This window comes from Phoenix dactylifera, chromosome 5 (assembly GCF_051530095.1).
Source record: "Phoenix dactylifera cultivar Ajwa chromosome 5, Ajwa_hap1_PhDact_Kaust_v1.1, whole genome shotgun sequence".
In the NCBI taxonomy this organism is placed as follows: domain Eukaryota; kingdom Viridiplantae; phylum Streptophyta; class Magnoliopsida; order Arecales; family Arecaceae; genus Phoenix; species Phoenix dactylifera.
Window position 1 is genome coordinate 39,972,135 of NC_143194.1, and position 139,686 is coordinate 40,111,820.

Below are 139,686 nucleotides of genomic sequence, written 5' to 3' on the forward strand. Positions count from 1 at the left end.
ATCATTACTATCATTCTCTCTCAGTCTTCTCTATACAATCTTCTTCACCACTGGCTTTCTCATCTGCGAAAACTAGTGACGAAACCCAATCAGTGGGAAGGCGACATCATCTTATCCAACTTGCAGAGCAGCCGGCATCAATTGCTACAAGGATACAGAAGATAACGGCAACAACATCTGATGTAAACCCACTCGTCATGGTCATACGAGGAGATGTAACTGCTAACGCCGGATGGATGCATGATGCCGACCGGTACGTGCTCCAGCGGTTGGCACGCTATCCCCATCCAGTCGATCAGATGGAGAAGGAAGCATTTGCAGTCATATGAGAACCGCAGCGAGTCTTACACTCAAAAAGGGAACTGCGAGTTGCGAGCAGACCTTGATTGGTGGTGGACAACGCTCGAGAGGTCCACCAAAGATCGATTCGCAGCCTGGAAGCAGATGACGTGTTAAAAGTTTTGCCCTTCAATTGCTGTGCCCTGGCCTATTCTGACCTAATGACAACTTCGGCCACTCCACAAAAGATAATCTCCTAGTCCAACTTTGCGTGGCTGACAAAAGAGACGCTCGCCAACTTGCAAAATGGAAGGAAGCCAGATTCCAGTCTAGTTTGGAGAGCTATTATTCCCTGCAATGATCGAGCACTACCGTCTGGAAAACTTATCCACTTTTTTCCAAAAAGGAATTTTTCTTTTCTTTCTTTTTTTATAAAAAACAAGGAAGCCAAAACGAGAGGGAATTTAACCAAGATAGCAGACATCTTGCTTCCCAGGTATCTTTGGTAAAGATATAGTTCGTTCGACCCCTCATCCATCTTCATTCGCTCATCAAAATTTAGTCGCATGGGTCTCGTTTCCATGTTTATGCGGGATAATCATAGAACTAATTGCACCACAATTATAAGGGCGCGATGTGTAGATATAAAATGCCATGACATCCAGCAAATCTGAGATCCGTGTTAACCAGCCAGTTTACTCCAAAAGCTTAAGCTAACAAGGAATAGATCACCAATGTATATATAAGAGGATGACCACCATTAATTCACAAAAATAAATAATCATGCTGAGAAAGCAGACATTAATATGTACCAAGTGCCAATAAATTCTGAAAAGAAAAATCAGTAAAAATACACTGGAAGGAAATCCTTTTCTTCTTCGTAAAATATCAGCCAGTTGGAGGCCCCACATAGAAGGAATAAGCAGGTGAAAAGAGATCTTAAGTATGCATACATGCATCATGGTCATGGTTGGCAGATAGATTCCCTGGTAAAGGAATTTTACAAAGAATTGGTCGGTTAATCGGGTGAGCTGGTCTCATCATGCACCATACCACCAGCCATTTGTGTTTGATGTCTGGATGCCGTTTCTGCGCAATTCGTGGACAAGGGAGCCATCTTTTTGCACAGGAATAAACAAATGATAGTTAAAGCAGAATCAATTCCTAGGTTGGAAATGCAAAAGCTACGTAGCCTCTGAGCTTAATCAATTAACTGAAACGCATAACGTACAACAATCATGATAGAGTTACACGTCTAGAGAATTCAGCAGGTCAGCCTGAAAATAAATGAAGGCCAAGCAGTAGTAGCTTGGTTTCACCTACAACACCCAGCATCAAGGATATCCATAGTTCAAACAAGTATAACAACCCTGATGAATGAACTATACAAGCTTAAAAGGCTGGGAACAGTGACGATGCAGATTATAATACAACCAGAAAGAAGTCACCTTATGTTAATATTCAAGAGTAGATTCCTCTTTGGTACATATCAGAGATGAAATATACAACCGGCCGGCCAGAAGGGCTAGCAGTTATGCCACCACAATACAAGATTTGTGTCTCATTTCACAGAGTGCTACGTACTCTTAGTTGCCAGAATCAGGTGAAGGTGCAGTCACTACAGAAAAAGTCGGTTTGACCGACGCTTTTTTGCCGACGCTTGTAAGAATCAGGTGAAGGTACAGTCACTACAGAAAAAGTCGGTTTTATCGACCCTTTTTTGCCGACGCTTTTTACAAGCGTCGGCAATTTTCGGTCTATCATCTAAATGTGGCGACGCTTGTAAAAAGCGTCGGCAAAAAACGACGCTAATTCATGCTGGTGTAATCGCAGGCCTAAAACGACGCTAAAAAGCGTCGTCAATCCCTTTTCAGAAGACCGCTTTCCCATGGGGCTCCTTTTCCTTGCCATGACCTTCTCCCCCCTCTCCCCCCTCTCCACCCACCCCTTGAAAAACTACTCTCCATCGCCTCTTCTCCCCTCCACGGGCCGCTCAAAACCCCTCCCCCTCGCCGCCCTCCCGCTCCAGCCACGAGAAAGCCAGCTCCGCCCCGGCTCGGTCGCCGGATCCGGCAGCGGAAGCAGGGAGGGGAGGTGCGGAGGGTCTGGTGGCCGGATCCGGTGGTATTGGTTGCGGATCTGGCGGCGGACTCCTCTCGTTTGGTTGCGCATCTTTGTTCGGGTTCTTGTTGATGGGGAACTGCTGGAGCGCGAGGATCAAGGCGGAGAGCCCCTGCCACAGGTCAGCTTCAGGTATGATGATGAACTGGTGAGGCTTTTTGGTTTTCGAGGCCTCTTGATGCTTGGCTATGGTTTTTTGGATGACTTTATCCATTTTTGGGGGGTCTTTAAGTTGAGATTGTTGCGCTTTGATCTGTTTAGAGAGTTATACTTCAATTTAAAAAGATTTGTTGCTTGCTATCAGCCAGCTAGTTTAATTAGAAAGTTTCATGATCATTTATTTTGCCTGCGTGCTTGAGTTGTTTGGGTCTTTCGATTTTCTTGGGCTATAGATTTGGGCAGTGATCTTGCGAAAGGTTGCTCTGACTTCTCGTAGCGAGGATGAGATCTTGCAATCTTCCAAGCTGAGGTGCTTCACCTTCAGTTCCACCATCCGGCCATCCGGCCCCCAGGGCCTCATGTTCCCCATGATCGAGTCCCCCGGCGCCACCGAGCTCGCCGTTCTGCTGTTTCCCGCCGCGCGGCGTCCGCGGGTCCGCCGACACAGTGGTGCGCGCCTCCGCCTACGGCATCGACGATGGCTACTTGGCGCGGGTTGACGAGGAGCTGCTGGTGATGTGCCAGGTGGAGACGGCGGCGGGGCTGGCGGAGATCGAGGCAATCGCCGGCGTCGAGGGGGTCGACGTGGTGCAGATGGATCTGAGCGCGAGCATGGGGCATCTGTGGGATCTGAGGGATGCGATGAAGGAGGCGGAGAGGAAATTGGGAGGAATCGAGGCTCTGATTCAAAATATTTTTTAAAATATTTTTTTTAAAAAAAATATTTATAACGACGCTTTAAAGCGTCGGCGAAAACTCAAAACTGGTTTGGGCTTTCCTGACACTTTAAAGCGTCGGCAAATATCGTTTTTGCTGACGCTTTTATTAGCGTAGGGAAATCCCTGTTTTTACCGACGCTTTCCCTTAGCGTCGGCAAAAACCGGACCCACACCCATCTGCTCGACGTCTGACCCACGCTTTGGGATGCGTGGGCTGGAAATTCGCCGACGCTTAAAAGCGTCGGTAGAGACCAAAAAAACCGTCGGGAGATATCATTTCTTTTGTAGTGAGTAGAGGGAGTGGAAGTGGAAGATAATGCACCTGCTCCATAATCTTCATTGAATCTTGAACTCAAACCCACGTTCTAAGCACTTCCTTACTAAAAATGTTATCCTAGGTAGAAAATTCTGGTTGCTAAGGTACTGTTTAACACAGAGAAATTACAATAAGAAAAAACACTACTTTCCGATCCTTAAGAAAAAAGAATGAAATGGTAGCCTAGTGCACGAGGCTCCCGCCACTACAGGATCTATGGAGGGTCAAATGTATACAACCTTAACCCTACATATGGAGAGGCTGTTTCCGTGGTTCAAATCAGCGACACCCACTTACAAAGAATGCAATTGATAATATGATACATTAGCTAAGAGCAGACAAGACCACAAAATCTTGCTTCCACATTTTCTTAGAGCATTAAACAAGATGATACATCACTAACTACGAGGTGAAGGAGGAAAACTTGTATGAAGAAAACGTGCTGCCTTTTAGCATCTTCCAGGAGCATTTTTGTCTATTATTTACTGCTTGTAACAGAAGAAGGCTTCGATATGGATGAGAAAAGATTCACTACCAAAGCTGTGGAATTGGGATTATGCCTTTTCCATGATCACAAAATTACACCAAGAACAAGGTAGCTTGCTTCAGCAAAGCAATACAAATAGGGCAAAAAATTTCATCTACGTGATGTCCCTACATGGCCAAATAGAATTGTTGATCAAGTATGTTTAATTCCCTATTATCACTGATATACGAATCAGCCTCAGTCAATTATATAAGCATATCTTGATAATGTCTTGAAAGTTACCTGCAAAGGAAAAGAAATATGCAATACCTGAAGATAAGATTTCTTGTTATAGCCGACAAGATACGGATCAACAATTTCCACCAGCTGGGTCAATGAATCAAGGCTGTTTTCTAGATAGGATATCATCTGAAGAAAATAATTCTCTTTCAGCCATAATGTGACATGGCATAAATTCGATTGTACTTCATATCTACACTTCCATGCAGTAAAAGCTGGACTAATGGAGCTCAGATAATCAAGGAACAGTACACACAAGCAGATATTTCCATAAACTTAACCTGAATATTTTCTTGTAACTATATGAGAGGCAAGCTTTTTATGGTAGAAAGAAAATTATACAGTTGCGTAGCAAACGAGAAGGTAAGCTTACTGCCTGATTTAGAGAATCCAGAGAATGATTTCTCATATAATTCTGGGATAAGTATTTCAGTTCTTTACTTTTCATACCCTATTTAATGTTCATTTGCTTCATGTAGAACGTGCTGGTTAAGAGATATCTTCAAGAAAAGTTGAAGGACGAGTTCTTGCCAGCTACAATCTTCTTCGTAGGGTAATGCAACTGCTTCAGAATCTTCCGAGAATCTAGGACCCGCACCAACTTCCTAAGTGCTAACTTACCAAAAGTGATTCTAAAGTATCCACTTTCCTGCAATTGCACCCACTCCCGCTCCTGTAAATGCATCCGATTCTAGCAACGAAGACCATGTTATCTGGTCCTACATGCAAAAAAGAAAAAAAATTCATAATAATCACCAAATATTATACTTGTATTCAAAATCCTGTAAAAAGAAAACATGAATTTGAAAACCATTGCCAGAATCCAACTCATCACCAGAACATCCAGAAGTACATACATAACCACAATATATAGACCAAATCAATGTTTCAAGTAATGGTGGCACAACAATATCCCAATGTATAAAATAGATCCATGTTCAAAGGTATTGAGGATTTCCCACACTTCAACTCCTAGTAAGCTAGCTCCAACTTATGCAATTTATTGACAAATTCTGCAATAATCTTCAATTTTTCATTAGAAGATTCAATACCAAGTCTATATGGCAAAAGAACTAGAAACTCAAGCTTTCTGAGTTTCTAGTGATTTCAAATAATACTCTGCTTTCATCCAATTACTTCACAAGTTATAAAATTCTCAGCTTGTATTCGTCGAGATGTTTTATCCACTTCAATATTTATCTTTAATTTCACCTTTTGGTCTGTATGACTAATTTTCAAAGTTCTCCTGAACTCCCAAACTAGTTTCAATATGCTAGCAACAGTTCATTGGCTGGTAATGCAAGAAAACAATCAACACAAACACTTACAAGATCCATAAGATAAATGTTTGAGAAGATCCATAAGATAAATGTTTGAGATATCGGGACTCTATCACACTCCAATTTCTACTAAGTGCTGGCTGATGAGTCATAGGCTCATAAGGACAACTCTGAATGCATAAACATCACTGTTTTTGTGTCATGCACCCATCGCAAACATAGCTGTTACTCAAGTAAAACAATTTTATCAGGCCTCTCCAAAAGAAAAGCATTCTAGATTAAGAGGATCCCAGCTTCTAGGAAAAGGTTATTATTGATAGACATGTATATGAACATCAAAGATTTGCAGTGGAATGATAAGACCTTTGTTCATGATATTTCCAAGTAAAGAGCATGCATGTGGGGTTTATAATGCTTTTACCTTCCCATAATGGTGATTATGGAGTTGATTTAATCCTCTCAAAGATAGATTGAGGCCGTGAATGCAATGACCCTTTGAGAATTACTACCCATGGCCTCTTCAATCCACACGCTCTATCTATGAAAGTGTTGCTTAGCACTGGATCTCCAACAACTACAGCCCAAGGAAATGCTCTACTGGATGATAGGGATGTCAACAGGGACGGATACCTGAATATTTTACCCATTCCCGAACTGAATGGCATAGTTTTACCCGAAATTAAATGGGGATGGTTTTCATAATGGGTTTAAAAATTAAAACCGTTCGGTTACAGTTTTGATGATTCTTCAGTCTGAAACCGAACCCAACACCGAACCCAAAACCTAACCTGAAACCAAACGTACCCGATATTTAATATCCTTTATATTTATTGTAAATCCAAATTACTAACTCCATGAGAATGGCCATAAGATAATCCTAGCCCCCTATCCCACTAAAGATATGAGAAAATTTTGAAATGAATAAAAAAATTGAACGGTTTTCCATTTTTCGGTTTTGGTTTCAGTTTTGCGGGTTTTCTTCGATGGCGGTTATGATTTTTTATTGATTTGGTTTCGGTTTTGAAGCAGTAGTACATTTCGATTTTAGTTTCGATTTTTTCACTAGCTACATCAATTCTTCCCTATTGACATGGCTATAGGAAGAACTTGTTCTACTGCTTTACAACAAGCCTTTTCTCTTCCCCCCTCTCTCTCTCCTCTCTCTTTTTTTGGAGAAGCTCTCTCTAGCTAGCCTCTCTCGCCTTATCTATTGTTTCTCCCGCGTGCCTCTCCCATTTTGAAATAAATAAATCTAGATTAAATAAATAAATAAATAACTTTCTAAATTGAAAGATGAGATTATGTAAGATTAAAATTGTAAAGATCCGCCTAGGATTGGGCCGGCCTCTGAATAAGGCGGCCCAATACAAAGAAAGAAAGGGGGGAGGGAGTATCCCGATCGGAATAGCCTCCCTCCCCTGTTTCAAATTTCTCCCCCTCCCGAATCCATCGGAGGGGAAGTTAGAGGGTGATTTAATCCTCCCATATCGGGCGAGGAACGCCTCCGCCCTCCTTCTAGGGCATCAACCGAGGGTCCTTCCACAAAAAAAAAAAAAAAAAGAAGAAAGGGATTGGGTTTTACCTTGCCGCGGAAGGGATCGGCCCATCGCTGTCGATCCGGTCGGGAGGACCTCGCCGGAGGCAAGGTGAGCATCTTCTTCTTCTCCTCCTTCTTCGTTTTTGGCCCTTGCTTCTTTGGGAATGAGGCCGGGAAGCCTCCGGAATGATGGAGAAGCCGAGCCGGTTCGGCCTTCTCCTCTTCCGTTCCGGCCGGCCGGCAGTCGTAGGGCGTGGCACGGCCAGCCGTCGCCGGGCGTGGCACCACCGGCACGCCACAGACCGACGACCATGGAGCGTCGCCGGCCGTGGGCCACCTGCAGCCGAACCCTCTCCTCCCCTTTCCGACGGGAAGAAGGAAGAAGAGAGGAAGAGAGAGGGTCTTTCCCCTCTCTTTCTCTTATTAAATAACCCTTTTATTATATTATTTGTCTATTTGTTGTTTGGTTTCCTTTTTACTATTGGATCCGGGAAGATCATGGCCTTGAGGACTCTAGATAGTCTTGGGATGCTAGATTTTAGAGGACCCTTTAGAGGATTAAACAGGGGTCCTAGATCATCTTATATCTTTGACAAATTTTAATAATGACTTGGTTCTGTAGGGGAACAATCTATTGGACGAGAGGACGCTGAGCAGAGTCCTGAGCATTCCGGTTCATAGATCACCGTGAGGGCGGGTGATTACTTGTCGGAGTTTTCAATAAGAGTAAGAATCCTTGTACGCCAATCCTACATGATATACATATTTTTGCACTATATATGTTTGATATGCTATGATCCAGACAAAGCAAAATAGTTTTATATTTAATTATATTTTGATCGTGTTGGCTTGTGGTTGGTAGTGTGATGGATGCTTGTATGTGTATAACTTATACCTGCATAATTGAATTTATGGATGTGGTGGTATGGACTAACCATGTTATAGTGATTGCCCTGTCACGGGCCGGAAACGTGATCATGGTTAGTCTAGGCCGGAAATAAAGTAAATAAAAGGGATTGATGTGTGGATGTGAAATTGATTAAATGAACATTGACTTTGGGCCGTCTCGTTATTATGGGTTTGCCCGTCACAGGCTCTAAGTGTGACACTATTGGTTTGCCCGTCACAGGCTCTAAGTGTGACAATGTTGGTTTGCCCGTCACAGGCTCTAAGTGTGACACTATTGGTTGCCCGTCACAGGCTCTAAGTGTGACAATGTTGGTTTGCCCGTCACAGGCTCTAAGTGTGACAATGTTGGTTTGCCCGTCACAGGCTCTAAGTGTGACACTATTGGTTTGCCCTGTCACGGGCTGGAAACGTGACCGGGATTTGGCCCAAAGTCGGAAAGATAATTGATCCGGATCAAGTTAATATAGAATGGAAAGAAAAAGCTTTGAAAATATTAATGAAGATTAATGAGCTGTCGTATGCTATATCATTCTTGCGTGGTTGGACTTTCATTGATATTTGACGTGCATACTTATATTGATTATTTGAGCCTTTTGATAGTCGGTTTATGATTTCATGAAATGTGCATCGATTTATCGTGGCTTTCAAATTCATATTATTATTGTGTTGGTATGGATGTGTAGGGATTCTTACTGGGCTGTAAAGCTCACCCCCCTCTTCTTCTTTTTCTTTACCAGAGTTGCAGGATGCATAGATTTGGATGGGATGGGCGCAGAGTGCGAGTACCAGAGTTATTAGTTAGTTAGTTTGTTTATCCTTCTTTGATGTCGATGAACATTTGAAGACTTTGTAATTGAACCAATTTGTTTATTTGGACATGTTGGATTTGTCTATTTGAATTATTAAATTAGTTGTGGATTTATTGGAATTTTTGTTAATCATAGGCCTTGCATGATCTTTAGGGCACTGCTCTAGGGCTCATGCGGCCGGTCGCGTACCGGACCCGGGTGCTGGGTTCGGGGCGTGACAGAAATGTTTGAGTAAAGAAATGAAGCTTATTTATCTGAAAAAACTTACAAGGGAATCACTTATTAATTAAATAAAATATAAAATGGTTTGGCACTGTACTTTCATCAATAAGCTATGCTTGGTTTGGATCAAGGTAACATCTACCCCCTAAAATAGTTTCAAATTCATAGTCAAGGTAAGTTTAAGTAAGAAAGGATATCACATTGAGAACTAAAAAACTCTGTGATTAGTAAGTCTACCTTAGTGCTTAATGATTTTAAGCAAATGCAACTAGGCAGCAATCAAGGCTTGCCGTACAGACCTATATTGCCCCATATTAGGCATACCATACTATATCAATATAATACTAAGGTTCTATTCAACATATGAACAAAACTGTTCCGAACTGGTGTGTGTGAACCAAGAGGAACTATCCCATACCACCCAGCTTCGTATCGTATTGGCCTGCACTCCACAATTTTTGATCGGCACCATGGTTGGGCGTGAGAAAATGCCATGTTGGTACAATGTACATATCATACCATGCTGGTAAGGTACCAGAGTGGTAGTAGGTACAAATATAGCAAACCTTAGGAGTAATCCCTTACGACAAATGTGTGGTGTCATGTATAGTAAATATCTGATCATAGAGGACTAATCGCACATTTCCATTTTTGCAAACTGAAATAGCCTTCAGGCTATTTTAATCTAAAAAAACATGTCTAGCAAGTAACGTTCTAAACTGTCCTATAATGTGGAAAAGTAGATGAAGAAGGAAGGCAACGTCCGATGTAGGGAAATTATTCAACTAGATGGAGCAAATAATAGGTCAAGAGGATATATTGAAAAATTATCTCCACATACATGGCTATGCTCGGAAATATTCTTTAAGGTTAATGGATAGAAACAATCAAACAACTGCAGAATATCTAAAAAAGGTGGGGTTGAGAAGTAAAAACAAAATTGTAAGACATTGTAAGACATATCCTAATATGATTAATAAAAACATGTGCATGAGGAAATCTTTGATGCTCCAGTACCATATTATAATATTTGAACTGATAATATGATCAAAAAGAAAAAATGTATCTTCAAGATCATTTTCTCCTAGAACAAGTCCACTTCATAATCCAGCAACAATTTTATGTTTTATTATTATTTACAATAAAAATACAAGAAGACAGCGAATATCCAACCAACATCAGCCAAGGTTACTGAACATATATTACATGATGCTTTCTAAGCCCAACAATTAACACAAATATATATAAAATGAATGCCAACTCACATACAAGTGTAAGAGCAGTTTCTAGATCTCAAAGAATTTTGATTGACTGGGACACTTATGATGGATGGATTTTTTATAACAGCTATGCAATTCAGTGCTTGTGCAGATTATGATATAGCTTTCCCTTTTATGAAGTCACAGTTAGAAGACATGATTTGTTTCTCACTGGACATAAAAGTGGTTCAGAATTGGAACAACATCAGTTGTAAGAACAAAACTTGAACCAATGTAACCAAGTTATTGTGATAAACTTTGCACAGGATATTAAGGTCCACAAAAAACCTTTTTGACTTCGTCTTCATCTGCTTTATAGCAACATCCTACGCATAAAGAGAAAAATGCCACTGATGACATCCAATACTACCAACAGTACTGCAGCAGTAAAGATAAACACATGCTACTTACTTCTCCTCTTAAACACATAGTGGAAACACCCACAAGATCCCTGCCCAATCTTTTGTGATACACTAAAATTTGAATTTGCAACGCAAACTTCAGTATATGGGAAAATAGTTGCTGTAACAGACTCAAATGATGCCATACCCCTTTGCATCACAGAGCAATTCAAATATCGAGAACAAAATTAAAAGACAAATTTCCAGAGCCTGCATAAATGCAGTAACTGGATGGAAAAAGGAAAGATAACAATATCACAAATAGCATACATTCATAGCGCTACAATCCTTTCCATGAGGTATGAGATGCAAAATTATTTGTACCAGCAGAGGAAGTAGAAGCTGGGGGGAAATGATATATTTTCTGTCCTCTTAAATATGCTTCCCAATGCACGTCTTTTCTTTTACAGCAACAAATCCAAAAGAATACTGTGCATGAAACAGGAGATGCGGCTATGGATGTGAGGACAACTCCTGGAACAATATGTAAATGGTGTTGAGATCTTGATAAAATTTTGCTAGATCCACAGGGAAGAAGAAAAAAATTATGAGAAATTACACCAAATATCAGAATCAGGAGTTAGGAAAATAAAACGATGACAAGAAGTAGGTGAATCATGCAATGTAAAGTGATCCATAGCCCATTTCCTATAAAAGAAACATATCTTAACAATTTCAGCCTATTCCAGGTGTCCAAGATTACAAGAAACTTAGAATAATGCACACACCCTCATTTACATGATTACCATAGGTCAAAGTTTTTTACAGGAGTTGCAGTTTAATAAAGTTTTAACTTCAAACAATGTAAATTACTGAGACCTTGAAGGTGTGAATACATACATAAATTGTTAGAAGAATCTGCTCAATCATAATTATATTACATCAAAGGGGATTGCAAGGAAATGGCATTTTCAAGACAGGACTTTACCAATTAATCACCAGCAATATTTATTTTTAGAGCATCGCTTGGCATCTCAGTTTCATCGATGCTCTGTACCTGCTCCTAGAAGCCCAGAATAAGAGACTAGTGTAGTAGTAATTGTTTTACCCTATAATAAAAGCATCATTTACAGCTAATGTTAAATTACTAGATTTTTTTGTCATAAAGATGTAAAATGCCGTGATTTGCAACCAAAAATTGCAGCAACTTTCAATGATTTTACATTGACAAGCACAAGATGAAATCTCCAATCAGAAACATAGAAGATATCTTTATCATTACTACTTAGGACATCAATGACTTTATTAGAAGTAGCATTAGGACTGTATCAGATCTTTGTCAGGGTGAAAGAGTTCTACGCAAGAGAAAAATATAGATACTTTATATAATGATAAAAGCATCACTAGGCTTTCTATGATGATCAATCCAACCAAATCCAACATCATCCCAGCCCCCATTCTATATTCATCACAAAATGATCATTCAGTTGTAAGTTAAAAATTTCAACAGCATACAAGAATTGCAATTAATAATGAATCACTGATATGCTTCAAGTAACATGGGTTGCAGTTGCTCAGTAAGGACTTCAACCAATCAAAACTTCTATTAAAATTAATCACAAAAAAAAGGTCCAAGTAAGTTGAAAAGCATGAACTGCCTATAAAGCAGAGATGATAAGAGAGATGGTAGTTTTCCCTTAGGAAAAAAAAAAGAAAACAGATATGATAGTAACTGACCATTGTCATCAACCATAACAACATGACCATGGCCTTTTCCAATGCATTTTACATGCAAGACCAGGGAAAAAGAAAAAGTTAGTTAGCAGAATGCAAGCTTATTTTTACAGCACCAAAAGTACAATTACGTTAAGAATTTCATGAATTCTGACATCTAAATGAGAAGCCAATAGAGATGGGCTAAATTAAATGGGAATTACAGTATAAAGAAGAAAACTAGAAGAGAAATTGCAGCATTTTAACACGGCTTAGCACACTGAAGCTGTGTAATTGAATATTTATGAGTTCTATGCACATGAATGATTTCAATTCGAAGACATTCTAGATTTGTCAAAAAATCAGCAGCTAGAAGGCATAAATTTGCACTTACCATAGCTATAAGTGGATAAAATACCAAATTCTCCTATATCTTAGCTGGTTCAGATGACAAACAATGTGATTACTCAGTGGACCTTGTCAAGAATCAACATGATCCATATGAAGATGCATTTTTTAAAAATTATGTGAAAATAACTTACGTATGGCTAAAATCTTTATATGCGAGGGTAGGAGTTCAGACTGAAGAGGAAAATCTACATATAAAAGTGAGGCAACTGTGATGAAAATGAAAAGGTTTAAATCTCTGTTTGTTTATAAAAAGAAGGAAGGGGGGGGGGGGGGGGGGGGGTGCGGTGAGGGTTTGTTTATAAGTTTCAAAATGGAAAGGTGGATATCTAGATTCGCATACGGTCGTTACTGAGTGCCCAAATTTAAATCTCCGTTTTTATCACTTCTCCAATTTTCAAGCACATCCTTGAGCTCTACGAAGATATGGTGAACTTCTTTTAGGAAGAGATATAGCGCAACATCTTTTGTGGGGGGAGTAAAATATCATACAGCACCTGTCAAGACCAGAAAGGTGGTGCAACTCCAAAGAAAAGAAAAGAAAGCAGCAGTCGAACAATGCTTCAAAAGCACCTCCCCTTTTGGGTATTTCTGCATCTCTCCTACAAGTGGATCTTAAAGTTTGTTCCCACCATGGCAGTTTCATTCGACAACTTGTACAAAACTTTCTATTTATCTTGAATCGTTACCTTGTTTCGACAAAATTATAAGATTCTCAATTTAAGTTCACAAAAATCTATCAGCATCTATATATTCCTCTCATCTTGGTTAATTTGTAATTATCTTCCTCACCTTCTTTTGAGCCCAACCTACATGAATTTGACTATAGAAAAGTATCGAATGCAGCTTTAAAAATGGTAGATAAAGCTCGGTTGGAAGGCATATCGGGTCACGACATGGAGGTCATAGGGTAAATCACAGGCTAGTCAGCATGGAGAGAAATTCATAGACCTAACGAAATGAAAAGGAACCAAGAAGCACTCCCGCCAATACGGTTTAAATAAATTTGCAGGGAATAATGATATATGCCTGTTGTGGAAATGAAAATCCTACCTCCAGCATGGATGAAGGAAGTGTCCCGTATCTTGTTTAGTTTCTTAGCCTCGCTAATGTCCGCCTTGAAAGGAGAGTGCGTCCCCAGGCTGAATGGTATATTCATTGTAGCAAGCAGATGTTTCTCTGGCTTTTCCAACACAAGCCACCCAGACTTCTCTGAGGATGCGCTTCGATGTGTCTCCTGGCTGGACGGCGTAGGCAGTGTCCGGAGCAATGCAGCCGTTTCGCTGAGGCTTCTGCCGGATTGTTTAGGCACAGAATACAGCGAGGCCGGGCATGAATCTGTTGGAGATATGTAGCATGGCATCAGTGACAAAACAGAGCAAGCAAAAACAGAACCACCACCGAAATCACTCGAATTTCTCGCATTCATTTAAAAGAAGGTGCGCACCGCTAAGTCCAGTTAGACTTTTCTCTGCAGGAGCAGCACCTCGGGCAAGAAAGTAACAGCAATGGCACATATTCTTGGGGGAAAAAAGGGTGGCACATATTCTTGGGGAAGAAAACAGATAATAGAAGAAGCCTAGGAGGATAATTGAGGCCTCAAAAGGAATTGCGCAACCTCCAGAAGAAACTTAAGCCCGAAGTTGGTTTGATCATCGTGAGATCATAATGTGAAGAAAACCTAATCTTGATAAAAGGAAAAGAAAGTTAAAAAAATGGAGACAAAAAAGAAATTCACCACAAGATCGAGTGCTAGGAATGAAGAACTTTGCTGGGTTGTCAGGGCTCGATCATGAACGAAAAAGAAACGAAAGAGAATTAGATGCATACAATAGAAAACCGAATTCAAGAAATCAAACTAGAAGTTGGCAAAGGTGAGAGATTCGAAACTCCTTAAGTTCTTGCTACGATAAGATAGCGGTGATCCGAGAACCCTAAACTCGAGAATCTACGATCAGAAAACGGTAAAATTATCACATCAAAAAAAGGGTAAAATTAAGAAAAGCCTAAATTCAAGATTCTTCCTAGGGTTTCTTGATGGAGAGCTGGTGAGGGAATGATCATAGGATGGAAGAAGACGTTGAGGAAAGAGACGCAAAGAAAGAGGAAACGATCAAATCAGAGTAGTTTCAACTCCTTTTCTTTGACCACGACGCCGGCACAGAGAGGGAGGCTAACAAAAGAAACAAAGAGGGACCAAGAATCCAGAGGGAAAGAGGGAGGAAAGGGAGTCGGACGTCGGACGTAGCGTACGTACGTCGGACGAACGGCCACCCTTGTTTGGCTCGCCCCAGTGCAAGGGGCCGGAAATCAACCTATCAACGCCCCGGTGCAAGGGGGCCGGAAATCGAACCCATCAATCGACCGTTGGGAGCTTGGGCTATCGAGACTACGAGTCACGGACTCGGTCATTTATGATTTGAATATTATGTAATGCTGCCGCTCTCTATGCTTCGGCTGAGCATAGGCCGGATTTGGGTAAAAAAATATTAAATTTTACATGGACCTAGCCCAAAGTTATTAAAGTAACGTTTAGGCCCGAAAGCCGACCCACAATCCGCTCTAATGATTCAGGACGCTGATCGATGTCTTTTATCGATTGCTCCATTCATATTTGTGCGTTGCTAAACAAAGTCTTCGCTTTGGATTAGAGCTGATTATAGGCCGAGTTCAGGTAAAAAAGAGTCACATTTTAAATAGGCCCGACCCAAAATCTGATCAAATGAATAGAGTTTCCGCCCGAGGCCTGACCCGTGATCAACAATACTTCGGATCACGAGATAGTGATCCTATCCAACAAGTGATTGGGCTTCTAACTCGCCTCTTATGTCAATTTTTTCTCTTATCTTCTTTGTATACAAAAGGCGAAGCCTAAAAAACAAAATTGAATTATTAATATACTATATTACTAAAGCATCTTCTTCAATCCATACCTAGTTATAATCTTATAGAATAAAAATAGCAGTACATTAGCCTTCCCACATAGCCCTTGATTCAGCATTTTTACAATAACTAAAAGTTTAGCAATAACATATATAACTTTGCCCATATAATCTCTCATAATATATCTAATCTAATTGAGAAAAAGAAAAATTTTCTCAATCTGCTCAACTTAAATTGCTCAACAAAAATTTAGAAAAAGCTGAAAAAAATGGCCAAAATAGGATTTAGAACCTCTTTTCTTTCATTGATGATTTAAAAGTGAAAGATATAGCATTTATTTATTTATAATAATAAGGTCCATTCTTGCATAATTCGGATCGATTTTTTTTTATAGTTTGAATAGAATTAGCTTTCTAAAAATAGACACGACTAGAAAAAATCAACACAAACAAACTAAAATCCTACAAGGGTAGATTTCGATTCTTATATCAACTTTATCTCTGATCACTCTATCTATTTGCTTTCTAGATTGGGAGATATGTCCAGTTAAAATTTTTCTCGAAAAAAATTTTAGTTTAACCAACTCAATTCGGACCCAAATGATGGAATTTGTACATAATTGCTAACTGCATTACCTCTTTTAGTGAGAGAGGATATGTCATGGATCTCAAAAAATTACCTAATTAAAAAAATCATCTAAATTAGATATCGTATGACCAAGTTACGACTTTCGGACGTTTGGCATGTGATTCAGCTTTTTGATATGCAAGTCTCACTTCTAAATCCTTTCCAGCCCTACCTGTAGTGACCAAAGTAGTCCTTCTCAAGTCCAGCAATCCTTTTGAATCAGGGTTCTTCTTGTTTATAAGATTTAGCTCCTACTAAATCAAAAATTATGGATGGGGAAATGCCTACTTCCTCACTTCGCAACTAAATCATTTAGCTTTGCTTGGAGATAGTTTCCAATCTTGGTCTTCTTTACTTCCAGATCTCGCGAGAGCTTGACCTCTTATAAGTAGTATCAGCTTCTCGTGTCATCATCATAAATTTATTACAGGCATTAGCAAGTCGCTTCGTCAAAGCTGTAGTTACAAGATATGTTCCTCTGTGTTTTAGAGGCATTAATTATAAACTACCTCATGTACTTTATAAGTCGATACTTTCCTCTGCCAACTATAAAAGACTGCATCTCAATCCCTAAGGCATGGGCTTCCAAGGATGATATGATAAACATCTAAAAAAACTACTTCGTAAGTCACCTCATCAATGTACCTCTCAGTTATTAAAAATATAAAGTTATAGTACTTGGTGATCTTCTACTCGATATCTTTTTGAATCCATCGAGAGGGTAAGAACCCAAATAAAGCTTGGTCCACAACTTTAGTTTCCAAATGAGGCTTGCATATATATATGAGGTTCTTCTAGCTTCCAAGATCTATAATAGCTCTGATAATGCTTTGCTTCTTCTGGATTTTTAAGTGAAAGAGTTTTTCTCATGTTCTAGGTTTGTTTCAGTTGCTGTCATGGATTTTCTTGCCATCATTGTCAATTTTGAATCTGCTTACTCAAGCTCAAGTAGTTCTTCAACCTCTATCAAATTAAAAATTGCCTTTCTTTTCTTCTTAGAATCTTTATCCTTCAACTTTTTCCTCTTCGGCTACAACTTGGGGTAAAGCTTCCAACACTTTTTCTTAGTATATCCATTGATCTCATAGTGGTCGCAATAATTTTCTCTAAATTATGTTAGCCTACTTTTGCTTTGCTCCTCTTTCTGGAATAGCTTTTTGCTACTTTGCTTGAACTTATCGCCATTCTTATCGCCCTTAGGCCAATTCTTCTCCTTAATTCACAAGGCTTTTATACTAGCTTCATTAATATTTTCAACTTTGAAGAGTTTCAACTTCTTCTGGGAGACAACTGACGTACTTCATGAAGATCGCATGATCATCGATGGAGATCCGAGTGAGATGACTTACTTGTAGAACTCGATGGTGAAATCCTGGATAGATTGGTCATGCTTCTATCACAAGTACTGCCATTTGATCTAACAATCCTCCTCATGATTGACTGGGTAAAATGGCTTCTTGATTAGGCTCTTAAATTTATACTACATCAGATTAGAGATGTCATTGTGCTGCATATATAAATTTCACTAGGTAAGAGCATGGTTGGAAAGCTTGAGGCATGTAAAAACTATCTTTCTGATGCTAGTGTAATTATAGTTAATTGGTCTAGCCAATTATCCAGCCTCTCTGCGTCGACAATCCCATCATATACAAGAATCTCGAAATGAGCTTCAACTTTGAAAGGCTGAATTGGAGGATTTTGAGTGTCTGCATGTTGCTCATCCTCCTCGTTAGAGGGTAGATCTTTGTCCCCAGACGTGGAAGTCGGCTTTGCTGTGGGAATTAATGATGATTGTATTTAAAAGCATCGGCAATCAAAATACGATCTTGGTGAGTTGAGCAATCTTCTTCTCAAATTTTATGAGACATCCTTTTATCTTGTCATCCGTCGAAATAGAACCGGCAACTATATTAATCTTTATCCTTCACTATACTCCGAGCACGAATAGTCCTTCTCCTATCTACTTGTACCGCTCGTGCATCTGGACTATAAATTAAGGTCCCATCATATGTAGAAGTCCAAACTCCAATACCAACTTGATTTGATAGGATTAAAACATTGATTTACCCTCTTTATTCCCCTCCTTTTTGTGAAATTTGTAAAATATAAGCAACCACTTTGTTGTGGCAGTAGAAGGTATAGTTTAATATTTTATCTCTACCTGCTAAGTTTTTGTTTTTTAGGTATAAGTTATTATAGGGCCAGTTCATATATGTGATCTTTTCTGCTTTTTGAGAAGTTGTATATTGAAAGATCATGAAATATAGTCAAGGGAAGATTCAACCGTAGTTCTATTGGATCCGCACCAATAGGATTTGCAAACTTAGAAAGCTTGCACCCTCCGTTCCATGCACACATTAATGGAATTGCTTATTTTGCTCCTACTTGGACAAGATGCAAGTTAATTTTGATGCCGAGTGATAGAAAATGATAAAGCTCCTTCCTATCTTATGATTGTTTATCTTTTCTTTTCTTCTTCTCTCTTTTTTTTTTAAAAAAAAAAAATCCTTTTCGTAAGCTCAATCTATAATGTTTGATATATGATGCTTGGAGATGAGAAATTTGACTTGAAAATTGTATCAAGCTCAACACATGATTTGTAGGCAAGAGCAGTAATACGACTTCCACTCAAAAAAGCTTCTCAAGATCTTAGAAAACTCATTAGTTCTTTTTCTCTGCTAATTAAAGTTCTGGTTTGCTTGCCCAAACATAGTTATGTCTACCATCATCTTTTTGAGACATGATGATAAGGCATGCTTCAAAGACGGATTAGCTTCGGCATTACACTTTAAAATGAACATATTTTTTAACAATATTGGTCAAACGTAGATGGCACGGTGACCGCACGCAATGTTGACATGCTGCCCATCACGCACGACTTTGAGAAGCTTAAAAGTGGATGATTATTATATTTTTGCATCCCACCATCTTTGAAATCCATTGCTCTTGTGAAGCAAGGCACCGTCACTTCCATCATCATGCGAGGAGAAAGGCAGTCGTTATTATGGGAGTGCTCGTATCGGAAGACTTCGTTTCATCGAGATACGCCAGATTGTAGAATAATTTATAATCTTAAAAATTTATTTATTTAAAAAATAATTATAAAGAAAAATAAATTTTACTATATTTGATTGGTAGAAAAATTATTCGAATGAAAAAAGATTACTATATTTAGCTGGGGATGATCGTATGTGATAAGAATGTTGGTTTGTGTAAGGATTCATTCGGTTGGGATATTTCGTATTATAGAATAATCCGACAATTTTTAAAAATTATTATCTACAAAAATATTTGGAAGGAAAATAAGTTTTACTATATTTGATTGGTAGAAAAATTACTTGAAAAAATGATATTAAAAAAAAATTACTATATTTTGTTGGAGATAATCTTATATGAGAATATTACTAAATTTTTAACAATATTTTTAAATAAATAATTTAGATAATAATTTTTTTTCTCCATGCATTTGTTGGCCATATGCAACTCGCTTATTAACACGGTAAATAATGACTATTTTGAATATTAAAATATATTTATATGAGTTAATGTATATTTTTAGATTAATTATGCACATATTATGAAATATATTTCTTATTATAAATAAATATTAGTATATTTTGGCATATAATAAATACATTAATTATTAATAAATCTCATGTTAGATTTATTGATAACTAATAAATATTTATTAATTATTAGTATTTATTAATAAATATATTATTTTTATAAATATTATTGATCAGTTTATTAACATATTTATGATATATTAACATAATATATAATAATATATTAATTTTATTAATATAGTTAATAAAAAATTTAATACGATATAAGTGAGGTTATTTTCGTTAATAAATGATATTTTCAAACTATCGCACCTAGATAATTTAGTATAGAAAAATAAACTTATATTATCTTTTTTTCATGAAAATAATTACATCATCCATTATTTATTAAACCATCTCTTTCATCCGCTTTTCGTACTAAATATGGTAATTTAAAATAAAATTTATATTTTTATGCCAGATTATCCCTGACAACTAAATGGATCTTAAAGATTTTATTGTGGCTATTGCAGTGGTTTATTTTAATCTTCATAAAATAATAGTATTTTCCAAAATTCAGATTGGACTAGGTCTAATTAGAAATATTTCTAATTTTTTTAAAAAAATAAAATCTTGATGCCGGAGCTGGGGCCGAGGCATCTTCGCATCAGAAACATTTACCAACATTTCCCTCACTTTATTTATTCCCCTTGGCGGACTGAGAACACTCGTGATCACCTGCTCTTTCTTTTCTCGCCGTCGATCCCGAGCCACCCGTGTCCTCTGTTATTTTTCCCGACACGGTGGCCCGTCGCCTCATGCTCCCCTATACCTTCTTTCTTAGTTTTTTTTTTTTTTTTGTTAAAATGTTTTTTTTATTTATTACCGTCTCTGGCCGCCGGTTCCCCACTTCCGTGCCAGCTTATTGAAATTACTGGGCCCACGCGGTGTCATTCCGATTACCGAGTGCCGACCACGCGGTACGCTCCCTTCCAACGGTCATCGCCACGTCCTTTAGTTTCCTTCCGCGTGGTGGACTGACGGGCGATCATGATCTCGCGTAAGTTTACACCGCGTCGCGTTATGTGCTTCCTTCCAAACAAAAAAATGCCTAGTTATGACGTTACGTTCTGACGACCACTGCGACTATTAGTTGTCTTAGAAATTTTTGATTAACTTCATGAGGTTGCTGTTGCCGCATCATCTGGATTTGACTGGGTGAGCGGATCCCCGTCCCTCATCCACCTATATTTTAAGGAAAACGCAAAAACGATGATTTTTTTTTAGATTTAAATTTTCTTCAACAATTGTCATAGAATCTCCACGCTATCTTTTTTGTATGTTAGCATTTTTTTTTTAATTTTTGATATGTTCAATTACAGCGTAAAGAATTTAAAACAATTTGAATTCATGCAACCATTTTCGACGTATATTGGATTTAAACTCTTCCATGCTTACTTTCATGTTGGATTAGCTAAATGCCATATTAGGGGATTACCTAAATGTCATATCAGACAAAGAAAAAAAAATTCTAATTTTGCTCAACTCAAATCTCTCTCAAAAAAAAAAAATGAAAAAAATATAAAAGTATGGCTTAAATCCTCCTTCATTCATTGATAATCTAAAACTAAGATATACAGCCTCTAATCATAACCATAAAATCTATCATTGCACAATTGATTCTTTTTTCTAATTCTAATAGTACTTTTTTTTCTTAAAATAATAATAACTAAAAGAAATAAATTCAAAAAAATTAAAATTCTTCAAAAAATGGATATCAACTTTTTTTTATCAACTCTGCCTCTATCGCTTCATCCGTTTCTTCTCAAATTGGAAAATATATCTAGCCAAAATTTTATCCAAAAATAACTTTTAGTTTAATCGGTCTATTTCAAACATCAAATAATAGAATTTAGGCTCGACCGCTAGGGACAGCGCTTTTAAGAAATGCATCATAATGCAAATCTCAAAAAGTTGTTCGAAAAAAAAAAATGTTAAAGTTATGACCTCTTGACTGATTTTTAAATGTCGTGGGTTTTACTTTTAAACCATATCCACCCCTACTCATTACGGTCAAAATGGCTGACATCGGGTTTGAAAGTCTTTTGCATAAATATAGGTGATTAATATCAAGAGTATATTATATCAGAGTCTTTCTTTGATAATTTTCCTGTTATTTTTTTTATATCTAAGTTGATTATTTACATCTTTTTCCTTGCTACCATTAACACCTCACCTGCGGCGGCTGGTGCCAAGCCATGGACACGAAGCTCTCGCCGCCGCCGCCGCCGCAGCAGCAGCGGAAGTGGGCGGTACCGCTCCTAGCCTCTCTTCTCCTCTTGGCCTCCCTCCTCTTCTTCTCCTCCGGCCAGACCCTCCTCTTCCTGTCCTTCTCCCAGATCCCCTCCTCCTCCTCCTCCGCCATCAACGAGCCCCTCTTCGTCGAGCCCAAGCTCCGCCTACCCCCGCTCCCCGCCACCCCCGCCCGCTCCGTACCCCGCCTCGCCTTCCTCATCTCCGGCTCCGCCGGCGACGGCAGCAGCCTCAGGCGGACCCTTCGGGCGCTCTACCACCCGAACAACCGCTACGTGCTGCACCTCGACCTGGAGGCCCCCCCGGCGGAGCGCCTCGAGCTCGCCGCCGCCGTCCGCGGCGACCCCGTCTACGCCCGCTTCGGCAACGTCCGGGTCGTCGCCCGGGCCAACCTCGTCACCTACCGGGGCCCCACCATGGTCGCCAACACGCTACACGCCGCGGCGATCCTCCTCAGGGATGCCGGCGATTGGGATTGGTTCATCAACCTCAGCGCCTCCGACTACCCCCTTGTCACCCAGGACGGTAAGATTCTCTTATTATTTCTCCCTTTCTTTTGATTCTAATTTGAGGTGCTCTCGAGCTGAATCCGTCCTTCATCACTGCTTTCATTCCCATGTCCAGCTGAGGCGAATTGGAACCCCTTCCTGTTCTGTTCGGGCTTTTGAGATGATATGATCTCCCTCAAACATTCTATGCACGACTTGTTTATAATATGTATATATAAAACGGAATTTTAGAGCTTTCTTCTCTCAGGCGGCCTTGAAATTGATGAAAATATCTGCTCGGTGCTTCCTCTTCATAGATTCTTCCACTTCCGTTCTGGAACGGCCTCAAGTTTCAGTTTTGCTTCCGCCATATCACACCCATTTATTCACGACTCAAGTACAAAATGGTCGTGTTTTTCTCCGCCGCATTCCAATATATATATATAAATATAAACTATATAGGGTTTCTATATTCTCTAATACAAAGAAAATTATTAACTCTTTAAACGAAGATATCTTGGCTGCTCTCGGTTGCTCGGGCTGCTGTTGTGTTATGTGACCGATTAATGGACAAAGAATTCCTCGCTGGCTGATTCATTGTATATTGCTTGTTTTGATGGTTCTGTTTTTTTTTTTTCCTCCCCTCCTGGCTGCACAGATCTGCTCCACGTGCTTTCAAGTTTGCCAAGATATCTGAATTTTATCGAGCATACAAGCGACATTGGATGGAAGGAGTATGTGAAACATCTGCCAAATAGCATCAATGGTTCAATCCATCGTTCCTTTCCATAGCGCGGCATCACATATCGTTGTTGCAAAACTGATTGTTTGGTCCAAACTCCATTGTGCAGGTACCAAAGGGCCAAGCCTGTTATCATAGACCCTGGGCTGTATAAGTTGCAGAAGTCGGACGTGTTTTGGGTTACAGAGAAGAGGAGTGTACCTACCGCATTCAAGCTCTTTACAGGTGAAGCATCTCTAACTAATTCTAGCCATTCAGCTGCCAACATCAGAGTGTTGGCCTGTGTCCTTGTATGTTTGGTTTCTAGGAGGATGCATTTGGTACCTCCTATTCAGGCAGTCATGGTCTGCCAAAGTCCAAAGTTCCAATTACATAAATTTTTGGCACTTATTATCTTGAATAGCATTGTAATTAGTATGAGAAGTCCATGCATCTCCCTATGCTCCAGACCTCAAAAATTAGCAGTGTTTTACTCTTTCCACTTGCCTGCATGGTACATACCTTTTCACATAATCGAAAAATTCATGGCCCCGTCGAATTTGGTTGATTGTTTTTTACAGGTTAAAATACCAGTGCCTAGCTATATTACATGAGATACAAAAAGGGAATTTATATGGTAGCTCTTGGTGAAATATATCATGGACTGTAGAGAAAAGTTGGATGACCGAACTGTATGTATGTTAAGAAAGGAGCAACTTGCAGCTGAAAACCATGTCGCTTACGAGCTTCTGTCTTATTAGTGTGGTACTACATCTACAATGCTTGTGTTCATAGGAACTTTAATTAACAAAAAAAACATTGCTTCTTTCAGTCCACTTGCATAAAACAGCGATTTTTCCATCATTGGAATTCATGTTGCTCATTATCTTCTGTGTTACTATCAAGCCTGGATGCTTGTGTTCTACGGAATCTAAAATATTAAAAAAGCCCCGTTTCCTTCTAACCACTTGAATATAATTAATTTTTTTCCTCTATAGTGGAAAGCTGAAACAAGACCTCTTGGCAAGCCATGATATATTAGAGGTTGTTATCTGTTCTTATAAAAAGAGTCAATACCGATCTCAAGATACAAGCATTGGAGGTTCTTTTGGTTGCCATGATTCTTCGACATGATGGATATCAAGGATGATTTGAATTGCCAAAAATAATCTCCCTTCCAACTTTTTAACCTATAAAACATTAGTCTAGAAAAAAGGTTTAAAGTCTTGTTGCTGGTATGTGTTGTACCATGCTAAGTCATGATATGGTAGTTGCTGCTAGCATAGCAAAGGTGATACCAACTTTTTAACATTCACTTGCTACCTAATCAATTCTATGTCAGTCAATTATTTTTTTTCTCCTCTCTCTACTTTTCCATCACTTTAAGGAACATCACTTTGCAGTTTACTACAGTTATAACTAAATTATGTGTTGTACTAAAAGAATTGAACTCTTTGCTTGGAGCCATTTTGGATGCATACTGACATCACCGTGCTACTATTTGATACCTTAGAAAATCTTTGAAAGTTGATGATGGAAAAAAAAATGTAGTTGTAAATCCCAGCATTTAATGTGCTCATAGAACCCATTCAGAACAGATTCAGAAGAACTTTAAGAGATCACCATCAAGTGCAATAGTAGGAAAGTTGAATATTCCTGTCATTTCCTTCTTGAATGATTTATGATTGGGGTTGTACAGAGCGGATACAGATCAGTTGTAGAAATATATCGCATATGCTAATCTGTCTGTATCCGCTTGTGTTGGCTGATTTTGATATAAGTAAAATCATGAGCTGGATATCGTAGTCGATACACACGTGATATAAACTATAAGGAATTAAAGGTAGCAGTATCCGTATTTGATACAAATATATGCAAATATAAATTAGATGAGTGTTTGCAGGCGGAAAGGCAAAAATTGGGATCTTCAAATAACAAAGGCTGGGTGCAAGTTAAATATGAATTATTAGGTGTTATTATTATTATTGTAACGGTTCAGACATATGGACAAATCAACACATATTCATAGATATGTGTTCGTATTTCAGATATGAAAGAAAATATATTCATTTGTGTCCAATTCTGATATGTCAATTATATCTTTGTTCAGGAAACATGGATACGATTATAGAAACAAGATGTAATCTTTCAACTCTGCATTACATCAGAAATAGTCCATGTTCATGGATAGAATAAACCACCCTGTCTTGAGGTTCGACCTTTAATGTCAACTTCCCTTTAGTAAAGTAGTGAAGCCTCCATTCTTAGGCTATTTATTCAATTAACAATACGACTATTCAACGCACAATTTTTGTGCAGCATGTAGACTTTCTGCAGATTGGTTTTTGGATATTCATGGTTTTTAGTTAAACCTGTCCGACAAACAAGGAAATTATGCATTGTAGAAATTGGAAAATAAAATACAAAAATGTCAGATTTTTATGTGACAAAGGGTGTTGTTGTTATAACACCACATTTTGTCATGCTTATAACATGCAATTCTGTATGCATACAACGTCACGCCAGGTTTATTAGCAAACATTTCACGTTATTTTGATCGAATAGGTAGATTTATGTAAATTGAATATGTGAATGCTACAACTGCAGTTGTAATGGAGATAGAAGTGCTTTCTTTTCTTTTTAGCATATGATGATACTGGATTTGTATTGCCTTGGATGTTCAGTTCCATAGTTATGATCTGTGGAAATAGTGTTTACGACGGTATTGAGCTATTGGTTATTGTCTTTTTAGGCTCTGCTTGGATGATGCTTTCTCATCAGTTCATAGAATTCTGCTTATGGGGATGGGACAACCTTCCACGGACAGTCCTAATGTACTACGCAAATTTTCTTTCCTCGCCTGAGGGATACTTCCATACAGTGATCTGCAATGCACCAGAATTCCGCAACACCACTGTTAATCATGACCTCCATTTCATATCTTGGGACAACCCCCCAAAGCAGCATCCGCACTTCCTCACTCTGGATGACTTCTCGAGAATGGTAGACAGCAATGCTCCTTTTGCAAGGAAGTTTGGCAGAGATGATGCAGTGCTCGACAAGATCGACAAAGAGCTCTTGGGTCGTGATGCTGATGGATTTGTGCCTGGTGGATGGTATGGTGCATTAAAGATGGATGGTAATGATACACACGACATTGTGAGGAATAGGAATGAGCTCAGGCCTGGGCCCGGTGCTGAGAGGCTTAAACGCCTCATCACAGGTTTGCTTTCGGCGGATGGCTTCGATGAGAAGCATTGCCTTTGACATGTACAATATGCCAGCAGATGTGGTAGTGAATTGTGAATTCTGAAGCTTTGCGCTGTTGGCCTGCTCTTCGCTGCTGCAGCAGCAAGGTCTCCTCAGTGCGGACGCGGGTGAAGCAATCTTTGGATGGCTGAGAGCTGAAGGTTCCATAAATGTATCTTTGTAAGAGTGTATGAATTAGTTAGTCGGCTATGCAGCACCTCTCCGGCATCTCTTCTCGACGCCTTCGCCATGGATGGACCGTATGCTGCAGTTCGGCACGCTACTGCTGCATCGATGTCGTAATATCATTTATATCAAGCATGTATTTACAAGTGGAGATGATTGTCTCCATGGTGCTTTCAGCTGCTTTGTGCTGTTATATTGATAGTCGAGGCTGCAACTGGCTGTATGAGTAAATGGTAGTATCGCGTGGCTTTTATAGCTTTTCCTGTACGCGTTTGGTTTTCTTGTGGTGCGAATGACAGCAATCCATGCTTATGATGAAGCATGCTCGTCCGCCCACTTCTCTCTGTCCGATCCCTGACATCACTTGTTTCTTGCTGAATCTTGCATCATTTGCAAGTGGAAATGCGATCGGGTGGTATCGTATCTCTATGGATTACTTGTTGGGATCCTTCAATTGATCCCGGGACCCAGTTTGTCAGCTGATACTTTTTGCGTCCAACCATGGATGGATATAATTCCATGGAAAGACAGCATTAGAATAGATGATTTGAACCGACTACCCATCCTTTATCTTTCTTCAGTTGAGCGTCATTTCAGTGCACCTCATTGCGTCCATCGCCTATTATCATCAATAGTGTCCCCAACGTTCCCACCACCGCCAACCGTGGCACCCAAACGCATTATAAGCGTTTTTTTTTTCTGGTTGGGGACCGCTCAAAGAGGGGCGATAACAGCGCAAAAATGAAAAGATGTACGGTGTTTTATCTGGGTGAATGCTATGAGATTGATGATATGCTTCGTTAAAAGGAAAAATCTTATGTGCGGTGGACCTCCGGCCACGACTGGCTCCGCTCGGACTCAACGAGTCCGTAAGTAATCGACCAGAACGCCCTTGTGCTTCCGGATATGGTGCACGAATAGAATAGGCTGCGGATGGCCGTCCTCCCTCTCCCGGCCCGATCACCACCGGTGGTAGCAGCGGGGATGGGGCCGAAGCGCCTCGCCCTCCCCACAACCACCACCAGCCTGGCGGCCAAGGCCGTCGTCGACTGGGTGAAGGTCACCGACGCCGAGTACTTCAACAACGGCGACAGCAGGCCCATCATGCTCTTCGATGGTACTCCTCCCTCTTCCAGCCTTCACTGCAATTACTATCCCCCTCCCCAGTTAACAACGGATCCTATAATCTATAGATGCAAAGAAACACCGCAGGTTAATCATCCATAAGCTCCCCAACTATGTATCTTTTCATAATCTAAGAAGATTCGAGCCGGTGATATTTTGTGCCCACTTCAATTTTTTAATGCTTAAGAATCACCTTATGTCGCACCGTATCGATAAGAATGCAATCCGACAGCTAACCAGATAAATAGATACAAGGATTTGGTCGGTTCATTACACCCAGCTCGAAAAGGCAGGCAATCGAATAATTTGGCCCCTCATCGCCTTTCCTCACCAACCTATCAGCATCATCCATGCCATTAGCGGCCGCCGCACTCCTTCACCTTGGAAGGTGGGTCATATGATGAAGCAAGAGGCCTCAGAACCCATTGCAACAACCGATATAACATTATAACGACCTTCATTCTTTAACCTTGTTGGCTTCGTTTAATTTTTTTTTACAAGATATATATCCGGATGGTTTCTTTATTCTGATGATATTGTTGTCGCAGGTGTTTGCAATTTGTGTAATGGAGGTGTCCGGTTCGTAAGGGAGAATGACCGCCACAGGTCAGCCATTTTCCTAAAATTGAGACCCTTCTTTCACTTCTCTTCATTGTTTTCCTCCTTCCTTTTGCATCTTATATTTACATTTGTAATTTCCACAGCAGTTCTTTTCCTTTTCCTGGATCAAAACTGATTTCTTTTCTTCAAAAAAAAAAAAGAAGAAAAAAAGCTGACTTCTTAAGTCGAAGGTTTCAAAAACAACCCTTGGTATATGCGATCGTATTTGAAAGTAATTGATAATGGTAGAAGTACATTACGATTTGCTATGTTTTGTCCGGATGAATACCTTCCAATCCCCGAGCATTCTTGTTTTCTTTTTCTCTTCCTTCTCATTTTCCCCCTTCACTCTTTTTCACTATATGTTATTCTGTTGAAATTTTGTATCATGGGTATGCAGAATATTGGTTCCAATTTCTAACTACTTGCGCTTTTTTTTTCGCCTTGTTTTTATTTCCCCTGCTTTTTTTTTATGTGCATAAATTGAACAGGAGAATAAGGTTTGAAGCACTGCAGAGCGAGCCTGGCAGGAAGCTTCTGCGGAGATCAGGGAGATCACCTGACGACATCTCTAGTGTCGTGCTTGTTGAACAGGATAGGTATAATACAGTCACAAGAATCCTCTTTTCATAGTATCAAGTTGGAAATGTTGCCCTTGCGATCCAAATCATGCATTGAGATATAAATCGTCCAGTGTGATGAAGTTGGTGAGAGTATAGCATCCGTTATCATCATACATTTGCCTTGCGAATTGCCATGATGTTAGGGTTACTCTGCGTAGGTGCCGACCGAAAATTTGCCTCATAAGGAGCTTATCAGATTAATATGATTTATCTGTCGCAAAACAAGAAATAAAATGTACATACACATGCTGTCATATTTATCTGTTCGAAAAGCATTGATGACAGGTTTCTTTTTTTTCTTTTTCTTTGTTGGCTTGTAGATCATATATAAAGTCTGAAGCAGTGTTGAAGATAATGGAGTACCTTGACCTGCCTTTCCCTCAACTAGCACTCTTGTTAAAGATGGTGCCTCTGTAAGCTCCTCGAATATAAAAGATCATAGCTTTCTTTATTAACGAATCGAGTCTTGTTCTTTTATTTATCTTGTACTGTAACCAGAATGAGTTCCTTATATGAAAATTTTGTAGGTTAATGAGGGATTTTGCATATGACAATGTTGCCAACAATCGCTATATGATATTTGGCCGGTCAGAGTCAGAATCATGCGAGATATAAGGAGCTGATAGTCCTAGTTTCAGGTTCTTCTCTACATACTGGATAGTCTGTATTAAATAACCAGGCACCTAGACCAATTGCGCAGATATATCATGTATACTCTCTAGTCAATTTGTACACATGCATCTTTATATCCATAATGGATGAGACATCTTACTGACATTACCAAGATTTCTGTGCCTTCTTATAGTGAGTTTAAAGGTGGTCTCTCCATTGGCAGATTGTCATTTTCATTTGTTTTCCTGATAAAGAAGATCACATATATACTTATACATTGTATTTTTTGAAAGAAATCACTTAAAGCATGATTAATCTTGGGAGAATCTGAAACACGGCAAAAACAAACATATTGCTTCTCTTTGACACCTAGATAATCCAATTTAGCAAGATCCATGCTCTTTCAGCAGATGTACCCAAAATCCCACCAAACGGAGCATCAGAAACAATAAAGTCAGGGCATCCGGGGCCGTCATGGAACCTCATCATTTCATCTCCTTTTTCAGTAGTGTATGAAGCTGTAAAAACTTCATGTAATTCAAATAGCAGTGTATCATTGAAACGGTAGGATCAAATCTCTGGTCCTCAAATTATTTGTTGATAAGAGGCATGCAGGTTCATCAAAAAGGAATAGTAATAGGGTGGGTGGAAAGATATTAACTAGAGAAAGCTGAGACCTTTGTCTGACTTCAGCACATCCGACAGCATAGCAACCAGAGAGCTTTGCAAATTGGCCGACGAGATTTCCAACCGATCCCGATGCTGCCGACACAAACACCTACTTTCTCACCTTTTTTTGGCTTGGTCAGGCCGTAAACCCACTGGACCTGCAACACCAGGTAGCACCAGGTGTCAAGCACCAATTCAACTAGTGCGTGTTATCTGAATCGTTTGGTTCAGAGCCCCCCTAAATATTCTCTCAGAGGAATGCAACCTTTGTCCAGCATCCATACCAAATACATATTGCTCAGAACACGAGTTTCCCTGTATCAGTTTTACCGGAAATGTAATTGGCCATGGAGGTTGAAACAAAGCTGATCGGGCCCATGTACGATTGAAAAGGAGACTCATGAAAAGGACACAAGTCTCCATTTTTTTTTAAAAAAAAAAATGGCAGCTGAGGCCATTTTTTTGACTCGTTGGAGGTCATGAATTCTCGTAAGAAGAGCGGATAAGATGCCAAGTCTACGTAGAGGAGGATAAGGAGCGAAGGGCTGATGTTGGAGCGAGTGGATGGCAGCAAACTGTGCGCCAACTAACTAAACGATGAATGAAGTGTAGTAGGCTAGCGGTCACCACGCAAAGCCGTCTTGTTTGGCTATTGACTATTTGGCAAAGTTCATCCATTGGAATGTTTTGCAAGACGACAACCTAGGCTTTTTTTACAAACAAAAACATGGAATTCAATCCATAATCTTGTTTCTATATTTTTAAATAACCTTCGTTATTTCTGAAAAAAAGTATAAATAAAAAATTTTCATTTTTTTTATGTCAATTTTTATCCTTCTCATTCTCTGCACTTGATCTCCTCATAATCTCCGCCCGGCCTTCTCATGATCTCTGTCTAACCTCCCCATATTTGTTTAGCTCGGGCACATCGTCGAGCACATCGCTGCTGTCAACCAGCCATCCGGGTATATGTGCAACCACATGATGCCCAAAGATGAGATGTGCATCTCTCTGGCATGGACCCGACCCAAAGGCTAAGCTAGTTAATTACCAGCAAAGTGTCTGTTGAGTGTGAATCTCAAGAGTTTGGCATGCATCGCGTCCCACCCAAATGGACATACAAAATTTCAGTTTTCATTGCACAGCTAATCCCCTACATTTCTAAAGAAAGCTTACCTGAACCTTAAGCGACATACGCTTCTACCAGGCACGTCCACTTTCTAATTTGAACTCAATGACATGTGAAACTGATTATTTGATTAGAAAATTAACTACACTCAGATGCATGCGATTTCTGCTTCCTTAGCGAGCTCAATGGCTCGGACTCATCGGCAGATATATCCTTCGTCCCATATGAAACCACCTCCGATGCGAGATCGTGATCATCTCCTCAAATGTGAGCCAGTTGGACCAGCTTCTTCCCGACATTGTCGCCCCGAAAGAGTCCCGCAAAGGCCGAGGGCACGCTCTCGAGGCCTTGTGAGATATCTTCGAGCGACTGCATTCTACCATGGCGGATGTGGTCGGATGTCGCAGATATGAAGTCGTCATATATGGAAAGGTGGTCGTAGGCGAGAAACCCGCGGATGGTGATTCGTTTATAAATTACATCGATCATGTCAGGGGCCGCTCGCTTCCCTGCATCGGTGTACCGGGAGATGGCACCGCACACGGCCACTCTGCCGAAGGCATTCATGTTGGCCACCGCAGCTTCCTGCATCTCTGCGCCTACGTTGTCAAAATATATGTCGATCCCATCGGGGAAGTACCTGTCAAAGAAGAGCATCAAGGAACGCGGTGTCATCTCACAAAACCGAGCTAGAACTAATCCGCATTCAAGTCTCGGTGCGTGTGTTTTTTGATGGCGCTGGCGGCCTGATCAAACCTGTGCTTGCAGGTACAGAATTAAAATGCTAACCTCTTCAGAGCAGACCTCACATCAGTTTCTTCCTTGTAGTTGAATGCGTCGTCAAATCCCAACTTCTCCTTGAGAAGTTCCACCTAAAATCTCCCAAATGAGTCATCAAAAGTACGAATATTAATTAAGGCATCTAGACGATCTGGTGATACTTCCAAATCATTCCACAGAGTTGATCATTATTTAGTGCCAAAGCGATCGGAATCATAGTGAATCATGCTAATGGTTTGAGTTGGTGATTCCACAAGATCAAGATGCCACGACTTTTATGCAATCCGGTGTCTTTGTTTATGAGTTTTCACATGGATATAGGATTTAGCAACGAGGGGTTGTGCGAACGTTTGTTTGATGAAACCCATCTAAAAGCTGGTATGAGATCATATGCAGGGGAACTACGCGCTTTGGTAATAGAGCTTCAGAAGTAGGTTTTTTTAAAAAAAATATTTGCCATCTGATAACTAAATTTCTAAAATGGTGTAGAGCTGGAAATATATTTTGGTACGACCTAAGGTTTTTTTTCTAAAATTATTTTTTTTAAAAAAAAATTGAAGGCCCGGAGTTCGCGGTGAGGATGATACCTTTTTCTTGCTTCCAGCACAACCGACCACATAGCAACCTGAGAGCTTAGCAAATTGGCCAACCAGATGTCCAACGGATCCGCATGCTGCTGATACGAGAACCTTCTCGCCCTTTTTCGGTTTGCAGACATCGTAGAAGCCAGCATATGCCGTCAGCCCGCTAGGCCCTGTGCAAACAGGGATTGATTCCTGAATTAGCTAATTCCCATACAATCTTTACTCTGTAATTTATTGTGGCAATTATAAAATTTTGGGGGGAAAAAAAACCAGAGAGAGAGAGAGAGAGAGAGAGAGAAGTATAGCAGCAGCAGCAGCAGCAGCTGCAGCGCCGATGAACGACCGACCGACCGACCGACCGACCTAGGATGCCCAGATGGTAAGAGAGTGGGAAGTCCAAGTTGCTATCGATCTTCGTCAACATGACTCCTGGCCGGACAACCGTGTACTCCTCCCAGCCCAGCATCCCAGCCACCAGCTCATCCCTCTTAAACTCGGCGTTGCCAGAGGCCACAACCCTCCCCACACCAAACGCATCGATTCTCTGCAGCGAAACGAAAACGAAGAACGGAGCCCAAAATTAAAGCCTTCTTCCAGACCTGGAGGGTCACAAAACTGCACGCAAGAGAAACCGATGCAGCAATTCATGCGTACGAATGGATTAACTCCGCATCACCTGTCCAGGAAGGAGCCGTCTGGCGACCTCCACCGTTTCCTGAGAAGAGCTGTATTCTTTCATTCGATTGATTTGGTATGGATCGATGGAAACGAAGAGATTTTTCACGATCACATCCTCCGATCCTTGCGGGGTCGCCGGGGTCAGGGGGGCACTCCTCAGCTCGAAGTCGAGCCCGGACGGGAGGCCATCGATAAAGCGCTTGATGGTGACGTACTTGTTCTCCATGCGGCCCTGTGAAGCCCGGCGAGCAAGCAGCTTGGTTTATATGGATAAGATCGAGGATGGGTAACGAGAACAGGGCGGAGAAAATTGTTTTTATTTAATCACATCATTAATTTTCTAATGAAGTAAACAAAAAAAATATATCAAATGATGAACGACGGAGACCTGCCACCTTGTTTTGACGTTTAGTCCTCGAGAGGATCCTCCAACCCTCGTCGAGAAGAACCTCGGGCTGCAAAATCCGGCGCCGAGGGTGGATTTCGCCAAACCATGGACGCCATCGCTAGCATTGTTTGGCCTCGGCGTACCAGCAATCATTTTTATTTCCCGATCGATGTTAAATCAAATAATATTTTCCCCATCGATAATACCAGCGCTCGTCGGGGACAGGAGAAGGATCAGGTTATGGTAGCCGTCCGGGGCGATGGGATCTTCGATGACGTTAGGCTGACCTTGGCTTTAATATATATTTATTATTTTATGTATGAGAAATTAACGCCATTGGCGGAAGACGGAAAAAGGAATTTTTAGGTGGGTCGATCGGTCTCAGGTTCAATCCAAGGAGGTCGGGCTTCCCGATTCATCTGCAGATCGTGTGTTTCTTGAACTCTTCTTTAGTTGAATTTCGTTTCTTTTTCTTTCTTTCTTTCTTTCTTTTTCCTCTTGATAGAATCTGCACTGTAGAACTAGATGTTTGGTAAAAGGGATTGGCAAGAAAGAGGTTTAGTAAATGACATCTTTTTTCTCAAAAGAACTGGCAAAGAAGAGGGCACTCCGTCTCCGTGGCACAAACAAAAACCTACTTCTTTTTTCCCGCTTCTGATAAATCTACTTCTTTGAATCATACGTTTACCAATACAATAGTTTTGCCGGAGAGGAACATCAGCTGTCTCAATGTATTTAATTTCTTTCTTTTTAAAACCTCCACAGGATTTCTGCATCTTCCTGTCATTGGCACGATAACACTTTTGGTTTGTTTTTTTGATTAATTTCTTTTCTTGTTTTATTGTGTGTTTTTCTATCTTGATTCCTCAAATAAGTGATATTGTCCGCTTTTCTTGTTTCATCATGTGTTTTTCTATCTTGATTCCTCATATAAGGAATATCTTGATTCATCAGATAAGTGATATCTCGATTCCTCAGATAGGTGATATCTTCTGCTTTTCTTGTTTCATCGTGTAATTTTCTATCTTGATTCCTCAGATAAGTGATATCGACTGCTTTTCTTGTTTCATCGTGTGTTTTTCTTATTTTTCTCTGGTTTTGCTCCTAATCATATTTGAAGTCTGCTGACATCTCTGGGAATCCAGAGACAAGCAATAACGATCACCTTGTTAGTTTTCAACAACATTGATTGCATTGGTGTTCCCCTTTCTATAAAATATATATTCTTAAATTTGAATTTGACATTGTCCCTCCGCCCAAATTTATTATGCATAGACATACACTTGAATGCATGTATCTTTTTATGCATGTCTATATATTTCAAACTAGACTAGTGCAAAAAAGAGGAGGGGGGGGGGGGGGGGGGGGGGGGGGGGGGTGTATAAGAAGTTCCAATCATAGACACATTCGATTGAAAGAACGCTCTCGAATGTTTTGGCTTAAATCTTGCAGCTGCATACTATATTGTATTTTCGTGCCTCAATCCTTCTTATTGTGTTTATTTTGATATTCAGCATTGAAATTGAGTGACGATGTCAATTTAAGTGAAATTGAGTTTGTCTGCCTACTTATTTCTGCCAACAAATATGCATGCTTTTGTGGTCTAAAACATCTTTCTGTTATGAAGTTGTTAGTGGTAATCTGTAGGAGCAGTCTATATCCTATTGTTGCATGGAGCATCATCTTCTTTATAATACTGTCATAAATATGTATGCTTTTGTGGTCTAAAACATCTTTCTGTTATGAATATGTTTGTGGTATTCTGTAGGAGCAGTCTATATCGTACTGTTGTATGGAGTATCATCTTCTTTATACTTATCATGCATCTTTATACTTATCAAGATCAAAGTGATTCAAGAGATACTATCTCTGATGCTTCACTCAAGGATTTGGCAAATATTTACTCATGCCTGGAACTTGTTTACTCAAACAATGTTTTCTACGTTTTGCTGGCTAGAGTTCTCCAAGCTGCTGCCTATCATGAGTGGTAACTGCAAAAGTTATTTTAGGCACAAGATAGTATATTAATATGTTTATACTTAAAAGTGTGATGTTTGTGCATGATAGCACAGGACATTTCTTTTACTATTTCTTCATTGAGAGTGAACTTCAAATTGATGCACTTTTGTAGTTCTAGATATTGTTTGTCTTCTTCTTTAAGACAGTAGAGGCTGCTACTGTTGTTTCTCTGTGTATCATTTGTTGTTGGTAGTGCTCTTACACATTTTAGTAATTCATGATTATTATAGTATGGCAATCCTTCCTTTTTTTGATTTTTTTAGTTATCATTATTTATGGAAATTAATTAGATACTATATGTAAATTTTCTTATTCTTTTATCAGATGTTTCATTCCTTGTCTCAAGAAGGAAATTCATGGAACCCCATATTTGGAAACATTGTGGTGGTAAAGTTTCTTAGGAAATCAAAGAATTTTGTTTCAGCACTTGTACACGCATTTTGTTATCTTGCATAGAAGATCCCGTAGAAGATATGCGGTAAAAAGACTGATTTCATGTTATCTGAAGGGAAAGCAAAATCACATGTACCCTTGCTGTTTTAAATTATTTTGCTGTTTCCTACTTCTATCAATTTAAGGGGCCATTGCTTGGTGGAATGGTAAATAGTAAAAGACTTGGGCTGACAAGCATAATAGTATATGTTTGAGTTTTTCATTATTTTGCACTAACCTCATTTTTCTCCACTCGTGCTCGTTGATTATGCATGAGTTTCATTCATATCTACATTCTTTTTTTTTGAAATTATTTCCTTGTTGTGGGCTTTTGTTATTACAGCATATATATCTTTTTTTATACACATAGAGTGATTGCCGACTAACCCGAACTGGACAGTTCGGCCTGTACCAAACCAAATTGATGCCGACCGGGAATGGTTCAGCATGTAGGTCATTTTGGCTATAAATCAATCTCCCCTCACCCTGAGGGTTCTCGAATCTCTTGTTCGCATTCAATTCTTCGTGGGTCTCCTTTGTTGCCGATTGTCATTCTGCTTCATTGGTAAGCCTTTCCTCCCTCTCTCTTCCCTTGCATCCATGGTGGTTCCCTCCTCCGCTGTTGCCGCTTCTTCTTCGCCGCCAGAAAGAGCTTAGGGGATTCTTATCCCCATCTCTTTCACTCTGACTCTTGCCCTCTCTCCCCCTGCATCCACGGCAGCACCCTCCTCTGCAGTTGTTGCTTCTTCTTCACTGCTACGAAGAGATAGGGTTCGAAATAGAAGAATTTTCTCCCCAACAACCACACCCTGCTGCATCCATGGCGGCCCTCGTCCCTTCTTTCTCTCCTCATTTTTATTATGCCCTAGAACGGCAAGCTATGGATCCATACTATACCGAACTGATGGCTGGTATGACCTCCAATACTGGTTCGGCGATCCTTGCTCATATATCTATATTTGCATCTATATATTCATTTCCATGTCATCTTTTCTTCTTGTTGATCTAGAACTTGCCGCTTGCAAGGAAATTTATTTTTTGCTTTTGAGTTCTTCAACTACATTGTGTGCATAAAGTTATTCCGTATATCAGTTACTTTTTCATTTTTGTTATTACCAATCTTTCAAATCTGTTTTGGTGTCAACCTCTTAGTCACTTGTTGGTGGTTCTCATGAAGGTAAAGTGGATCTATAGTAGCTTACCTTTTGTTCTAGATGTATCAAGGGTTTAATAGTTATAGTCGTTAATATTTTATCAGTATCCTAGCCTCCGTTGATGGTTACTGTTTGGAGTGCTGAGCCTTCTTTTAGTTCATTTGGTCCAGAATGATGATGAGGACATGGTCTATATGTACAATGGATACATTCATAAATTAATGATGTCCTTTCTTTCACAACGCTTTCTAGAGACAAGGTCTGTACATAATTATTCATTTGGTCTCCTATTTTTTTAATGACAATATAATAACCAGGGATAACATACACATGGCTGAAATTTCAGGATTAAATTCTTATTTCTCATAGATTTTTTAAAAACTTAACTTTTTTTTTTCTTAAGTCATGGAACTAAGCAGAATCATTGTATTAATGTAGGCATGTACGTGTTTGATGTGGGGAAAAAAAGACGTTGTTCAGTCAGTCCATATCTGCCCATAACTTTGCATTCTACATGCAATGGAATATATTGTACTTCTTAGTGTAATCATGTGATGCATCCCAATCTTATTGAAATTAAAAATAGGAAGTCAAAAAATATCTTACATCAAATTTGTTTGGGAGTTTGGATATTTTTAAATCATTAATAATTTCCTTTTGTAGATCCATACTGAAGTGTCACAGCAATTCCCAGGTCCAAGTAACATAGCAACTAAAGCTGTTTAGGATTTCTTTTTCCTTGGGAAAAGAAAGTCAGGAGATTTTCTATTTTCGCTTTGTGAATTAAGCTTACAAAGGGCATAAATAGGCCTTATCAGCCTGTTGGCCCAAAGGCTTGCCTTTCAGAGTTCCTGCTTGAAAGTGTGGAGCCCAATTTCGAACCAACTTATATAAAGTCGGACCATGACATGTCACCAAGAAAAGTTTGTATTAGATAGGTCGGATTTTGAGCTCAAGTTGGTTCAGCAAGACACCTTTGCTTGGGTTGTGTATCAGACCCATAGTTACGGGCCTTCCGGTCTTTGATTTGGCTTGGCTTCTCCTTGGTACTACAATAATACTGGCTAGAGCTAGGCCTTAAACCTGATTAGCACCCAAATTCTCCATTCAAAGGCAGGCAACAAGTTTGCAACTACATGTTTCTATTTTCAATTGTATTAGTATGAAATATATGTTGTCCTATCAGTGGAAAGTGTAATCTCATGTACAAGGGGTGGTAAAATAGCAATACTGACATCACCAAGACAGGCTGTGCAAGCTTGCAAGGTATACAAATTATGGTATCATTTATATGCCATGCATTAAGCTAGGACGCTGACATTCTTGTCTGCATGAAATAGGGCAGCACGTAAAAGTCTCCAGTTATTAAATGCTCAAAACTTGCATTTGCAGCCAAGGTCTCATGCAACTGTGCATCATGCTTATGCCATTTGGGGACACTTGGTAGGCTTGTCGAACTATTTGGGGATGCATCAGCACAGCAAGGTGAGTAGCAGCATCAAGAGGTTCAAAACTACCAGTCCAAGATATTTAGGAATGCATCCTTTTGCACTTAGGCTGGTTTAATCAACCAAATGCACTGATAACATGCTTGAATGGCATTAATTTCAAGCAGGAAATAGAAAACAAGCTGAGCTCAATGTACACTGTCGCATGTAGGGGTGGCAACGGGTTGGGTTGGGTTTGGGCAGCTTTAGGGGATGTGTCAAAAAACCCACGACCCATACCCAACCTATTAACAATTGGGTTTAGAAAAGCAGACCAAACCAAACCCATTTATTTATAGATGGACACATCCTGCCTGCCAACCCAGTTATAGATCTTATCTTAACTTGTGAGTCATATATCTTAAGAATGAATACACATGAGGGCTAGGACGAAGGGACCTGGGTTGGGCATCCAAATAAAGTTAGAAAGTGGAGAGGAAATTAGAACATAGAAGAAAACACATTATCATTCAAACAAAGCCTTGACTAGTCTATTGCGTACCAAAAGTTTTCCACTACTGGGACATAGGACCAGGTTTTAATGGCTTATCCAACCTATGGTGACCCATTGGGTTGTGGAGCCAGACACAAACCCATTCCATATATGATCAGGTTTGGCTATCCTAAACCTAATGCATCAATTAAAACCCTTTCCGATACTAGCTCATTTTGGGCTGGTTCAGGCTGGTTGGGTGGTTGAGGTGCCACCCAAGCTATACGGCTTGTTCTCCCATCAAATATCATCTTGGAATTGGTCGGCCAGCAGTGGGTGCGAATTTGCACTGAACTCACATTAGCAGCTTTTTGAGAAATTGATTTAGATTATTAGTCATGCTAGCACAGTTTATTGCCTTAAGATTAAAGCCAGGGGCAATTCGGAATCAAAGATTTTGTCTCAGGATAATTCATGATGGTCAAACAATCCCATTGAAAGGCAAGGAAGACACTAAGTTTTCTAAGAATATATGAACCCTGTACATGACATGCTAAGTTATCTCCAAGAACTTCTGTACTCCATTTCTATTCTTAAAGAAGGAAGAGTAGGTCAAAAGGGGGACACCCTGTTAAGTTTTAGAAGCAACTGGCACACACCCCCCCCCCCCCCCCCCCCCCCAACCACCCGACACACCAACACCCACCCACACACAGAGAGACGCCTGTGTGAACATAATTTACAATCACTGTGTTAACATATGGTCCTAAAGGAATCACTTGAATTAGAATTCTGGGCCTTTTGCTAGTGTTTGATAGATCAAGAAATCAATATTTCGTCATGATATGTTCTAGTTAATTTATTATATCAGGATGTTATGATGATCTTCTCATTTTGGTGTGTGATGACTCAGCAGAATGATTCAGAACATAAAATGAGTTTGTGGATGTTCAATTATGCGTTCAATTTCTTTGTACATAAGCTTTCTCTTGTTCAATCATCATTATGTAGTAGGTGAAGGAAATGAAGGAGAAAGCTATGAGTGTTCTTAGTCTACATATCACATATATATATAGTCCTACATAATCTTTTGTAGCCCAATAAGGCAGTGAAAAGTTGTCTTTTGTTGACTCTGTTAGCTAGTAAGTAGATAGGAAAAGTGAATTGTTGTGCAATTGAAGATCCTCATTGTGATAGGGGACGTGACAGATGAAGTATTGTATATGTTATTGCTTCTACTTGCTTCTTATGCATCGACAATAGCACATGTTAACTTTGGCACGTTCATGACATGCGGTTTGATCTGAATGAAGCTGAAGCAAGAAGGGAAAGATATCCATCTACCGTATCTTTTCTTAACTTGCTAAATGTGCTGACTTGCTACCAGGTAAGAGATCTTTCTACTGCCCTCAGCCTCCAATCTTGTTGTCGATTTGTAATTAAATAGCTTATAGTTTTTGGTTTATCAAGTTTGTGGGGATCTTTAGGTCTGTGTATGGCCTGGTATTTGGGCATTTTCCTCAGAGAGCCAATGCCGATCTTAGTGAAAAGTGCCTGTTAGTTGTTACTTGCCTCAGCACTTCTGAACATGAGTATTGTTTTTACGTATTCTGTCAGAGTCTGCCTTTTAGTTGAGATCTTGGAGCGTCAAAGTATTCTTAACAAGTGTTTGCCTTTGGATATATTCTTAAACTCATTGTTGCTGACTTTTTGATTGACTTTTCTGCGAGATTCTCAGCTAAACAAGAAAAAAATGTCATATGCTTGATGAAATTCTCTTCCAGAAGTTATGAATGTGACACCCTGTTTTTGGGCATGGGCTAGCTGGGTGGAAATCAACCTAGCTTGCAGCGATCCTCGCTGCAATGGAGGGCAGAGCCGCGCGACATCGCTAGAGCCCTGTCCCTCTTCTTTCCTTTCCGGCAAATCTCCTCACTGGCGAGCTCCGGTTTGGGAAGGATAGCGAGAGATCGCAGAATCTGCGGTCTCTTCCCTCTATTTCTTCCCCTCCCTGTCTGCTTGGGCTCACCAAGCCCTTCTTCCTCCTCCATCCCTCTCCCTTCTTCTCTCCCTATGATTTACGGTAGAGACTAGCAACCTATGATAATGATAATGCAGTAGAAACATTTGATTGCTATTTGCTAACTATTTGGATAAGACCTGAAGTGTTGCAAAATGGTGAGAAACGGGTTGCTTTGCAAATGCTTATAGTTATCTTAGTATGTAGTCCACTGGGCAGAAAAGGATGACATATTTGTCAGTAAATGCAATTATTACCTTGTTAAATTTAATGTAAGAGCCATTGAAGTTTGCTATCTTTTGTTCTTGTTAGATATTTCTCCTCTTTTCTTCCTTTTTTTCCTCTTTAATGTTCAAGATTTGTTTTTCTGTATACCTCTGTGTCTGAAATGTTGAATTAACAAGTAAGAACAAAACCCTCCATCAAATTATAGATTTTGTCAAGGCAAACCAATCAATTTTTGATCAAATTTTAAGACAGGATGTTGCAGTAGCTGTTGGGTTGACTTTAGAGCGGATTTTCCTGTTTAATGTTCAAGATTTGTTTTTTCTGTATACCTCTGAGTCTGTAAATGTTGAATTAACAAGTAAGAACAAAACTCTCCATTGAATTATAGATTTTGTGAAGGCACACCAATCAATTTTCGATCAACTTTTAAGACAGGATGTTGCAGTAGCTGTTGGGTTTACTTTAGTGCGGATTAATCTTGCTGTCTCTATACTCAGCAAGGTAGACCATATTACATGTTGAAGTTGATGTCTGAGACTTCTTTGGTCTTTTCCTCTGGCAATTTTAGTGATGTTAGAAGCATGGTGTATTTTATTGGTTTGGCCAAACGAAGAAAATGCTGAGTATGGCTTTGTTCAGGAACTTTTTTCCATGATACGTTTTCTTTTTCTTCTTGATGATGTGTCTTCCAGTTTTATTCATTCTTCAGAATCTATTTACTTCTTCGCTTCTAGATAATTACCAAACAGGATAATGCTAGCATCACATAACAATGATTTTGTTCTTACTTTTGGAACAAATTTCTAATCTTTCAGCCATGCTTTAGCCTGAGATTATCTTTATTTTCTGATCACAATGAAGCTCATGTGGTTGCAGGTAAAAAATATTTATTTTGTCCTATTCAATATATGATTTTTCATGTGATTTTCTATATACTTTATATATTTTCCCCTTTTCTTTTCCTTTGCTCTCTTTTCATGTGGTCCTGAATTTTATCTTTTGCATGGGAATCGGTTTCTGCATCCGATATATCTTTTAAAATTTCTTATACTGTTGTCCTTATAACACTTCCACTACTATGTAAATATTAGGAAATAGGTATAACAAAAAATTTTGTTATAACTATGTAAATCCTGTTGGAAAAAAAACCAAAAACTTTGGGTGAAAAATTGCTTAACATTATGATCTTTTCTCACTAACATAAATTGTTTGCTGGTTGTAGTAATATGTCTAACTTGTTTTGGTTTTATAGATTCAAGACATTAATGAGCTATCAAGGCAGGAGGTTGATGAAATCATCAATGCAACTATGCGACATGATTGCATCTCTTCTTATGATAAGATCTGGAAACGGTAAGAAGTATGCCTTTCTATTCTTTTGACTGGGAACCTTTCTACCAGATTTAAATGTTCTAGGCATCCATGGTTTCTATGATCCTGTTAAACTGCTAAATTGTTAAGTGTTATTAGGCCTTTATACTGTCCTTCAAAATCTGCTCTGAAAGTTTATTATTGAGCTTCAAGAGTGAAGTTCACACCTATATTTGCTTTTGCCTGCTCTTTTTTCTCAATTGCCTGCACAGTCATGAAACTTGAATTTTCCTTTTGTCATCTTAACAATGTGCTTAGGTTTTCTTGTATCATTCATGCCTGAAATCTATGTGTTTTAAAAATGTGGGCTATCAATGTTTAGATACCTTATACCTTTGATTTTCTGTTAATATTAGTAGCCTAAGCATTTTGATATGGAATTCCAGCCCTCCTTTTAGATTTCTAGAGGTCCTTAAATCTCATTGTAGATTTGCTGGGGTTTACTGCATCCTACATGAGACTTTCGCCTCTCTTTATTGACCTTATCCAAATCACTTACCATGTCAATCCGATCATACATGATTGAAGTTGTTCTAAAGATTCTTTTTGAAGGGGTGTAGCCAATGTCTTTCATATTGTCTAAAAAACCTTGAGAATGAAACTATAAGGGCACCAGCAAATAACCTATATCTAGAAGGTGACCCGTAGGGCTCCTTTTCTCTTTTGTAGTTGTCTGGAAGGTGGAGGTAAGGTTGTTGCCCATCTCCATATTGAGGGTTCATTTGTTGCTCCTAGTGGAGCTGATGCTAGCTCATGGTCCTCGGTTTGAGCTCCTCTCCATAGTTTTGTCCTTGGTGGCTGTGGTTGGAGGAGGTTTGTCTTGGATAGAACAAATGGCCACATCTAAGGAAGTAATTAAGTCTCACTGGATCTTAACCAAAACAGATTATTTTCTTGTGGATATTATGATGGAAGCTAGGAAGCCTTAGCAATACTTCTCAGTTATTTCTTGGTAGGAAATGGTCAACTACCTCCCAGGCAAGCTAGAAAAGGTATCAAAGGGTGCAAGAGAAGTTTCTCATTTTAATTGTTGGAGCTATATGCCTTTTTTTGGTTCTGACAATGAGAGGATAAGTTCAAGGTTTAGATTAGTGGCCGTTGGGTTGCCAAGTTCTCTGTCTCGACAATTTTCTGGATTTGTTGTCTTGCCTCCCAGTTTAGTGCAGGGAAAATCACTTTTTGTTGTTCTATCTGAAGCGAGCACGTCACTGGTCCTAGAACTTGACTGGTGACATGTAGGCAAGGACAATAAAAACAAAACAACTTGTTACATGTCCATCACTTTTCATCTATTTTCGATTGATGGCTTTCGGTGCATGGTGATCAAATTGAACCCTATGTAATATAGACTAAAGAGATCCCAAACTCTAACAAGTACTTTGCTCTAGTCTGCTATGGATTTCAAAATGACTAAATATATTGCCCCACCTTTCTAACACTAGGTGAGTTGATCGTAGATATATTGACATCTATAATCTATATATGATATTAGTATATAATGTAATTTCTCGCAAAACGCGCTTCAGTCATTAAAGGGGCATGTTCTCATATGAGATTTCGCATTCGCGAAAAGAGAAAACAATGAGTGGATGGTCTAAGAGGTCATACCTCCAATCTCCATGGATGGAGGCAAAAAAGTGGGCATAAAAGAAAATTACAATCACACTCTTCTCATGAGTGTAGCACGTGCTGTCGATCTAGTCTAGTTTTTATAATGTTAAAAATTAATAGATGATCGTGTACTATTTGGTAAAAGGAAAGAAATTATATTCTACACTACATGCACCGATGTGGCCGTGTACCATGCCAATCATGTTGTCTCCCTCTTGTGGGCTAATCAGCTAGACGAACGCATGATAAATGGGGCTGTGGTAACAAGATGAGGCCATTGGCATGGTGCATGTGGCATGGAGTATAATTTGATAGTAGAAAGGGCATGTTCTATGCGTATATACATACCGGTTCTGATTTTGGAATTGGTGATCTCTACGGGCCGAGACTTGGAGATGTAGATGCCTTCATGTGGACCTGAACAGTCTAGTTTATTTTCATCTGCTTACCTAGGCTATTTTTATCTCAACCAAACATCATTGCACCTCACAAGTCCTACCAGCGATTTAAGTTCAATGATACCAAACTATCTGTTAAATTCCATAAATATGTATTATGTAATTGCTAAATTAATGATCTTCTAAGTTATTGTTTAAAAAAAAGGAACGAAACAAAATTAGAAATTTTTGTATGTATATACTTAAATTAGGGTGGTGTTATCGTCTCTATGCAGTGTGGAAGATGATGGGAGGTGAAACCAAAGTAGAAGACAAATTGGGCAGATGAAGGACGACGCATGAACATGATAATTAATTGCTAAATCAAAGTGATGCAAGCATGCTTCCTTCTCATATATATTTATATTGGACCATATGAATGTATATAATGTGTATATATGTATGTGTCTGTTTGTGGTTACTAGAATGCGAGAGCTAGCATGTTGGTACTGGAGCACTAAAGAATACGAGGAACTATATATATCATTTGAACCGTAAAGAAAATTCTAGATTTTGATATTTTAGACCCAAAAAGGAGTAACAATAATGGTGGAAGCATCATCACTCATTTCTCAAAATGATGCAAGCCCTAGCTATGTCAAGCATTATGAAAAGCACCTTCGACGATTTGAAATGCGGACACCTTTCTATATATTAGAATTGACCCATATAGAGTAGGAGACTGTGTGATACTATGCAAAGCCCACTCAATCACACACAAACAATATGTTTTTATTAAATGGATGGAAACCAATTTAGCATTTAGGATGCATGACCATGAGTCGTATCTCATCTGATACATAATACAAGATGCCAGAGTATCGCTGTCTGGCATTAATATTTGAAATATTAAATATTCAAGGTCGAATGGGAGAGTTCAATGGAAGTTGTGGGCATGCATGTTTCTACTAAACAAACTGTAATACCAAAACCAATAGATTTTGGCATCAGATTATGCTCCGAGTCTGAAATTCATGAATTATTCTGCTAGGAATGGTTATTCAATACAGGGATAAAAGATGATATTCAATGTTACAAATGTGGCCTCGGCTAGTTGAGGCATTGAATTTGTGGGATGACCTTACCTATTGAATTAACATGGGCATTGTGGCACGAGGATTTTGCTGGATCGTCGCTACCCTCCCAGTAGAGACTGACATCCTTCATCACAATGCCTTCGCAAGGTATGTCTTTGCTACAAACAAGGCTGATGGCCACCTCTTGCACAGATGACCCATGTAAATCCACAAAACGCACATTGCTTACTGCCACGGATGATGACTTTCGCCATGGAATGAAGTAAAATTAGAAGAAAATAATCATCAGAACAAGTACTAGAAATGCAGTAATAATCATTGGAAAAAAGTTCTCTTTGGCATTACGGGAAAATTTACAATTGAACTTGCTGTTTATGAAATCACGATTCTTTAGGATGATCTTTTTATTGTTATTAGCCTTTCAGGAGTGTTAATGTATTTTGAAATATTTTTTTAACATATACAAACTAGGCTCTAGTCCAAGCAAAGGCTATTGTGGTTCAGTCCTGGAAGGTGTTCACCAAGCGTTGTCATAACTTGTTCTTATGTTCAATCTTCCATAATCAAAAAAATAAGTAGGTATAATTTTCTCCTCTAAAATAATATAAGGATCCAGACAACATTGTTTTTGGGATTCAGTTGAAGCTTATTGTAGTATTGAATGGGGGTTATTTCGGCTTACAATTAAGTAAGCCAATAAACCTTGAATGGTATTGTACAACCTGCAAAAGCGTTATATAGTGGCCATGTAAGACCTCAAAAAATTCTTATTAATGAGGAATGCATATTTTTTATTCTTTTGTTCTTACCATTTCTTAGTTTAGATATCTGTAAAAAAAAAATCCATGCATTTTAATGACTTAGGAGGCTAACCTCAGCAGATCTTTGCCCATCAGGGTTGTAGTATTGATCAATAACTATGGGGGTCTTGACTGAAGTGAAGTTAATGTGCGCAAACAAGATTTCCCTTGCGAAGCCCGACCCTCCCTGCGAGCCACCACAACAAATAAATAAATACATAAATAAACTTACAGAAACTAATGTTGTGTTTGAACTAAGATGGCAATGAAATAAAAGCAGCCATGTGCAGATTTTCATTGTCATCTTGACTAACTGATTTAGATGGGGATTATGGTACTGCGGCACCGGTACCTTAGTTCTTCTCCTAAGTCAAACTAGGACCTGATTCAAATCATAGGGGAATTTGGGGCTGAATTCTAATTTTGGCCTCAATATTGCAAGCAGTTTTTAAATGTATGGGTACTAGAGAGAGGCAGCATTAGCTCTATTAATGTTTTATTTAATCATTACTGAGCCCGGGGCTCGACAGTAAATATTGAAGATGTATAGGCACCCGTGGAGCCCTCACGAAATTATATAGACATTAAGGCCATTATTTTTGTTAGACATTAACATAATATATACTTAAACAATAATTATTTATCCTTATCACATAAAATAATGTTCAATAATGAAAAATTAATTTTCTAAATCACTTTTTATTCATAGCTTCTTTGCAATTGATATGAAATTAAAATCTTTAACCTTAAAATAAATGTTATAAAGATGTGTGTTTGTGTGTGTGTAGAGAGAGAGAGAGAGAGAGAGAGAGAGAGAGAGAGAGAGAGAGGTTATGTATTACTGTATCTCTTAATTAATAGTCAAGTAATTATCACTATTTAGTTAATCATCATTATTATTAAATAATAATTTTTGTAGAAACTGCTATAATACATTTTAACGTTCGTTGTTTTAAGCCATGCAGTGATATTATGGTGGTTGGCTTTTCTTTTCGCAAACTTTTTTTTATTATTTTTCTTGAAGAGGAAGGGATGCATGACTTCGATTACCTGCCACGTCTTGATCCTCACACCCGTCATAGCTTGAAATATATGGCAATGGGCGACAAGAATTTTCTCAACCGTAGATTTCTCACCATCTCTTCCCAGACTTCCAATGCTGTGAAGGACACATGATGGATCAATGCAGCGGGTCAGATTTTTAATTGAATATAGAATATTTTGACAAACATAATGATCAACCTCAAAAAACCCCCAATCGTAACCAGAGAACTGTTTAAAATTGGTGCGGTGAGCGTGGGGAAGACGAGTTCCAGTTGTCCTGCGGTGGGATTTAAACACCCAAAACAAAGGAGAAAATAGGGGAATTTGGGCTCCTAATGGAGCTTTGCAAAGTTTTTTCTTATTCACGGGAAGGAAAACTCAATCGAGCAATGAAGGAGGACGGCGCCCCCCTCTACAACTCTTTTATATGGCCCCCAACTATGGCCATGACTCACCCTAATCCCTAATCAAACGAACTCCAAATTAAGTCTAAATTCTGAACTAAAACAAACTTAATTTGGAAATCAACTTGAACCAAACAAGGACTCAACTAGACTCAACCAAACCAGAATTCTAAAACAAAAATACTAAATCAAGGCTCCATGCTGGGTTTCATTATGGTCCTGCATCAGTCCCCTCCACTTGAACACAACTCGTCCTCGAGTTCTCATCTGGGTATAACTGCTCCTCAGGGTTATGGTATTCATAGATATCAGTGATATTAAAAGTCTTTGAAATTTCCATATCATCTGGTAGGTCCACAACGTAAGCATTGTTATTGATCCTTTTCAAAATTCTGTATGGGCCGTACTTTTTTGGCTTTCATTTGCTGTAAGTTCTCACGGAAAATCTTTCTTTGCACAGGAAAACCATCACCATGTCGCCTTCTTGAAATTCTTTGTGCCTTCGATGTCTATTTGCCGTTGATTTGTACTTAGCATTTGTGTCCTCTAGGCGCTTCTTCACCTCCACCTGTATAGCTTGAACCTCTTCTGCCAAATGTTCTGCTGCCACACTCTTCCCAAAAATTTTCGGTAGGCGCGCCAGATCCAATGCATGCTTTGGTGCCTTTGAATTAACAATGGAGAAAAGCGACCTTCCGGTTCCACTATGGACAGCATTGTTGTAAGCAAACTCTGCTTGGGCCAAGGCATAATCCCAATGTTTCGGGGTGCTCCCACAAATACAACGGATCAAATTACCCAGTGTCCGGTTAACCACTTCCGTCTGTCCATCAGTCTGAGGATGCGCAGTGCTGCTGAAATTTAATGAAGTGTCAAACATCCTCCATAGAGTAAGCCAGAAGTGACTCAAAAAATTGGAATCCCGGTCTGAGGTTATAGATTGTAGTACTCCATGCAAACGAACAATCTCTCGAAAGAACAACCTTGCAATGTGGGATGCATATGATGTCTTCTTGCAAGGGATGAAATGCGCCATTTTGGAGAACCTATCCACCACTACGAAGACTGAGTCTACCCCTCTTTGTGTTCAGGAAAGACCCAATACAAAATCCATTGACAGATCCTCCCAAATAACATTTGGCACAGGTAGAGGCATATATAGTCCAGTGTTTTGCAACTGCCCCTTCGCTATTTGCCAAGTATAGCACCTCTGAATAAATTTTCCAACATCTCTTCTCAGCTGCGGCCAATGATACCTTTCCGTGAGACTGGCAATGGTCTTGTCCCGACCCATATGCCCACTAAGACCGCCACCATGAAGGTCTCTAATCAGCTTCTCTCGCAATGATGATCTGAAAATACATAAGGAATTGCTCCGAAATAGATAGCCATTCTGAATGTTGAAGTCTCCAGTTGCTTGATGACTTATACACTTTGCCCATACATCCTTGAAATCCTCATCCTCTGCATACAACTCTTTCAAATATTCAAACCCCATAACCTCTGCCTGCATGGTAGTCAGTAAAGCATTGCGTCAACTCAAAGCATCTGCCACCTGATTCTGTTGCCCGGACCGATGCTTCAATACAAAGGAAAATTTCTGCAAGAAGCTCACCCATTGAACATGCATTCGGTTCAAATTGTTCTAATTATTGATGTACTTCAAGGCTTGATAGTTGCTGTACATAACAAATTCTTTTTGAATAAGGTAATGCTCCCAATGCTTCAACGCACGGATGATGGCATAGAACTCTAGCTCGTAGGTTATCCACTTTTGCCGTGCTTCACTAAGTTTTTCACTGAAGTACTCCATGGATCGTCCTTCTTGAGTCAAAACAGCCCCTATGCTGACCACAGAAGCATCACACTCCACTTCAAATAACTTCTCAAAACTCGGTAATGCTAGTACTGGTGCAGAAGTTAGCTTTTCTTTTATCAATTCAAAACTTGCTTGTTGCTGCTCCCTCCATTGAAATCAGCCCTTCTTCATGCATTCGGTGATGGGAGCGACGATGATGCTGAAGTTTTCCAGATGAAACGCCTATAGAACATCGCTAACCTATGAAAGCTGCGAACTTGGCTAACATTTGTAGGAGGCGGCCACTCCCGTATTGCCTTTACTTTCTCTTCATCAACATGTATGCCATCAGCCCCAACAACAAATCCCAGGAACACCAAGCGTTGTGTAACAAAATGACACTTCTTAAGATTAACAAACAACTGATTCTCCCGTAAAGCAAGCAAAAATGCTCTCAAGTGCTCCTTATGCTCAATTTCATTGCGACTATAGATCAGAATATCATCAAAGTAGACGACAACGAACTTTCCAATAAATGATTTTAGTTCCTGGTTCATTATTCTAATGAAGGTGCTCGGTGCATTGGATAGGCCAAAAGGCATGACCATCCACTCATATAACCCATCCTTCGTCTTGAACGTCGTCTTCCACTCATCATCAGGACGAATCCGGATCTGATGGTAGCCGCTCCGTAGGTCAATTTTGGAGGAGACCTTGGCTCCTTCTAGCATGTCGAGCATATCATTCAAATGGGGTATGGAAAATCGGTATTTTACTGTTATCCTGTTGATCGCACGGCTGTCCACACACATGTGCCAACTCCCATCCTTCTTCAGCGTCAAAATTGCAGGCACTGCGCACGGACTCATGCTCTCCCGGATCAGCCCCTTCTTGATCAAATCTTCAACTTGTTGCTGCAGAATTTTGCTCTTCTTAGGACTCATGCGGTAATGAGGCAGATTGGGAAGACTTGCACCAGGCACCAAATCAATATGGTGCTGAATATCTCGCATGGGAGGCAGTCCATTTGGTAATTCTGCAGGGGTGATGTCTTTGAACTCTGTCAGCAATTCTTTGAACTCCTCGGGCACCTGCTGCATGATAGGCATCTCCAACCCCTTAACAACCAACACCATAATCTCTTTAGCCCCCTTGAGTTCCGCCATGAACTGCGCACCAGAAACTACAAGGAAAGACTTCCCCTCTACTTGAGAAGTTTTAGGGGTAGGCTTCTCTTTCATGGGCACCAACAGAATTTTTTTACCCTGCCATCGGAACAAGTATGTGTTGTCTCGGCCCCTGAATGTAACATCTGTGTCATGTTGCCATGGACGCCCGAGTAGAACATGACATGCATCCATATCCACCACATCGCACACCACTTCATCCTTGTAGTACCTCCCGATGGACAATAACACCCTGCATATATTTTCTACTCTCGTTTCAGCACCTTTCTTAATCCATCCAATCTTATAAGGAGACGGGTGCCTTTCTGTCTTCAATCCCATCGCATGAACCAACATGGAGGAAATAATATTTTCGCTGCTGCCGCTGTCAATAATCACATTGCACACAGTTTTGTTGATAGTGCAGTAAGTTTTGAAGATGCTGTGGCGTTGCGATTCCTCTTCATTCCTTGGGGCAAATAGAATTCGCTGAACTACGAAGAAGGCCGGAACTCCCTGATCCGGCACCGTCACCTCGACGTCTTCATCGTCGGTCTGCCCCTCTTCATGCTCCTCCTCCTCATGCGGCACTTCTTCTTCATCCTCAGCTTCGACTACATTGACTGCCCGCCGCTTCGGACACTCGTTAGACTGATGCCCAACCTCCTGACATTTGTAACATTTTATAGGCATTGGTCTCTCATAGGGGTTGCCACTACCTTTTGGAGCCGCCTGCTGCTTGCTGAAATTTTCGGCTCCTCTCGATGTGGATGTCGGTGGTGGTTGACTCGAGGTGGTCGCCCCTTCAACAGTCTTCTGCTTGACTATGGTGGAGCGCGAGGACGATGCTCAATTTATGGGCTGAAATTAGTATGCCTTCCATGTCGATTGCGCCTCAAGTTTTAAGGCCAAACTTGTGGCTTCCGACAGGCTCCACACCGGATATAAATCCACCTGATCTCGGATGGCCGGCTTCAATCCACCGATGTACCTCGCCACTTGCTGATTTTCTGTTTCCGACAGGTTGTTGCGGGCGTTAAGACGGTTGAACTCATCCGTGTACTTGGTCACCATCCTAGGGCCCTGTCTGCAATTTTGATATTGATGGTAGAGCGCCTGCTCGTAGTCAGGCGGGAGAAAACGGCCACGCAGATGTTGCTTCATCTTGCGCTAGGTGGTGATCTGTATCTTTTCTTACCGTAGGCGGTTTTGTTGCAGTTGATCCCACCATACATATGTTCCACCTTTTAAGTTATATGCGACCAACTTCACCTTCTTCTGTTCTGGGATTTCCATATAATCAAAAAAAAATTCTACTTCGGCCAACCAGTCCAAAAATCCCTCAATGTGAAGATTACCATTGAATGCAGGGAGGTCCACCTTTAATCTGAAATCAGGGGAGCCCCTGTCACAAACGTCCCAAGGGAACCTATTTCTCATGGGTTCCGTATTCCTCCCTCGTGCGTGGGCCCTGTTCATCCGTGGACATGGCTCCTGTGCTTCGTCAACAACTGCATCTTCATCAGGGGGCCAACCGTCAAAAGCCATACCTCCACCGTGAGGTCTTCGGTCGAGTCCATCATGCTTGCGGCCCGCATGATCTTGATTCCTCCAGGGATGTTGCCCACATAATTCGTTGGCCTCTTTGTGGACGCCGTCTCCAACATGGACTCGCCGACCAAAGGCCGCGCCTCCAACGTGAAGCCTGCGGTCGAATGCCTCAGGCCGGTTCCACCGTGGATGCAGCCCACCGATGCCGTTGTCAGCCGCTCCTCCGTTGGGAAGGCATCGTTCGAAGGCTCCTCTGGCCCGTTCGCCCCCATCGAAACCATAATCACCTGGATGCAGTCGCGGCCCACCAAACGCCTCGTAGACCGCTTCCTCTTCTTCCTCGTCGGACAACTCCGGAAGAACCTGTTGCTGACGCCGGTGGGGCGGATCCCGTGCCGGTACCGGTGGACCGTGAGGGAGATCCTTAGGGGCCTGCAAACATTTCCGGTTGTGGTCGATCCGCATGCCTTGGAGCGCTTGTTGGATGTCACGGACGACTCCTTCCAAGCCGCGGACGGCCGTCCATAAGGCCGGAATCCCTTGATTGCCATCATCGGGATGAGCGTTGGCCACACTATCATCTGCCATCGAGCCAGGGGAATCCTCGCTCTGATACCAAATGGTGCGGTGAGCGTAGGGAAGACGAGTTCCTGTTGTCCTGCGGTGGGATTTAAACACCCAAAACAGAGGAGAAAACATGGGAATTTGGGCTCCTAATGGAGCTTTGCAAAGTTTTTTTTCTTATTCACAGGAAGGAAAACTCAATCGATCAATGAGGGAGGACGGCGCCCCCTCTACAACTCTTTTATATGGCCCCCAACTATGGCCATGACTCACCCTAATCCCTAATCAAACCCTAATCAAACGAACTCCAAATTAAGTCTAAATTCAGAACTAAAACAAACTTAATTTGGAAATCAACTTGAACTAAACAAGGACTCAACTAGACTCAACGAAACCAGAATTCTAAAACAAAAATACTAAATTAAGGCTCCATGCTAGGTTTCATTATTGTCTTACATCAAAAATAGAATGACTTACTAATTGGAAGTTGATTGTGTCCAGGCTATAGACCTGTCGAGAATCGGATCCAAGTTTAGACCAGCCGGAGCTATCTTTATCCTTATTGACATTTATAGGCTTGACGTCACTGAATTTTAGTTCAGCTGGTACTGCCTCATGCGATAAGCAAGAGCGGCCCAGCTCGAGAGGAGTACGGGCATTAAGGTTGGGTGTGGGGTTCGAACCCTTCACCATTGTTAAAAATAAAATTAAAAAAAAAACAAGCTTTTTTTTAAAAAAAATTAGAAGGGGAGGGGGAGGGACCAGCCCATCCGCGTAGCAGCCCCCACTGGGCCCCCTTCCACCAGAAAATATTCGATACAAGTCGCAGGTTTCACGTGCCTTTCTCGACCATGGAAAGAAAATATAACCGCCAGCAAGCCATCTGGACGTGAGATATCCGGTCTCCTAAGTTAATCGACGTCCGTGCGTTTCGAATCCGAATAATTTGGGCGGAATTATCGTCCCTTACCGCTGGGCTACCATCTGTTTTTTTTTTTTTTTTTGGTACAACAAATACAAGCTAATTAATGCAATGGAGCTAATCGCTGAATCTTGATTTAGATGGCACCACCCCTTGGAAAAAGGCGAAGGGCGGGTTTCGATTCCGAAGAGCATTTAAGTTCTCTGCTCCAAATAGTATTCAATATTAGTTAATAAGAAATAGTTAGTGAATACCTGATACCATGACCGGGCCCACATCTGATGTGAGTGATGTTAACATCTGAGCTGCCCGGCCCAATCGCTATGCAATCGTCCCCTGAAAAAAAAAAAAAAAAATTATAAAGAGTTGGCCAATCTAAAGGGCGAGATAAAAAGATAGAGAAAGAGGGAAAAATACAGGCAAATACATAGAAGAGGAGGAACGAGGAGTGCTTAGAGGAGCCCCAAATTAGGCAATGTTGTACGACATTGGAAGCATGGTAAAATTTGGAATTGCATGAAGTTCCCTTCTGTTATTTATGAAATAGAGAAAGAGTTTTAGATAATTTTGTAATTAAGGGCGGACGAGAGGGACAGAAAGTATAGAGGCCACGACATTGTGAGCGTCGTATCTGGTGGGCTTAAAAAGATATATCATCGGACAATACATACACACCTGACACCCCCACAAGTAAAATATCTTATTAAATTATATACATGTGTTGCGCACCTGTTCCAATGATTGAAGCGGTGATGAGCACGTGCTGGGAGTGCGCGATGAGAATGCCGTCCGTATTTGGGCTGTCGCCGGGTGCCGTTATGGTGACACCTTCGACGTGGACCCCCACACACGTGTCTATCGTCATTTGCTGGGCGGGGCTGTCTTTTATCTTTATTCCGCTCACTCGCAGGTCATCGCACCCGATGAACGATAACGTCTGCCACATGAAAAAGGGGAAATTAATTGCTCTTTATTTCCTCTTTTTAGTCTATCTCTTTCTCTCTCTTTTAGTAGAATTACTCGACGAGTCAACGTCGAACGGTTATCAGCACTTCTAAAAACAAGTGAAAGGTGGTGACACTCACGTGAGGCGGCCGGGTGCAGCTCTGTGGAAGGAGAGGGAAAGAACGAAGCAATGACATCAGATGGAGACTATTATAAATAACAATGAGAATAATAGCAAAGAAAGGATAGATGTAGAAGAAATATGCCACACATTTTCGGCCACACATTTCCACCAGACGGGGCCTTGGCCGTCGATCTGGCCTCCCCCGTGGACCGTCAGGCTATTTATGTCGCGAAACGTGATCAAGCTTGCCGCTCCGTTCGTCCATAGCCTGTCTAAAGCTATGACGTTTCCACTCACCTGCCAAAAAAACTCCTCTATTTCAATGATCTCTTAATTTTTGTGACTCGAATTATTCTTCTGGTAATTTTTCTTTAAAATATTTCCAGCAATCACATTCAAAAGGGAAGGTTAAATATGAACTTGATGGTCGACGTTCCCATTTTAGCTGTGCACATATTCCCATTTTATTTTATTTTTCATAAATATCGGACTTAATTATATATACATATATATATACCTCTCTTATGTTTTTTGATATATCTTAATTAGTGCGCATATTGTTTGTGTAGTATAAGAGAAAAGAAGTTGCTTGATTGAAGGTGGAGTACCTGAACATGAATGCTGGAATTGCATGGGCCTTTAAAGGTTATTCCGTCGAACAATAAGAATGTCTTTCCGGAAGGAATGAGAAAAGTCGGATCTCCAGAGTCTGCGCAGGCTGCTCTCCAAGATTTTAACAGTGCCTAGGAAATCGAAAATAATTAGCATTTTGCCTGCAATTAATAGAAAATGATTTTCTTCTGTTTGATGAAAGCCTAGGATAAGAATGTCGCAGGAGGCAGCAAATATTTCTTAGATGAAATTTTCGTTTATGGCACATAATTAGTGCAAGCAATATAAACATGTTGGCCACCTTCTAGCAAGCGGGAAAAATTATTGGCATTCTCCATCAAAAGAAATTAATCAGAAGGAAGCCGAATTACGCCGGATGTAATCTCAAAAAATCTACTAGCTTTAGGGAACAGTTATTCTTACATCGGTATCATCCGAATTTCCATTTCCAGTGGCTTGATAATCAACAACATTGTAAAGCTGAGGCCTAACACCCAAGCAAAGAGCTGAAAGCCACAGTGCAAGCAATGCTGCAACAGCCTAACAAATAACAATAACAATAAAAACAATAAAAAAGAGATCAATGTGGTGCGATCAGCCCAACCAAATAGAACGTGTAGATCGGGGACCGCCCGGCTTAGATCATGGATAGAACCTGCAAACTAAGATGTCAGGGAAGAGGGGAGAAAGATAAGTGCTCACCATGGGGTTGAGCTTAATTTGCTGCTGCTACCACGTTGAAGCTCCAACCCTCCCAGATGGCTTGTTATAGACAGAAACGACGCTGCATGCTGGCTGTCGCGACTTTATGTGGTCGCCTGAGTCACCACCACTCTAATTAGCATCAGGCCACGAAGAGAAGTGGTCGTCGACTATGACCGGCCAAAACCGGATCGTTCCGGGTTTGAACTGGGTAGCGTGTCACGTCTCGTGATCAATTGCCTTCGTCGCTTGGGTCGGTTTGGGTTCAGCTGCCAACTGAGGCCTTCCTTGGTCAGGCGTTACCCCGTACCATTATTGCAGCGCACATTTAATTCCCAGTCGAGGAGCCGAAGAATGCGATGCATCTCATGCAGGAACATGCCACTCGCTGGTCCACGCCGCCGGGCCCGACTTGTGGCGGCTAAGTCGTCTCGTTTCAGGCCATGCCCATATACATAGTTTCCTTACGGTGGATCGACAGATAATGCGGTCAAAATCTAACGGGGGCATTAATTAACAAAATTCTAAAGACACAGCATTACTCTATCTGTTAATTACTCTGGAGATACTAGATATGAAACTAATGTGAATCGGCCCAGATATGCCTCAGGCCCAGATATTGCTGCTGCTGATATCATCCAACCAACCAATGGTAGCCGGACACGTGGTAAGGCGCCGTAAAACTATTTAAATTCTTTCCGGTGGACGATGGTTACAGCTCGGATCCAAGATCGCGCGTAACTGAGACGTACGTCCGCCGTCCCCGATCAACCTACATAAACGGCATCCTGGGGATTCTAGATACGCTTTCTTTTTTTTTTTTTTTTTTTGGTGAAAAAATAGGAGGGGAGGGGGAGGGACCAGCGCACCCGCGTAGCAGCCCCATTACTGGGCCCCCCTTCCACCAGGGAATGTTCGATACAGGTCGCAGGTTTTCGCGTGCCTTCCCCGACCCGTGGGCTCACTCCACTGGGTTCACCGCCTCACGTGTGGGTACGTCACCCCAGCGCCACCTTGGTACAAGTGGAAGGAAAGCATAACCGCCAACAAGCCAGCCGGGCGTGGGGCATCCGGTCCCCTAATTTAATCGACGCCCGCGCGTTTCGAACCCGGGCAACTTGGGCGGAATTATCGCCCCCTTACCACCAGGCTACTACCTTGGTGGCTAGATACGCTTTCTTCACCACTCTCTCAAATCTCCACTCCTTTCCCAAAATCTCTAGTTGACTTAGACATGAAGAGATGGCACGCATGAGGAACTAATTCCATATGTCGGCCTAAGCTGTATGTAGATGCATGCAGTTGCTTAATTAGAGGTACGTAGATATGGCAAAAATTTTATTCCTAATTTTACTTGTGTGAAGGTAATGCTTGATGCTTTATTAAGTAGTGATTGCAACCGGTAGCTTAATATTGTTGGGATAAGCTGGATACTTAGAATCTTGACATCGTGACCATGGAGACAATAGCAAGAGGAAGTGTTACAGGGCATCGACAATTTCGACGTATGCATCGAAGGAGACGAGCCGATGAAGAAATTATTATTCAAGCGAGTAAAAGAGCTGCATTGTTTAATTGTTGGTTCAACAAATCATTGCATGTTGCTGTAACTGTGGTAATAATGGTGATGGCTATCAAGGAGTTTTACGATATCTACAAGTTCAATATTGTTGGCAAGGACATTGTAATGAGGGAGAGTGTTGAGATTCATTACCAAGTTCTAATTTCATTATAATTTGTTTAGGTGGTTATTAGTTCTAATGACTTTAGGATTCATGCTGATATTAAGTTAGGTTGAGCCTTAGGCTCAATATACTTGAGTTTGTTTTTAAGTTGACCTGGGATAGTGATATTTTCGTCTTTTAGGAAGAGATGGTAATATTTTTGTCTTATAGTAAAAAGAAAGAGTGTGTGGTTTGATAAATAATGGGAGAGAGTTTCGCGAAGAGAGTTGAAAGAATTTTTGATATGTCATAGAGAGGGAGAGAGGCTTCTTGGAGAGATGGGAGGGTTTTTTTTTATAAGAGGAGTTTTCGGCCTTCATTTTTTAAAATTAATGCTGTTTTCGCAAAAAGATGATATGCCTGCCCATGCTCCCTGACACAGGGGAGGAGGCCCTATGGACTTGGTGGAGAGGAGAAAAGCAAAAGAGAAGAGCCACAACGGCATGGGACTGTCGATCCGGTGGCAATAGTTTGCTGGTGCAAATGGAACGAAAGAAACGTTCGTAGGATTGGCAAAATCAACGTGGCGGACGACGGACGAAATAATCTTCGTTCTTCAAAGCTGGACAGCTTGATACGAGGGAAAGCTAAAGTCCAGATCAAAAACAAACGTATTACTCCAGGACCTCGCAGGCAAAGAAGAAAGTCGAGCAGTGCGAGCAAGCTGAAAAGGTGGAAGCTTTTACTCGTAGAGGCCTCTCATGCATGCAGAGTCCCCTCCACTTCGACTACGTCACGCCTGTTTTCCCATGCAAGGGAACCCAAGGAAAACCTTGGTCCCGGTTTCTCCTTCACCTACCACGTACACGTTAGGGAGGTCAAGAGGACACAACTTTGTAAATAAGCTTTGCACATAAATTAAATTAACCTCGGGCTTTATTAATCATTAACAAAGTCGGGCGGAACACTGCTCCCGCTCTACATCAGAAAAAAGAAAACAACGTCATCACTTGATGATGGACGTTGGCTAGAGACAAGGCACGTCTGGGTGCAGGAAACCACTGGTGTCACCATGAACGTTGATACAGCAGGCAGATGTGTCTTCCCGTGAGGAAACTGCGGTGAGGTTCACATTGGCAAGGTGCATGAACTCCAGTGCAAGGAACATTTCGGCTACAATTGAGGGTCACGGCAGTCTGACTCATCGAGGTCCCCGTACGTGAAGTGAGCAAATGTCACGTCGCTGATGTGCACAGCATCAGCCTTCACAATAAATCAAGAAAAAAGTTTATATCGGTTAATATGAAAACATTAACAATCAACTTTAATACATAAAAATACCTACACCAGAGAATTGGTATATAAGAGAAGTAAGATATACAACTAAGTTCTTATTTTTAATCTTCTCAGGTAACGTTTTGTTTTTATCATCAGTAGAACAACTCTCTCTTCCCGGGACGAAAAGGACAAACCATCCGCTGAGTTAGTCAATCAGCATTTAGCCAATACTCAAGGTATCTCATTGAGTAAATTTTAAAAGAAAAAAAAAAAAAAAAATTTGTCAATGCAAGATATTTTCACGTTCAAGTAGTTATGACAGGTGTTAGTTGCACTAACTTGTTTTCTAAATCACAAATAACACGCATTAATCAACCATACATACCTGGGCTTCACATGTTTTAGGGCTGTCGCAGTAGTATTGGTCTATGATAATAGGATTGTGTACATTGGTGAGATTAATATGCTCAAATGATATACGGCTTGCAGATCCCTTACCTCCCTGCACGATAATTGTATGATGAATTAAGCAACTCTCAATATAACGCAATAAAATAGGGAAAAGTGCAGTTTTAATTTCGACCTGCCATGTCTTGATCCTTGCTCCATTAGTGGTATCAAACATTTCTACATGTGAGACATGAATCTCTTCAACTGAAACTTCGCTCCCTTCCTTTCCTAAGCTACCCACGCTGGAAAAAAAAATAACAAGTTGAAAAATGATCAGTGTCGTTATAAGATATGTGGTTTGTCACAAAAGGAAAAAAAAATAGAGGGTGAGAGGCGGGTGGGATAAAAAGAGCTTGAAAGTAGATTTCCACCTATTGGTCTAGAGCTCTCATGATGTAAAAGACAAGGAGCAAGCCATTCTTGAACCATAATAGCCTTTGTAATTTACAGGGATTTTGTAACAACTTTACCAGAGCAGAGGATTTTGAGCACCACTTAAGCAGTGTGGAGAAAGGAAATGGAATGGAATATTTCTCCAAGGTGGAAAACCAACCTTATACCATGGCCTGGTCCACACTTGATATGCTTGATAACTATATCATAAACATCGTCTCCTATAGAGATGCAGTCGTCGCCTGCAACACATGAAGTACAGCATATGAGTTATCATGAAGAAGAGGGACGGAAATCTTAACCTGTTCCTATGACAGACTCCTGGATATGGACATGCCGCGAAGCTTGGACGTGAATGCCATCGGTGTTGGGGCTGGTTGCAGGGGAAGTGACGTGGACCGAAGTCACGTTAACATTCTCGGAACGGTAGATTGTGAGGTGCATTTGTGGGCCGTTCACAAAGCTCACCCGCTCACCACGGTGCCATTGCACTGGTCGAATCTTAAACCCTGGGCCCAACATGATATATCAATTTGGTTATAGCATAGATTGAACGTACATCTACAACTACACTCCAGCACATTCATTCCAAGAAGCAAGGCTGAAAGTGGATCTTATCATGCCCATCTGGATGTGTTTTCATATTCAAAACTATCCGAATATGGATAGAAATTGGAGCCTCCGACTAACATCCGAATCCGTATTCATGTCCGTCAAAGAAAAATGGATATGGATATAGATAGACAACTGTGTGCATGTGCATGGGACTGGACCTGAGGTGTTCCTCAAAGTCATCCTCAGGTACAAAATTTAAAGCTAGCTAGGGCGAGCAATCGAGGTGATCCAATGATTTATGGCTTTGGGGCTGGATTTTAAACCATCACAGGATCATCCTAAGGTCAGGCCTAGCTAAAACTTATTGAAGGATGCTTAATTTAGGGTCTTGTTATAGGATCGATGTGCGGTGTTAGAATTGCATGCAGCTGAAAGCACAATAATTCCAGTAACATAAATTCGCGGGCAACTCGAAAACAGCCAGCTCAGGTAGAGTCATTTCGACATGGGTGCAGAGTTCAGCTATTTGGCTAGCAACATTTGGACCCCTAAGCCATGCTTCAACAAGAGACACCCTTGAACTTGGATTTTGCAAAAGCATACGCAGCGCTTACCGTTGGGGCAAACTGGGTGCATCCCTGCCAAGAAAAGCAAAAAACAAATTGGAAGGTTAAAAAGATGGTAAGCTGCATTATCTGATGGCACGCACGCTTGCACGTACGCACACAAACAGAGAGTGAGAGACGGAGAGAGATTAATATTTTGATAAAGAAACATGATATGATGATTGGATTAAGAATCATTGAAAAAAGAAGTATGCATTCTAAGCAGTACAAGTTTCGAGCGAGCGCCTGATTGTTGTTACGTTTGCAAGATTTGGCCCACCAATTGTGCCCTCTGCCATCAATGAGACGAGAACCAGCAAATGTGAGACCTCTCACCGAATCAAAACGTAGCCATTCGGATGCATCTTTATCATTCCATGTATCCAGGGTGTCAGGTGCGACTATTGTTCCTTGAAGCTGTCAAGAGGACATAGCACCAAATTAGGAAAGGAATTAGCTACCTTGGTAAAAGTGGATAACAATGGCCCAATGGGCCGGAAGCGGTTCAGCCCAACTCATATCAGCCCATGGGGGTCCACTGCAACATAGACACGATGACTGCTTATGAAAAGAATTTATTCGATCGGTTTCCAGTGTTGACCTGAACACTGACGCTAGTGGACTTGCACGGGCCATCGAATACTGTGGGCAGTACAAGAAACGTCCTACGTGCAGGGATGATCATCGTTGGACGGCCCGTTTCGCACCCACATGTTGCAGCCCATGCGTCTTTGAAGACCTGCAAAATAGCATATTAAAAATGTAGAAGAAATGCTAGGTTTTAGTCTCTTCCGGTTGCATGCATGCAGAGAGCCAAGTGTCAGTATCGAGTAGGGAAATGCAGAAGGAATTGCGATGTACTTGAGTATCATCTGTGTGGCCATCACCAACAGCTTTGAAGTCTAGAACGTTAAATTGTGGTTGGCCGCGAGACTTGGTCACGCCGACGCACGTCAAACAGAACATTAGCACCAAGTAATGTATTCCCTGCACAATTAAGTGATACTGTCTAGAAAAGAAGAAAAGAAAAACATATGTGATAGCCATAAAACTTGGATGATAAGTTCCTCACCATGTTGTTTTCCGGAAGCAGATAGACAGGACTACAGTTGTTTTTTGGAAGCAGATAGGGAGGACTACAGTGTATTTTTCAATTTGACAAAAGCTCATTTTATAGTGAGGACAGGAGCTAATTCATTGCAAAGCAATGAAAATTTTGGTCATCCTCATTGACAGTTGTCATGTTGTCTAATTTCAACCAAAACCAAAATTAGAAACAAAAAATATTTATGCCGCACGAGGGGGAGTTGACTGCCAGTTTTCAAATTTCTTGCTTGTTCAAATGTAGTGCTCTTTGCCGGAATCCTATCCCAATTTTGATTAGGCAGACAGTAAGTTTCTAATTCATTTTAGTGAATAAATTATTCATTGGAACCGTGGTGACCAGAATGGAGATATGAGCATGTTTAGAAACAAGAGAAAGAAGGTAATTATACGAAATGTTTTGACTTTAGACATTCTTGGTAGTTACTAATTCTAGTCATATCCAGAACATGTAATTAGTGGGACTGAATTAATGGAGACGAGCAAATCATATCGGTAACGATGCTATTGGTGCTAAATATTTAGAATGTTAGTTTATATGTCCCATGCAAACGCTTTAGCATGCAGCGCCTGTAGCTCAGTGGATAGAGCGTCTGTTTCCTAAGCAGAAAGTCGTAGGTTCGACCCCTACCTGGCGCGGTCTAAAATATTTTATTTTATAAAAATAAATTTTTAATTTACTGCTCCTATTTGCTTCTCTTGTTATTTATTTATTTATTTATTTATTTTTGCAGGTTGAGTTTGTCTTATTATTTTAGTGAATAAGTTATTATTCCTATTTTTGTGCTTGCTGGTTGATTATATATATGTCTTATTATTTTAGTGAATAAAATAAAAACAAATTTTTAATATACAGCTCCTATTTGCTCCTCTTCTTATTATTTTAGTGAATAAATTATTATTCGTTTTTGCTTTGCTGGTTGATTTATGTCTTATTATCTTAGTGAATAAAAATAAATTTTTAATTTACATATTCTATTTGTTCGTCTTGTTTTTTTTCCTGCTTTGCTGGCCGATTTTTGCTTGTTTGCAGCAATATTTTGCTGATATATTTAAACCGATATGATATCAAATATGGATCAAGATTTCATCTTTCAGAATCGTAAATTGGTTTCTCATTATTGAAAACTCAAATCACCATCTTAATATGGATTCATTAATTTGGGTTAGTTTATTAATCTAGGTCTAGGATATTTCAATTCCCATAATTTGTACAAATATTTAGAAAATTTTAATTTTCCTAACTCACGAAATTTTTAGTCTGATCAAGATGACAAGATCTCAAGCCCTCCTCAACATTGGACAGATGGCTGCTGAGATCTCGATAATTAAAAACCTTGGGTAACGCACGAGACTCCAATTTAGCTATGAAACCGGATTCTCGGCCTAGTTCCAGGAACTTACATGTGTGTAAAAATCTCGCCCGTTGACCCACTCCCTTTTGTTCGAATCATTTCTATCTCCTTAGAGAAGTTAGAAACTTTTAAATCAACCCTGGAAATGCTTTTTTTTTTTCTATTTTATTATAAAGGAAAGGCACTAAGGCAGCGAAATGTCTTCAGGCCTGGTTAAGGAAGTTCTGCAGTCTTCATCAATCAATGGTTCCGTGCAGCTATCACGAAATAGTGACCAAGTGAGAAAGGGAGAAAGGTTTTCATGCATTCTTGCAAGTCGGAATACTCGCAAGCTTCCTAAGATTGTGCCAACCATGCGGAATGAACTACATGCGTACAAGCAAACAGCGTTCTATGTAATCAAAACTTGCATCGCCGTTTCATACCGTCAGCTATTTATCAAGTTTGTTGTCCATCAGAATCGTGAGATGGATCTTTGCTCGTCTGAGCTACCACTCGATCCTGCAGTCATATAAACATGCAGGGGACGAAGCTTCCTTTTCAGCAGTTTTTGGAGTAGAGGAGTGAATCTCGTATGAATAACCTAAATTTATTTTTTTTTTTTCCTAAGATAATTGAGAAAGATCCCTTGTTTACCTTCCAAGTCTCAACTCTCAAGTCTCAACTCACGAGACCTGGTACTACCGGGGAGAAATGCGTTGGCAACCAGTAGGGTACGGCTGCAGTTTTCCTTGTTTACTTCAGTTTGGGCTCTAACAGATTGAATCTGTGCAGCAGTCCAATATGACATGTTGAAGTCCGGGGAAGCTGGTTTTAGAATTTCGTTTGTAAGTAACGGAGCATGTCACATTGAGCATGGAATCAATCGGTTTCCCTTATGGCTTACAAAGGTCTTGCTTCAGGCAGGCAAACAAGATTTGGACCGGAGGGGGGCACACCTACTGGCTACCGTCCACCGGACTGCGCCCCTTCTAAAAAGATTTACCTCGCCAGAGGATGGGGTGGGGTGCAACCAACACCATAACATTCTTTATGAAGCTTGAATTGGATGATCGTGTCTGATCGCACGTAATTGGCTGCAAGATGATGCCCCATTGGGAATAGTTCATATTATCAAATCTGCCATAAACAAATCCAATGACAGAGGCTCATCCTTGGGCCAAAACATTTCTAAGTTGAGATAACAATTACCGAGAGCGAGACCACAATAGTAAAACAAGGGCTATGCGGTATTGGAGTTTATCATGCCTAACCAAACAGTGTAAATTGACAAGCTATATATGAAACTAAACTTAAGTACGCCAATCTGTCAAGTGAAAAGATTTTAATTATTTGTAACGAAACAGGCTCGCTGCTATTCCAGTAACTGTGGATATGTGCTCCCTTGCCTGGCAGCGCCTGCAAAACGGAGCTTGCTCACTGAATACCGTAATTGGTGTCGTCGCATGTCGAGTTACTCGTACTGCATCCAGTAGATTAGACTGGGAGATAAAAAAAAGTTCCGGCATGCGTTGTTGGATGTTATAGGGAAAGATGTTCTAGTTATAATGCCGGCATGGATGCATGCAAGCATACGTACATATATACCATGATGGATACACGGCTTGATTGGTTTCTCAAGATCGACAAGAGGAGGAATCTCGGAGGCGAGCGACAAGGTCGGCGGCGGCAGCAGCGGCGGCGGAGTTAATTAAGAGGACAGGGAAAGGGCGGAGGCGGCGGCGGCAGCAGAACGGGGGCAGTGGTTGAAGCCATACCAGACGGCGTTGGGGAGAGGGACGCCGTAGTAGTAGGTGGTGGCCCGGCTGGCGTGGGGCTCGTACACCTTAACCCACTCCGGCGTCCAACCATCCCACCCGTCCCGCCGCAGGTACAGGTAGCAGATCCCGTACCCGCACGGCCCCTGGATCTTGAACGTGTCCGTGGAGCATCGCTCGAACGTCCCCGTCGTCGGATCGTCCAGCCTCGGCGCATACACCTGATCATCCACCACCGCCACCATCATCATAAATAAATAAATAAATGTATATAATACCTTCAAAAAGATATATACATGTATATAATAATTGGATGGATGTCCCCAATCTCCCGGTGTTTTTTTTTTTCATCTCTCGAGTCTAAACTGAGTCCGAATTGATGATGAATCCACGCTTGGGCTCACCGAGACCAAGGTCGGCACACTCTCCCGTTGCCGTCGAGGTTTATCATGACCACACGGGCATCAGAGAGAAATTTCAAAACGGCGCCTTCTAGCCCTAGGTAACCACAGCTGAGGAGGCACGTGGCCTGATATTTATTACTAAAAATGAGGCTCTTATTTCTCGCAATAGAAATAATATTCACGCACCCCGATTACGAGTATTTTATTGCATTGGATGATATCCAGGTCAGGTTGCATGGGACTTGCTAGATGTAGCCCAGGCCCACACCTGTTGCCCAATACGAACGCTGAAACACCATCTTCGTAGTCCGAGACTACATCTTTCTTATCCTTTTTTTTTTTTTGTGAGAAAGGGGAGGGCAAAATTTTAGCAAAAAAAAAAAAGAAAAAAGACGAGGGCAAAAGCCCCTAAGATTTCCGTCAAGGATATGAAATCAGGTACGGAGAAAAAAAGGTTACAAAAGAAAATGGACAGAAAGGTTTTTTCGAGCAATAAGGAATATTTAAAAAAGAAAGAAAGAAAGAAAGAAAGAAAGATAGATAGATAGTAATAATAGTTGAAGAAGACAACAAAATTAAGGAAATCCAACTAGCATGCTCCTTGTTCGTCTAATCCCCCCTTCCGATTCGTTGTGATTTAGTCGGAAAATAGGCGGCGATATCTCGGCGATCGAGGAAGTCGTCAAAGCAAAGGGCCAAAGAAAAGGAAAGTCATTAAATATTTCACCAAAATCATCAAGAAAAGATGGAAACGGACAACAACCTCGTTGCGGTAGGCGTCGCCGAAAGCAAGGCTGATCATGTCCCTGGTAAATCGCCTGGAGGAGCAGCTCGTCTTTATCTTCACCGTATACGAACACCCGCTCCCCACTCCCACTCCCTGAAGAAAGAAAACATAGCAATAATAAATAATAAATAATGTTGCAAATGGAGAAGGGGGATGCTGGGAAAAAAAAAAACAAAAAAAGAAAAGAAAAGGAAAATCTCAACGAACCATATACTACCTCCTGTTTCTTCTTTTGGATCAACTCCAAGGAGCGGAGCTCGTGGGGTCGAGGGTCGACGGGTTCAGCCCCCGAAAGAACAAGAAGGAAGAAGGCCACCGCTGAGAGGACGAAGAGAAAAGAGCCGTTCATCTTCACCATCCCTCTCTGACTCGCTTTCCTTCTTTGCCTTCTTCACCCAGAGCAGAGCGGTAGAGCCGAGCCTGGAAAGGCGGCGACTCGGATGCAATGCGATGCGAGTACTGCGAGTAGTTAGGTTGGTCCGACGGACACAATAATAAGATGCCTCCCTCATGCCACCGTTCCCATCCCGCTCCTCCTTTTCCTTTTGATCGTGTGTGTGGTTCACGACCCGCTGCGCTGTAACCACGTGTATCCACGATACTTACCGTCAGCAACCACGAGTTACTTGAGGCCAATCGAACCCCAAAGTCCTTATCATCCATCAGGGACTCGAGGCCCAAGAGACCTCGCCGGCCCTTCCGGCCCACCCCCGGCCAGAGCCCGTGGGTGATGTGACGTGCCCCCACGGGCGAATAGAGTCGTTATACCCAAAAAAAAAAAGAAAAAAAAAAAACAACCACTGCAGTTTGCTTCTTAATCCTTCAGCATCGATTTAACCCAGATCATAATCAATTGCATCAAGCAAGCAAAAGTAATCTCGAGAGCAAGCCATAAAGCAAATTCGGAGATCGACAGCACCTATCTTTTGCACTGCTTACAGCAACCAAAACAGCAAGCCATTCAGCAATATCATCGAAGATAATCATCTTCTACACGTTAGTTATTTTACCTTCCATATCGACGAGCAATTTTTTTCTTTTGTTCCATGTTTGACAAATTTATTCAAGATACATCTGAATGGGACTAGTGCCCTGGATTACAGGAGCGAATGAAAAGGAACAAAGAAACCTGATAAGTCCTTTCCCTTGCAAGTCTTCTGCCGAAACAATATTTACAATTGACAAGATAAATAGGAATTTGAGCTTGTCAGGACAATATTAAACGGAGTAACTCTCCCGAATATTTGAATGATTTTTGGGTCTCCTCCAAGCAATGCTTCTTCTCTTCTGTAGACCAGCTCTGGGCAAGGCAATAAAGAGATGTCCCCGTGTTAAACATATAAAATGCACGGTATTCATGCCAGAAGTCCCAAAAACCTTTGAAAGGAACTTCAAAAGTAATGAGAAAAGAAGCATCTAATAACACAAACTTGCAAGAAGAAGATAAATAAGGTTGTCTTACAGAAGCAACTTGGTTAAGCTTATCTCTCACATCCTGCAACAGTTGCGAAAGATCGCCATCCCACTCATAGAATTCCAGTTCCTTCTTGTTCAAGATCTTCTCAGCCACCTAGAAGGGCACAGGAACAAGGTCGGTCCAGTTAAACATGATACAAGATATGCAGGCGGCAGCCAATATTTTCAACTTACAAGCACATACCGGCTGCAGTAACATGTGCTTACAAAAGTTATAACTATGAAGTTCTTCTCGCTCTTTATTTTCTACCAGTAAATAATTCCTCAGTTTGTCCTGTTATCATAAAGGACAACCATGCAGTCCTACCCAAAGGGCATAGGTATTGTATCATGCAACCATTACTCCAGGATGTCGGTTCTTGCCAGTTTAGACAGCCAATCTGCACAGCCCGACTATTTCAAACTCCAATTTTTGTACCAGTAATACCCATATCCAACACAGCTGTTTTACCTTCGGCTCTCTTGGGTTGCAGATAAAGTGAGAGAACCTTTTTTTTTCCCTCTAATGAAAAAGAAAAGGAAAGAAAGAACTGTAGAAATATTTTATATTTAGATTTTCTACGAAGATCAAGTACGGATGTTGTTAGACAGGGAACAGTTTTATTTTGATATTATATAAGAAAGAAGAAGTTCTGAGACTTTCTTTACTCAAATCGCTATTTTTGTTAAGGGAACACTTTAAGGTGGTAAAGAAAATTTATGCAATTCTTTTTACTTGAATATACTTCTTGAATTTCGTTTTCACTACAAAACATCGGAAAAGATCGCCCTCTAGCAAACTTTCTTCTCTCACATTCTTGGCAACCAAACAGAGCATTAACCATGAGCCCCTGCAGTTGCCAATGGTGGATGTATGACAATTATTTGTTCAGAAAGAAATCCGTATGCCTCATAATAGCAGATAAATTTGAAAATTGTTTCTACCACCTCACAGTGCAAGTACTAATTTAGCAACTTATGAGGTAAGACTGTTTAGATAAAAATGTAAAAAAGTGATATCACATACTAGTTCTAAATTTGACACAATTTGCAAATAATGATAACATCAAGAGGTTGTTGGATGCCATCAATATTATAATGAACTTGCTTCCATCAGTTTTTTAGCAAATAGCAAAAAGGAATTAGACACAACAACCGATAAAAATCACCATATTGTTGCCAATTATTCACTTTGTAACAGCTAAGCTATGAAAAGTATGAAAAGATCAATTATCTTAGCAAAGAGGATAATTAAACTAGCATGGAATGGTACATCTCATTCATCTACCATCAACGTCAAGCCTCCCAATGAAGTTTGTCACAGCAAGGATCTAAATTCTAAACCATTACAGACGGCCATGGAAACACTTGGATCTCACATATTAATATATATCTTGAATTGGCATCTATTAATATATAGCAATAAAAACAAATGCTAAATCTCTATGGAAGATTCAAGCCTATGATATCCAAAAGAAATGTAAAGAGAGAGAACATTTCACAAAACCACATCTTTTTAATGAAAGACAATTACTTCTAAAAACAATTTCCATTATTTCCACAATTTAGGAAACAATTATTGTCAAAATACTAATGTCGCCCAGATAGAATTGATAGCTTTAAAGGAATCAAAGCATGCATCCAAGTTTTTAGATTCCATCATCCCTACGATTTCTTCAGATCAAGAGCACCAAGCGCCCTCTATAATACTCAGATTTAAATAGATTGGCAATGAGAGCATATTGTTTGAATGAAATTCATTTGGACTTCAGGTGCAATGTTTACAAGGCAGTAGTCTTCGAAAAGAATTCCACTGCAATGAGTTCATAATAGAAGTAGTTGCTCATCCCGTGTGTCAAAATGTGCAACGGTTTTGCACAAAGATGAGTGCTTATGGATAACCATTCATGTGAAAGTAAGATGCAATGCCAGCCCTGTAAATTATTTACAACTTGAAGAACAGTTCTAGTCTTCAGCTACTTTGACAAGGGTTACACATAAATGAATCAAATAGAAACTTATAATTTCGGAATTCAAGTTGAATATCTTAAGAACAAGTTTAGCATAGAGAGCAAGAAAATGGAAGCTTCTTTGTAACTACCATTTTGTAAGCACCCATGCCTGAATTTTGACAAGTGACATAGATTAATCTTGAGGCATTATAACAAATTACTCAAGTGAAACCCCAAAGAAAGCATACCTTTTTGCCAATCATTCGACCACCAGCAGTATGAGCAAAATATACGTTGTAGAAGTGGCAGATGAATGCCTGAGGATTTTTTTCTGATAGCTCTTCCAGATAATGAGCATAAGAAATCCCAGGAGAAGATGGTTCAGGAATGATATGACCCTGTTCCTCGAACCATTCTAAATCCTTCGCCAATTTCTCTGACCTTTCTAATCCTGTATTCCTGAACTCGGCATCTGCAACCAAGAAGATATATTGTTCGGATATGATGTATATTCAAACTGCGCTATTCAGCTTGACTGCTGAAATACTAATTGAACAAGCTCCTAATACAGACTTAACCAACTATCTGGGGAATGTTAACATATAATAACTCCTTTTCCTCAAAAAATCAAGCACTATGAATTTTATATTTGACTAGATACTCAAAACCCCTCCTTCATAAACCATCCATTTTTTTTTCTTTTAATCCATTGATAATGATTGGTATTAATAATTCAAATGGCATAGTTGCTGAACTATACCACACCGATCTAGCAACAACAGAAGCTACAAATGAAAACAGCTCCAGAACCAAAACAAAAAAAAAAAAAAAAAAAGACAAAAGCTATAATAAGATTATTCACATCTCAAATTTCATATACAGTAGTTCAATAATTATCCTCTGAAGTCCTAATTTTCAAGATTTTTCATTTTGTATATTATCAGAAGCAGAGATATAATCCAAAATGATTGTGTGTTTACCTATTTATATAAATAACGATTCAATTTTCAAAACTTGCTTCTCATTAATATAACACAAGTCAGAACAGCCCATCTATATGGGGAGAAAAATCATGGCATCACTCATCTTTTAGCATGGTATCGGTGATCGATCTTTCGAAGGAAGGGCATCAATATCGATCGATCTATCGAAGTCCATTCCACGGAGGAGCAACTTACACCAGGGGTAGGAAGCCTTGTGGACGATGGTCTCGAGGGTGTCGTAGACGAGCTTGCTGTCGACGAGGAACCTGAGGTAACCGTGAAGGGAAGGCTCCCACTTGGCGACCGGGGGGGCGTCGGTCTCCTTCTCCCCTTCCTTGGCCTGGTCCCGGGTGTGCAGCTTCATGGCGACGGCCCGCATCTCCTCCACGAACCCCATCTCGGCGGAGGAGGACCGCTTCTTCCTGGGCATCTCCACCGTCGTAGCCGCGAGGACCACGAAAGGGCTCGGGCTCCTCAGTGACAACCCGCCGGGGCCGAAATGGGGGCGGCGGAGGGCCCAGGAGTGGAAAATGGGGCTCCGGGGGCGGAGGGAGACGAAGGGCTTGGGTTGGCGCAACCTACCGCTGGAGGTCAAGCCGTGGGACTGGTAGATGGGTAGCGTAGAAGCCATCGGAAGAGAAGAAAAGAAGAAACCGATGAGACGAGAAACAAGCGTGAAGGAGAGGGATCAAGAATGGAGAAGTCTGTTTCTTGGTAGGTTCTGAGAGCGAATAAAGAAGAGGAACCGACCAAGAAATTAATTTTTTAATACACAACTGAGGGATTGGGAGGGAAGGGAAAAATAATCACGGAAAGTTAAGGACCTCCTCGTCCATGAGCGTGCGGCCCGTTGTTCAGAAATTGATGTTTGTCAAAGTTTGGGTAATGAACTCGGAATATTTTGCACCCTCGGCGACAACCATTGATCCGACGGTTCCAATCAACATCACGAGTGGCCCCACATGTGTTTTATTAGGCATGGGGAGGAGATGGAGGAAGGGAACGGCCAGCCCGGACTTAAAAGGCCGCATCCGCTAGACTGGGGTCGAAATCAAAATTTGAGTGCGGCAAGTCACACCATGACACCCTATCATTTATTTTATTATTTTTTATTTATTCTTATTATTTATAATGTATTTTTTGATCTTTAATTATTGTAATTAGTTATAATGTATTAACGATTTCAGATATAAGAAAAATTTGAGACATTGACATCAATTAGATGCTAATATACCTTCCTTGTGAAAATGTTTGATATTTATTTGGTGTGTATTATGTTTCCTATTTTGAGAAGTTTAAGTTTTGCTACAACCAACAAATCATTATGAGCTTACAATTAAATTTGGAAGGATGTGGGACTCGTATCATATATATATATATATATATATATATAGAGAGAGAGAGAGAGAGATTGTTATGGTAGATTATCAATCTACCTATTTTTCATTGGACAAAAAATATCCTTACATTTTATAATTTTAAGGATACTTTATGTCTTTTTACAATCTCATATTAACTCACGCTCTTAACCCCCCCTCCCAATTAATGCTCTCTCCCTCTCTCTCTCTATCTCTCTCATACATATACATACATACATACATATATACATACATACATACATACATACATATAGAGTATCAACTGGGGGTTGGGAGAGTCACTGGATACATCTTTCCCTCCCTCTCAATCTCCATTTTTTCGTAGACAAAAAATATCCTTACTTTTTATAACTTTTAAGGGTATTTTATGTCTTTTTAAAATCCTACATCTGGCTTGGCCCCTGCTTGCTCATAGCTAATTGGGAGAACATACAGTCACTAGATACTACAAGTCCCCACACACCTCCTTTTACCAAGAGTCTATTTTCTTAGAAAAATTCACATGTACAGGTCAAGGCAACGATGAAAACAAATTAAGGAAAATGGCCTCTTCCGGCACTTTTTAAAGCCTGTACCGATGCTTATGAGTATCGGTAAATTTTGCGCCGACGCTTTCAAAAGCGTCGAGCAGGTGGGGGTAGAAATTTTTTTTACCAGCGTTTTTGAAAAGTGTTGCAAAACCAAGAGCTATGCTGACGTCGGACTATTTTGGAGTTTGTGACACTTCTAAGCGTCAGCGAAAACCAAAGATTAGCCGACGCTTATAAGCGTTGGCAATATAGAGTTATTTAAAAAAATTAAATAATCTAATTATTTTTTTGGGCCAAAAAAAACAACTCTTGACATTCTCCATTACCGGTTCGTTCTGATTCTTTTTCTAATAGCACAAGATAGATAACCTAGCAAATAAAAAAAAATAAAAAGGAATAACATAAGAAGAACAGTGATGTTTGTTTTTCTCCTGTAAAATTATCTTTTACAATAAGAATAACCCCAGAAATTTTATAATAAAAATAACCCTAAAAATTATAAAGAGTAATATCCTAACCCCAACACCAACCTGAACTCCAATCTCCACATTCCGCTCTTCAACAAATTATAAGTTACAAATTACAAAAAGGGTTTCAGAATCCCTAATCTCTTCTTCAGTCTGCTCGGCCTTCTTTGGTCCGCTCCTTAGCTCCTAATCTCTTCTTTTCCCTTTATTGATGTGAAGAGAACACTTTGACTCCATTTTTCCTTCTCCAGTCTGTTCCTCAGCACCTTCTTCCGTTTTCAAGAACATAGAGAGAATATAGAAGAACCACAGAAGAACTAGTAATAAAAAAAATACAGAAGAACCTCTACCTTCCGCCGATCTGCGATCTAGCCCATTTGCTCGGCATCCCCTTCGGCGGTGGTGGCAGAGATGATCAGCATCCCAAACACCCCCTTCTCCTCTCTCTCTCTCTCTCTCACCGCGGCTAGGGTTCATCGCTTTGGCCTTTATAGGGGCAGTGGGCCGCCTCGTAAAGGGTTAGGCATCCGACAACGCTTTTAAGCGTAGTCTGGCCAAATTTAAGTAAAAATTTGTGGTAATCTGGCAGCTGGATTCCGACGACGCTTTTAAGTGTCGTCGACTCCTTTTCCTCACTGCTCCAGACCCAGGCTCTCTTTGATGTTTCGGAGCATGCGACTCCAAGAATCCTCCTAGATTAGGAAAAGGGAGCCATTATAATCCAACGGTTCACGTCCCATCGTGGACCCCCTTCGACGATCCAACAACGGGGGTCGCGTACAACCTCCCCGTGAGCGAGGTCACTAGCGACAGCAGGCACTGCTCCCCCTATGCGCTGGGTTACTGGATCCAACCGTGCAAGGATGGCACCGCCTGCCGTCGCCGCATTTGCTTCTTCGCCCACACTCCGGAGACCATGGCCGGATTAGAGAGTGGAAAGGTGATTAACCCTTTTGATGCTTATAAGCATCGGTAATGGGAAGATGCCCGCAACACTGACAAAAGCATCGGCGGAGCCCATTATTTACCGACGCTTTTTAGAAGTGTCGGCAAGATTTCTTGCTGGAAAAAAATTACCGATGCTTTTATCTAATGTCAGCAATATAGAGTCGGCAATACTTTTTTTTTTCCTGTAGTATGGTTCCAGATCTTCCAACTCCATGAAAACATGAGGATACATAGCTTGCCATTATCGCCATCAATCATTATTTGATAAATGGAATGGCTCAAATCGCATGCTACATCAGGGCATACGAAACTAACGTAAAAACAAAGCAGGGTCGTTCGGGCATGCCAACGAACAGCACGCATACTTCGTGTTATGAGGTGAAAAAACCAGCCATACGAGACAGATAAGATAAACCGTTGCTCACCAGCAGCAAAAAACAAATAAAAGGGGGGAATGAGAAGCCATGCAAATATTCCCAGATTCTACCACGTGTATATGGATTTCTGACATTTTACAACTGTTGGAGACCTAGCATCTAATACAGGCAATCACATAAGCAGAAAAATCTAAAAAGAGCAGAGAAAGAGAGAGAAAGAGAGAGAGAGAGAGAGCGGGGGGGCGAATGGATCATGGTCCCATCTCCGAGCAAATCCCATGCAAGAATTACTGAAGCTAAACATCCAGGAACACAGTTTACGATGATTTCGCCGCTTGTTCAAGAACAGGGGTCTTGTTCCACCTCTCCTCCTGCCCGCTGTTCTGCAATGGCGGCAATGAGAAAACGCTAACCGTGGAACTCCCGCTTCTGATCTCTTTCAACGCGCGCAATGCTGCGATAGTGCTCTTCATGTACAAGCTCTCCATGTACTCTATCTCCTCCAACTCCGGAACCCCACCTCCGAGCAAAGAGGAGGCAGGTTTTGCCGGCTTCTCCTCTCCATCACCATCTCCCTCCCCGTCGTCCTCCACCGACACCGATGGCTCTTCCTTCTTAGGGAAGAGGCTCTCCAGCATGGACTCGCACTCCTTCACCAGCTTGTATAGCAGATCGGTGGTGAAGAAAGGCTGCTGGAGCACCTTCTGGATGAAGGGTAGCCGGATGAGAGCCCCCGTCCTCTTGTCATACTTCTTCAGTATTTTCACCAGCCCTGCACAGACGTCAGAACCCACAACATCAGCCCTCCCAACTCTTAATCAATAGCCGGATTTGGCCGGGGATAAACGGTTGCCGAGCAAGTATCATGCGCTGAAAGATAAAGCTCTCATCTGCGTTTTAGTGTATGGAAGAGGGGTGCCCTAATGAACCCATTGACTGCAAGGAAAAACTAGCGTCAAAGCTGGCACTTGATAAAATCAAAGAGGATATTTATTTTTGTCGCTTACGACTTACGAGCCTGTTCGGCCCTTCAGGTTGGGTGACTCTGGGTGGGAAATAGTAAGATACGAGTCCGGCAGTCATCCGTGCAAATCGAGGTCCTAGTTTACCCTAGAGGGCATGCAAGTTATGAGTTTCTGAGAACCCTAATGTTTGTCGAAGAATTCTCCAATGACTTAACAAAGGAGTAAATGCAGCAAGTATTTTTAAGGAATTGAAGAGAGCATAATGTAATATTTGACCATTTTATGAAGATTGAATGGAGAAACTATCAATTCAAGATTGCCAAACTGACCGATCAATGAGTTCGAACAAGATGGAAATTTGACATTGTATAAATTCTGCAGAAATCAAATCTAACTAGGGGAGGAAAGATGAGAGAAGGTAGCTTCCTTGAATGGTCTGCATTCTTAGGATATTGGTAGTTACGACCGGATTACAAGGTGAATCCAGTGCAATCAAGCTGGCCGTTATCCTCATCAGAACCTGATTGAATATGCACCACTGCATCTAGTTAAAAATGTTTTAATATCAATTTCATGGTTCCTTCTAAAGGACTTAAAGCAGAGTACATGGAGCAATCTAGATTCTATAGAGATCAAAACGGTCGACACTATAGTTCGGCATTGTAGCCATCAATTCATCATACAAAAAAAACCCCAAAATCTCTGCAGTCGTACACTCCCTTTCTTTTATTTTTCTCTTTTCTTTTCTTTCTTACAGGGTAATGCGATCGACCGGGAACCAAATACTTAGGTCATAGCAAATATTGGGCTTGAAAAATACAGATTCAAGCCACACCTGCTTCTTATTGACACTCGAATGGGGAAAAATTGCATGCGTGTTCATACTACTCATTTTTATAATTCCACTATAGAACTACCCCATACCAGTGAGATCTTCTATATCCAGCATATTAGCAAGATCTGAAAACCCCTCAGTCAATTTTAACGAAGTCTAAAATGAAGGACACCTTTTTCACATATATGCTAGCCATGTAGGAAAAAAGTGTCTTCTATATGCTGCTTCATCTTTGTAGGCGTAAAAACGTATCAGCTCTTCTTCTTTTTTTCGAAAAAATATATAGCTCCACTTGGAAGCCCAACAATAGATGCTCTAATTTGTGGCATGGTGTGAGTAGTGCCAAATAAAGCACAATTTCAAATTAGGAATGGACAGAGTATCCTCTTTTGGAAAGATAATTGGATATGGGATGCACTGCTAAGGATCCTATTTCCAAAGATTTACAGTACAAGGAGAAAGAAAAATAGGCTGGCTGCTGAATTTTTAAATTCTAGAACATTGGCCTGGAGATTTAAAAGGCCACAGCTGCCAATCATATGCACTCAAGAAGAATTCAACCAACTGCAAGCTCTATTACACTCGGTCCCCCTCTCAATCAAGATTCAGATCAGCTGATGTGGAAATTGGAAAACAAAAAGGTCTTCTCCGCTTCATCGGTCCACCAATTTCTCAACACTGGAGGCATCAAATGCAGGTTTCCTAGCTCACTTTGGAATCTCACTGCCCCTCTTAAGATCGGATATGTTTGTGGCAGTGCTGGAAAAAGAAACTAGATGCTTGAGAGAATCTTGGAAGAAAGATGGGTAAATGTTTAGTTGGATGTGTTTTCTGCAATCGTCCTTATGAAACTGTGGATCACATCTTTTCGACCTGTCATTTTTTCTCTAGTATCTTGAAGTCTATTTGCATAGCAATTGGAGTTCTTCATCTGCAATCAACTTTTGAACTTGGATTGGAGGTGCAAATGCTTCTCCAAATCAACCCAATCCGATATTCTTATGCTATTTGCAGCAATAGTCTGGGTTTGTTGGAAGAAAAGAAATGAAAGAATCTTCCTTGACAAACATGGCTCAATTCACTCAGTAGCAACAAAAGGTCTTGTGCAGTCAGAACCACCTCCCAGATTTTTCAAAAGCATGGAATAAAGGTAAAGGGTATTCCTTCACAGTTATCTGATGCTTAGTGGTTCTTCTGATGCAATTGAAAGATCTTGTTATTAATGAACTGTGCTTCGAGCTGCAATTGCACTATCATATGCTTCATGCTGCACCTTGTAAGTTATCTCATCTAAGTTCTATATCAAGGGATGAAGGATACAAGCTGATTGGAAGTTGCTGTTTGGAAAGAGGGATCAAAGGAACCTGAGGCTGACTTAGAATCTTGTTCTCTTTTTTCAGATGAGGGAGATATCCAGGGTGACAGCTGATCTGATTTTATATCCTTCTTTTTTATTACCAAACTCCTGAGCAACGGATTACAACCTCATTCATGAAGTTACAATCTCAATGCCAGCCGCACTTTCTCTGCTTTGACAATTTTCCTTTCTTTGGTTATTTTTTATCTCTTATAATGTTCTATTCAAGTCACTCTCATGTAGTGTAGCAACCTTTCCTTCTGCATCCTCTGTAACTTAACGAAACTGTCAATTTCAGTCTATCCCCAACAAAAATCAGGTGGAAATTTTCGGCCTCCTTTATTATCCAAAAAAAAACATAAAGCTTTTGCATTTTATTTACTTAAAAGTGTCCTTATTTAAGAAGAACATTTAATATCTTAATATAAATTAGATTTGACTATTTGACTAACAACTTACTTGGCCAAATTCAAATGGAGAACGACAGTTCAAGTGAAATTATGAATCCCCCGAACGCACAACAGAATGAAAACAAAAAAGATACTAGAAGAACTAGCAGGACTCAAAGATGAGACTCATTGCAGTTCAAAGAATTCCTCCTCTCTATGAATTGAATCAAATAGGAATAATATTGTTGTCACAGACACTTATTGCATACTGTATGGGATTAATGTCTCACGGGATCACGTACCTCCAGCTACTGCTTTACTTTACATACCAATCTGATGTGGTCTGAATCTCAACATCTGTTTTAATCAAGCCTGAGATATGCTACCGTAACAACATAACTAATGTGTAATCTTTCTATTGCCCCAACCCCATGGCCAAAAAGAAAGAGCAGCCTATACTATGTTAAGTCACAGGTTATTGGTCTGTGTCACAACCTAGAACCTCATCCAAAAAGACTATGCGAAAGGTATTATTTGGGTTTCTTGATTCTATATAAATATCCAAGATCTACCCAGCGAATAACCAATGTGGGACTAAGCAAGCGCCTGCATGGGTCCTCACATACTCTCTCCGTTTAAGCTTTGACGTCCTCGTCAAGCTAAGGGTACAAATTCATTCAAATCTAATCATAAACACCACAATCGGCCTGCGGTCAGCTCCAATGAATCCGTGTTGCAATATCCTCTAGTCCACATAGATTATGGTCCAAATCCGTTTTGATACCATTTGTTGCAATTCATGATTTCATTCAAAAAGGCAAGCCGAAAGGTATTATTTAGATTTCTTAATTTTATATAAGTACTCAAGATCTACCCAACGAATAATCGATGTGGGACTAAACACATGCCCGTATGGATCCTTTGTTAGATGTATGCCCTAGAAGCCAATTTGGCTGACACATTGTTGATTCTAGGGACATAATTTTGTACTTGACTATTTATTATTGAATAAATAAAAGGCATCTTTTTCATTCATATTGTTTATGTGTCTATGAATCGTCCAAGAAATTAATAAGATGATGATACATATTCTCAAGAGTTGAGAATTTGAGCCATGTATCATTGGTGATTAATTTCTAAATGCTCCTGATCAAAGGATCATCACGAGGACGGTGATCGATCCGATCAGTGCACAGATCACTCTCCTTCTGGATGGACGAGACTTGAGTCCACAGTGTAGGGACACTGAAGTGATAGTGCAGGTGCTTGTTAGAGAACAAGGGTACTGAGCGTGACCAATACAAGATGTCACTTGGATGTCTATCCACTCGTCAGTGACTTGCTTGATGTTGCAGTAGTGTGACTGGTCCTTTGACCTGCGGTGCTTCGGCTACTCACAGTGAGGTTATTGTAGTTTGACTGCACACATACATGGTCTCTAGCCATATGGGTCCATGCAGTGTAGATTGGCTGCAGTAAGTTCACTGTAGGAGTAGGGTATGCACCTATATGGAATCTATCGACCTTGATAGATAAGGAGAGATCCTATGTGATTTATAAGACTGAGTTCGTAAGACCTCGGCCGGGGCAGTATGCACAGTGGAGAAAGAGTTTTTCACTATCGAACTCGAGTCGAATAAATCTTGACATATGACAGACGATGGGGTTTGACGAGTTGTCCATGACCTCCGTCCTGTAGGGATCCACGATAGTAGGACTATATCACATGTTAACTGCACCTAGAGGTTCAACATTCCATTCTGCTGGGTAGCCACTACATGCTGCTAGGTGTCACTGGTGGATGGTGGGACTCATAGGGATTATCTTGATGATTGATAAACCCCAATGAGTTGAGTTGGAATCGTTCCAACCCATTGAAAGGAGTTTTCAATGATATAGTGATAGAGATCACAATATATCTCACTACCAGTCAGAATAGAACCTATGGGGTCACACACATTAGAAGTATTGACCGATCCGATGGTTGAAATCGTGATTAGGAATCACAAGAAATCAATTTGATTGATAAAAGGTTGAAGAAGGAAAAAGGAATTAATTAATTGGACTTGAAACAAGAATCCTACTTCGGGTAGGATACCTAGAGTTCTAATTGGATTAGGACTGGGATTCCTACTTGGAATAGGATTCCTCAATCCTAATGAGATTAGGAATTTTGAATCTAAATCGGATTCCTACTTGGAGTAGGATTCCTAGGAATCCTAATTGGATTAGGACTTCGGATTCAAATCTAATCCTAATTGGATTAGGACTAAATACATCCTAATATGGATTAGGGTTTCTTAAGTCACAATTAATTATTAATCTAATGAATCAATAAGACTCCTAATTGGATTAGGATTGAAGAGTTCAATTGAGTCAAAATTGATTCAAGTTCTAATTGGATTAGGACTTACCTAGATTGGATCCATTGGTTCACCCTTGGGCTAAACCTAATAGGATTAGGGCTTGACCACATTAGGGCAATGCAAACCCTAATGTGGACTAGGGTTTACCAAGAGGGAGGGGCGCAAGCCCCTCCCCCTTGATCCATTGGTGCGGCACAAGAGAGGGGGCCGGCGCCCCCTCTTTGGAAAGATGTCTAGGGCTCCTACTTAGTAGGAACCCTAGATGGCTATAAAAGGAGGTGTGAGGCCGGCGCCCTAAGCATAGAAGAACTCCTCCTTCTCCTTGCCGTGAGCCTCCCTCTCCTCTCTTCTTGTGATCAGCCGCAAGCAAGGAAGACCAAGGCCAAAGGTTGGCGGCATCCTCTTCCTCCCTTCTTCCTTCCAACGCAGGGAAAAGAAAGAAGGCTGCGTGGGGATTCTTCTTCTTCCTCTTCTTCAACCTTCTTCTTCCTCCTCTCAAGCACTTTCAAGAGTTGAAAGAAAGAGAAGAGATCAGCCATCAAAGGAGTCTTTGCAAGGGAGCTAGCACCCCGGGAAGACAAGAAAGCTTTGATCGGTTCTCTACTTCGTGTGGATACCCGTAGAGGCCGGACGTTTGAACGGCTTCAAGCGAACCCTCTCCCATAACCACGAATTCAGATTCGCGGTGATCGTCTACCCGCGCAAGGTGAAGATTTGATCTTCCTATTGTTTTAAAAGCTTTAATTCTTACCTAATTACGAAAGGTCTCGAAACAAGCGTTCATGCGATGAACGTCGAACCCGTGCATGCCGATTCCGCTGCCATCTGAAAAATTTTTGAAATATCAGCGGCATGGGCGGGTTCCCAACATCCTTACAGTCTGATCCTTCCTAGTATGAAAGTTCATCAAGTTTTGACTGGTTCCCTTATGATGTCGCATCCTATCCGACATGCAACAGCTCAGACCCCTCTGTTGTCCAACTACAGCAACTATAGAATCTACAAACAATTCACATTTTAAATTCATAAATTATGATTTAAAAAATAACTTACTAAGAAATGCCTGCACGGCAGTGCCTAACTAATTATGGTCACATTTGAAATTATCACACCACTAATCGAACTAGGTCACTCTGATGTCAAGCAATATACCATCGAAGTGGTTTAGCTGCACTCGGAAGGGAAAAATAATAATAAATTTTATACCTTTATGTTAGTGCCATACATGTGGATTTAAAAGTTCATTGACTTGAGCGACGAATATGAAACTTTATATTGCAACAACAATAGTACGATCATGCAGCCAAGTTAACCTCATCATTAGACGTAGATCAACGCATCAAATATATTGGAATAGACAATAATAAAATATTAGGTCATTTTTATAAATCTTCTCTTTTATCTTTTCGTTTTTTTATTAGAAAGAAAAAAACGGAGTGCGTCATAATTAGATTAGCTTGGGTTACGAGTTAATTGAGCCAGGGAAGAGGCGTGAGATGCATGATTTGTATGGCGATTGTAACAAGCTCCATTGATGAAAAATGGATGAAAAATAAAAAGGTCCAAGGACTTGACAGGGGACGGGGACTACGTACCGGTGTAGTTGAGGGCGCTGTAGTTCTCTAGGAGGACCATCTCACCGTGAAAGTCCACGATCTCCTTCCTCGCTTCCATCAGCTCCTCCTTGGACTCCGCTCGAGCTACTCGCTCCTGCAGCTCCTGCAACGCCGCACAACCACGCCATTAGCGAGACTGCGAGCGATTTTTTTTTTTTTTTTTTCTCTCCTCATGAAGCCCAGACTGCGATTAGCAGCAACCAGCAACGACACGAAGCCGGCTGCCGCACCATATATGAACACGGACACCTTCAATAAATACAGCGGCAGCGGCAGCGGCAGCGGCAGCGGAACGTTGCGGAGCGGTCCCATCCAACCACGTGCCACGTAAGAAGGAAGTGGGAGAGCGGAAGTCAAGCCAAAAGTCAAACGGAAGGAAGCAGGCCACGCCGTTAAGGGAGACGGCAGAAGACCACGTCGCGTCTGCCAGCTGGCAGGCGCAGAAGAAACCTCGCTGCCCATCTCTCTTTGGAATATTTTCCGCGGCGCATGTTAGCAGGATTTTCAGAAAAACAGCAAAAAAAAACCGACGAAAAAGAAGAACGGCGAAATAATTTGACGATGGTGAATTGGTGATGAATAATAAATATAGGAGAAGGAGAGGAGAAGAAAAACAGGAGAAGTTTGCCGTCGTCGTTTAAAAGATCCATAAACGGCTTTCTTTTTTCAATCCTTTCTTCCAAGACAATTTTTTTTATTTAGATTTGTTTATTTTTTATTTATTTCGAGATAAAGAAAGAACGAAAGAAAAAGAGAGGAGATGGAGGAGGACCTTCTGGCGGATGATGTACTCCTCCTCCTTCTCGACGAAGAAGGCGTTAAATTTCTCGAGCTCGGCTTCCAAAAGCCTCAAGAAGTCCTCCTCCTCACGCGTGATCGCCGCCTCCGTGCTGTCATCATCATCGGCCAGCCTGGGCCTCTTGGCCAGCCGATCCCCGCCGCCGATGAACTTGAGGCGCCTCTTGAGCTCCTTGTAGGACAAGAATTTGTCCCTCCACTCCGGCAGCGTTTCCTCGATCTGGTTGCTGAGGCTCTTCCCAAACTTCATCTCCAGATCGATCCGGCGGCCGACCGGAAGATACAGATAGAAAAGGATGGAGAGATTTGGGATGGGATGGGATGGGAAGGGAGGGCGAGAGATGGAACGGGGAGGAGAAGAGTATGATATGATGGGTGGGGAGGGGAAAGGGAGCGAAGAATATTCGAGGAGGGGAGAGATAATATTCGGCGGAGAGGGAGGGGGAGGGGGAGAGAGAGAGAGAGAGAGAGAGAGAGATTTGGGGTTTTTAATTCCTTTTCTCGGGGCTCCTTATATTTGCATCCCTACCGACCACGACAACTCCAGCACGGGTGCGCCACGTGTCACGTCCGTATATTAAGTATGAACTTATCATCGCCGCAAGCCGAGCGTCCTGGCTCGGCTTGGCTAGTCACTTATTAAAGTTATTATTCTCAACTTACCAACCCCGCGGATAATTATTAAATTTCTTTCTCTTATGCGTAGAGGTCAACGAAGATCGCTTCCAAGAGTTATTGGCTGCCACATGATTTGCGTTTTCTTTTATAAATATGTATCTGTTAATATATATTGAGAATATTTAAAATATTAAATAAAATTTGCATTAGAATTTCTCTTTAAAGGAACGTATGGTAAGTTGCTTATTCTTGTTGGTTTCATTTTATATTTAGTGAATATATTAAAAAAATATCTTAACAAACTCTTTTTGAAAAATAAAAATAAAAATCATATCCAAAAAGTTGGATTTAGAAAACTAAATCAACATGGTTCTGAGTTAAGTTATAAAAAATGATAATTTGCGGGTCCCTTGGATAAATATATCAAAATTTATGGGCAATCCTTTTTTTTCCTCTATAATGTAAAATTGATATTTTACGTTGTAATGATTTCATATCAGCAAGGCAGCTGATCAAACATTTCGAATTATTTTTATATCTTCTTGATTTTAAATATATAATCACATTCAGTATATACTTGACAAAAGCAATAGCTAAAGTTTGACTTCTTTAATCAGTTACAATGGTATTTTAACATCGGTTAATATAAGTGAGTTATGGTCTAAAGAACTAAGTTATATCCACCTATAACCCCTAGCGTAATTCCTTCGGAGATATATATATCAAAATCATAGCTTTATAGAAATTCTTACTTTTATAAAATGCAATTGTAGGTTCACATCAGTTCATTCCCAAAGCTGCCACATCATGCATCAAATCACATGCAACTAGACAATAGTCAAATCATAAAATATGCATTGGGTTGTTATTGCTTGTCATTTATTCTTTGGTAAATATGTGTGATCTTATGACTATAGCCTCCGGTTTCCCATCGCCGTGGGGCAGCAAAAATCAAATTTGGCTCGGCTCGGGCGCCGGGGTAGTAACTCGACGGGGCAGCATTCCGAATATCCAAAAGTGGGGCCAGAACAGGAGGCGGCATAATTCCAAGGATATCCTCTACCCGCCTGACCTCACGCGCATCACCGGTCTCCGTCTATGTGGGCCCCGCAACCCATCCCACCTCATCCCCGCGTTAACTTTGTTCCTCCTTCGGTTCTCATCTGCCTTTTTTAAATATTTTTTTATAAAACAACAGTAGAATATGCCTCATGCTCCCATTATTATATTTTTTAGAAATAAATGTGTTAATATGTGTGTGTGCGTGTGTGTGTATATATATGTATATAGTTTTAATTGGATACTAGAATTACTTTATATCGTCTCAATATAGCCCAGTCTCTTATCTATTCATAGCTGACAGTTCTAGAAAACTATAATACCTTCCCCCCTATCTTATGGCTATTTACTGAAGTTTTTTTAATCTCTCCCTCCTTTCATACGACGCCGAGTCCTCCCTCTCCATGTCAGCGTCGACCTCCTCGAGCGAGTCCTCCACCCACCTCCTCCTCGTCTCCCCAGCATCTCCATTGTTGAGGGCGAGATCCAGTGGCTCCCCGAGATCAACATACAACTGGCTCCAATCTGACCCCTAGATGATGGGTCTTCCACCATCGTCTCTTCGAGTAAAAGCTGGCCGACCTCCACCAATGCTCCAACCTCCAGCACGTCAAGCATCGACTCCTTGTTAACTTCGTCGACTGCAAGTCCCTGCTCGGAATTAAGCCCCTCGTGCCTCGTATAATCTTCACCCCGAACTCGCTCAATGACTCCTGCCGGACAGCCGGTATTGGGTATACTGCAGCCGCCGAGAAGACTTTCGATGAGATGCCACGCAGAGATATCGTCTCCTGGAATTCTATGATTGCCAGGTTGGTAAAAGCCGTGGAGCTGAAGTAGGCACACCGGCTTTTCGACGATATGCCTGAGACTGGCTTTCGGATTGTTCCACAGGTACTAGAGTGGAATGTGGTCTCGCTTTCCGTCGTGGTATCAGGTTATTAATGTTGGCCGTTGTCCAATTTATAATTATCTTCTGCTATGTCTCTCTTCGCTTCTGTGTTGAATTTTGTTCGTGCATTCTGGCTTTGCATTATAGGAAGCTGACTTCTGACTTTGCATCCTTGGATAATAGTCGATGCATAACAGCCATTATTTGCCATCATATTCATTTGAATGAATTCTGGACAAAATAATTCGGGCTGATAACTTTATACGAACTATTTTTAAAGAACTATATTCTGCAAGAGCATTGGTTCTTGAGCTGTAACAGTGGCAGAATCAGTGTCCTTAAGTTAAAAACTGTTAAAATCAAAAACTTATTACAATACTAATATATCAGGTATAAGGAATCAAGAGAAGAACAGATATAAGGATACAAGGAGAAGAACAAAGATGGCTTCGAAACGTTTCAGTGAGGAATGAACATTTCAGTGAGAGAATAATATGTTTTCCCGTTACACCGTTCTCATCCACAGTATACCTGTTTAAATAAGCTACAAAGCTTTGTTTTGATAAGAAGGAGAATCAGAGTTGGTTAGTCGGTGTGATGGGATAAAGCCTGCCATTGTGGATCAGGGAGAAGATGACGATGGCTCCCATGATTTGAAGAACCAATAGCTTCAACATGCCCCCGCAAACTCAATGGGAGAGGTCGGACGTTGAGTACTTGAGTTTGGAGCGCAGACATTGGAAGCGAGACGTTGAGAGGGGCTTGGTCAGAGCATCGACAAGTTGATCTTTGCTGGAGAGGAACCGCACAATAAGCTGGTGTTTAGCAACCTTCTCACGAAAAAAGTGAAATTCCAACTCAATGTGTTTGGTGCGAACATGGTAAACGGGATTGGATGATAGGTAGGTGGCACCAATATTATCCCACCAGAGCATTGGAACCGGGAGCTTGGTGAGTTCCAACTCAGATAGCAAGGAGACAAGCCATTGGAGCTCAGCAGAGCTATTTGCAAGAGCCTTATACTCAGCCTTAGTAGAACTTTGGGCAACAGTAGCCTACTTCTTATAACTCCAGGAAATTAGATTAGCACCAAGGTAGATACAATAGGCACTGATGGAGCGACGATCATCCTTGTCACCAGCCCAATCAGCATCGGTAAAGGCATGCAACTGAAGGAAGGAACACGGTGAAAGAAGTAGACCAAAAGAGATGGAGGACTTCAAGTACCAAAGGATCCGTTTGACAGCTTGCCAATGAGAGTTCAATGGGCGATGCATATATTTGCAAACGGAATGAACAGAGTAAGCAATGTCCGGTCGAGTAATGAAAAGATACTGAAGGCCGCCAATAATGCTGTGATACAGGAACGGATCAACAAATGGGGTGCCATCATAAGCCGAGAGAGAATAGCTGGAAGCCATTGGTGTCATGCAAGCAGGGCTTGGCAAAGTCCATGTTGCTCTTGCGAATAAGATCAGCAATGTACTAATGCTGAGAAAGAAAAAGACCAGAGGTAGTGCGAAGGACCTCAACGCCAAGAAAGAAACCGAGAGCCCCAAGATCCTTAACAGCAAACTCCGTTTGCAGGGAAGAAATAAGAGAGGAGACCATGGCAGGATCAGAGCCAGTGATGAGTATATCATCAACATAGATCAAAACACAAAGTAACCCTGTAACTCAGCGAAGAATGAACAACGAAGCATCCGCTTTGGAGGCAACAAACCCAAGTGCAAGAAGGCGGTCACTCAAGCAAGAGAACCATGCACGAGGCGCCTGACAGAGACCATAGATAGATTTGTGCAGGCGACAAACATGATCTGGAAGCTGTGGATGAATGAACCCCCGCGGCTGAGCCATGTACACTTCCTTGGCAAGGTGGCCATGAAGAAAGGCATTCTGAATATCAATCTGCCGAATGCACCAGTTGAAACTGAGAGCAAGAGATAACACCAGGCGGATTGTAGAAGGCTTAACAACCGAACTAAAGGTCTCAGAAAAGTCAATGCCTTTCTGTTGATGATGGCCTTTGGCAACGAGACGTGCTTTATATCGGTCAAGGCTCCCATCAGCCCGACGCTTGAGTTTGAAGACCCATTTACAGCCGACAACATTGTAGTGAGGTCGAGCAGGTACTAAGGACCACGTGCCGTTGCGGAGGAGAGAATCAAACTCTTGATTCATGGCCTCATGCCAGTGAGAGTGTTTAGCAGCATCAGTATAGCAGGTAGGTTCACAGAGAGCAAGAGAACTCAGGAGAGTTTTCGGCAACGGGTAGCGGACAGTGCCATCAGTTGGAATACATGGCTTGAATTCCTTGTTCTTGGCCCGGGTGATCATACCAAAAGTGCCAGATGGTGCAGGAGGAGGCACTAGCGTCGTGGTGGAACTAGAGAAGTCAGCGGCAGGAGACATGGAGGTGGAACCAAGTTGTGCACGGCCAGGAGGTGCATTAGTGTCAGCGTCGGGAGACGTCGCAGCTCGGGCAGACGAAGTGGCAGAGGGAGCAGTAGGCACAGATGGATGGATAGAGTGCAACTCTCGTGAGGCAGAGGAAGAGGAAGGGACGGCAGGTGGTAAAAGCGGAAGACGAGAAGGAAGTGGAACGAAGGAGGAGGCAGATGTAGAAACAGAGACTGGCTGGAGGAAAGAAAGACTCATCAAATATCACGTGCTGAGAAATATAAATATGGCCTGTGGCTAAATCAGCACACTTATAACCATGATGCAAGGGACTGTATTCCAGAAATAAGCAGGTTTTGGAGCGATAGTCCATCTTATGGCGATTGTAAGGTCGAAGGTTGGGCCAACAGGTGCAGCCAAAAACTCGAAAGAATGAGTAATCCGGTAGCATCCCGAATAGCAATTCATAAGGGGATTGGGGAAGTAGGACTGGTGTGGGAAGACGATTATAATATAAATGGCAGTAAGGAAGGCATCTTCCCAATAGTGCAATGATAGAGAGGCCCTGGCTAATAGAGATAAGCCCATCTCAACGATCTGTCGATGATGCCGCTCGACAGACCCCATTTGATGATGGGAATGAGGGCAAGCAAGGCGATGGTTTATTCCACAAGAGGCAAAATATTGATGTAAGCGCCGGTATTCACCTCCCCAATCAGTTTGAATAGATTTAATTTTGCGATCAAATTGACGCTCAACAAAGGATTGAAAACGATAAAAAAACATTCTCAACTTCAGACCGCAGTTTAAGAGGAAAAATCCAGATATATTTGGTACAATCATCAACAAAACTAGCATAGTAACGGGAGCCTGTCGTAGATAGAACAGAAGAGGGTCCCCAGACATCACTGAAGATGAGGTCTAAAGGTCCCAAAGATTTATTCATGGAGGTTTTAAAAGGTAAACAATGGCTCTTAGCCTTCTGACACTCACTACAAACACGAGGAGCGTTATTCGAAGACAGCAGGCGTGGAACTTTGGAGAGAATCCGACGAACAGTGGGATAGGTAGCATGACCGAGTTGGCGATGCCAATCATGAAAGGAAACATGAACACCAGAGAATGCCCATTTGGTCGGAAAGCACGATGGAGAGGAGAAGCAGTACAAACCATCACGCAGAGGACCGCGATGCAGGGTGTTCCCCAAGTAATCCTTAATCAGGAAATGAGAAGCATGAAACTCAAAGTAAACATTGTTGTCTTTAGCAAACCGTTGAACGAACAGGAGATTCTTTTTAATATCAGGAACTAAAAGAATTTTATCAAGAAGGAAAGAGGTATTGGATGCGGAAAGAGTGGAAGAACCAACACGAGAGATATGCAAACCTGCACCATTGCCGACCTGAATCTGATCATCCCCGGAATACTCATCATTCTGAATGGTAAGGTTGTTCATGTCTATAGTGAGATGATGTGTGGCACCTATTTCCGGATGCCACTCAAGAGGAGAAGAGATGTTAGACGCCGCAACCATCGCATGTGCCGAGTTCTGCATATTGTGGGGAGTAGAAGGGACATCTTGCAGAGAAGGGTCATAATGGCGATAGCATTGCAAGGCACTGTGACCTGGTTTATTGCAAATTTGAAAGATAGGACAAGAAGGATGATTGTGTCCTTGAGGAGCATGTTGGGACGGAGGAAAACGACTGCCATTGCCACGGTTGTTGCCACGCCCCCGAGATCGATAGGCGTGGTTGTTGCCATGACGACTCCCGTCGCCATTGCCACGAAACAAAGGGGAAGGATGACGAGTAGCAACGTGTGCGGACGGTTCAGTAATATCAGCAAGGGAGGAGGGCTGATTTTAGTGTGTGAGATGTGACTCATGGTGAGAAAATGACAGTAGAGCTCCTCAAGAGATGGAGGATCAAGCCGAGTGGTAACCGATGTAACAAAGGGATCATAGTCAGATCCAAGACCAGCGAGTAAAGAGCTTTGAAGATCATCACTGCTTAACGAGTGACCACCTGAAGCAAGTTCATCGGAGATCTTCTTCAGGTTAAGAAAGTAGTCGGTGATAGAGAGGTTACTTTTCTTCAAGCTTGCCAACTGGGTGCGCAACTGCACAACTCGTGCGCGAGAATGTGAGGCAAAGCTCCTCTCCAAGGCTTGCCAGACTTCATGGGAGGTGGTATAGCCAATGATTTGGGCAAGAATACCTTCTGAAAGAGAGGACATGAGGGTGCTCAGGATAAGTTGATCCTGTTTGACCCACTGATGAAAAGCAGGATTGGGTATTTAGGAACTCTCGGCATCATCATATGAAGACGAAAGTAGCCAAGGGGATGGGGCTTTGATTGATCCATCGAGGAAACCAAACACATCCTGTCCTCGGAAGTATGGAACCATTTGAGCCTTCCAAAGGAGAAAATTGTTACGAGTAAGCTTCACTGTAAGCATATGAGGGATTGCTGTGAAGATGGGATAAGCGGGGATGACATTCTCGGCAAAGGCTTCGGAAGGAGATTGCCTAGTGATCGACATCAAGACGTTTGTCAATCATTTGCTCTGATCCCATATAAGGAATCAAGAGAAGAATCAAGAGAAGAATAGATATAAGGAAACAAGGAGAAGAACAGAGATGGCTTCAAAACGTTTCAGTGAGGAATGAACTTTTCAGTGAGAGAACAATACGTTTTCCCGTTACATCGTTCTCATCCACAGTACACCTGTTTAAATAAGCTACAGAGCTTTGTTTAGATAAGGAGAAACAGAGTTGGTTAGTCGGTGTGATGGAACAAAGCCTGCCGTTGTGGATCAGGGAGAAGATCACGATGGCTCCCATGATTTGAGGAACCGATAGCTTCAACATCAGGTAACAAAACTCCTATTTGGATGTTCCTGGGCAAAAAAATCTAGAGGAATTGGGCCTATTGGCCCATCTAGCGTGTATTTTCTAAAACCTCTCCAAACCCAGCTTTTGGTCTGCAGGAAAAATAAAATAATCCATGGAGGTCTTCTTTTTTTTTTTTTTTGTTCTAACGGAATTTAGGATGGGTGGAGTTTGGTTGGTATAGGGCTATGCTTAAATAAACGGCCCAATCTACGAATTCTTCAAAATTTTTAGCCCAATCGTACATGAATAGCCAAACAAGTGAGAGAAATATCCCCTCTCGTGGTATAGGGAAGGAATTGAGCTATCATGCAGACCAAAAAGCCCGTTTAGCAGGATAAGGGAAGGAATAGGTTGGATTTATACCCTAGCTTATTCCCCCATCTGATTGTGGCTAAATCTTTCAGGAGGTCACTTTATAACAACATCATGATCTCGATCTAAATGTGTATAGATGTATGAATCAAATCAAGCAATCTCATCCAACTACTACGAAACGGCATGGTGAATTACTCCTCACTTATTCCTGCAAAGTCTGGATCCTCTGTTATTGTCAGTCATTTGAAACCCTTCATGCAGCTTTCATCCTTGCTTTTCAGGTTGCTAGAAAGGTAGGCTAAGAATGAGCTACACCTCCCACCACCTTTGTGGTTATCATTCGGGCTTGGACATATGATTGTGGATCTTATATACCAGGGAACTACAGGTTTAAGTCTTAACTCGCTTTCAATAATATGATAATTCACTACTGGAGATAACAGTCTAAAGTACAAGCTCTGATGCTGCACAGCTTTCTCATGTGACATGTAAATAAATTAAAATACTTGATATACATATGTTGCATAATTGCATATGGACAAACACTTTGTAATTCATCTGGAGTGTGGTAGTGTAGGAAATTTTGTCATAAGGTAGGTTTTTTGAAGAAATTTCATGAGGCAGGTATACCTCATCAGTCCGAACAAGAATGGCAACTGGCCATTTGCGAGGGAATCGCAGTGCCTTCTGTTATCCGAGCACTAACATCCTACGCAAATTTTGAAGTGTCAACAAAATCATAAAGAAGAGAGGAATAAAACTTCTTTTTATGTAATATGAACTTTTCCGACTCTTATATACTACATCAAAATCTGAAAATGTCAAGTTGGATTACCGTGACGGTGGTGTGGTAAGCCGTATATGAATCTGTTGAGTCCATTCTGAATAACTCTGGATGTTTTCCACCCATGCGTCCCCGCATCAAATAATTACTCCATTAAAGCCTGTCCTTATGGAGATCTGACTCTTGAAATAGATGGCATTAGGTGCGATTTGTTTGTGGAGGATATGCAATCTATAGGTTTTCTATTGTCTGCTTCTATTCTTTGCCATTGGAGTTTGCCTCTATCCTTAGATGTTAATAGCTGCTGACTTGACCTCCTACCTAAACCTGTTAGCTAGATGGTAATGCTCGCTGCAATTGACCAGCCACCTGTTGGGTTTTATTGGCAGCTGTCCTTTATCACAACCTTTGCGCTGGGCTTTACTTCTCATTGTCTACTTCTTATTGACTTTTTGTGATTACAAGACTAGTGAACCCGGATTTGAGCATCTATTCTCTTGCTTTTGAGCCAAACCAAGATCTTCTTGGTCTTGCCACCTCCACCGACCATCACCATAGTTGCCGCCGTCGGCTCTCTGAGGCCGTGTTGCCGGACCTCCGGCAGCACCCCAGCCTCTTTCCTCTCCTCTTCTCTCTCTTCTTTCCTATATTTTTCTTCTTATTTCTTCTTTTTCTTCCCATTTTATCTTGATTTATTTATTTTTTAAAACATATTTTACTTCCTTATTTCCTCATTGGCCTATAGATTAGATGCACTGATGATCAATGTCATTGACAACCAAAACCAGACCAGACCCCTGATTTAACTCAGGCTGAGATTCTCTCTCTTCTCCCTCTTTTTCTCTCTAGATAGGCTTAGGGATCTTGTCTTTCTTTTTACTCGGATCCAAGTTGACTCAGTGTGGAGGCCCTAAACTGCTCCGATATCTGGGCGGTAGACCGACCAATTACCTCGGCCTTTGTCGGGTCTTTTTGGAATTTGACCACTATTAATCTTCTTCGAGTTACCTAAATCATGTCTAAACCTGAGCAGTTGAATTCATCTTGTTCGAACCGACCCAGGAAGTCGGGCATTGCCATTTGGCCATTCTGATTTAGGGGCATGAGGCCATATCCCTAATAATATTTTAATTTTTGACTTCGCTTGGCTTCTAAGATAATGATGAAATTAATTATATTTTAATAATATTAAAACAGGTGAACCTGGCTGGTCTCACTGAAGTTGAAGTTTGAAGCGAGAAAAAGTAAGTATTCTAATACTTCAAAGTGTGTTTTCTAAATTTTTAATAAAATAATAATTAAATTTGATTATGATATCTACTTTATATTTGGTTAAATGGGTCAGACATGTTACTGTTACGATAGTAATTATTTTAAAATATATTATCTGTTATGTTATAAAATTTAAAAAATATGATTGGGTGAATTATGAAATTTGTCTCATATATGTATTCTCAATATGATTATGATCTAGCTCTGCCAATGAGAATTATTCGTTGGTCTTGTCAATTTATAATTTGAGAAACTAGTTTTGACGTTGAACCACCGGTGATTAAAATAGTGGTATTTAGACTCTGAACCATCGGTGGATAAGAATAGTGGTATTTGGCACTTTGTGCATTTTGACCCATGCCACTGAGTTACATGACCATAGCCTGATGTTGAGTTTCTAGTATCAGTTTATGAAAATAATAGTAAACTTCAAAAGAAATATATGTATCATTTAAAAATTAATTATTTTTGGTCAATATCTTGCTTTTTAACTAATTATTTATTTGGCATGCTTAGACCCCACTTTGAGGTATTATATTGCTTACTGGGTTAGTGCAGCTTATTATTTTTTTTCTATTTTTCAGATCCAGATTCATGATTGCTTAGGACTTGGGGGAGTGCGTTGATCTTCTGAAGATATTTTCAGTTTTTTTTTTAGAGTTCTAGCTAGCCTATTTAGACTATTTAGAATATTTTATTTGATTTGAATAAATAATTAAGTATATGTTGACTTATGCCACTTTGAAATAATTGATTGTAAGAATTATTTGCATGATTTGCATGATATGATATGTAGTCTTGATTACATTGATTTTTAAGAATTATTGTTTTGATATGATCTGTAATCAAACATGGTCTGTCATGCAGGTATAAGGCATGTGTTATGCCCTGGTTGGGGGCATGATATAATATGATCAAGCAAATTCAGTCATTTTCATTCCTCTGCAAATACTTTTTCTTTGAGGGAAAGGGAAATGGGAAACCCCACCCAAAAAGCTTCCTCTTAGAACACTTGGAAAACTTCATACGGTTATTAGCTATCAGAAATTAAGTTCACCTGCTGCTTTCCATTCATCCACACAAATCACATTAAACCCATAAAAGTTTGCACCATATCTATAAATGGAGTCGTCCCATTGCCTGCTGAAAATAAACTCTTACCTCTTCAGTCTAGATTACGACAGTACGTGGCTCTCTACCTGAGCTGACCTATGATCTTATTTAAGCCTTCCAAGGGTAGACCTAATCTCATCTCTGCTATCTCTCTGAAACTTTTTCTTCCCCTTGTGCAATTAATCAATTATACTGCAAACCGATAAAAGCCGGGTGGCTGCTTTTCCGGCCTCCTTTATCATCCAAAGAAAAGAAAAGAAAAGAAAAGAAACTTGTTATGCTGCGCCTGGCTGCCAGCTATAGCTGTAATCACTCATTTTACTCTCAACACCTCAATGCAATGACAAGGACACCAGCTTTAGTTGGTCAGCGTGCTTTTAATCTCGCACATTTATGATCCAGCAACTACCTGTGCAGTCCCTACTCATTTATTCCATCTTTTATAATCTTGCAACGAGTACCTGCGGTTGAATTAGATCTTCTTGCTGTGTACTCTGTCCGGTAAATTCAGGGAAGGTGTTGAACTGGGCGGCCTCTCACCCCTTCATTTCTCAGACTGCAGCTTTCAGAGTCAAACAAGGGCATGCCTTGCAACTGGGATGATGGAGGCTTTTTCTACGGAGTTCTTGATTTGGTATCCCAAATACATTTGGTTTTACAGAAGGTCGCCAGCAGCTTGGACACAAAAGTTACTCGCAGGTGGTATGTTGCAGCTAGACATCACTAAGGAAACAATATCAGCTTTATATATATATACTGTGGCTTGTACATTTAGCCCTCTTTGGCAGAGCTTTTAGAGAGTTAGAAAGCTCTGCCCTTTCAAAATACTTTTAGATGGAATAGAGATATTTAGTAAAAAAATTTAAAAAATTGTTTTAGCTTTGCCAGAAAGCTAAAACAACTTTGAAGCTTCTCTAAAAAAGTACTTTTAGGTCCCATTGGAAAGCTATTTTGAGTTATAATTTTTTTCTTTTTGGACCAAAATACATTCTCCGAAAAAACATTTTTAGGCTCCCTTGGAAAGTTGTTTTGAGTTATAATTTTTTTTTCTTTTTGGACCAAAATACCCATGATAAAATATAATAATTACAGAAATAATAATATTAATATATAATGATAATAATTATAATATTTTATATCTTTATTATTATATTATACTATAAAGATAATATTATATTACATTATATCATAATATATTGATATATTATGTTATATAGTATTAAAATATGTTATATTATTATGCTATAGTATATAATATTATATTACTATATTATAATAATATATATATTACATTACCATAATATTATACCATATATTTATGTATTAATACATATTGGTGCGGACACTAGTGCTAGATCAGCCATCATCGAGTCTACGGTCGCCACAGGGTCCAGCCAGTTTGATTTTATTTTGGATTGATTTATTTTAGTTGGGTTTATATTATGTTGATTGGGTTTATTTGCATAGGATTGTTTTATTTGTAGGGGTCTATTTGTTATTTTGTGACTCTATATTAGGGTCCATGCACTTGTTTAGAATTTGATGAATAGTTTAATGAAATTGATCTTCCTTTCTTCTGATGCCCTGGCGTGAAGCCACGGCCAGAGCCAGATGAGAAGCCTGGTTCTTCTTCCTCCCCTCCTGTTCTTCTCTTCTCTTCTTTCTCTCCTCTCCTTCTTCTCTCTTTCTCCCTCTTTTCTCCTCTACCTTGCATCACATATTATATTTTATTATATTCTATTGTATAATATAATACAATATTTTTTATGATCATTTTGTCATACTAAAAGTATTTTTTCAGTTTGTTTACCAAACAAATATTAAAGTCTCACGGCACTTTAGAAATATAGTTACCAAACAGTAAATAACTTTTAATAAAAATTGTACTTCAAAAAATTCTACTTTCAAAAGTTCTGCCCCCCCCCCCCCCCTCCCCCCCCCCTCGCGACAAAATCATCATTGAAACCCCTTTTTTTCCTCTATCTTCTTCTCTCTTTTTTCTTCTTTTTTTTTTCTTTTTCTTTTTTTTTTTTTTTTTTGCGTGCAGCAGCTCACCTAATAAGGCGTTATAGGTACATGTTCAATGACGGGGATCGACAAGAACAGTTGGATGCCTCTATCAGCTGCTACATGATCATTTAAGGTTTGTACTAGAAGTGCATTATTTCTTCTTGCAAGAATGTTGATTGTTTCAGCAATCATAGTCATTCAAACTTGTGGTCCAACATAGCCATTTTGTGACTAATAGCCTGTTTTTCATTGCACCTGCGCAATCCAATCATCTAACCTTGGCCATTAATGGTTGCAGTCCGAAAATCACATCATGCTAAATCATCGGTTCAAGTTCGGGTAGGAAAGGTCATCTCAGTTTATGCTGGCGACAGAAGTCGATGACTTGCATGAACAGCAGTGAAATTTAAGGTTAATCGATCAAAGCTTTCGCGTGTTTTTTTTTCTTTTCAAAGTGTTTTATTGATTATGTTTAGTTATTGTTATTGTACACACCACTTATGGGATTTCATGAATAAGATGCAGAGAATTCCATTCATAGTGATGGACCTATTTCAAATGTTGAACTGCATCTCATTCTAAGCTGTCAGCACCGATTTGCTTCGAAGATTAATTCCAGTACAAGAAAATTTAGAAGCAATGAAATTTTTTTGTGGTTGTGTCAGAGAAAAGGTCGAGTTGGTGTCATCATGCGTTGAGGAATTTTCCTGAAGGCGCCCAAATTACGTCGTGTGCTGCTCTGTCCAGGAAACACCGCGTTCGGCGCCTGGCTACGTCCCGGTGCCTCGGGGCTCTGTTACGCCGGAAGCAAATGGAGCACTTGCACTGGAATTCCTAGGGACAGCTTGTTTGAATGCTCCAGCAAGCTATCTCTACGCGAGGGCCCTATCTGCTCTCTGTGCGGCCTTAATCATGGGTTATAGCAAATTATTTTTGCTCCTTTGTTCCCTCCCATTGGTTCCACTTTTCCGTTTACTGGAGGTAGAATGCTTTCTTTTCCCTTTTTTCGAGCAGAGTTTACTGAAGGTAGATTCCAGTTTGTTATGGGGAGATAAGATGAATAAATACACCTAAACCGTTGTTTTCCCAGTAAAAGCATAACGGTGAAACTAGCGGTGCAGGAAATGAAGAGAATCGATCAGCTCTCGATCTTCTTCAGCGGAGCGATGCAGAGCAGAGACCGCTTGGCTCCGGGAGCGCTCACTTTCAGCTGAGACCCGATGGAATGGAACATATCCAATTAGAGTGAGAGGCTAATTATAAGGCAGAAAGGTCTGCCCTGTCGATCAGCTTGACGTACGATCGATACATTTGTATGCATTCGGAGCAGGAGGGAGGCAAAATATATAAAGCCTAGAATTCTGCAACTCTTTATTTCCTTTTTTTTTTTTTTTTTTAAGTGGGGGCGTACGGGGACATACACCACAAGCTTTCACGGGTTGAGGGTGGGGGGACTGTTCGGTGAGCTTGATTGCGAAAACACGCAAATAAAAACTATATAATATCGGCAGGCATCCAGATGTATGCAGGATATATATAGGCTTCCATATACAAAAACCACACCAACCAACCAACCAAGCTACCTACCTACCAAGAAAGGCTTACCAAATCCGTCCGCTGTGATGGGGATTACATGGAAAAGCTGCCTTCTTCATGTGAAGGGGACCCTGGGCAGTTGTTCCTGTTGAGGAGCTCCTCTATCATCTGCAATGCGATCCTGTCCTCCTCATCCATCCCCTGCGTCGACGTCCCCTCCATCGCTGGCGACGGTGGCTGTGGCCCCGCCTCCCCCTCAACGTTCCTCCTCGACTCCTGCTGCTCATCCGCCTTCCCGAGCTGGACGGTCATGACCCAGTTGGAGTCCGCACGGGCGCCGGCCCGCTTCTGCCACACCCCGATGTGGGAGTTTTCTGTGTCCAGCCGGAGGCAGGTGAGGGACGGGGACGGAGTCTTGCAGCACCGGCGGAGCTTTGCACTGAGGACCTCCGACAAGCCTGTGGAGGTGGCGCGATCATTCTCATTATTCGGCGGGGCATTCCCGGCCAGGATTTTGGAAACCGGGAAGTTGGTCTTGGCGTTACGGCCGCTCATCAGCACTGCAGCCTCGTCGTAGGCCCGCGCAGCCTCCTCAGCCGTCTCGAACGTGCCAAGCCACACCCTTCTCTTCCTATATGTGTATATACATATGCATATATGACATGGAACAGACAGAGAGAAGGAAAAAGGTTGGTGTTTTCGCACCAGTAGTGGCTCATAGCTAGTGGTTCGGCTACCTGCAATGGTTGCCAATTGGAAGGCTTAGAAATATAGCAAAGTGTGGTAGAGAGTGCTTACAGGAGAGGGTGGCGTATCTCCGAGACCCAGGAGCCCCAGTTGCGCTGCCTGACTCCTCTGAACTTCTTCGACTGCACCATGTTGCAGCATATATGGGACCTCCGGTACCCGGACAGAGGGCAGAGAGTCAGAAAGAAGAGAAGGAAAGATGGCTCCTTGGTTCTAGTGAATATAAAGTACGCATCAGGAGAGGGAAGGCAGAAGTGGTTGAGAGAGAGAGAGAGAATTAAAGGAGAGAATGTGCAGGGGTGCTCGCATAAGTTTGCCTGGTGAGATGTCGATCGGTGAGGCGTGGCCGTACGTAACCACCAAAATACAGTGTTAATAAACCCGGCCACCTACGCTCTTGGAGGAACAATAATGGGGGCCTTGATGTCTATGAGAATGGGCTGCTGACATGGTAAATGGTGAACCTAAGCAGGTCGGTCGGCATTTCACCTTTCGCGCGAAAGAAGGATTCACCTGCCTCGGCGTGAATCACGGTTAGATCATCCACACCCCAACCCAACAACCTAAACGGGGGTAGAAGAAAAGAAAGCCTTCTAAAGCTTTCTTTTTCTTTCCCCCCTTGAGAGAGAGAAGCTGCGAGTTTTCCTGGCGACCCATGCCGAAGTAATGGCTTGCATGTGTTCTCTTAATGGTACAAATCATTGGAGTAAAGTTCGAGCCTTTTGCGGTGTAACTTGTACGTACGTACGTACCAGTATATGCAGGAAGAGTATTGAGGGAAAGTACATGGTCGATCGTGGAGAGAGGGAGAGTAGCCGATGTCCTAAATTCACATGAATCTGCATGTATCCCTCTAGCCGTGGCCTTGACCGTGCAACAACAGAGCCAATGAGGGCATGCAGGCATGCAATTAGCTAGGGTCTGGTGAAGGAGCGTCCGAGCGTGGGCGCGTCCTGTGCCTCCCGTCGAACCTTTCTACATATTGCTCCGCATGGTGATCCAGTGGCATGCATTGAGGAGCCATGCAGGACTCCTATTTTTTAAAGAAGTGTATCAAATTCGTCCCTTGGCCTCTGCAGGGGAACAGATAGAAAACCACGGATCCAAACCACATCATGACCCAGACTAAAATTCTTCCACCATTCACCGTCCTTGAGCCGTTGCTGGTTCAAAATATTGCCATCTATCCATCTCTAGTGCTTCTGTATCTAACAAAAATAATATTGATGCTTATATTCATGCCTGCTTCCTCCTCCGCATGCAACATATATATATATATATGCCCAACAGAAGCATATGTTGCTAGATGTAAGGCCCTGATAGGAAGATAGATTTTTGTTCTGCTATTTTGGTATCTTTCTTCAAGCTGACCCATCGGGCTTGCGCTCAGTCCCATTCGAAATTAAATCTAAATTGAATTTAAAATAACGATAAACAAATCATGCTTATGCAACTTTCAAACTTTAAATTAATTTCAAGACAAGCCGGATGAGATCCCGGCTCAATCAAGCTTGGCTTGATTACAAAGACAGATATCTATCTACCAGGATACTTTATCAGGGGATGCTTGCCCTAGGTTAATGGTAGATGCATGGGATCCAGCGAACCGCCCTCGTGGCCGTTCCCCTTCCGAGCGTAATTTACGCATGGGCACGCGGCAGCCGTGCATGTACTTTTTTCCATTGGGTGGGTCGGACCGGACCCGGCCAGACCTCAAACAGGACAGGGCTTACCATTCTCGCGATTCGCGAACGAAGCCACCTCATTGGCTGCACGAAAAAGCGAGAACCGTTGCGGGGTTTGGTTGGCCTTGAATATGCGATCCGGTCACCGGCCTCGGTGTCGCAGCCGTAACTCCGCCCCGCCGAACCTCCCGCTGGCCCATGGCCTGCGAAACCTGAGTCCTGGTAATAAACAGCGACCGGCCTCCCTGCCGTCTCTCAACCGTGGTGCCATTCTCCATCTTCTGCCGCGTTATTTTAATTCAAACCGCACCCTTTCATTATCTCTAGTATTTTAATTATGAGCTTTTTCTTTCTTCTCCTTTTTTTTTTTTTAACTCTAATCTCCCTGGCCCCAAGTATTTTAGTTAAAAAAAGGGGAAAAAGTGTTGAGAATCATTGAGCAAAAGTGGTATCGGCTGCAAAAGTGTTGAGAAATGGAAGTAGTTGCAACCACATCAATTTCCTTAAATTCTTCTTGGTTGTCGCTACCAATTTATTCATGATCTGTGACAAAAATAAATCATTGAGCAAGCATCATTTATCAAATGTTTCAGACGGTTTCGTGTGTATAAGATTCATGCGCGGAGCTTTCGCTATCAACCATTGCTCATTGCACCAAAAACCTGGACAAAGAATGCAGCATCAATCAAATCCCTTTGTTTTTTACTTTTTTTTTTTTGTTTTCCCCTTTTTTTTCTTATTTTCTCTTTTTATTTTTTGAACCCTGCAGCGGTTCCTTCCTAGTCGGGTCTGTATTCTGTAATGATTTGAGGAGAATCATAGAGATTAACTCCATCCGTGCTGTCTAATGTGGATCTCAAGTTGGTGGTCGCTCTTCTTTTTTCATCTCGGTAGCTGCTGACCATTAATTCATGATCTAACGTGTGCACGTCAACAGTAATTATTAAAGAGAATTAATGCAACAAGAAAGGATTTGGCTAAAAAAATTTTTACATGGAGTGCAAATCCTCCACAATCCTAGCCATGGTAGGTGGCATAATTTTATCATAAATCGAAGCAGAATAAAAATATATTTCTAGCCGATCTGCTTCATGGTCCGATAATATGGATATTAAAAGACGACATTCTGCGTTACAAAATGCTAAACTATTAGACTCGTCCTGAATGAAAAGGTTAGTAGAAATAGCTATGAAGCCATGGAATATGATTTGTGAATTAATCGTAACAATACAAGACGATGAAAGAGGTTGAACTCTGCTGGTGGATCATCAAACATGCCCAGTTATTGGCAAGAGATTTTGTCTCAGCTAACACTGAGTCAAAATGGCTCAGGACATAATGTCATTTGTGATATAAAGCAAAAAAAAATATCGAACCCTCTCAATTAAGTTTAAATTTAAAATTGTCATGCATGATTTATTTATGCCCCTTCGGTACGTTTAGCTCCTAATATCTGGAGGTGTTCATTCATGCCCCTTATGATTCATGTGTGCCCCTCCTATTCTCACGTTGCGGGGAGTTGCGTGGTAGGGAAGGGGTGAATAATAGCCTTGTTAGATTTGTTAGGGACGGACAGAGATCAAGATCAATGTCCCTCCCACTTAGAAAATCGCGATCGCTAATAGTTGTTTCCAAGTAATATTACAATTAGTCCTAGTTTGCTTTCCTTGCACACAATGGGAGATAAAAGCATGTGTCTCGCTGGAGAACAAAAACCATATAGTATAGGCACCAGAGAAAGAAATATGGGACAAACATTCTATTTTACCATATTTCCTCTAATATTTATATTAAACAAAAAAACCTAAAAGTCAAACACTCTTTTGGCTAACTAGTTTTATAATATATATTCGGCCAACATTATATTTTGAAAATTGTGCATCAATTTATCTAGAGATTTGTATTAATATGATAGATAATTAATTTGCTTGGTATGTATCAACTAGATATATAATATGTACAAAAAAAAATGCTCTAAAAATAAGAAAAAAAAAGAGGATGCTGCGATTTTTTTGTGATCATAAAACTGACGGCTATGTTAATAAAAAAAGTTTTTTAGATGGGCACTAGGAAAAAAAATGATAAAATAGGAAGGCCGTTCTGTGTACCTTTCTCTGGGCCGCTCTATAACATTTTATGCCTCGATGGGCCTGCTAAGCCGGCAGGAGTGAAGCAGTCTCCTGGGCCATTCCCCTACCGTATCTCCGTGCCGTCTCCTGGCGACGGCCCTGTGATTGGCCCAGCGGATTCTTAAGCAACAGCCAACAGGTACAGCGCCCTTAGGATCTCGCTTCACCGTCACTCGGAAGTCTACCTCTACCTTTCAAACCTGCCGTTCTCTCTCTCTCTCCCTCCCTCGTTTCCCATCTGCGTCATCTCCGACTCCGACTTTTTTCTTTCCTTTTAACTTCATGGGGATCAAAACCAAAACCCTCTCCTCTCATCCTCGCCGACGCCCACCATGCTTCTTCGAAGAGGCAAGCCCCATCTCAAGCTCCCCGAGAAGGAGGAGGAGGAGGAGCTCGAGATGTTTCAAGTCGCCGGTAGAGGGCCGGCTGTCCAACGCCACGAGGAGTCGTCGGGACCAATGACCCGCTTCAGAAGAATCGGTAGGGGCATGGGCAGGCTAAGGGAAGTCTCGGACGACGACACGACGACGACGGAGTTGGAATTCGAGGTGCCGAATAAGAAAAGAATTTCTTTGATGATTGTATATCCTTGCTGTTGCAGATGTTTTTTTTTTCTTTTTTTTGGAAAAGGTTTCCTTTTTTTTTTTTCTTCCAATTTCTCTATCTTCTTCTTTTCCTTTTCCTTCCTTTCGTTGCGTTTTGATACATTTTTTCTTTTCTTTTATTCTATCTTTTGCAAAGAACATTTGGAATCTCATTGCTTTTCTCGTGTTGTTTGGTTTCTGAGGACCATTGCGATCGTTTAGGATCTCACGAAGACTTTTTCTTTTGGGTGGCTTCTCTCGAATATGTACTTTTCTTTTGGAAAAAAAAAAAAGAAAGTTTGAAAGATGCAATTATTGTTGCGTTTCTTGGAACCACTGGAACAGTTTCAAGATTTTCTCTTACAAGAGAAATTAAAAGATTCTTTCTTGTTTGGTTTCTTGGATCCATCGGAATCGTTTTAATGAATCTCTTAAAAGGAAACAAAAATGAAGGGATGTTTTTCTTGTTTGGATTCTATATTATCTACCTTCTCTTTTTTTCCGCTGATATCTATACCATTAGAACTTAAATATTATTTTCTAGTTTAAATTTTCTTTACAGCTTTCTTGCAAGGTTATAAATTTGGAGGCATTGCAACAAATCGCTTGCTGTGGTCATCTTGATGGAGAGTCGCGTGCCACTGTGTGGAAGGTTGGCTTCTTTCATTTTCTGTTGTAGATAGATCATGCGAAATGTCTTTCTTGTTCTTAATAAATAATTCCGTACATGTTAAAAATAACAGCTTCTGAAACATTGGAATAGCATTTGATTGCTCTCATTGTTTTGATAACTTTCTGACGCACGTTCAATGGATTGCCAGATTTTCAAATTCAATGTTCTAATTCAGACTGTACTAGAAACATGAAAATTCATATATTTTGTTAAAAAGAATCTCATTAGTACTACAGGATGGGAGGATCACCTAAATTAGCATTCAAGCAATACACTTTGCCTGCCTCTCTTTTTATCCAGAAGCACATAAGTTGAGTTAGAAAAATTTACTTCTCTGAGAACTTTTACATCTCCAATTCACACATAGGAAATGACTGGAAGTCACAGAGCAAAATTTACCAAATCTTTTCCTTGCTGCAAGTACTTATATCACAAATTGCCACTCGGGTGTCCTCGGTAGCCACTCATTTGTAAAGCACATTGGCTAGAAAACAAAGATTTTTTGGCTGTCTAAACAAGCAATTTCGTGTACTCCCACTAAACCAGAGTCACTTATCATGTTTAATGCCTAGTTAAGGTCAAAATTAATTGTGCCATGCCTGCTTGCTTAGAGATGCTACTTGTGGCTATAGAAAGTTGATGAAGTCTAGCATTTTGTTGACTGAATTTCCTTTTGATTTTTGCGAGGAATCAGCTCTTACTGGGTTATCTACCTGCTGAGAGAGATGCATGGGAGGGAGAGTTGGCTAACAACAGATTAAGATATGCTGAACTGAAAGAAGAGCTGCTCGTTAATCCTGTATGTACCTAAAATCCACCAATTCTTGCAGTTTGTTGCTTTTCTTTTTAAAGTCCATTCCTGTTGGAGCTTAACTACATTATCTCTAATATTCTAAGGGCAATCAGATCCTTGGCTATCATCTGATTAATTTAAAATTAAATTTAGGCAGTCAGAATTCTTGAGAAAGGAGGATGAAACGTTTTCAGTGAGCAAGCAGGGTAGGATAATGGGTGTTGATGGGCTACTAAGTCGGCAAAAGGTTTTTAATGGTGACCATCCTTTAAGTCTTGGTAATGATAGCATTTGGTATCGATATTTCAAGGTGAAATTGAAAACTATAGATTCCTATGGTGGACTCATGATTTAGACATCTGGACTGCTAATAGAATCAAACATTTCTCTTTCCTAGGATGCAGAGATTGTGGAGCAGATTGATCGCGATCTTGAGCGCACACATCCAGATATTGAATTTTTCTCTGGGGATATCTCACAGAGCAAAAGAAACCGGGTAGGTTATGGTAAACTGCTTCTTGTTCCATTTGCAGGCTTGTTGGTCTATTAGATATTGATTAAGTTATACAGAGTTACATTATAATGACAGGGAGCAATGAGGAATATTCTTCTTCTGTTTACAAAACTGAACCCAGCAATTGGTTATGTACAAGGAATGAATGAGGTGTTAGCTCCATTGTACTATGTATTGAACACAGATCCCAATGAGCAAAATGCTGTAAGATAACTTTGCACTTGCTTTCTTTGAGCATTATGTTTTTTGTTAAAAAAAAAAAGTTGAGATCATTGTGTGCTCACATGAATCCTTTTGTATAAATTCATTGAAGTTCTTGTTTTTTGTTCTCGTCTAAAATATTTGAAGGTTGCAAATCTGTTGGTAACTCCAACAGCTTAAGGGCAGGAAATTGGTGTATGTGGTCACAGATAAGTGAAGATAAGATACTACCTCTTGGTAGATGAATTGCGTGTAAGTAGATGGAAGACATCCTATCTCCTTGCCAGCTAAGGTGATGGGGATTTGGTATCATGTCATGATGCGTCATAGAGGAGAGCTACCGGACTTAGAGATTTCCCCTAGATGAGTTTTAGTCGTGAATTCTGTATTTTACTTTTATTTTAATTTGCCTATAGCTGTTAACAGGTCATTTATAATCAGGGGCTGAGATTAAAAAAATCTTGTATTTTAATTTGATAGCTTGATGAGCAAGTTGTTGTAGCATTGTTACCACATGTAGTGAGAGGTATTTTAGGGAGTCTAAAAGATCTTCGGGTTTTCTATTTCTGTAAATACGGGAGTCAAGCTATGTAATGGGACTTTATACAGAATATGGATGGATGATTGAATTTTGTTTTGGTTCTTTTTTGTTAATTCCATAATGGAGGTGTGAGGCCTTCAAATCCTAGGCATGATTCCCAGGTCTTGGGTTGAGTCCATCAAATCTGAATTTACGCTTATCGGTCCTTAACTGTTTGTTCCATTAAACCATAATTTCAATTGCATAGATATGCTATAAAACACTTGCCCAAATTTCTAATTGTATAATCCATGACAGTTGATCTCTAAACCCTAAATACTAAAACTTCATGATTGATTCTTTTTAATCGATTTCTCTTTCTTGTAGAAATCTTAGCTTGGTAGTTCAATTGATATGAAAAATTCAGGTCTGATTTCTGAATGGGCAGCAAGCTATTAGATCTATTCCTAAGCACCTCCTAACCATCTTGCTTCTTATTTGACCCTTAGTTTCAAATTCTTTATATTTGTTACTGTATCCTTTATCAATTTTGCATTAAAATTTCTGCTTTTGCAGTTCCATTTTGATCAAAACTCAAAATGTAAGTCCAAAGTTCCAACAATATATAGGTTTTAGCCTTTCTTCCTTACACCTTATAGACCACTGATATAGACTGTCAGGTCTGAGCTGAAATTCCAGCAAGTCCTTGTAATCATGGTTTGCCGTACTGGTTCGTACCGGTACTGAATAGATACGTGGTTCAATGGCATATCAAGTATCCGTATGTTGAACCAACCTCCCGTGCCGGGGTACCAATGTTGTACCAAGATGGTACCAGTACGGAATCCAGTATCGAGATTGTGAACCTTGCCTGTAATAGCTATTTCATCCTAGACCCTAAAAGGTCCATCACCTTGACTGTCCTGCATCATAAGGTGGATGTTCAGTGAACAAGATTGGATATACCTTTTCTTGTCTTTATCTTGCCCTGCCTAAGATGATGCTTTGGAGGCTGTATGTGCCTTTGGTGGAATGGAGATGGAGAGACCATAGGCTACTAAGTAGTGATGTTAGGTACATATGGAAGGTGAGGGGATAGGATAGGACAATCCAATAATGCATGTGATAGCAGGCTGGCTAGTAACATTGCAATCAAATCATGCATGCTAGGTATATATGGTGCTGACAAACTGATGGAAGACTAGGAATGATATGAATTTTGAACTTTTCTTAATACAATTCATATTGATGACACCAGTTAAAATTGCTTAGGTCCAGGCAAAGCATGCAATTCATGGATCCACCTTTCTGCTGAAATTTAGATGTCAAGTGGAAAAATTGTTTGCAGCTGGCATACTCATTAATTGTTCTGCTAAAGTTACTAGTTAGCAAGAGCTATTAATAATTGACTCCTTTTGGAAATTCCAATGATATCTGTGCTTGCAAACTGGTTATGCCAATTGACAATTTCCCAAGAAACCTAGAAAGTCGCTGTAGAACTTTTCTTTAACCTTATATTGCATTTAAGGCCCGTAAGTGGATTTTACTGTTTGCTATTTTTCTCTATTTTCCAGTCAAATGCAGAAGCAGATAGCTTTTTCTGTTTTGTTAGAGTGATGAGTGATTCTGTGGACCATTTCTGTCAACAATTAGATAATAGCTCTGTGGGAATTCACTCTACGCTTTCACGTTTATCTGAACTCTTAAAAGGTAATGATGAAGAGCTATGGCGACATCTTGAGAACTTGAAGGTTAGTTGATGGAACTACATTCATGAATTTTCATATGCTGACACATTTAACAGCTGTGTGCGCGTGTGCGTGTGTGCATGTGTCTATATATACAATCATCTCTTGTCCTTTTGATTCTTTAGCTCATTGTTTATTTTCCTTTTTTTCTTTATTAATTGACATTTTTCCTTGTACTTTTCTGCTTGCATGGGGGCCTGTTACACACACACACACACACAGAGGATTCGCCTGAATATGTATTTTGTCAAAGTCCATGGATTCATATTTCTGTTATATCATGTCAAGACAACTGCAGAGATTGTAGAGAATAAAGTTAGGATCTTCTGAAGATGCATTGAAACCAAAATAGGTATTTGACTTGTTTCTATGTGGTCAACTTCATCTTTTTTATGTTTAGCATTTCCAATGTCTGTTAAAGATACCCTGCTTTTCATTAAGGATCCAGTTTCATGCTTGTTAATGGACTCTTCTTTAATTCTCTTTTTTCCCGGGTGGTAACTGCATGAATTAATAAGTTGTGGGCATATTGCTACAAGCCTATTGTTTGCTTTTACTGAGACCTCGTGTTTGTTTATTTCCATCTGTTCTCTCATGCTTCTCCCTTGGTAGGGAAACTGGAGAAACATGGTCACATTTATCTGCAATTAGAGTATACAGAATTAATGTTAAAATCTATCAATCAGTCAAACTGAAGTACAAATCACAAATATTTCTAACTCTCTTGTTGGCCACATACGTTTTTAACTCCCTTTTATGCTACTCTCTTGTTAAGAATTTTGGGAAAATCATGGTTGCTTTCAGTTGCCATCATAGTACACACCATAGAGGATAAATGTCGATGTTGGTCACTCTTTATTGACGTCAATTGGTTTTACTTATACAATACTCACCCTCAGTAGTAAAAATGATGCTTCTTTATTTGTGGTTGTTTACAAGAATTATTTTATCACGATGCTAGCCATATGGTGTTTTATATTTTGTTGGTTTTGTTATGTTTTAAGTGTAGATGACAAAAGTAATTCCCTGCTATTATTTAATACTTGGATGGTTCATTTATTATTACTTTATGTATTTTTTTTTATTTTACATTTTGTAATATAACACTTCTTTATCCTTGATTTTAATTGAAGACAATGTAATATTTTTTGTTTTCCTAAATAATATATGGATATTTGTTGTCTGATACCCCCCCCCCCCCCCCCCCCCCCCCCCTCCTCCTCCTCCCTACCCGTGCTCCACAAAAAAGAAAGAGTCATTTCTGATGTTCATACCTTGACTAATGGAGAATATGAACATGTTCTTATAGATGCTACTGGTGGATGTTTTTTGCATCAACATACCCGCAGAGATGGTTCCTTGACTGCTCCATTGTCCTCAAGGGGAATGGTTCTTTGATTGCTACATATATAGGCATCTCAGTATCCGCTCACATACACTATTAGCTACTAATAGTCCCTCTGTCCTTGTTAATCTAGTAAATAGTTTTTGATTATAGGGCATTGGACCATGCTGGCGTGGCTTAATAAAGCCGACTGACTGTAGGTTTGCTTTATTTCTTATTAATTTTTCTGAAGTACCTGCAAATTTATAATATCATCATTTCCCAATAAATCATTTGATTCTGAAGTACACGGCAGAAGCACCAAAAAATAAATTGACGTGTCCTTCAGAATCAAATGATTTAATATTTGTTCCAAATCTATGCATGGTATAGCATAGGACAATCAATAAACTTCATGGTAGCATGCAGGACTAGTATCGTAAACTGATGGACTAAAAGCAAACTGATGTTTCCATTTGTCCTCCCATAGATATCTTACAATCTCTTACAGAGCCAGGTGTAATTCACTCCATTATACAGGTGAACCCACAGTTCTATGCATTCAGGTGGATCACCTTGCTATTAACTCAGGAATTTGAGTTTCATTGTATCATGAGGATATGGGATTGCCTCCTCAGCAATCCCTTGGGTGTGCAGGTAGCTTTATCTGGCCTTTCACCTGATGTGTTTTCTATGACATTGTTGGTGCTCTTAAAAATATTTACCCTGCACTGCTGTATAATGCATAATGCAGATCTATGAAGCAATATTTTGATAGGTGCAATTTTGAGTGGTGCAGGAGATGCTGCTGAGAGTCTGCTGTGCCATGCTGGTCTGTGCGAGGCATGAGCTTTTGAAAGGCGACTTCACATCAAATTTGAAACTTCTCCAACATTACCCTGAAATCGACCTAGATTATCTACTAGATACAGCTCATCATCTGACTCCCATTTCATAATCTCATTCACTTGACTGCTTTTTGATGACAGATGGACCATAAAATGGTCAAAAGATTTGCGTAAATAGTTGGACCACTCAAGAACTATATTGTGGGATGTGGGTACTGTGCATGCATGAGTACTTTGTACTTATGCTGGTTGGTTTGGATGTTCCAATAATTATAATGCCTTTAGCAGATTCTGTGAATGATGATTAGCTAAAAAAAAAAAGGTTAAGAACTAGTATAAATAGAGATTCTATAGCTCAGTTTTATGATTCATTCATGAAAAAATGGATCTAGTTCTTACTTTCATCAATTTCTTTATTTTTCTATTTTTTTTCTATTTTTTTTCTAAGAATCAAGTTGAAGGAGTTGAAGGAAAAAGTAGCACCAATTATTAGATGAATCAAGGCTATATAATTAATGAACGGAATTCTATTTCTATTTTCTTTTCTTTTCTGTTTTGCTTTTATTTTTTACTATTTCGTCGTCGTCGTCATCATTATCGTTTTTGCAACTGTGGTGGATCAACCGGAGCAGCCCAAAGGCTCGGAGTTGCAACAAATTTCAGCACCAAGTACCTTTGAGAGGAGCTAAACAAGATAGAGTGGGAAGCCTTGGCCAGCTATTCTTCTTTTTGTAAGCAAGGCTTTTGTGTTCGACGCACGCTGCTTAAAACTCAAGACCAAGCAAGCATGCGCATCAATAACTCCCGTATGTTTGAACTATGGTCCCAACCATGTACCAAGAAAAGTTTGACGGCGTGTGGCATGAAGGCATTGGTCCAATTCAGGGTTTTGGCATGTGGAGTACTGATTCCTGCATGGTACGTGGCAGTGGAGATTGCCCCCTTCTGGTACCGGGTTCGGCAGGCCTCCATAGCTAAATTTTTTTCTTAAACTATTGAAGAATTCAGGGACACTTCAGCCCACGCTATGACACTAATGTTAAAGGAAGAATTTTTGATAGGTTAACACAAGCTGGCGAAAAGAATTAAAGAATTCCTTGATAACTGGCGATGACTACTGGGATCTACTAATGGCAAATGGACCATCCTTCTTTACATCCATGCATTAATGCATACTTTATGCCATCTAAAATAGACCTCCAACCTAATCTTGAGCATTTAATGGCCTCAATCTTCCAAGCTACCAATTCCAAGTAGAATGTCCTCGGATGGGTACATAATTCTCTTCTCTAATCTTTCAAAGTTGAATCTTGCATCAATATCCTTTATATATAATGGAATTATTGATGTAGATATGTTGGATAACTGATTCGATTAATTAGCAATATATTTCACTATCTACAAATATATCAACGTCTAGAAAGTAGTTTTTGTCCGCTTTCTACCCATATTTTTATTGATAAAATTTATATATAAAAAATATTTATATTTTTTATTTGATAATTAGCAATTCTATCTAATCGGTTACTGGAAAGATTGGTGAATCAAATAATAATATCTGTGTGCAGAAGCAAGATAGGTTTTGAGGACCAACCAAGTATAATGAAAGGGACACACGCTCACGCTACCTGTCCTATCCTATATGCCCCCACATTACGATCGAGGAGAAGGGATAAGAGAGGGAGAAGAGAAATGAAAATCCATATTCGGGAGAAAGGGGTACGTCGTTGTGAAGAAATCCAAATCGGCGTTTTTGCTCAGGCGTCTCCTGACGCTAATACGAATACATAAAAAATTATTAGCTTTCTCCTCAAGGTACATCAAGCGAATCGGGTTTCCCGGCAGGGCATTGGCCTACTTGCTCCTAAATCGTAAAGACCGTCACGTCCGATTGCCCTGACAGTATTTATTATTTTCTTATTAATTCGTTATATATAGCGCGTGCGAGAGAGCGTGTGGGGGTGCGCTCCGATAGAAACGAGCGCGGACCGGGGCCTGCCAGGGTCGCGCTTCCCGCAGTCTAGAAGCAAACAAACATTGAATAATATGTACAGATTTTTATTTATGAGATTGATTTGATTTGATCAGCATTCAGAAAAGTAAAGGAAGAAAGGAAGCATGGAATGACTTTTGGTTTGGCGGTGCCGATTGTCCGATTGCTATATATATTTATATATATATTTAGATTTCATTCTAATCATACGTATTTCACTTCACCCTGCCCCTTCCCATCATTTCATATACATGTTCCCTTCCCCGCTCTCTCCGGGCTTTTGAGCTCCTCTTTCGGATCTCTCCTCCGGTCTCCCTTTCTCTGTGCGACGGTGGGTGGGTGCGTGCAGAGACCTCTCCCTTCTCTCTCAAACCACCAGAGAGCGCGCGAGTGATTCCGTCGGTACATCAATCCTCCGAATCTCCCGATCCATCAGTAAGTCTCTGGCCAGATGATCGCCTGCTTCTGTTTTCGTTTCTCAGTTCGCTGGTAGATCAAGATTCGCTCGCACATTCGATTTTTCTCGCTAGTCCAAGATACATAGGCAAAATGTTAAATCTATGGCTCGTTTTCCGAGTTTGGATCTATTACTTCTTTTTTTTTTAAATAAAAAAATATTCTTAAAGTCGGCCGTTTCTTTGTCCGAGTCCGGATCTCGAGTTCCGCGTTGCAACTCCTACAAATTAAAAACAGGCTTTGGGACTTGCTTTGCTATGTGATCTAGCTTTTTTCGGCTCTTCTTCCAGATCGAGTGCCACCTTGTGAATTTTTGTGTTTTTTTTTTAAAAAAAAGGTTATACGCTCTTCTTTGCATCAAGCTGTTCTGCTTGGTAAGTTAATCCCATCAACTTCGATTTGGCTTAGATCCATGTCGGTCTCATCAGAATTTCTTTTCTTCTTCTCTTATTTCCTATTTAGCAGCATACAGGTGAGGAATGGCCCAGATTTTACTCCACGGAACGTTGCATGCTACCATCTTTGAGGCAGACTCGCTCTCCAATCCAAACAGATCTTCTGGCGGTGCTCCCAAATTTTTCCGCCAGGTAGATTGTCCTTCTCACCGTTAATTGTCCTTCAATCTGTTTTGCATCATCCATGTTTGCTTTTGCGACATATCTCTAATATTTCCTTCTCATCTGTTGAGTGTGGACATCTACTTCAATGAATGTTGTGCTGTGGGGATTGCATTTCTTTTACAGAATCAGAGCGGTTATATGAGTAGATTTTACGACCTTGTTTTAATAGGCAAGTCTAAAGCAAACCAGCCTCAGAAGGTTGAATTTTTATAGAAAATCCTATCAATGTTGTAGAAATTTCTTCTAACAGCTTACTGTGAGACAAGCGTTTAGGGTATGATTGAGCTTCCTCTTGCTGAAGATTTTCGAGTGGCCATCGTATTTTGCAGTTTGGGTGTTCATTAATCATCTTCAAAAGTCTGTCATGGGTGTTATATGATGAGAAAAAGTGGATATTCACAGGAGCAAATGAAGAAACTAGCCAACTAACCAAACAGAACCATCCATATCACAGATCAAAGGCTTTGTAATCTTATCAAGATCAGGGAAAGTAACATAGCTCATTTTTTTTTTCATTCTTTTTGTGATCCCAAATGTTGGTGTGCTTGCTTTATCCTGTCCATGATGCTATAGAGGTAAGGACCTCTCTTTTCCATTTTAACTTTATAATTGCATAATAAAAGGAGATGAGAGATTGATGGTTTGTCTCTGCATTATGTTGTGGATGAATATATGAGAGTTGAAGTTTCTTATGCCTTTTGTATAACTTGCAGTTGATTTATGTTTTCAGTATTGGAAGACGTTGAAGTTGAAAGGAAAAAACTGTTGCAAACACCTTTTGTTACTCATTGAAATGGTTGAATTTCTATATGCTTTTCCTTAACAGGGAGGGGAAAAAATTATTTTCTCATCTTGGAGGCTGAATCTCTTGTATTTATGTATATGCACCAAAATATAAAGAAAATTCTTATAATTGCTTTCTTTTTTGATTGAAGCCGCTGGTTTATTTGCCGATGCTTTTTTCATACCAAAGTACTTTCATGAAACTTCATCTCATTTTGGAAGATAGTCATCGAATGCTCTAAGTATCACTTTTCATGCTTGGAAATCATCATCTGCAAGTTTCTTGTTTCATTACCAATACACGTCAGCCCCTACTATCCTACAATCTTCAGCTGATGGTTTAGTTTCATTTATCTGTTTATTATGTTTTCTTCCACTATGCTTTTGACTTGTGTTTACATTACTGGGTCCTTGTTTGTAGCTTGTTGAAGGAATTGAAGACACCATTGGTCTTGGCAAGGGGTCTTCCAAACTCTATGCAACTATTGATTTAGGGAAGGCTCGAGTTGGGCGAACCAGATTGATAACCAAGGAACCTGTCAATCCACGTTGGTATGAGTCTTTTCACATCTACTGCGCCCACATGGCTGCCAATGTCATCTTCACTGTCAAGTTTGACAACCCCATTGGGGCATCACTGATAGGAAGGGCTTACTTGCCTGTCACTGAGATCCTATATGGTCAGGAAGTGGATAAATGGATTGAAATTTGTGATGAAGACCGGAATCCTCTTGATGGAGGAGCCAAGATCCATGTGAAAGTTCAATATTTTGATATTTCAAAAGATCGCAACTGGGCAAGGGGTATCCGGAGTGCAAAATACCCTGGTGTTCCGTATACCTTTTTCTCTCAAAGACAGGGTTGCAAAGTAACGCTTTACCAAGATGCACATGTCCCTGACAACTTCATTCCCAAAATTCCTCTTGCTGATGGGAAATACTATGAACCGCACAGATGCTGGGAGGACATCTTTGATGCAATCAGCAATGCCCAACATCTGATTTACATCACTGGATGGTCGGTATACACTGAAATCACCTTGGTGAGGGACTCCAAGAGGCAAAAGCCAGGTGGAGATGTTACCCTTGGAGAGCTACTCAAGAGGAAGGCCAGTGAAGGTGTTCGAGTCCTTATGCTTGTTTGGGATGATAGGACCTCAGTGGGGTTGCTAAAGAAAGATGGTCTGATGGCCACCCATGATGAGGAAACTGCTAACTATTTTCAGGACACGGATGTGCAGTGCGTTTTGTGCCCCCGGAATCCTGATGATGGAGGGAGCTTTGTTCAGGACCTGCAGATTTCTACCATGTTCACTCATCATCAGAAGATTGTTGTTGTAGACCATGAGATGCCTAATAAGAGTTCTCAACAGCGGAGGATTGTGAGCTTTGTTGGAGGCATTGACCTTTGTGACGGAAGATATGATACACAGTTTCATTCTCTTTTCAGGACCTTGGACACAGCTCATCATGATGATTTCCATCAGCCAAATTTTGCAGATGCGTCGATCAAGAAAGGTGGACCTAGAGAACCTTGGCATGACATTCATGCACGGCTAGAAGGACCTATTGCTTGGGATGTGTTGTACAATTTTGAGCAGAGATGGAGAAAGCAAGGGGGTAAAGATCTTCTGGTGCAGCTTAGGGATCTGGCTGACATTATCATTCCACCTTCTCCTGTCATGTTCCCGGAGGATAGAGAGACATGGAATGTTCAGCTGTTCAGATCCATCGATGGTGGTGCTGCCTTTGGCTTTCCTGAGACTCCAGAGGATGCTGCTAGAGCTGGGCTTGTCAGCGGAAAGGATAACATCATTGACAGAAGCATTCAGGATGCTTACGTAAATGCCATCCGCAGGGCAAAGAACTTCATCTATATTGAAAACCAGTACTTTCTTGGCAGCTGTTTTGGGTGGAGAGCAGATGATATCAAGCCTGAGGATATTGGGGCATTACACCTGATTCCCAAGGAGCTGTCACTGAAGATTGTGAGCAAGATTGAAGCTGGGGAGCGGTTTACTGTTTATGTTGTTGTGCCTATGTGGCCTGAGGGTGTTCCAGAAAGTGGATCAGTCCAGGCAATCTTGGATTGGCAACGAAGGACAATGGAAATGATGTATACTGACATCATTCAAGCCCTCCAGGCGAAAGGTATTGAAGCAAACCCTAAGGACTATCTCACCTTCTTTTGCTTAGGTAATCGGGAGGTAAAGAAGAGTGGAGAATACGAACCTGAGGAGCAACCTGAACCAGACACTGACTATAGCAGGGCTCAGCAGGCCAGGCGGTTCATGATCTATGTTCATACGAAGATGATGATTGGTACTTATTTGTCCGCAAATGCTCAAAATTTGTTTTAAATTTTTATTCTGCTTTTGAATTAATTTTTTAATTTTACTGTTATTCTGACTTGCTATTTAAAACTCTTACGACTTCAATGGAATGGCCATTTATTTTCGAACGAGATGAGGCATGCATAGCTTGGGCCGTGCACCAGCTGGAAGTCTGAACTTGAAATCCGTTAATGCTAGGAACTGCAGTATCTAGTTTTTGTAGGGACAATGCAAACCAAACTAAGGAGTTAGTTGGAAGTATTGTAGGGCTGCGTCTGGAGATATTTAACTTACAAGATAAGGATTTGTCTTTCCCATAGCTCCGAACAAATTAAAAGCTATTTTTTTTTTTAAAGTTATCTTTTTAAGGAAGAGATTTTTGTTGTTAAATAGGTGAAAAATTAAGAAGGCAGGATATAAACTGGGAGGAAGGGTGTGAACTGTGAACCCATGAATATTTGCAATTCCATGTCTCGAGGGGTTTACCATAACTTGGAGAATATAAAAGACATGCTAAATCGTAAATTATCTTCTGCACTGTCCAAAATGTATTCTAATCTGAGTTCAAGTTGTGATAATGTAATAACTGGGAATTTCCAGTTATGAGCTGTCTATTAGTCCTTACATGATAATTTGAGCTTTTTTTTCTTTCTCTATGCTCATTAAAACTTAAGCTTTTCCTGTGATTTTTATTTAAAGTCTATGCTGATATATTAGCATGGGGAGTAACTATAGAATAGCCTGAAAGACATGTTCTTTGAGTAATTCATATAGAACTAGCAAGTTCATTTGCGGACATCAAGTTACAGAAAATCAGAGAAGAAGAATGTTTCTAAACGCAGATTCATCTCTTCCAGCAAGCAGTAGAAACTGTGTTGCATAATTTTAGTCATATCTACAAGTTACTACGGTGCTAACTCTTTTCAGAAGGTTTATTGCATGGCATACAGGTATTTTTGATTCAGAATCATTTCATCTTTTAGTACGAGTGCAATTTTCTTTTTGTCATGTCACGCACCTCGCCACCTTGCCTAATATCGCTGGGGGCATTGCTGAATTCATGTTCGAGCATTTCTTCTTCAAGCCCTGGGGCTTCCATTTTTAATCTGATCTGGTTCTTTGTGGATACTGATGGAATATGAGTTCATCACCATTTACTCATTCTTGAGTTGCTGATTATTTTAAACTCGTTGTTTCAGTTGATGATGAGTATATTATCATCGGGTCGGCCAACATCAATCAGAGGTCCATGGATGGAGCCCGGGACTCTGAGATTGCCATGGGCGCTTACCAGCCTTGCTATCTGTCCACCAGGGAACCAGCGAGGGGACGGATCCACGGTTTCCGGCTGGCTCTTTGGTACGAGCACCTTGGGATGCTTGATGACGTCTTCCGCCACCCGGAGAGCGTGGAGTGCGTGCAGAAGGTGAACAGGACTGCTGATAAGTACTGGGACCTCTACTCAAGTGATAATCTTGACCGTGACCTCCCGGGACATCTGCTCAGCTACCCAATCGGAGTCAGCAGCGATGGCGCCATCACAGAGCTGCCAGGAATGGAGTATTTCCCCGATACTCGGGCCCGTGTCCTCGGCACCAAGACGGACTACCTTCCTCCCATCCTCACCACATAAAAATAGCGGTCCAGTGCCCTTTAGCCCGTCTTCTTGCTTGCCTACCTTCTTTCTTTTTTGTTACAATAACAGCAGTCATGGTCTGGGTGAAGGACTAATGTGATGTACTTGAATTGGTGACTGGTTTTCAGTTGATGCTTTTGCGAGATCGCGTATGCGGTGTTTGTTGATTATCCGTTCCGGATGCTTGTTACCGCTCTTGTGTGTTTATTTACAAGCTTTCCATCTTGCCGCAGGTACGTGCATCACGAGTATTGTTCCGCTTAAATTGCTTTCTTGCATCATTACAAAAACCCAGCGACTGTGGCCTCTTCACCCTTGCTTTTGGCAGGTGGATGATCTTTAGGAAGATGGGTATTATTGTCGGTTAAGCAGCTTCTTTTTTTTTTTTTTCTTTTGTCTGAAATAGAAAAGCAAAAAATATCAGTCGCCGATTTTTATCCATGAATATTAAATAATGTGCTGTAATTAGCCGCATGGCAGGCTCGGGAGGACTGCCAATTGTTCCTAGGAGCTCCAGATTGCATCGGCCTGGCCTTAGAAATGGTGTTGGTTGATCCCTGGGGCTGATCAATATTATTTATTTACTTTAAGCCCAAATAAATGGATTGTTATTATTGGAAGAAAGATTGCACGGGGACTGGCTGTTTGCACCTAAATTAATAGAACCTGCCCATACTATTGTACTCCTAACTTAATTAGTGTCTGCCACATGCTTTCGTGTATTGCTGCCAGTATATGAGCATCGTCTAGGATTGAATTTTGTCATCTTTCTACTGGCTTCATTGGTATACGAAGATCGTGCACGGATCTATCGAGAGCTTCAGCCCAAGGAAGAGGGATTCCTGATCTCACATGTGAGAAATGTGTCTCCCCGTACTGATCTGAGCTTCAGCCAAAGGAAGGGGGATTCCTGATCTCACACGTGAGAAATGTTTCTCCCCGAACTCATCTGTGCTTCAGCCCAAGGAAGAGGGATTCCTGATCTCACATGTGAGAAATGTGTCTCCCCGAACTGATCTGAATTCAACAGGAGATGAAAGCCTTCAGGATTTCTGTTGTGAGAGAACTAGAGAGGTGGGAAGTTGATGCTTGTGGAAGATCCCGTAGGACCAAATTTGTGTAAAGAAGACATTTTATATCGGGAATTAGAGCTACATGTTAGATGTCGATCATAGAGAGAACAAGTAAAAAAAAGGTGAATTAGTATAATTAGAAAACACATATTTGAAAAGACTAAGCAAGAGATTTCCAAGTCTTTGGTTGAAACGTGTGTTCAATGCTTCGCGGTCTACCATTTGAACCTTTGAAATTGTTCAAAGTTATAGAGATGATGGTAAGCGGACGCTTGATTCTTGTTGACAAAAGGATCTAATTGCAAAAGCAAAAAGTGGGAAAGGCGGGTTTTTAATTATATATTTATGTTTTAATTAGAGAGAGAGAGAGTAACGACAGATGCCTCATCAGAAACAATTCATTGACAAATAAAGTGCTTCCATTCGATGAATTACAGCATCATGGCATTAAGATGGTTCTTAGCTCACGCTTGCTGGTTGCCTCCAACCACTTCAAATAACCTTAATGCACCAGGAACATTCCCGTGTCTTCAAGAGACCCACAAATTCTGAACAAACACAGCTCAGTTTGGATGTAAATTAAATTCAGTAAAATCAGTTCAAGAGCTTTTATTTATTTTATTTAATTTTATTCTGTTTTTCCAGAAGAACGTGGTGGCGACCAGCTTTTTTTCTCCAAAAACTCACGCTACATCAGATATCTCGGAGGAATATGCCGTTGCCCGACCCTTTTGTTTAATTTTTTTCGTGTCAAGGCCCTCATCGTCTCATCCCCCTCTTTTCACAGTTCTCCCTCACCACGGCCGTCCTGCACCCCCATCACTCCCCCCACCCTCAAACCAAAAAATCTCCTCTATATGTATATTTTCTTGGAGTGGGGGAAAAGGATATGAGCCCAGGAATGCGCTCCTTCGACGACGACCGGGGTCTCCCCCTCCTTTGACCTCCGGCCGATTCCGCCGTCGGATCTCCGCATCCAGCCCTTCCGCTTTCTGTCCTGTCTCGCTTTCTCCCCAGATTCCTCCGAAATTCCTCTGCTTGAAGCTTCTTGGTTAGGTCTAAGGAAGAAGGACGACAAGAAGGAGAACCCCCTCCTCCTCATCGTCCTCGCGAGGAATAGAATTCCGATTCATCGCTACCCCCCTAAATTGGTGGTTGTTTGCTTTGTCTCGATCTCCAGGTCTCGTCCCCCCTAAATCTGGTGAATCGGGGGATGGTGGTGTTCGCCATCCGTTTCGGATCGGCCTGAGGAGAAGGATGTCGGGCGCGGGCCAGGCGGCGGTGGAGCAGCACGTCGGCTTCCCCGCGAAGATGGCCGCCGAGGGCGAGCAGCAGCAGCGGCGGTCGGTCGGCGGGTGCAACCCGGTGCGGAAGCCGGGCCCCGTCTCCATGGACCACGTCCTCCTCGCCCTGCACGAGACCAAGGAAGAGCGGGAGGTCCGGATCCGGAGCCTCTTCAACTTCTTCGACGCGGCGGGCCTCGGCCACCTCGACTACGCCCAAATCGAGGCCGGCCTGTTGGCGCTCCGCATCCCCGCCGAGTACAAGTACGCCAGGGATCTCCTCAAGGTCTGCGACGCCAATCGGGACGGCCGGGTCGACTACCAGGAGTTCCGCCGCTACATGGACGACAAGGAGCTCGAGCTCTATCGCATCTTCCAGGCCATCGATGTCGAGCACAACGGATGCATCTTGCCCGAGGAGCTCTGGGACGCGCTCGTCCAGGCAGGTAAGACATCTCTTCTCTTTCTGCGATTAAGCCAGAAACACACACAAAAGCTAAATAAAATAAATAAATAAATAAATAAAAGGGAATGATTGTCGATGTTGAATCTTGAGGACCAACCATGGATGCCTGGACACCTGAAATTTCATGGCAGTCGACTGATTAATACCTTTCACAAAAAGAGGAGCGGTTCGCATTCACTAATTTTCAGGGATCTTTTGAAACCACGAGCTAAGGTAATGTTAGGGAGTAACAAATGTAAATGCTGGAGACTAAAACTCATGAAGCTCTTCGGCCTTCAACTCAACTGCGAAGATTTTAAGCCATGTTGCTCTTCCTTGTGCTCCTCCTAAATTGCAGAGAACACTTATTTTCTTCCCCTTAATGTAGTCTTATGCAATTGGAAGCACCTGTTGAATCCACTGAGTCAAATTAGAATGCAGTAATATAAAAGCATGAAATGTTGATATGGAAAATGCTGTAAAATGATATACAAATCATCGGGCACTTTTACGTTAAATACTTTGTAATATGACTTTTTTCTATACTCTAAATTGTTATTCATTGTTTCCATAAAGTAATGTTATGAACATGTTGCAATGCAAGCATGAGGAGCCAAACACAAATTATAACTTTCATAGCAGATTATGAAGAGTTATTGTTACACCTCAAACCCATCACCTGGGTCGGCCCTGTGACACGACCATATGAACCTTAGAGGAGCGATGCCTTAGAGATTATGCAAGACCTAAGATAAGCAATTTCCAAATAATTTTAGAAATTTAAATCAACAACGAATAGCCGAATAATCTAACTAAATAAATTCGCTACAATCAAATAATCAACTTTTCAATTACAAACTTACAAACATTCATCAGTATCAGAAAATAAACTAAGTAACTCATAACTCTAATGCTCGAACTCCACACCCAACCCATCCGAAGCTATACATCCTGAAACTCTGGAAGAAAAAGAAAAGAGGTGGTGTGAGCTTTACAGCTCAGTAAGAACCTCCCATACTCACACCAATATAGACGAAATAAATATAAAATAAAGATTAACTATAAACCACATAAAAATACGGTAAAATTTATAAAATATCATACCTATTATTCAATATAGCTTGATAAAACCCAAATAAATATGCATCCATAAATATATGTTATCAAACATATAACTCATTCTAGAAAACATGTAAGATATTATCATATTGTGGTTTTATAATTTTAATCTTTCATTTTTATCTAAATTTTCAATCAACCATTATCTTTTTGACTTGGACTATTCATGGTCACGCTTCGGCCTGTGACTAGCAAACCATAATTCCACGTTTCAGTCCGTGGTGGAAAATCAAAATATTCGTATTTCGGCCCGCGATGGTAAACTAAGATAACTGCGCTTCGACTCACGGTGTTAAACTAGAATATCCGCACTTCAACTTGCGATGGCAAACCAAAAATATCTGTGCTTTGGCCCACGGCGGCAAACCAATGTGTGACGATTCGACCCATGACTAACAATCCATGATATGTTTAGTCCAAAACCTTTTGTTCAGCAAACAAATCATTCAATTTCATTCATACCAGAGAAAATATAATTTTTTATTATGTTTCATACCCAAATTTCAAAATTATCAGCATCATATTCCAAACAATTAAAACCATAATTACCGATATTTGATATGTCTATAATATATATATATACACACACACACACACTAATGTTAGAAATCAACAAGCAATCACACAGCAATGATGCAAATCCCAAAGGCATCGATATATGTTACTAAATACATATTATCCATATAAATGATTATGTATCAAACTTTTTATCTCTACCGATGACAGACTCAAACACTGGGTACACCGATCCTTTTCTCGATCTATGAACTCGAGGACAAAATAGTCTGCCCAACACCTTCTTACCCAGATGATTGTCCCACTACAAGATTGGGCCTAATTATCAGAGTGACCATAACAACCATGATCAATGGTATGATATTATAGAAAGAATGGTATTAAATTTTAACTTTGCTTGCCTAAAGCTTTGGTCGTGCAATGCCAGCTTGAGCCCCCTTCTAGGGTCTATCTGGTTAACCTGGGTTTACCTAGATATCTGAACCCTTCATTGGTCTATAAAATATCTAGAGAGAGTGATAAAGAGAAAGAAACAGAGGAGAGAGAGAGGGCAAGAGAGAGAAAGAGGGAGAAGGCAAGAGAGAAGAGAGAGAGGGAGAGAGAGAAGATCCATGGTCGTCCACCCCCCTATGGCGGCGACCTCAACAACAGTGGCAGCGACAACAGCAACGGCCACGACTCTTGGCGGTGGTGGTCGATCGGAAAGGAAGAAGGAGAAGAAAAGAATAGGGGAGGTGAACACGAATCCGGCGACTGCCGAAGACAGCCAGGCTGTCGGCGATGGTTGAGGGACTCGGAAATCTTCATAGTAGTTTCATTACTTAATTGCATGAAACAGGAGAGGCAACGAAGTAGGAACATTCTTTTCATTCAAGTGTTTTAGCACTGAAGAAATGTTAATTCATCATATTCAAATTCACTTGTGCACTTATGCATATGAAACTTGGTAGTTGGGTCAGTCATGGTGGTTTATAAGTGAATTTAATAATTGGATTCGTAGAAGGATCCATGGTGAATGATATCATGACTTATTTCAACTTAGATGGTGTAAGTTTAGATTATGTTGTCAGAATGCATTTGTGGAGAAAGATTATGTGATCATGTATCTTAAATCCTGTGCTGGATTCAGATATCAAGTGTCATCAGAAATGTGTTATTCGTGATTAATGTTCTGAGACAGCTTTCTCAACATATCTTGCCTGAACGAAGAGAAACTTCTAAAAGAACTCGTTCAGGTAAATAGGATTTTTATTTTTTTATCATTCAAACCTTACTGAAGGATAATCCTCCAGTGATATGACGTTGGCTGGATTTATATGTTTGAATTTTGCTAGAGTGGTCAATGAAGCTAGAGAATTAGCAATCTTTTAGCTGCTATCTTATTGTTCCTAGCTGCAAATTATCGAGATGATTACCAGTAAATATAGGGCTTCAGGAACCATGGATGTTTTCTTTATTGTCCTCCCTTTACTTTTGGTATAGTTGATTGTTTATTTCTTTTAGCCATAACTAGTATTAATGGAATAACCACGTTTGCAGAGCTAAATTTATAGGAAAGTGAAGTGTGAAAGTGCAAGAGATGAGGTGATTGAAGACCATGCTAAATATTATACATGTTTAATTGTTTAGTACCAGGCATGGGTGATGCACGTGGTTGGTTCAGGAGCAAGGATCATATTATGGATCTATGTTATCCCCTCAGTCATGATTATTTAGAATTCTGATTTGCTAAATATACCTTATCTAGATTATCTACTTCTTTTGCTTTCTTGGTTATTTTATCAGAGAGCAAAAATGGATGAGTTTTTATACTCAAAGAAGAGTTATTTTTAGATGGGAAGCCAGCAGTCACACATGCAAATTATTTAGCTACACTAGGCTTTTGCATTTTATGCAGTAAAGATCTCTTTTACAGTTTCTGTAAACAAGTTCATCCTTTGTTTCACTTTTACACATATGGAGAGAAAAAAGAAAGGATCCCTATTTTGACGTTTCTTCTTGTTTGTGGATTTCATCTCATAAGCCAAACCAGTTTTCCTTTTGCAGGAATTGAAATTGATGATGAGGAGCTTGCTCGTTTCGTAGAGCATGTTGATAAGGATAACAATGGGATTATAACTTTTGAAGAATGGAGAGATTTCCTTTTACTTTATCCCCATGAAGCAACCATCGAGAACATTTATCAGTACTGGGAGAGAGTATGCCTTGTTGATATAGGTGAACAGGCTGTTATTCCTGAAGGTATAAGTAAGCATGTGAATGCAAGCAAGTACTTGATTGCAGGAGGAGTAGCTGGAGCAGCTTCTCGTACAGCTACTGCTCCTCTTGATCGTCTTAAAGTGGTTATGCAAGTGCAGACAAACCGTGCACACATTAGTTCAGCAATAAAGGACATATGGAGAGAGGGCCATTTCTTGGGATTTTTTAGGGGGAATGCCTTAAATGTGATGAAGGTTGCACCTGAAAGTGCAATAAAATTTTACACATATGAGATGCTAAAAGATTTGATTGTCAAAGCCAAAGGAGAAGATGAGAGTGGCATTGGTGCTTCTGGGCGTCTTATTGCTGGTGGTTTAGCAGGTGCGGTGGCACAAACGGCAATTTATCCCATGGATCTTGTGAAAACACGACTGCAGACTTATGCATGTGAAGGTGGAAAAGTTCCTAATCTTGGTACACTGTCAAAAGATATATGGGTGCATGAAGGGCCCCGAGCTTTCTATAGGGGCATCATCCCATCTCTTCTTGGAATTATCCCATATGCTGGCATAGATCTTGCAGCATATGAGACCTTGAAAGATATGTCTAAAACATATATTCTTAAAGATAGTGGTAAGTTTGTCCATATATTACTATTCATAATGCTTTTATTACTCATCATTTCTCTTTCATAATGCCTTTCCTCTATTAGATGATATGTCATATTCTGAAAGTTTTGCATTTCATGTAGAACCTGGCCCACTAGTGCAACTGGGTTGTGGTACTATTTCAGGAGCTCTTGGAGCAACGTGCGTTTATCCCTTGCAGGTTATAAGAACAAGGTAAGTCATGTTAAAGTTATGCATTTTGATTGCAGATTTGGCATCTTGTGTTTATAGTTAATACTATGGCATTCCTCTCTGAACTTTCGTAATGGTTTACTGTATTGTCAATGTGCAGAATGCAAGCCCAGCGTTCTAACTCAACCACTGCATATCAAGGAATGTCTGATGTGTTTTGGAGAACCCTTCAGCATGAAGGTTTTTCAGGATTCTATAAAGGAATTTTTCCAAATCTGCTCAAAGTGGTTCCATCTGCAAGTATTACTTATCTTGTTTATGAGACCATGAAAAAAAACCTCTTTCTTGATTAAAGGAATCTATAATTTTGGCTAGTAGCCACCATTATTGACATGGCTGACTATAGAGTTTATGATGACGATTACGAGGATAAGGTTACTGATTAAGTAGGTGATATGATTGTTTCAGTTATGTGATGGTATTTTTCCTTCAGAGTATGATGTAAAGGTCATTTTAGCAACCCTCTTGGCAAAGCTATTTGGAAATAACATTAGGGTTATCTTCAAGGCCTGACATTGGACTTTGAGGTAATGTCCCCCTTCTTTTAGGTTGCACTCCCACATATTAATAACTATAAATTTTTCTTAAATTTTTCTCTGCATATAAGCTCTAAGTGTATCTATATCTTTGACCAGATACATGAAGTTTTATTTATTTCTAGAATCATTGTTCTTCAGGTCATGCTTTGTTAGTAATGTGCGTCGCAATTAGAACTTCTGCAGAAGGAAAAGAGGGAGGAGACAAAAAATATTACAGCTTTAGAAGCAATTCATATATAGCCTTGCTTTGTAGATCAAAAATATATGTTCAGGGCATAGCTATTCCTTAATATTGGTGTGTGCTTTAGATTTTCCCCCTTTCCTGCACATTAATTAGCTTTTCAGCATCACAATAATCTGATTTCATGCATGGAAACATGTTACTATAGGCCATATGCCATGTCATTGTGGACAGAGGTCTTCATTAGCTTTTCTTGCAAACAAACGTATTTGAAGGTTTTGGGTGCAACTTGAGTCTCCCATTTAGGGTATTCTTAATATAAATATGGGTGTTGATGTTCGAAAATAGTGCAAGGTGTGATTCTCTACTTCCAAATTATGTGTGTTACGGGGGAAATAAGCCGCCATGCCCCACGTGACCGGCACGCGCGCCCAGGAAGACTACGGCTGCCCTTTGATCCAGCAATCCGACCCCGAGTCGGATATCCTCGGCTCCGCAGCCCGACCCCGAGTCGGCTGCCCTTTGATCCAGCAATCCGACCCCGAGTCGGATATCCTCGGCTCCGCAGCCCGACCCCGAGTCGGCTGCCCCTTGATCCAGTGCTCCGACCCCGAGTCGGAGATCTCTTGATAACGACAGGCTATTCCCCAGAGGCACGCCGCGGCCTCCTGCTCCACTACTCCCTGCAACGGCTGTATCCGATGCTGCTCCACGATCTCCTGCATCAGCCGTACAAAGCGGAGCCCCACTATGCCCTGACGTGGCCGTACCCGGTGCTGCTCCACGACGCCCTGTAACGGCCATGTCAGTGGCCACACCATCGTGCCCCACGATAACGAACCCCCCTGAGAGACCCCCCGGTCAGGTATATATGCGGCTGGGGGGAGAAAGGGGGGGAGGTGAGCAATATCTCCCAGAGCACTCTCTTACTTGCGATTATCACTTCTCCTCCTCCTCCAATCTCCTCTGACTTGACCGTCGGAGGGCCATCACCACCCTGGTGGTGGTGCAAGGCTTGTTTGCAGGTTTCTTGGCGGAAGGTGGAGCGCAACCAACACCAACCAAGACAACTCAGACGGAACCCCGTTCACACCGCAGTGCCAATCGTTCACGGTTTGGACCACCAGCAACAGTTGGCGCTAGAAGGAGGGCCCGAATCTTAGAACGATCGTAATGGCACGGCGAGGTGGTCGTGGAGCTTCCAATGCTTCCGGTCGCGGAGCCTCTCGCGCCTCCGGCCGGGAGGCTGCTGCGTCCCCAACGCACTCTCAGCAGCACTCCACCGCCCCTTTTCCCATTCAGACGGTCGAAGCTGCCCAGTTCGACCAGCTAGCCCAGCAGGTTCGCACCCTCGCGGAGGCAGTGCAGAATCTGCAGGGCGTGATCTCTCGGGTGCCGCAACGGGCTCAGGAGCCGCTGCCCCCCGAGCACTCGCCTCTTCCTCACAACCCGCGCTCCTTCCTCTCCCATGGAGAGGAGCGCCGGCGCGAGGAGGATTCTCGAGTGCGGTCCATTCTGCCAGGACCTTCTCATCGGAGCTGTGCGGGGTACGAGAGGCGGACCCGGGCGCGTTCTCAGACAACCCAGTCCTCGAGGGGCCCGCACTCCAGTCGGTCCCCCTCGCGCCGCTCCTTGTCCCCCACCCACCGGTCGCGCTCCCTGGACCGGCGGGTGGACGATCTCCACAGACAACTTCAGGTCCTGAAGGGCCACTCCAAAGATCCCTTCGCTGACTTGGAGATCTCCTCCCAGCCGGCGCTTGCCTCGAGGATCCTGCGGACCCCGAACCCGCCGGGGTTCAAAATGCCGGCGATCGAACCCTACGACGGGGCGGCGGACCCGCGGGACCACGTGGAGAGTTTCAGGACTCTTATGCTCCTCCATGGAGCATCGGATCCGCTCCTCTGCAAGGCCTTCCCGGCGACCCTCCGTGGCCCGGCAAGGGCATGGTTCGCCGGCCTGGAGGCTAACTCCATCCAGTCCTTCGACCAGTTCACCCGCTTCTTCATCAGCCATTTCGCCGTCAGTAGCAGGCGGCGACTGGTCTCCGACTCCCTCTTTGATGTCCGGCAAAACGAGGGAGAAAGCCTGCGGGATTATCTCACCCGCTTCAACAAGGCTACACTGGAGGTCCGGAACCTGAGCCAGGAAGTGGCTCTCTCAGCCCTGAAGCGTGGCTTCCGGAAGGGCAGACTCACCTTCTCCCTGGACAAACGCCTGCCGCGGAGCTTCCCGGAGCTGTTATCTCGGGCAAACCAGTATGCAGACGCCGAGGAGGCAGCCTCCCACCGGAACAAGGAGGCCGCCGAGGCCCCTCTAAAGCCCGGGAAGAAAAGGCGAAAAGAGGCACCCCAGAGGAGGAGCCCGACGCCTCAACGCCGGCGCAGAAGCCCGTCACCAGCAAGGAACCACGGCGCCACACGCCCTCGTTCTCCGCACCGACGCTTCAACCGGTACACCCCACTCCTGGCCCCCCGGGCCCAGATCCTCATGGAGGTCAAGGGGCGGGAGGACCTCCCGGTCCCGAGGCAGATGAAGAAGATCCCTGGGAGGAGGCCTTCTCGGGCGTACTGTGAGTACCACCGAGACCACGGCCACGATACCGAAGACTGCTTCCAGCTTCGGGACGAGATCGAGGCTCTCATTCGCCGAGGGCGTCTCGGTCGATATGTAAACGACCGACGTCCCCCGGCAGACCCGCGTCCGGTCGACCCGGCCCCTCAGGAGCCTCGGGAGCAGAATCGACCCGTTGCGGGAGTGATCCACACCATCACTGGGGGCTGCTCTCGGCCCGTGAGGAACGCAGGGGGCTCGGCGGAAGCATCAGGAGTGGCCGTCGCGAAGAGGCAGCGGGTCGGAAATGTAATCACTTTTTGTGATGAAGATGTAAAGGGGGTTCAGACTCCCCACGATGACGCCATGGTGATCTCTCTCACTATGGCGAACTATGATGTAAGGCGTGTTCTTGTGGATAGTGGAAGCTCAGCTGATATTTTGTATTACGAGGCCTTCCAAAAGATGAGCTTGTCCCGACAATTGTTGCACCAAACATCCACCCCCCTCATAGGATTCACTGGAGACGCTATCTCGGCCGAAGGTGTCATTGAGCTGCCTGTGACTGCGGGCGTTGCACCCGCAGAAGCCACGGTGCGACTCGGGTTCTTGGTCGTCCGTGTCCCCTCGGCCTACAACGCTATCCTCGGACGACCCGGACTGAACGCCCTTCGCGCGGTGGTTTCTACCTACCATTTGCTCATGCGGTTCCCCACGGCGGCCGGGATTGGAGAGGTCCGAGGTGACCAACCAACCGCACGGCAGTGTTTCCTAGCAACTCTCAAAGGGAAGAAGCCCATAGAGGCCCTAAGCGTCGAGTCCCTTGACGCCAGAGACGAAGTGGCCTTGCGGCACGGGGAGCCGGCCGAGGGCGTAATCGAAGTTCCCCTCGAAGAAGGCCGCCCGGACCGCACGGTCCGGGTCGGTGCCAACCTCGACTTGGAAGCTCGGCTCCGATTAGTGGAATTCCTCCGAGCCAATGCTGATGTGTTTGCCTGGTCGGCGGCCGATGTACCTGGGATCGACCCGGAGGTCATTTCTCACGCCCTCAACGTCGACCCGACCCACCGACCAGTAAATCAAAAGAAGAGACACTGTGCCCCGGATCAGATCCGGGTGGTCGACCAGGAGGTAGATAAACTCTTGGAGGCAGGTTTCATAAGGGAAGTGAGCTACCCCGAGTGGCTGGCAAACGTCGTACTTGTCCGGAAGGCGAGCGGGAAGTGGAGGATGTGCGTCGACTACACCGACCTGAACAAGGCGTGCCCCAAGGATAGCTTTCCGCTTCCGCGAATAGACCAACTGGTCGACGCGACTTCCGGATATCAGCTGCTGTCTTTCATGGACGCCTTCTCCGGCTACAACCAAATAATGATGGCTCCACAGGACGAGAAGAAAACGGCCTTCATAACAGACAGGGGGCTGTACTGTTACAAGGTAATGCCCTTCGGTCTGAAGAACGCTGGCGCTACTTACCAGCGCCTCGTCAATAAAATCTTCAAGGAGCAGATCGGCCGGAACATGGAGGTGTACGTGGACGATATGCTGGTAAAGAGCCGCCATGCGGATCAGCACATTGCGGATCTGGAGGAGACCTTCGCCACCTTGCGGAAGTTTCGTATGAAGCTAAACCCAGCGAAGTGCGCCTTTGGTGCTTCGGCCGGGAGGTTCCTCGGCTTCATTGTCAACCAGCGGGGGATCGAGGCCAACCCGGACAAAATCAAGGCTATCCAAGATATGTCCCCTCCGACCAAAGTGAAGGAGGTTCAGGAGCTCGCTGGGAGGGTCGCCGCGCTCGGACGATTTGTGGCAAAATCGGCCGAACGCTGCCAACCGTTCTTCAAGGTGTTGAAGCGCCCGAAAGACTTCCTCTGGACGGCTGAATGTCAAGTGGCGTTCGACCAGCTCAAGGAGTACATGGCGTCTCCTCCCCTGCTGTCCAAGCCGCAAGAGGGGGAGATGCTCTACCTTTACCTGGCGGTCTCCCCAACCGCAGTCAGCGCAGTACTGGTTCGGGAAGAGGCAAAACTTCAGAAGCCCGTGTACTACACCAGCCGAGTCCTCCGGGATGCCGAGACGCGGTACACGAAGGCTGAAAAGATCGCCTTCGCGCTGCTGACTGCGACCAGGAGGCTTCGCCCCTATTTCCGGGCTCATTCTGTCACCCTTTTGACCGATCAACCACTGCGGCAGATCCTCAGCAATCCTGAGAATGCGGGACGGCTGGTGAAGTGGGCAGTAGAACTTGGTGAGTTCGACATCCGCTACCAGCCCCGGCCCGCCATCAAGGCCCAGGTGCTCGCGGACTTTCTCGCTGAGTGCACTGTGCAGGAGGCGGAACCTAGGCCGCCGGAAACACCCAGCCTCGATCTCCCGATCTGGACGCTCCACATTGACGGGTCGTCGAACCCTGAAGGTGGAGGGGCTGGGCTGGTCCTTACCAATCCCGATGGAGTGATAGCCGAGTATGCCTTGAGGTTCGGATTTCCAGTGACCAACAATGAGGCGGAGTACGAGGCCCTAGTCACGGGACTCAAACTCGCCAAGGAGCTCGGCATCCGGCGTCTGAAGGTCTTCACCGACTCCCAGCTGGTGGTCGGGCAGGTTCGAGGGGAGTTCGAGGCACGGAGCCCGACCATGCAGAGCTACGTCCGGAAGGTGCAAGCACTCATTCCCGACCTCGGCAGTATTGACATTCAGCAGGTTCCAAGGAGCGAAAATGCTAGGGCCGACAGGTTGTCCCGCTTGGTGGGCGCTGAGGCACACAACCTGTCAAGGGCGATATACCTGGAGACCCTAGATGCCCCGAGCATCGGCGAGGCTGAAGCGGTAATGGCAATTGATCCGGAACCATCTTGGATGGACCCGCTTGTAGCTTACCTCGCCGAAGGGATCCTCCCCGAAGATGAAGATCAAGCTCGGCGACTTGTTATGAAGTCCGCCCACTACGTACTCTACGAAGGGAGGCTGTATCGGACCTCGTTCACCGCCCCCCTCTTAAGGTGCCTCCGCCCTTCGGAAGCGGCTTACGCCCTCAGCGAAGTCCACGAAGGCATCTGCGGATCGCACCTGGGGGCTAGGTCCCTGGCACATAAGATCATGAGGCAAGGCTACTATTGGCCGACCTTATTGGAAGACTCAAAGGATCACGTACGGAAATGCGACGCCTGCCAGCGCCACGCCAACATCCAGAGAGTCCCCTCTGTTCCCTTGGCGCCAATCACCGCCCCCTGGCCCTTTGCACAGTGGGGAATGGATATCCTCGGACCATTCCCCATCGCTTCGGCCCAGAGGAAATTTTTGATTGTCGCCATCGACTACTTCACCAAGTGGGTGGAGGCAGAGCCACTGGCCACCATCACGGAGGCGCAAGTCCGGAAGTTCGTAAAGAAGAACATCATTGTCCGATTTGGGGTACCTCGGGTCCTCATCTCGGATAACGGTCGACAGTTTGATAACAAGCATTTCCGAGACTTCTGCGAGGAGTTCGGGATCGAACATCGGTTCACGTCCGTGTCGCATCCCCAAACCAACGGCGAGGCCGAGGTCACAAATCGGACAATCCTCCAAGGTATCAAAGTGCGGATCGGACGGACGGGGCAAGCTTGGGTCGAGGAACTCGAGAATGTCCTTTGGGCGTATCGGACCACGCATCGGACTCCAACCGGGGAGACGCCTTTCAGCCTAACCTATGGCACGGAAGCCGTTGTCCCCGTAGAGCTCGGACTTCCCTCACCTCGGGTAGCCGCACACCGACCCGAGGCCAACTCGGAGCAACTCCGAGGGAACCTGGATCTCTTAGAAGAAGCAAGGGAAATGGCGCAGGTTCGGATGGCAATGTATCAGCGGAGGGTGGCCCGATATTACAACTCCAAAGTCCGACCGAAGCTTTTCAGAATTGGAGATCTGGTGCTGAGGCGAGCTAAGGCATCTCAACCTACGGAAGGTGGGAAGCTAGCGCCGAATTGGGAAGGCCCGTATAAAGTTCGTTGGGTAAACCGACCTGGCTCCTATCAGTTGGAAGCCCTAGATGGCCGAGAAATTCCAAGGGGCTGGAATTCTGCTAACCTGCGGATGTATTACCAGTAGAACAACAAGGCCAGAAAGACAATTTGAAAAGGTGCAACACTTTTCATTTCAATAATTTCTGGTTACAATGGCGTGCTCGTGTGATTACAAGGAATTCCCAGAGGGGAATTAGGGAGTAAAGAAAGCAAAGAAGAGGTGGAGAATCCGTGGAGCTGAGGACCGAGGATCCCAAACCCTCAACCCAAAGCAGCTGCAATCCCACCGGAAGTGGGTGCTTCTAACCGGAGGCGCCATCCAGCACCTCACCAAAAAGACGAGGAGCCGCCGCAGAAGAAGCTCCCGCTGCCCCCAGGGGAACGCCGCCTCCAAAGGATATTCTCATCCTCCCCAGTGGTAGGAAAGAGAAGGAATTCGAGGGGGAAGAGCATACGGAGGCGCGGTCCCGGACTGAGCGTCTGGTGCAGAGCTCGATCGGGAGGCTGAACTTCAAGGAGGGGAGATGTGATCCCGGATGAAACGCCTAGAGCGGAGTTCCGCCGGGAAGACCCTCCTTGTTGATCCCAGATGAAACGGCTAGTTGGCTGAAGTCGCAAGGGGAGCGCCTCCCCTTTCCTTCAACAGGAGTCTCTCAGTCATATGCCAAGGAGGAGGTCCGCGATCCATGGCAACCTGAACAGCTCCGGCTTGGCAAACTCCATCGTACCTGCACCTGTATTTATAGCCAAACTGCGGCCCCCTGGTCGTTCCGATGCGGGTGGCTCCAATAAATGCAGGCGCATTGAAACCGGAGCCGTTCCGGCTCCCGAGGCGTATCTCCCCGCGATTTCCTAAGCGTCATTCTCCTTAAACCGCATTCTTTGTGCAGGACAATCCGGGTGTCATGTACCCCTAGGTCCACATATCTCCGCTCGCGCCCAGGCCGTATCCTCCTCGAAGAACCCGCGTATCGCGGCCGCTCAACTAACACTCCTCGCAAGCAGCAGCTGGCGATCCGATTTCCCAGGTAACGCATTAATTAGCGTTTAATGCCCTTCTCGTGTTCCCCCAGGCAACGCTTAGAGAAAAGGAGAAACATGATCGCGGCTGGCCACGGAGAAACCCCGTCGGGCAGCGAGCGACAAGCGCACGACCAGCGAGCGGAATTTTCCGAGGCTCGGCCCTCGGATGCCTGGCTAGCCCGATGATCATCCCGGGAGCAGACTAGCCGGAAGCCCCGACCGGTCGCCTCGGCTTGCGCCAGCCTTGGCCGACCAACGAGTGGAATGTCCCGAGGCTCGGCCCTCGGATGCCAGGCTAACCCGATGATCATCCCGGGAGCAGACTAGCCTGAAGCCCCGACCGGTCGCCTCGGCTTGCGCCAGCCTTGGCCGACCAACGAGTGGAATGTCCCGAGGCTCGGCCCTCGGATGCCAGGCTAACCCGATGATCATCCCGGGAGCAGACTAGCCTGAAGCCCCGACCGGTCGCCTCGGCTCGCGCCAGCCTTGGCCGACCAACGAGCGGAATGTCCCGAGGCTCGGCCCTCGGATGCCAGGCTAACCCGATGATCATCCCGGGAGCAGACTAGCCTGAAGCCCCGACCGGTCGCCTCGGCTCGCGCCAGCCTTGGCCGACCAACGAGCGGAATGTCCCGAGGCTCGGCCCTCGGATGCCAGGCTAACCCGATGATCATCCCGAGAGCAGACTAGCCTGAAGCCCCGACCGGTCGCCTCGGCTTGCGCCAGCCTTGGCCGACCAACGAGCGGAATGTCCTGAGGCTCGGCCCTCGGATGCCAGGCTAACCCGATGATCATCCCGGAAGCAGACTAGCCTGAAGCCCCGACCGGTCGCCTCGGCTCGCGCCAGCCTTGGCCGACCAACGAGTGGAATTTCCTGAGGCTTGACAACCCTCGGATGCCAGGCTAACCCGACGATCATCCCGGGAGCAGACTAGCCTGAAGCCCCGACCGGTCGCCTCGGCTTGCGCCAGCCTTGGCCGACCAACGAGCGGAATTTCCTGAGGCTTGACAACCCTCGGATGCCAGGCTAACCCGACGATCATCCCGGGAGCAGACTAGCCTGAAGCCCCGACCGGTCGCCTCGGCTTGCGCCAGCCTTGGCCGACCAACGAGCGGAATTTCCTGAGGCTTGACAACCCTCGGATGCCAGGCTAACCCGACGATCATCCCGGGAGCAGACTAGCCTGAAGCCCCGACCGGTCGCCTCGGCTTGCGCCAGCCTTGGCCGACCAACGAGCGGAATTTCCTGAGGCTTGACGGCCCTCGGATGCCTGGCTAGCCCGATGATCATCCCGGGAGCAGACTAGCCGGAAGCCCCGACCGGTCGCCTCGGCTTGCGCCAGCCTTGGCCGACCAACGAGCGGAATTTCCTGAGGCTTGACAACCCTCGGATGCCAGGCTAACCCGACGATCATCCCGGGAGCAGATTAGCCTGAAGCCCCGACCGGTCGCCTCGGCTTGCGCCAGCCTTGGCCGACCAACGAGCGGAATTTCCTGAGGCTTGACAACCCTCGGATGCCAGGCTAACCCGACGATCATCCCGGGAGCAGATTAGCCTGAAGCCCCGACCGGTCGCCTCGGCTTGCGCCAGCCTTGGCCGACCAACGAGCGGAATTTCCTGAGGCTTGACAACCCTCGGATGCCAGGCTAACCCGACGATCATCCCGGGAGCAGATTAGCCTGAAGCCCCGACCGGTCGCCTCGGCTTGCGCCAGCCTTGGCCGACCAACGAGCGGAATTTCCTGAGGCTTGACGGCCCTCGGATGCCTGGCTAGCCCGACGATCATCCCGGGAGCAGACTAGCCGGAAGCCCCGACTGGTCGCCTCGGCTTGCGCCAGCCTTGGCCGACCAACGAGTGGAAGGTCCCGAGGCTCGGCCCTCGGATGCCAGGCTAACCCGATGACCATCCCGGGAGCAGACTAGCCTGAAGCCCCGACCGGTTGCCTCGGCATGCGCCAGCCTTGGTCGACCAACGAGTGGAATTTCCTGGGGCCTAACCCTTGGATGCCTGGCTTAGCGCCGGAAGAATTTCCTGGGGCCTAACCCTCGGATGCCTGGCTTAGCGCCGGAAGAATTTCCTGAGGCCTAACCCTCGGATGCCTGGCTTAGCGCCGGAAGAGTTTCCTGAGGCCTAACCCTCGGATGCCTGGCTTAGCGCCGGAAGAGTTTCCTGAGGCCTAACCCTCGGATGCCTGGCTTAGCGCCGGAAGAGTTTCCTGAGGCCCAACCCTCGGATGCCTGGCTTAGCGCCGGAAGAGTTTCCTGAGGCCCAACCCTCGGATGCCTGGCTTAGCGCCGGAAGAATTTCCTGAGGCCCAACCCTCGGATGCCTGGCTTAGCGCCGAAAGAGTTTCCTGAGGCCCAACCCTCGGATGCCTGGCCTAGCGCCGGAAGAATTTCGGGAGCCAGAAGTCAGCAAGACGCTACCGAGAGTTAAAAGAAAAAGAAGGACGAAGGCGAGATGAAGAAACATTCAACTTGCATTAATTTTCATTGTTTCAGGGCCGAGGCCCATACAATTTGGCAAAACGCCGGTATACAAAAAAAAAAAAAGAAGACAACGAAAGGTACAAGAGGTCAGCTTGGAGGAAGCGCCAAAGGAGAAACAAGTGAACAGTCCGACGGCAGCAACAGCTGCGCAAAGGGGAAACTTGAAAATATCTGTAAAGAAGAAGACGGACGGGGAAAGGCCCCCGATTAAATAGGCGGAAAGGCAAGTGACGCCTCGATGACGCCAGAGGACGCCTGGCTGCCGAAGGGTCGCTCGCGCCCCAAAGGCGAATCGACACCATTAAGGAAGGATGTCCGCCGAAATCCTCAGACTGCCAGGTCGGCAATAACCGCCATACGCCATAAAAAGGGCGGGGAGCTCGAAGCGCGCGCGCCTCTCCGAGAAACGGCGGCAATCCCGAAACATCACTCCCTTCACCTGTTCCCCTTCTGGTTCCAGGCTCGGAAGTGGGGGGCTACTGTTACGGGGGAAATAAGCCGCCATGCCCCACGTGACCGGCACGCGCGCCCAGGAAGACTACGGCTGCCCTTTGATCCAGCAATCCGACCCCGAGTCGGATATCCTCGGCTCCGCAGCCCGACCCCGAGTCGGCTGCCCTTTGATCCAGCAATCCGACCCCGAGTCGGATATCCTCGGCTCCGCAGCCCGACCCCGAGTCGGCTGCCCCTTGATCCTAGGGGTGGCAAAATATGACCCGACCCGCCAACCCGACCTGTGTTCGACCCGCCATAAACAGGTTTGGGTTTAGCCTAAACAGGTTCGGGTCGTAAACAGGTCGACCCGTTTAACCTGTTTATTAATTGGGTCGGATACGGGTTTTAGATGTCTAACCCGTTTAAACCGTTTAACCCGTTTAACTGTTGGACAGGTTAAACAGGTCTAAACAGGTTAAACGGGTTAAACGGGTTAAACGGGTCTAAACAGGTCGGGTTGGGCAAGTTAAACAGGTTGGGTTGGACAGATTAAACAGGTCTAAACAGGTCAGGTTGGGCAAACAGGTTAAACAGGTCGGGTTGGGTAAACAGGTTACCTGTTTATTAAACAGGTTAAACGGGTCAGGTCGGGTTATCTGTTTAATAAACAGGTCAGGTTCAGGTTTGCAATTCCTGACCCGTTTAATAAACAGGTCGGGTTCAGATTTATAGTTTTCTGACCCGACCTGTATTTGACCCGACCTGTTTATGCCTGACCCGACCCGATTGCCACCCCTACTTGATCCAGTGCTCCGACCCCGAGTCGGAGATCTCTTGATAACGACAGGCTATTCCCCAGAGGCACGCCGCGGCCTCCTGCTCCACTACTCCCTGCAACGGCTGTATCCGATGCTGCTCCACGATCTCCTGCATCAGCCGTACAAAGCGGAGCCCCACTATGCCCTGACGTGGCCGTACCCGGTGCTGCTCCACGACGCCCTGTAACGGCCATGTCAGTGGCCACACCATCGTGCCCCACGATAACGAACCCCCCTGAGAGACCCCCCGGTCAGGTATATATGCGGCTGGGGGGAGAAAGGGGGGGAGGTGAGCAATATCTCCCAGAGCACTCTCTTACTTGCGATTATCACTTCTCCTCCTCCTCCAATCTCCTCTGACTTGACCGTCGGAGGGCCATCACCACCCTGGTGGTGGTGCAAGGCTTGTTTGCAGGTTTCTTGGCGGAAGGTGGAGCGCAACCAACACCAACCAAGACAACTCAGACGGAACCCCGTTCACACCGCAGTGCCAATCGTTCACGGTTTGGACCACCAGCAACAATGTGCATGCATGTATTTATATGTGTATGCGGAACTTTATTTTCTATTAATTTCTAAAAGCCAAAATGGAAAATACTTGGGCTAAACAAAGAAGGATTCAAAAGGAGAAAGGAAAATCTCTATTCAAAAATCAAAACACTCGAATGCATATGATCTGGAGGATGAAGACATGTATGTTATATAACCATGTCTCTGGAGTTCCTGAAGCATTTCTCAGTGTTTCTTTGTAAGCTTTATTAATATACTGTTAGAGATTGGAACTAAGTAGAATTCTTGAAAGTTCTGCATTCTAAAATTCTAACTTTCTTCTATATAAATCCAAGACGTTTTGTTTAGAAAGATCTAGAATATTATAAAGTATAAATTTCGATGCATGTGCCAATGCGTTGCCAACACCATGTAGCCAGGTAGAATCCGGGCAGTATGTTCATCACGTCCATATAATATTCATGATTAGGCTTATGATGTGAAAAAACTTGATGCTTGATTTAATGGTTGGAAGATTGGAAGGCAAAACTTAGTATTATTCTTAGGAGAAAGGTATCTCTACAAAAATTTCATGCATATCTTTCATGATTCTAGTTCTTCTTTTGTTTGGCTCCAATTGGATGGAGAATGAGAGATTTGTGCTTTGCTCTCCAAAGAATCTTCATTGTTGATAGATTTGGGAAAACCATATCTATAAGCTCTGTAGTGATTGTTAATGTGATCCTTTTCGTAGAGCACAAGAGGCACTAGAAGTGAAGTTCCAAGGGCAACTTCAATGCTCTCTGTTGCAAAGAAGTCACTTTGATGGTAGGGATTGAGTGAATCAGCATACTTGACCTCTATTATACTCCATGGGAAAGTGCATACGGAGGGAGGGCAAGCTCTTAGAGTGTGTTGGTTTGCATTTGGTCCGGAATTTATGATTCCGCAAAATGTATTAGTGTGAGGACTGGGTTCCCTAACTGTTTACAGGAACTTTTCAGATTAAGAAATTAAGGAACTTGGATTCTTGATCTCTTTGACTATTATATGTTCTCTTTTATGGGACTGAAGATTTGAATGATGAAAATGCAAGGATAGGTTCTTGGAGAAATCTATCCATATCATATTTGCTTGATGGTGGGCATGAATTTGAATTATACAATTTATCTGAAGATTTTGTCTATAAAAGAATCAAGCTTTAGTTTTATTTAAATTGGATTAGACACTTACATGGGACAATCTTCCAAAGAGGGGTTGAGATATTTATTGGAGACAACAAAATATGTTGGGAGACGAAAATGAAAGTAAACCTTGTTTGGTTCAAATTTTCTGAAGACATTTGGGTTGGCATTTTTTGTTTTTAGAAATTCTTAGTCTGATTTTGATTCCATACCCATGCTGATGGCGAAGTGGAATTGTATCCAGTTTGTTGGCCATCCAAAAATGTTGGCCTTCTTTTTGTTTGTTGTGCTATATCATAGCACATGTATGCATGCATGTGCAGAC

At 42.2% G+C, this 139,686-nt stretch overlaps 12 protein-coding genes and 1 non-coding gene across 42 annotated transcripts in view; 7 read left to right on the plus strand and 6 right to left on the minus strand.

Moving 5' to 3' along the window:
* Window positions 1-1,018: 1,018 nt before the first annotated feature.
* Window positions 1,019-15,220, minus strand: LOC149753583 (uncharacterized). 5 transcript variants are annotated; one of them, XM_089931089.1, is made up of 6 exons: window positions 13,892-15,220; window positions 12,455-12,487; window positions 11,102-11,251; window positions 4,859-5,079; window positions 4,391-4,487; window positions 1,019-1,396 (listed from the first exon to the last, which is right to left on the minus strand). In XM_089931089.1, the coding sequence occupies exons 1-4, from the start codon at window positions 14,265-14,267 to the stop codon at window positions 4,973-4,975; spliced, it is 666 nt and encodes a 221-aa protein (XP_089787215.1). In that variant the 5' UTR covers window positions 14,268-15,220; the 3' UTR covers window positions 1,019-1,396; window positions 4,391-4,487; window positions 4,859-4,972. The 5 variants fall into 5 exon arrangements, with proteins under 5 accessions (XP_089787215.1, XP_089787217.1, XP_089787216.1 ...); XM_089931091.1 differs by lacking the exon at window positions 1,019-1,396 and adding an exon at window positions 2,382-3,672; XM_089931090.1 differs by lacking the exon at window positions 1,019-1,396 and adding an exon at window positions 2,382-3,701.
* A 6,780-nt stretch (window positions 15,221-22,000) lies between these two features.
* Window positions 22,001-27,117, plus strand: LOC103708754 (beta-glucuronosyltransferase GlcAT14A-like). The gene is made up of 4 exons (XM_008793825.6): window positions 22,001-22,731; window positions 23,353-23,428; window positions 23,546-23,661; window positions 26,168-27,117. Exons 1-4 carry the CDS (start codon window positions 22,152-22,154, stop codon window positions 26,680-26,682), a joined length of 1,287 nt encoding a protein of 428 aa, XP_008792047.4. The 5' UTR covers window positions 22,001-22,151; the 3' UTR covers window positions 26,683-27,117.
* A 553-nt stretch (window positions 27,118-27,670) lies between these two features.
* LOC103708753 (Putative thiol-disulfide oxidoreductase DCC) lies at window positions 27,671-29,984 on the plus strand. Its single transcript, XM_008793824.5, has 5 exons — window positions 27,671-27,967; window positions 28,524-28,581; window positions 29,067-29,174; window positions 29,519-29,611; window positions 29,726-29,984. Exons 1-5 carry the CDS (start codon window positions 27,784-27,786, stop codon window positions 29,811-29,813), a joined length of 531 nt encoding a protein of 176 aa, XP_008792046.4. The 5' UTR covers window positions 27,671-27,783; the 3' UTR covers window positions 29,814-29,984.
* Window positions 29,985-31,593: 1,609 nt separating this feature from the next.
* LOC103708752 (2-alkenal reductase (NADP(+)-dependent)-like) lies at window positions 31,594-34,302 on the minus strand. 2 transcript variants are annotated; one of them, XM_089931095.1, is made up of 6 exons: window positions 34,039-34,302; window positions 33,649-33,882; window positions 33,336-33,516; window positions 32,976-33,142; window positions 32,398-32,480; window positions 31,594-32,248 (listed from the first exon to the last, which is right to left on the minus strand). In XM_089931095.1, the coding sequence occupies exons 1-6, from the start codon at window positions 34,189-34,191 to the stop codon at window positions 31,870-31,872; spliced, it is 1,197 nt and encodes a 398-aa protein (XP_089787221.1). In that variant the 5' UTR covers window positions 34,192-34,302; the 3' UTR covers window positions 31,594-31,869. The 2 variants fall into 2 exon arrangements, with proteins under 2 accessions (XP_089787221.1, XP_008792045.4); XM_008793823.6 differs by having other exon boundaries at window positions 34,046-34,252.
* A 1,735-nt stretch (window positions 34,303-36,037) lies between these two features.
* Window positions 36,038-46,852, plus strand: LOC120111531 (uncharacterized). 10 transcript variants are annotated; one of them, XM_089931097.1, is made up of 6 exons: window positions 36,038-37,054; window positions 37,211-37,400; window positions 39,036-39,128; window positions 40,877-40,950; window positions 43,064-43,164; window positions 46,222-46,852. In XM_089931097.1, exons 2-6 carry the CDS (start codon window positions 37,310-37,312, stop codon window positions 46,244-46,246), a joined length of 384 nt encoding a protein of 127 aa, XP_089787223.1. In that variant the 5' UTR covers window positions 36,038-37,054; window positions 37,211-37,309; the 3' UTR covers window positions 46,247-46,852. The 10 variants fall into 10 exon arrangements, 3 of the variants coding, with proteins under 3 accessions (XP_089787223.1, XP_089787222.1, XP_088579013.2); XR_016413451.1 differs by lacking the exon at window positions 46,222-46,852 and adding exons at window positions 42,627-42,687; window positions 45,467-46,084 and having other exon boundaries at window positions 36,053-37,400; XM_089931096.1 differs by having other exon boundaries at window positions 36,051-37,400.
* On the minus strand, window positions 46,118-62,810 carry LOC120111530 (polygalacturonase-like). Its single transcript, XM_089923575.1, has 16 exons — window positions 62,706-62,810; window positions 62,446-62,583; window positions 62,105-62,261; window positions 61,854-61,877; window positions 60,987-61,193; window positions 60,845-60,926; window positions 60,212-60,533; window positions 56,621-56,737; window positions 56,194-56,328; window positions 55,733-55,882; window positions 55,602-55,622; window positions 55,246-55,453; window positions 54,771-54,852; window positions 48,118-48,226; window positions 47,141-47,254; window positions 46,118-46,511 (listed from the first exon to the last, which is right to left on the minus strand). Exons 1-16 carry the CDS (start codon window positions 62,808-62,810, stop codon window positions 46,281-46,283), a joined length of 2,202 nt encoding a protein of 733 aa, XP_089779701.1. The 3' UTR covers window positions 46,118-46,280.
* Window positions 62,811-63,514: 704 nt separating this feature from the next.
* Window positions 63,515-63,587, plus strand: TRNAR-CCU (transfer RNA arginine (anticodon CCU)). The gene has a single exon. It is a non-coding gene; the product is annotated as a tRNA-Arg (tRNA).
* A 2,205-nt stretch (window positions 63,588-65,792) lies between these two features.
* Window positions 65,793-68,096, minus strand: LOC103699806 (embryo-specific protein ATS3B-like). The gene is made up of 3 exons (XM_039128751.3): window positions 67,469-68,096; window positions 67,228-67,344; window positions 65,793-66,281 (listed from the first exon to the last, which is right to left on the minus strand). The coding sequence occupies exons 1-3, from the start codon at window positions 67,607-67,609 to the stop codon at window positions 65,994-65,996; spliced, it is 546 nt and encodes a 181-aa protein (XP_038984679.3). The 5' UTR covers window positions 67,610-68,096; the 3' UTR covers window positions 65,793-65,993.
* Window positions 68,097-68,239: 143 nt separating this feature from the next.
* On the minus strand, window positions 68,240-84,151 carry LOC103708750 (SPX domain-containing protein 1-like). Of its 3 annotated transcripts, XM_088722890.2 has the most exons (5): window positions 83,643-84,144; window positions 82,850-82,973; window positions 70,907-71,130; window positions 68,714-68,821; window positions 68,240-68,551 (listed from the first exon to the last, which is right to left on the minus strand). In XM_088722890.2, exons 1-5 carry the CDS (start codon window positions 83,916-83,918, stop codon window positions 68,459-68,461), a joined length of 825 nt encoding a protein of 274 aa, XP_088579016.2. In that variant the 5' UTR covers window positions 83,919-84,144; the 3' UTR covers window positions 68,240-68,458. The 3 variants fall into 3 exon arrangements, with proteins under 3 accessions (XP_088579016.2, XP_008792043.4, XP_008792042.4); XM_008793821.6 differs by lacking the exons at window positions 82,850-82,973; window positions 83,643-84,144 and adding an exon at window positions 71,837-72,520; XM_008793820.6 differs by lacking the exons at window positions 68,240-68,551; window positions 68,714-68,821; window positions 70,907-71,130 and adding an exon at window positions 75,421-76,114 and having other exon boundaries at window positions 83,643-84,151.
* Window positions 84,152-98,495: 14,344 nt separating this feature from the next.
* On the minus strand, window positions 98,496-99,951 carry LOC103708748 (ethylene-responsive transcription factor WIN1-like). Its single transcript, XM_008793819.6, has 2 exons — window positions 99,362-99,951; window positions 98,496-99,194 (listed from the first exon to the last, which is right to left on the minus strand). Exons 1-2 carry the CDS (start codon window positions 99,439-99,441, stop codon window positions 98,657-98,659), a joined length of 618 nt encoding a protein of 205 aa, XP_008792041.4. The 5' UTR covers window positions 99,442-99,951; the 3' UTR covers window positions 98,496-98,656.
* A 3,346-nt stretch (window positions 99,952-103,297) lies between these two features.
* Window positions 103,298-110,616, plus strand: LOC103708747 (uncharacterized). Of its 7 annotated transcripts, none has more exons than XR_015987704.2 (10): window positions 103,302-103,672; window positions 104,271-104,360; window positions 105,076-105,180; window positions 105,332-105,484; window positions 105,572-105,670; window positions 105,764-105,892; window positions 107,984-108,160; window positions 108,380-108,509; window positions 110,022-110,138; window positions 110,281-110,616. XR_015987704.2 is itself a non-coding variant. In XM_008793816.5 (9 exons), the coding sequence occupies exons 1-9, from the start codon at window positions 103,457-103,459 to the stop codon at window positions 110,437-110,439; spliced, it is 1,245 nt and encodes a 414-aa protein (XP_008792038.3). In that variant the 5' UTR covers window positions 103,302-103,456; the 3' UTR covers window positions 110,440-110,616. The 7 variants fall into 7 exon arrangements, 5 of the variants coding, with proteins under 5 accessions (XP_026661088.3, XP_008792038.3, XP_026661087.3 ...); XR_015987705.2 differs by having other exon boundaries at window positions 103,303-103,672; window positions 108,446-108,509; XM_008793816.5 differs by lacking the exon at window positions 108,380-108,509.
* Window positions 110,617-111,969: 1,353 nt separating this feature from the next.
* On the plus strand, window positions 111,970-118,319 carry PLDALPHA2 (phospholipase D alpha 2). Of its 3 annotated transcripts, none has more exons than XM_008793814.5 (4): window positions 111,970-112,757; window positions 113,244-113,365; window positions 114,603-116,502; window positions 117,713-118,319. In XM_008793814.5, the coding sequence occupies exons 2-4, from the start codon at window positions 113,258-113,260 to the stop codon at window positions 118,144-118,146; spliced, it is 2,442 nt and encodes an 813-aa protein (XP_008792036.3). In that variant the 5' UTR covers window positions 111,970-112,757; window positions 113,244-113,257; the 3' UTR covers window positions 118,147-118,319. The 3 variants fall into 3 exon arrangements, with proteins under 3 accessions (XP_008792036.3, XP_008792037.3, XP_017698735.3); XM_008793815.5 differs by having other exon boundaries at window positions 112,292-112,757; window positions 113,241-113,365; XM_017843246.5 differs by having other exon boundaries at window positions 112,298-113,152.
* A 1,553-nt stretch (window positions 118,320-119,872) lies between these two features.
* Window positions 119,873-139,686, plus strand: part of LOC103708745 (calcium-dependent mitochondrial ATP-magnesium/phosphate carrier protein 2-like) — a 21,155-nt gene continuing 1,341 nt past the window's right edge. For 2 of the 6 annotated variants that reach the window (XM_008793810.5, XM_008793807.5), the window contains exons 1-4: window positions 119,873-120,951; window positions 124,632-125,417; window positions 125,536-125,626; window positions 125,745-126,171. In XM_008793810.5, the coding sequence (XP_008792032.1) occupies window positions 120,480-120,951; window positions 124,632-125,417; window positions 125,536-125,626; window positions 125,745-125,937 (1,542 nt within the window). In that variant the 5' untranslated portion in view covers window positions 119,873-120,479 and the 3' untranslated portion in view covers window positions 125,938-126,171. Of the gene's footprint in view, window positions 120,952-124,617; window positions 125,418-125,535; window positions 125,627-125,744; window positions 126,172-139,686 lie in introns of all 6 variants that reach the window. The other 4 variants (XM_088722893.1, XM_088722892.1, XM_008793813.5 and 1 more) reach the window with 2 other exon arrangements.

Bases quoted from the DNA above. Each gene is read 5' to 3' on its own strand.
- LOC149753583 (XM_089931089.1), bottom strand. From the start codon at position 14,267: ATGAATGCGAGAAATTCGAGTGATTTCGGTGGTGGTTCTGTTTTTGCT. The intron at 12,488-13,891 runs GTAGGATTTTCA...GCATTGGAAAAG, and splicing joins TTCCTTCATCCATGCTGGAG to GCCATGGTCATGTTGTTATG. The intron at 5,080-11,101 runs GTACAAATAATT...TTTTGCATGTAG, and splicing joins AGCTTCTACTTCCTCTGCTG to GACCAGATAACATGGTCTTC.
- LOC103708754 (XM_008793825.6), top strand. From the start codon at position 22,152: ATGGACACGAAGCTCTCGCCGCCGCCGCCGCCGCAGCAGCAGCGGAAG. The intron at 23,429-23,545 runs GTATGTGAAACA...TCCATTGTGCAG, and splicing joins AGCGACATTGGATGGAAGGA to GTACCAAAGGGCCAAGCCTG. The intron at 23,662-26,167 runs GTGAAGCATCTC...TTGTCTTTTTAG, and splicing joins CGCATTCAAGCTCTTTACAG to GCTCTGCTTGGATGATGCTT.
- LOC103708753 (XM_008793824.5), top strand. From the start codon at position 27,784: ATGGCCGTCCTCCCTCTCCCGGCCCGATCACCACCGGTGGTAGCAGCG. The intron at 29,175-29,518 runs GTATAATACAGT...GTTGGCTTGTAG, and splicing joins GTGCTTGTTGAACAGGATAG to ATCATATATAAAGTCTGAAG. The intron at 29,612-29,725 runs GTAAGCTCCTCG...AAAATTTTGTAG, and splicing joins TTGTTAAAGATGGTGCCTCT to GTTAATGAGGGATTTTGCAT.
- LOC103708752 (XM_089931095.1), bottom strand. From the start codon at position 34,191: ATGATTGCTGGTACGCCGAGGCCAAACAATGCTAGCGATGGCGTCCAT. The intron at 32,481-32,975 runs GTATCATCCTCA...GGGAGATTTTAG, and splicing joins GTGCTGGAAGCAAGAAAAAG to GTGGAACTTCTCAAGGAGAA. The intron at 32,249-32,397 runs GTTAGCATTTTA...CTTCTTTGACAG, and splicing joins GTGAGGTCTGCTCTGAAGAG to GTACTTCCCCGATGGGATCG.
- LOC120111531 (XM_089931097.1), top strand. From the start codon at position 37,310: ATGGCGGCCCTCGTCCCTTCTTTCTCTCCTCATTTTTATTATGCCCTA. The intron at 40,951-43,063 runs GTAAGAGATCTT...TTGGTTTTATAG, and splicing joins ATGTGCTGACTTGCTACCAG to ATTCAAGACATTAATGAGCT. The intron at 43,165-46,221 runs GTAAGAAGTATG...TTATTCTGCTAG, and splicing joins TATGATAAGATCTGGAAACG to GAATGGTTATTCAATACAGG.
- LOC120111530 (XM_089923575.1), bottom strand. From the start codon at position 62,810: ATGTTCTGTTTGACGTGCGTCGGCGTGACCAAGTCTCGCGGCCAACCA. The intron at 61,878-62,104 runs GTAACAACAATC...TTTTCTTGGCAG, and splicing joins GTGGGCCAAATCTTGCAAAC to GGATGCACCCAGTTTGCCCC. The intron at 47,255-48,117 runs GTAATCGAAGTC...GGTGGCTCGCAG, and splicing joins TGAGGATCAAGACGTGGCAG to GGAGGGTCGGGCTTCGCAAG.
- LOC103699806 (XM_039128751.3), bottom strand. From the start codon at position 67,609: ATGGTGAAGATGAACGGCTCTTTTCTCTTCGTCCTCTCAGCGGTGGCC. The intron at 67,345-67,468 runs GTAGTATATGGT...TTCTTTCTTCAG, and splicing joins TCCAAAAGAAGAAACAGGAG to GGAGTGGGAGTGGGGAGCGG. The intron at 66,282-67,227 runs GTTGTTGTCCGT...GTGGATGATCAG, and splicing joins GCGACGCCTACCGCAACGAG to GTGTATGCGCCGAGGCTGGA.
- LOC103708750 (XM_008793821.6), bottom strand. From the start codon at position 72,272: ATGGCTTCTACGCTACCCATCTACCAGTCCCACGGCTTGACCTCCAGC. The intron at 68,822-70,906 runs GTATGCTTTCTT...GTGCCCTTCTAG, and splicing joins GTCGAATGATTGGCAAAAAG to GTGGCTGAGAAGATCTTGAA. The intron at 68,552-68,713 runs GTAAGACAACCT...TGCCTTGCCCAG, and splicing joins AGCTTAACCAAGTTGCTTCT to AGCTGGTCTACAGAAGAGAA.
- LOC103708748 (XM_008793819.6), bottom strand. From the start codon at position 99,441: ATGGTGCAGTCGAAGAAGTTCAGAGGAGTCAGGCAGCGCAACTGGGGC. The intron at 99,195-99,361 runs GTAAGCACTCTC...ATACACATATAG, and splicing joins GAGATACGCCACCCTCTCCT to GAAGAGAAGGGTGTGGCTTG.
- LOC103708747 (XM_008793816.5), top strand. From the start codon at position 103,457: ATGCTTCTTCGAAGAGGCAAGCCCCATCTCAAGCTCCCCGAGAAGGAG. The intron at 105,181-105,331 runs GTATGTACCTAA...AAATTTAGGCAG, and splicing joins AAGAGCTGCTCGTTAATCCT to TCAGAATTCTTGAGAAAGGA. The intron at 110,139-110,280 runs GTAGCTTTATCT...TGAGTGGTGCAG, and splicing joins GCAATCCCTTGGGTGTGCAG to GAGATGCTGCTGAGAGTCTG.
- PLDALPHA2 (XM_008793814.5), top strand. From the start codon at position 113,258: ATGGCCCAGATTTTACTCCACGGAACGTTGCATGCTACCATCTTTGAG. The intron at 113,366-114,602 runs GTAGATTGTCCT...CCTTGTTTGTAG, and splicing joins CTCCCAAATTTTTCCGCCAG to CTTGTTGAAGGAATTGAAGA. The intron at 116,503-117,712 runs GTACTTATTTGT...TCGTTGTTTCAG, and splicing joins TCATACGAAGATGATGATTG to TTGATGATGAGTATATTATC.